Below are 144,179 nucleotides of genomic sequence, written 5' to 3'. Positions count from 1 at the left end.
TTCCAACTAATGATTTTCCATACTGCCAGTATAAATATACACAGTATACTGCCATCACTACAATATACATGTTTTGCACACTCCTTTTGTTGTTGACATTTACAGGCTGTGTGCAAAATGCCACACTCTTCAAATTCATGCCAACTAATATTTTTACGTCCAGTAGATGTCCTACTAGAGCAAATGAAGCTTCAAGACGCATTGCGCAGGGGTGAACCAATTGAATGAAAAGCTTCAGTGCTTCATGAAGCTTCATCTGCCCATCACTAATGAACACAGTGATGACAGTCATCTTCACGCCAACTCAAACACATGATCACAATAAGCTTCTAGCTGATGTGATTGGTTGGTTAATTGTCATCATTCTCCATTCACAACTATACTGAGGAAAAGAGCCATTGAGCCGTCTCTGTAGGTTTACAGGAAACAGTGGGTTTTTGCTTTTATACCACCTATCTTTTGCACAATACTGCTGAAAGTCGCAAGAGTGACTCCAACTCTTTACTTGACTCAGAATCTTTAGTCCACAGTGTTGACTCTTCATAAGAGACAGCTGCTCCACATTTGAATCCTGCAGGTTGTTGTTACCCAATTACTCCAGTTATTTCAGATGGGATGCTTGGGACTGAGAGCTGAAGTCAGAGTAGGACAGCTGATAATCCACAGCTGTCCAACCTTTATTAAACTTGATGAGATCAGATGTCTTAATATTTCATATTGTAACTTACAATGTATATTACTCTGTGTGTGTGGCAAAAACTGGATACCGCTTTTATTTTGTTTTTGATTTGATTTGATTTTTTATTTTGTTTTTTGTTGCGAAAGAGGCTCATTTTAAAAATCTACTGTATATACACTGCATATTTATTTATCACACCACAGAGAAAAAAGAGGAGTTGATCGGCTTTTCTGTCGCGAGTTCGTGACCCTTTCTCAATATGCGTACTTGTGCGTACTTGCGTTCTCGTGTACTTGTGATACTTCATCAGTCAAAGTACTGTTCCAATTCTAAGTACGCATCAAGTCGAGAACGCGAAAAAGTTCCGGATGTGTTCTCGCTCCACCCGTTTTATCGAGCATGCATCAGTGGTGACTTGTGTGGACTTGGTACAGCTAAATATCCCAGAATGCATTTCGTCCAAAACTCAAACGCGGCAATGGCAGACGAGCGGGGCTAAAAACTTTTAAATATTACTCTTTCTGGGTCACAAAATAAACTTTTAAGTTATTTTCAAGCGAGAATGTAGCTGTGTAAACTTCAAATATCTGCTCGATTTATTAAGATATCATATATTTCCAAAGGCGCTCCAACGTTTTCGGAGACGTCTGTGACCCGCCAGCTACATAGCAGACAGCGAGGTCGAGGATCATTAGAGCCAGCGAGAACAGCGGACCCCCGGCACATCGTTTTCAACGGTCTCGAAATTACTTGCGTACTTAGAATTGAGAAAAGGCCCGCCTCTCTTGTTTGCTTATTGCCCACTTCGCGCCAAAAGAGAGGAGATTTTGGCAGAAAATTAAAGCGAATGGTAGTTTAGAATTGAACAAATTCCTTTAAGCTTCAGTATTACAAAATACACTTATCAATTGTCTTATAACTAACAACATTTGTCTAAGCTCTTGGTGGCGCTGTCACTTGGTGTTCGCTCGCTCTGTGGTAGAGTATCACTTCCTGTTCCTGCTCAAACACAGTGGTGTTTCTGAGTAGCTTTTTTGCTTAGCAATTTAATTAACAACTTTTAAATACATTCTTCTTTCATAGTATAATCTTCACGTGCTTCATCCGAAGCACACTTTCTGTGTACTCACTACCTAATTTATAGCCAAAGTATTCACTCACTGTCTCTGTACTGTCTCGCTAGCTTAGCTTAGCTCGTAGCCGACTCATTAGCACCATGGCTACTTCACCTCTCCCTCCTGCACTTTCTTCAAATCAAATCAAATCACTTTTTATTGTCACATCACATGTGCAGGCACACTGGCACAGCACATGCGAGTGAAATTCTTGTGTGCGAGCCCCACAAGCAACAGAGATGTGCAAACACAACAACATAAACGAGCAAAATACAAGAATGGCCAACCTTAAACTAATAAATATATGTACAATATATAATAGTGTATGCATTTCTGGATGTGTATACTAAATATTTTCCTACGTGTGTGTGTGTGTGTGTGTGTGTGTGTGTGTGTATACACATTTTTACAAATTAAATAGTAAAAAAAAAAATAATAAAAAAAAAAAAATAATAATAATAATAATAATAATAATAATAATAATAATAATAAAATATATAAAATATACAGAGTTGAATATGTGCAAAACAAGTGGCATTTATATACAGTGTGGAGTGCATAATGTTGAAGTTCCAGTAGTGAAGCTGAGGTGTCTATGACGTGTTCAGCAGTCTGATGGCCTGATGGAAAAAGCTGTCTCTCAGTCTGCTGGTACGGGACCGGATGCTGCAGAACCTCCTTCCTGATGGAAGTAGTCTGAACAGTTTATGGCTGGGGTGACTGGAGTCCTTGATGATCCTCCCCGCTTTCCTCAGGCACCGCTTCCTGTAGATGTCTTGGAGGGAGGGAAGCTCACCTCCAATTATCCGTTCAGAGCATCGCACTACTCGCTGGAGAGCTTTGCAGTTGTAGGCGGTGCTGTTGCCATACCAGGTGGTGATGCATCCAGTGAGGATGCTCTCAATGGCACAGTGATAGAAGGTCCTGAGGATGCGGGGGCTCATGCCGAATCTTTTCAGTCTCCTGAGAAAGAAGAGGCGCTGCTGCGCCTTCTTCACTGTTTTGTTTGTGTGTACTGACCACGTAAGATCCTCAGCCAGATGTAAACCAAGGAACCGGAAGCTGCTCACTCTCTCCACAGCAGCGCCGTTGATGGTGATGGGGGTGTGTACTTCTCTGCACCTCCGGAAGTCCACTATCAACTCCTTTGTCTTTGCGACGTTGAGGGTGAGATGGTTGTCTTGACACCAGTGGGTCAGGGCGCTGACCTCCTCCCTGTAAGCTGTCTCATCACCGTTGGTGATAAGACCCACCACTGTAGTGTCGTCCGCAAACTTCACAATGATGTTGGAGTTGTTAGTGGCTGTGCAGTCGTAGGTGTAGAGTGAGTACAGGAGAGGGCTCAGTACACACCCCTGTGGAGCACCAGTGTTCAGTGTGATGGGGGATGAGGTGATGCTGCCCAGTCTGACCACCTGGCGTCTGTCAGACAGGAAGCTAAGGATCCAGCTGCAGAGGGAGCTGCTCAGTCCTAGATCCTGCAGTTTCCTGTCCAGCTTCGAGGGAACGATGGTATTGAATGCTGAGCTGTAATCTACAAACAGCATCCTCACATACGTGTCTCTCTTCTCCAGGTGTGACAGGGCAGTGTGTAGTGTCAGGGCTATGGCATCATCAGTGGACCTGTTGTGGCGGTATGCGAACTGTAGAGGGTCCAGTGAGTCGGGTAGTGCAGAGCAGATGAAGTCCCTGACCAGCTTCTCGAAGCATTTGCTTACGATGGGGGTCAGGGCTACAGGTCACCAGTCGTTCAATGAGGAGATGGTGGAGGATTTGGGTACAGGGACGACGGTGGCCATTTTGAAGCAGGCTGGGACTACAGACAGAGAGAGGGAAAGGTTGAAGATGTGCGTGAACACTCCAGCCAGCTGAGCCGCGCATGACCTGAGGACGCGGCCGGGAATCCCGTCCGGACCAGTAGCTTTGCGTGCGTTCACCTTCCTGAAGCACTTCCGCACATCCTCCTCAGACACAGTGTGCGCACTGACGTCATCCGCGGTGCGCACACTGTTTCTTGCTCATTGTGTCAGATGTTTAGTTACTCCTCGGCCTCCTTTAGCAGTAATGATATCTGTAACAAATGTAGCATATTTGCAGCGCTGGAGGCCAGGATTACTGAATTGGAGACTCGGCTTCGCACCCTTCATTCACCCGTAGCTAGCCAGGCCCCTGTAGCTGGTGCAGCCGAAGATAGCGTAGGCCCCGCTAGCTGTTCCCCGGCAGATCCCAAGCAGCTGGGGAAAGAGGGCGGCTGGGTCACGGTGAGGAGGAAGCATAGTCCTAAACAGAAGCCCCAGGTACACCACCAACCCGTTCATGTGTCTAACCGTTTTTCCCCACTCGGCGACACACCCGCCGGGGGTCAAACTCTGGTAATTGGCGATTCTGTTCTCAGACATGTGAAGCTAGAGACACCGGCAACCATAGTCAATTGTCTTCCAGGGGCCAGAGCAGGCAACATTGAAGTAAATTTAAAACTGCTGGCTAAGGGTAAACGTAAATTCAGTAAGATCATAATTCACGTCGGCAGTAATGACACCCGGTTACGCCAATCGGAGGTCACTAAAGTCAATATTGAATCGGTGTGCAACTTTGCCAAAACAATGTCGGACTCTGTAGTTTTCTCTGGTCCCCTCCCCAATCAGACCAGGAGTGACATGTTTAGCCGCATGTTCTCCTTAAATTGCTGGCTGTCTGAGTGATGTCCCAGAAACGATGTGGGCTTCATAGATAATTGGCAAACCTTCTGGAGGAAACCTGGTCTTGTTAGGAGAGACGGCATCCATCCCACTTTGGATGGAGCAGCTCTCATTTCTAGAAACATGGACAAATTTATTAAACCCCCCAAAATATGACTATCCAGAGTTGGGACCAGGAAGCAAAGTTGCAGTCTTACACGCCTCTCTGCAGCTTCTCTCCTCCTGCTACCCCCCCAAAAACCCATCTCCATAGAGACTGTGTCAGCTTCCAAAAAGACAAAAAACAAACTAAAAACCAGCAACAAACAACTTAAACATAAACAATTACAAAGAAAGAACAATACAGTATCCACATCTGAACCAAAGAGTAAAACAGTGAAATGTGGATTATTAAATATTAGGTCTCTCTCCTCCAAGTCTCTGTTAGTACATGACTTAATAATTGATCAACAAATTGATTTACTCTGCCTTACAGAAACCTGGTTGCAGCAGGATGATTATGTTAGTTTAAATGAATCAACACCCCCGAGTCATTCTAACTACCAGAAATCTCGAAGTACAGGCCGAGGGGGCGGTGTGGCAGCAATTTTTCACACCAGCCTATTAATTAATGAAAGACCAAGACAGACTTTTAATTCATTTGAAAGCCTGATGCTTAGCCTCGTCCACCCCAGCTGTAAAACTCAGAAACCAGTCTTACTTGTTATCATCTATCGTCCACCTGGGCCTTACACAGAGTTTCTGTCTGATTTCTCAGACTTTATATCTAATTTAGTTCTGAGCTCAGATAAAATAATTATTGTGGGTGATTTTAACATCCATGTAGATGCTAAAAATGACAGCCTCAACATGGCATTTAATCTGTTATTAGACTCAATTGGTTTCTCTCAAAATGTAAAAGAACCCACCCACCACTTTAATCACACTCTAGATCTTGTTTTAACATATGGCATAGAAACTGAACATTTAACAGTGTTTCCTGAAAACCCTCTCCTGTCTGATCATTTCCTGATAACATTTACTTTTACAATAATTGATTACACAGCGGTGAAGAGTAGACTTTCTCAAAGTAGATGTCTTTCTGAAAGTGCTGTAACTAAGTTTAAGAATATAATCCACCCACTGTTCTCATCTCCAATGTCCTGTACCAACACAGAGCAGAGCAGCTATCTGAACGCTACACCAACAGAGGTCGATTATCTTGTTAATAATTTCACCTCCTCACTACGTACGACTCTGGATACTGTAGCTCCTGTGAAAACTAAGGTCTCTAATCAGAAGTACCTGACTCCGTGGTATAATTCTCAAACACGTACCCTAAAGCAGATGACTCGTAATCTGGAGAGGAAATGGCGTGTCACAAATCTAGAGGATCATCATTTAGCCTGGAGAAATAGTTTGCTGCTTTATAAGAAAGCTCTCCGCAAAGCCAGAACATCTTACTATTCATCACTGATTGAAGAAAATAAGAACAACCCCAGGTTTCTCTTCAGCACTGTAGCCAGGCTGACAAAAAGTCAGAGCTCTTTTGAGCCAACCATCCCTTTAATGTTAACTAGTAATGACTTCATGAACTTCTTCACAAATAAAATTTTTATCATTAGAGAAAAAATTACCAATAATCATCCCACAGATGTAATATTATCTACAGCTACTCTTAGTACCATTGATATTAAGTTAGACTCTTTTTCTCCAATTGATCTTTCTGAGTTAACTTCAATAATTACTTCCTCCAAACCATCAACCTGTCTTTTAGACCCCATTCCTACAAAACTGCTCAAAGAAGTCCTGCCATTAATTAATTCTTCGATCTTAAATATGATCAACCTATCTCTAATGATCGGCTATGTACCACAGGCCTTCAAGCTGGCTGTAGTTAAACCTTTACTCAAAAAGCCATCTCTAGACCCAGCAGTCTTAGCTAATTATAGGCCAATCTCCAACCTTCCTTTCATATCAAAAATCCTTGAAAGAGTAGTTGTCAAACAGCTAACAGATCATCTGCAGAGGAATGGTTTATTTGAAGAGTTTCAGTCAGGTTTCAGAGCTCAGCACAGCACAGAAACAGCTTTAGTGAAGGTTACAAATGATCTTCTTATGGCCTCTGACAGTGGACTTATCTCTGTGCTAGTCCTGCTAGACCTTAGCGCAGCGTTGGATACTGTTGACCATAATATCCTATTAGAGCGATTAGAACATGCTGTAGGTATTACAGGTACTGTGCTGCAGTGGTTTGTATCATATCTATCTAATAGACTCCAATTTGTTCATGTAAATGGAGAGTCCTCTTCACACACTGAGGTTAATTATGGAGTTCCACAGGGTTCAGTGCTAGGACCAATTCTGTTTACATTATACATGCTTCCCTTAGGCAGTATCATTAGAAGACATAGCATACATTTACACTGCTATGCAGATGACACCCAGCTCTATCTGTCCATGAAGCCAGATGACACACACCAATTAGTTAAACTGCAGGAATGTCTTAAAGACATAAAGACCTGGATGGCCGCTAACTTTCTGCTTCTTAATTCAGATAAAACTGAGGTTATTGTACTCGGCCCTGAAAATCTTAGAAATATGGTATCTAACCAGATTCTTACTCTGGATGGCATTACCTTGGCCTCCAGTAACGCGGTGAGGAACCTTGGAGTCATTTTTGACCAGGACATGTCCTTCAACGCACATATTAAACAAATATGTAAGACTGCTTTCTTCCATTTGCGGAACATCTCTAAAATTAGAAATATCCTGTCTCAGAGTAACGCTGAAAAACTAGTTCATGCTTTTATTACTTCCAGGCTGGACTGCTGTAATTCATTATTATCAGGATGTCCAAAAAACTCACTGAAAAGCCTTCAACTAATCCAAAATGCTGCAGCAAGAGTCCTGACAGGGACTAGAAAGAGAGAGCAGATTTCTCCTGTTTTGGCTTCCCTTCACTGGCTTCCTGTTAAATCCAGAATTGAATTCAAAACCCTGCTCCTCACATACAAGGTCTTAAATAATCAGGCCCCATCTTATCTTAATGACCTTGTAGTACCATATCACCCTATTAGAGCGCTTTGCTCTCGCTCTGCAGGCCTACTTGTTGTTCCTAGAGTATTTAAAAGTAGAATGGGAGGCAGAGCCTTCAGTTTTCAGGCCCCTCTTCTGTGGAACCAGCTTCCAGTTTGGATTCGGGAGACAGACACTATCTCTACTTTCAAGATTAGGCTTAAAACTTTCCTTTTTGCTAAAGCATATAGTTAGGGCTGGACCAGGTGACCCTGAATCCTCCCTTAGTTATGCTGCAATAGATGTAGGCTGCCGGGGGATTCCCATGATGCATTGAGTTTTTCCTTTCCAGTCACCTTTCTCACTCACTATGTATTAATAGACCTCTCTGCATTGAATCATATCTGTTATTAACCTCTGTCTCTCTTCCACAGCATGTCTTTATCCTGTCTTCCTTCTCTCACCCCAACCGGTCGCAGCAGATGGCCGCCCCTCCCTGAGCCTGGTTCTGCCGGAGGTTTCTTCCTGTTAAAAGGGAGTTTTTCCTTCCCACTGTCGCCAAAGTGCTTGCTCATAGGGGGTCATATGATTGTTGGGTTTTTCTCTGTATCTATGAAGCGCCTTGAGGCGACTTTTGTTGTGATTTGGCGCTATATAAATAAAATTGAATTGAATTGAATTAAGTCATCTCCAACACCCTGGAGAACAACTGGGAGAGTTTAGAGGCTCTCCAAGATTACATTGATCGGTGCTTCCAGAATCTTGTGATGAAGAAGGCCCAGAATGCAGCTTCCCCGGCCAAATCTGACACGCCGTCATCGAAAAGACTTCGCCCAGCAGATTCCCCCGGCACAACATCGCCAGCCGGCAAAGATATTGTTGACATACTGGAGTCAATCAACCAATGATTGTCCAGTTTTGATGCAAGGCTGTCCTTGGTGGAGATTCTTCACCGAGAATTTAAATCCTTGCGAGAATCCCTGGAGTTCAGCCAGCAGCAGGTGGAAACACTCGCTGCTGAAAATGCCACGCTAAGGGAGTCTGTGAAATGTCTCACAGACAATGTTACCCAGCTAAATAGAGAAAATAAAAAAATAAAAGAAACAGTTATTTATCTACAAGCTCGTGGCATGCGTGATAATCTTGTATTTTCTGGTATTCCAGAAGATGCGGAGACTACAGTGAAAAGCTTCATCAAAACCCACCTGAAGCTGCCAGAGGACACGGTGAAGAACATCGCCTTTGATAGAGTGCATCGCATCGGCCACATGCGGGCTGCAACCGGGAGACCATGTCCTATTGTGGCCAGATTCGGTCACTTCAAACAAAAGGAACAGGTGAAAAGCCGCGAACGACCAGTTCCCCAAAGAGATCCTGGAACAACGCAGGGTCCTCTTCCCAATCCGATGCGGCTTCATCCAGAAGGGCTCCCGCGCTGTCATCGCTGTGGACCGGCTGTACGTGGATGGACAGCTCCACCGCGACCCCGACATCACTCCGTGGCTGTATTAACTTCACACCAGATAAGAATCCGCTACACCCTTTTCATATCTACTCACACTAACTTGCATTAACATCTGTTTAACTTACCGGTATCAAATCGCATCTTAAGTGTGACATCATAGCAGAATTAACACCGTCACTCTCCGTCAACGGTTTGATTGGAATGTTTCCGGTTTTTTTCCTTCTCATTTTTTTCCCCCTCTTGTTTTTATGCTGCTCACCCTTGTCCTTGGTTTCTTTCTTTTTTGTTTTTCTTTCACTGCTTCGATCACCTGCTTCCACATTCATCCACAAACAACATCCTTTATTTCGACATACTGTGCACAATCATGCGCTCAATGGCACATTTACATCAGTCAGACAGCGCACACAGACGAATAGGATACACACACTTAAGCCAAGCGTACTCATATTAGTAAATATGCACACACATAGTCAAACTCAGGGAGCATCTCGCGACACATTTTTTTCTCTCTCTCCTTCTCTTTATTTACGAACAAGTGATGTATTCTCTCCACCTGTCTAAGCGACACACACAGCGCACACCCCTAGTTATACACAGACACTAAGGTTTGTTACATGGAATGTAAATGGAGCTGGCTCCAGAGAAAAGAGGTTAAAAATATGTAACCAACTCAAAAAACTACAGGCAGATGTTGTCCTTTTACAAGAGACCCACAGACCTCTTAGAGGTTTGAATGAACTTGAAACACCTGAGTTTCCTAATGTGTTCTCAGCTTGTTATAATTCTAGACAAAGGCGAGTAGCAATTTTAATACATAAAAATATTAATTTCACAGCACTCCATACAGTTATAGATCCAGAGGGCAGATTCTTAATCATTAAACTATCTATACTTGATAAAAAGCTATGTATTGCAAGTGTATATGGTCCAAATGTTGATGATCCCTCATTCTTTCACGCTTGTTTCAGTGCACTCTCTGAGCACTTAGATGGCACACTTATTCTTGGAGGCGACCTCAACCTTGGACTAAATGAAGAAATGGATAGGCTCAATACAGCAGGAACTCAGCGTAATTGGCAATCCACAAATATAATCAAACAGTATATGAGCGACTTTGGTCTTTGCGATGCATGGCGCTCCCTACACCCCAACAGTAAGTCTTGTCTAGATTATTTTTTGGTCAGCAGCTCACTGCTGAGCGACATTTCAGACACTAAGATTCACCCTATAGCTGTCAGCAATCATGCTCCTGTACCTTTAACACTAATGCACAAGAATAAGACTACGCCAAGTAAAAACTGGAGATTTAATACATCACTTCTTAAAGATGAGGACTTTACCTCGCGACTTTACTTATTAAATATTTTAAAAAAGAGTAGACTTCATATTTAGACTTCAATGACACTGCCGGAACATCAGCTTCTGTTCTATGGGAAGCAGGGAAAGCTGTGATGAGAGGTAAAATCATTTCTTTCTCATCACATAAAAAGAAAGAAGAAAACAAAAATATTCAGGAATTAGAAAAAATCATCAAATCCCTAGAAGAAGCCTATGCATCCCACCAAGATCAGGAAACATTGAACAAAATACGCAAAACAAAACTAGAATTAAATGAGATAATTGATATTTTTTAAAAAAAGAAAGAAAGAAATTCTTAGTACAAAGACTACGCTTACAAAATTATGAACATGGTAATAAATCCGGTCAATTTCTAACAAACCAGCTAAAAATAAATAAAGAAAAAACAACTATATGTGCTGTTCAAGATTCATCTAGGACCACAGTATATGACCCAAAACAAATAAACAACATTTTCAGGGATTTCTATAAAAGGTTGTATTCACCACAAATAAACCCGTCTAAAAAGGAAATTGATCAGTTTTTAGACAACATAACTCTTCCAAAATTATTAGACACTCAAGTAATGGCACTGGATTCGCCACTGACATCAGGTGAACTCCAGGAAGCCCTGATAAGTATGCCCAATAATAAGTCTCCAGGTCCAGACGGCTTTCCTGCAGAAAGAATTCTGGTCGATTCTAGCACCAGTTTTCTACAGAACGTTGTTGGAAATCAAAGAAAAGGGCAGACTTCCATCAAATATGAATTCTGCAAACATTAATCTCCTGCTAAAACCAGGCAAAGACCCTGTATATCCCTCAAGCTATCGTCCAATATCCCTTATAAATGTAGACCTTAAAATAATCTGCAAAGCTCTCTCAAAGAGACTGGAGAAAATAACCCCCCTCTTAATTCATCCTGACCAAACTGGTTTCATAAAAGGTAGGCACTCATCAACAAATACACGTAGATTACTTAATTTGATAGACTACTCATACAGTAAAAACCTAGAAACTACAATATTCTCTTTAGATGCAGAAAAAGCATTTGACAGAGTTAACTGGAAATTTCTATTTGCAACTTTACACAAATTTGGTTTTGGATCCTCTTTCATAAACTGGTTAAAAATATTATATAATTCCCCAACAGCTTGTGTCAGAACAAATTACCAAACATCTTCCAGCTTCTGTCTCCTGAGGGGCACCAGGCAGGGATGCCCACTTTCCCCTTCACTGTTTGCAATTTTTATTGAACCACTAGCAGCAGCAATTAGACAGAATTCAGTAATTAAGGGCATAAAATGCAAGAACGTGGAACATAAAATCAGCCTTTATGCCATAGGTGTCAAACTCTGGCCCGCAGGCCAAATTTGGCCCGCAGCCTAATTACATTTGGCCCGCGAAGCCATACCAAATTACTATTAGAGCTGGCCTACTGGTATTATACAGCTAATATATATATTGTTTAGTATTAAGCTTTGCTTGTTCCATATTCAGTTTTTCAGCTAAACTTGTTTGAGTCCATAAGAAAAGATTCATATATCTGGAGGAAGATTTTTTTTTTTCAATAAATATTAATGTTAGGATAAGAAGAGATGCACAAGAAAACAGCCAGATTGCACCTTCTGCGTTTCCCCACGGAAATTATTCATTTTTTAAAATATTATAATTATTATAATGCACCAGGGTGCAGGGTGTTCCATTTTGAATTTTGGCCCACTGTGTATTTGAGTTTGACACCCCTGCTTTATGCGGATGATGTGTTACTTTTTCTCCAAAACTCACAAACTAATATCTCTGGAGTGATTGAATTGATAAACTCTTTTGCAAGAATATCAGATTACTCAGTTAACTGGCCAAAATCTACAGTCCTTCCAATTAATTGCTCCTTCTATAATTCTACTTCTACACCACTGCAATCAGGAAATATAAAATATTTAGGTATTAATTTTTCTCCCAAGCTTGCAGCTCTTACTAAATTAAACCATATCCCACTTTTAAAGAAAGTAGAAGGTGATCTGGCTAGGTGGAAATGTTTACCCATATCACTCATGGGAAGGGTTGCCGCTATAAAAATGATGGTCTTACCAAAAATAAATTATTTATTCTCAATGATCCCAACTAAACCGCCACAAGATTGGTTCAAATCTCTAGATTCATATATGTCCAAATTCCTTTGGAAAAATAACCCCCCACGAATCAGCTTAAAAACACTACAAAAGACCAAGGATAAAGGAGGACTAGAACTGCCTAACTTTCAGCACTACTTCTTAGCCAACAGGCTTCAATTTATCTCAGGATGGCTAAAACATACCCTCTTAAACGAACCTTGGCTAGCTGTAGAACAAGCACTTTGCAATAATCTAGAGATTTCAGACCTACCATTTATCAGCTCAAATATCCAATGACATGAATGCTTTAAAAGCGTGAACATCAGCTCTTCTCTGACAGCATGGTGGGAGTTTCTAAAATTGACGGAGTCTTCATTAATCCCATGCAAACGTACACCTATCTGGAACAACCCTGACATATTACAAAACAATAATATGATAAACTTTTCAGATTGGAGTGGTAAAGGAATCAAATACACTGAACAAAAATATAAACGCAACACTTTTGTTTTTGCTCCCATTCCCCATGGGATGGACGTAGAGACCTAAAATTCATTCCAGATACACAATATAACCATCCCTCCCAAACAGTGGTCACAAATCAGTCCAAATGTGTGGTAGTGGGCACATCTGCTATATTGAGATAATCCATCCCACCTCACAGGTGTGCCACATCAGGATGCTGATCTGACATCATGAGTAGTGCACAGGTGTACCTCAGACTGCCCACAACAAAAGGCCACCCTGGAATGTGCAGTTTTTTGCGCTATTGGGGGTCTGGGGACCCAGAACCGGTCAGTATCTGGTGTGACCACCATTTGCCTCATGCAGTGCAACACATCGTCGCATGGAGTCTATCAGATTGTCAATTGTGGCCTGTGGAATGTTGGTCCACTCCACTTCAATGGCTGTGCGAGGTTGTTGGATATTCGTGGGAACTGGTACACGCTGTCGTATACGCCGGTCAAGCACATCCCGAACATGCTCAATGGGTGACATGTCCGGTGAGTATGCTGGCCATGCAAGAACTGGGACATTCTCAGCTGCCATCTGCCCTGAACAATGTGAACCACGATTCATCCGTGAAGCGCACACCTCTCCAACGTGCCAGACGCCATCGAATGTGAGCATTTGCCCACACAAGTCTGTTACGGCGACGAGCTGGAGTCAGGTCAAGACCCCGATGAGGACGACGGGCATGCAGTTGAGCGTCCCTGAGACAGTTTCTGACAGTTTGTGCAGAAATTGTTTGGTTGTGCAAACCAATTGTTCCAGCAGCTGTCTGGGTGGCTGGTCTCAGACAATCTTGGAGGTGAACCTGCTGGATGTGGAGGTCCTGGGCTGGTGTGGTTACACGAGGTCTGCGGTTGTGAGGCCGGTTGGATGTGCTGCCATATTCTCTGAAACGCCTGTGGAGACGGCTTATGGTTGAGAAATGAACATTCAATGCACGGGCGACAGATCTGGTTGACATTCCTGCTGTCAGCATGCCAATTGCACGCTCCCTCATTGCTTGTGGCATCTGTGGCATTTTGCTGTGAGACAAAACTGCACATTCCAGGGTGGCCTTTTGTTGTGGGCAGTCTGAGGTACACCTGTGCACTACTCATGATGTCAGATCAGCATCCTGATGTGGCACACCTGTGAGGTGGGATGGATTATCTCAATATAGCAGATGTGCCCACTACCACACATTTGGACTGATTTGTGACCACTGTTTGGGAGGGATGGTTATATTGTGTATCTGGAATGAATTTTAGGTCTCTACGTCCATCCCATGGGGAATGGGAGCAAAAACAAAAGTGTTGCGTTTATATTTTTGTTCAGTGTATTTAGAACATATACTAGAAGGAACAGAATTTATCTCATTTGACAGCCTAGTTACACAATATGGGATGAACATGAAAAGATTTTTAGAATATCAACAAATTAAATCCATAGTAAAAAAGAAAATTAAACCGGGTCAAGTTGAACTACAAACACCACCAAGTGTGGTTCAATTTCTTACTCTTAAAACCCCCCAAATTACTTTCCAAAAAATACAGAATGCTTTCTAAAACAGATGAATCAATATCACTTCCTATTGCAAAATGGGAAGCGGATTTATCAGTTAACTTAGACCAAAACTTCTGGTCTCAGATTTGCTTAAAAACCTTTCATCTAATTAGAAATCCCAGTCTTCAATTAATTCAATACAAAATACTACATAGAGTGCACTATACAGGTCATCGGATGTTCAAGATGGGCTTTACGTCTACCAACAACTGCTCACACTGCCAAACCAATTCACCGGACAATTATATCCACGCTCTTTGGTTCTGTCCACCAGTTCAGAAGTTTGGGCGCGAGATATGTGAAGACTTATCGAAGTGTCTGAAATGTAACATTCCAACTTCCCCTTTAGTGTGTTTGTTGGCAGCTTAGATAATGTCACTTCAGAAAAGAATATCGCCCATATGGTTTTCACTGCCCTATGCATAGCATAAGGAAAAATAAAGATAATCTTAATTCTAACCAATATAAACTATCTATTAGATTACATTAGTCTTGATACAGCCTCTGCCACCACATCAGATCAATTGCTCTGGGCTCCTTTGATCAGCTCCATCACCTAATGGGGGTGGGAGGTCATAATTTGGTCCTGCCTTCGCTGTTGTGATTGGTGTGGGGGTAGGGACAGGCTTGGGGCGTCGGGGGGTTCCCCAGGAGCATCTTCCTTGGAGGGCTGAACCTGGGGTAGCGGTCACGGCCTATTAAGGGTTCTGTTGGCTCTTAAGTGACGGTTTCCTCGTGGCTGCGTGCAGCGGGGCTAAGGGAGGGTCTGTGCTGACGGACGTGGGTTACTGACCTGGTAGCCTGGCTGCCCCTGGGTGGGTCCGGGACGGGCGTGAAGTTCTGGGGGCGCTCTGTCTCTGGGCTGGGGCCCTGGCTGGGCCTCGGGGGGGTTGTGGGCGGGTGGGTGTTTGGGGGCCCAGCCCTGGCGCAGGGTGCCGCCAGTGCATCAAGCCACCTGGGGGGCTCTTCAACTGGTGGGGAAGGTTGTTACATCTTGCAGGAGGTCTCCTCTCTTCAGGAACTCTCTGCAGGAGGGGGAGATACAGGAGAGGTGGAGGAAGATCTCAGCCTGGGCGTCTATTGTCTTGTGTACTCTGGAAGATGAGTGGATGACGGGGTGGGTGGTTGGGTCGGGTGGGCTGTCCCGGGCTCTGCGGGGTCAGGCGGCGCTGCTGTACTGGCCCCCGGTCCGGATGGGCCAGGACCCCCTTTCCCTGGCGGGTTGCGGAGTATGGGGGTGCCTACTGGGGTCAGCGGGGGAACTGGATCCAGGGAGGGGTCACTTGCCCCTCCCTTCCTTCCCTCCCCATCTTCAGCTGCCTCCCTCTTCCCGCTCCACCACAATCACCCACACATGTAGGGCCTTGGGGTAAGGGTGTGTCACCAGGGTGCAGGGGAGGCATCCCCCCCCCCCCCTCTGTCCCCTTCTGGCTGCCTCTGCCTCAATTTTATCCCACAACTTAGACATTCACATTACTCACACTCTCATTACACATACATATAGGATCTTGGGGGTGAGCACACTACACGGAATCCAAAAGACCATCAGGGTGTACAACCTCACCCCTGGCGTCGTTGCCCACCTCTCAATTTTAAATACATGTAGACATTGAGGGCTATCAGGAGGGGCTATGCGCTTACCTGCTGCTCTCTGGCAGGTAGCTCCATGCCCTCCTGGGTTTATATGCACCTTAGAACACACATGCATCAACACTACAAATGAGCGGGCGGAGGGAGGTTTGGAGTCTTCACACACCCCCGTTCTCTGCGGCCTGCTGGAGCAGGAGGGCTAGGAGGAGCAGTTGGCCGTCCGACTGGGGTCTGGAATGTGGGGCCTCCCTGCTGCTGCGGAGTCAGGGCGGTCTGCTTCTCCCCACCCCAGGGAAAAGGGTAACACCACCCGGGTCTGGGTGCAGTTTCCCCCTCCAGGGGCAAGGGTACCTAGGCGCTTAGAATACGCTTGGGGAGTGTGATTGTGTGTACAGTGTCTCTCTATGTCTGTCTCCACGTTGGGTGAGTGTGGAGTAAGTGCATATGAGAGCATGAGGGTGGGAATGGATGTTTGTATCTGTGTGTGCCTGCTTGTTTGTGTCCATATGTCAGGTCGGGTATCAGATGTCACCTCTCTGGGGACATCTCAGGCCCTCCAAGGTATGGAGGCCTATCTCCCCCCACCACTTCCCCTTCCAGTGGCAGACGCCCTCAGACATCGGTGCATTGGTGGTTCTTTGTGTCCGGGGATGGGACAGGCACACACCAGCTCACTCCTTGGTGGCTGCTTATTCGGGCCTGGGGCTCGCTCGGGCCACTTCGGGGGTGGGGTGCCCCCAGCCTCAGTCACTCTGGCACAGCTGGCTGCCGGCGGAGCTCACGGGCACGTCACCGCAACCCCCCCCTGGCTTCTGCTCCACGGCTGCTGAGTGACCCCTCATCTGGGACTCTCCTCGGCTCTTTCTGGGATAGTGGCGCGGCTGCCCCTCTGTTGGTCTTCCTTGGTCTCTTGTGCTCTGAGGGCCTCTGGATGTCTGGAGTTTTGATCGCTTCCATACCTGCTTCATGCCCTGGAGGACGGGGCTGTGGCTGTGGCTTACGTGCTGCACAATAATGTTTAATATTTAGTATTTACTGTTATATTCCAATATATCATCATGATGTTGTTTATTCTATTGCTCTCTTTTTCTTCTGCTTGTTTTCTTTTTTCTTTCTCAACAGGTGATCCAGGTGATTGATATATGTATTTTTTGTCTGCTTATTTTGTTGGTTTTTGTTTTTTGCCCTTTATCCCCGTCCCTCTTCTCCGCTGTTTTTCCTTTCCCTCTTTCTTTCTCCCCTGTCTTTTCCTCAGTCTGTCCCGTATCTAGCAAGTGAAAATAAAAAATAAAATAAACAATAAAAGGTGAATCAAATAGACCATTACGGCAAGGCTGGGATGGTCCATTTAGTAAAGTAAATCCGTTGTGCATCTTTCTTCGCCTTTAGACAATAATTCTGATGGCAAAAGAACCGAACGGCACAGGCAAGAAAAAAAAAAGAAAAAGAGGGGGACAGACTGACTACTGATGCCTTAAAGCTCTATAGCTCTATAAGTCTGCCTATAGCCAGTTGTTTCGATTATTTGTTGGCTGTGTCAACAACATTATTTGTTTCCTTTTTAATGTCTGCTCCTGATGAAACGACTACTGACTTGTTGAACTGAGGCAACAAACACTTTGGCTGTTTGCAGTGCCCCTGTATAATACCCTTTTGTATAATCTTTACTTCCTGTACTTTTGTATAATCTTTAGTTCTTGGTAAAGCCACAAAAGCTATCCCCACATAATTGTGTGAAGGTTCCAGTACACATATGATGTCTTACAAAGATATGTCTTGGCTCCTACCTCAAAGCACACTGTGCGCTGTCGATCTTACGTGCTTCACAATAATGTTTAATATTTAGTATTTACTGTTATATTCCAATATATCATCATGATGTTGTTTATTCTATTGCTCTCTTTTTCTTCTGCTTGTTTTCTTTTTTCTTTCTCAACAGGTGATCCAGGTGATTGATATATGTATTTTTTGTCTGCTTATTTTGTTGGTTTTTGTTTTTTGCCCTTTATCCCCGTCCCTCTTCTCCGCTGTTTTTCTTTCCCTCTTTCTTTCTCCCCTGTCTTTTCCTCAGTCTGTCCCGTATTTAGCAAGTGAAAATAAAAAATAAAATAAACAATAAAAGGTGAATCAAATAGACCATTACGGCAAGGCTGGGATGGTCTATTTGGTAAAGTAAATCCGTTGTGCATCTTTCTTCGCCTTTAGACAACAATTCTGATGGCAAAAGAACCGAACGGCACAGGCAAGAAAAAAAAAAGAAAAAGAGGGGGACAGACTGACTACTGATGCCTTAAAGCTCTATAGCTCTATAAGTCTGCCTATAGCCAGTTGTTTCGATTATTTGTTGGCTGTGTCAACAACATTATTTGTTTCCTTTTTAATATCTGCTCCTGATGAAACAACTACTGACTTGTTGAACTGAGGCAACAAACACTTTGGCTGTTTGCAGTGCCCCTGTATAATACCCTTTTGTATAATCTTTACTTCCTGTACTTTTGTATAATCTTTAGTTCTTGGTAAAGCCACAAAAGCTATCCCCACATAATTGTGTGAAGGTTCCAGTACACATATGATGTCTTACAAAGATATGTCTCAAATGAAAGCAGCCGGAGGCATTTTGTAAAAAAAAAAAAAAAAACTCTGATCTGACTTTGTCGTCCTGGCAGAGTTCACCCGATGACTTGTTATTTAAAGACTGCACTCCCTTTCACCAGAACATGAGATGACACTTCTGGTAAGAGTTAATCTTTATTTTGTGGCCTTTTTTAATGTTTCAAGAAGAAACGTTTTCTCTATTAGAAGAAAAGATTTCGTCTATTTTCACTTGTTTTGAATCTTGTTTCTGTTTTCTTTCTTTCTGGTGAAGCTATTTATATATTCTACACATGCCAAGGAAGGTGGCCAGTCTATCCTCTGAACCTCATCAACCGTGCATCTATACAGATAATCATCTAGCACAGTAATTCATTGAAACTTCAGCAGCATGATCACCATTTTCTTCCTCATCGAAATGGTCAGCATCATCCCCATCACTGCCATCCTCCTCTTCATCTATTCCAAGCTTATTTCCATCTACCGCTCCAACCATGTGTTGGACAGCTGTGGCCATGCTGTGCTGATAACAGGCTGTGACAGTGGCTTCGGGCACCACCTGGCTCGCTGTTTGGACCAAAAGGGGTTTGTGGTCTTTGCTGGGTGTTTGTCTCCAGGAGGAGCTGGAGCCCAGAGCCTGGTCAGACAGAGTTCCAGTAATCTAAAAATCCTCAAGTTGGATGTCACAAGGGATGAAGACTTGCAGCAGGCAAAGAAAATGGTGCAGGAGAACCTGCCAGAGAAAGGTAGGAGTTTAGCTCAATGGAAAAAATGTATCAAAGATTAGCCATGGCAAAAAGGAGAAAATTGTATTTTATTGTTTGCTTATTTCCATAGATAAAGAAAAGACAAACTTTTGACTTTTCTTTATCTCTTTATCTTTATCTCTTGACTTGTTTTGTTAAATATGTAAGGATAAAATCTCAATGATAGTTACAGATTAAAAGGCAAAGGTGAATAATGAAAAGTCTTGAATCCACAGTAAATCCAGTCTTTTAATTTTTTTAGCTTGTGAGGTCAACTTTCCAAAGGCCAGTTCAGTTTCTGTTTTTGCAAGAAATAAAACTTTTACAAATTTGACAAATAGTGTGGGAAAAAAATAACTTTCTAGTCTATTTGGTCTATCCATGACATGTTGCATGTTTTTTATTTCACATTTAAAACTACATTTCTCTAAAGAAAAAAGTAGGGTCAGTGGGATTTTATTGTTTGTCAGGTCTGTGGGCAGTTGTGAACAATGCTGGGATCTCAGACTGGGCCGAGATCGAATGGAACACTATTGAAGATTTCCAAAACATGGTGGATGTTAACCTGTTTGGATCCATTAGGACATCTATCGCTTTCCTACCGCTGGTTCATGCCAGCAAAGGTGAGTTCCATGTGTAGCTACATTACTGTCCTCACATTTATACTGTAGTGGCGTTATGGATAATAAAGGCTTGTGTAATGTTTTCAGGTCGGATGGTTTTTGTGTCAAGTATCTTTTCCTTCTTCTACTGCTTGAACATGGGAGCATACAGTGTGTCAAAGAGAGGACTGGAGGCATTTGCTGACTGCTTAAGAGTGGAAATGGCTAGTTTTGGCGTGAAGGTACCGAATGGGTGAAAAGATACACAAAAACATCCCATGACACTGTAAAGCATGAAGTAGAAAATTTAGTAATTCTGTGGTACATAAAATGTTATGCCTGTGAGGGGAATGGGAACGAAGTCTTTCTATGAATACGGTTCATTGAGTAAGTGAAGTTGAATTTTTTTTTATTTTAATTACACTGTACAGAGTTGTTTTTGCCAGTGCTGTGGGACACCACATTCTAATGAAAAACCATGGTATGTTTTCATTGGATTTTCCAAGACATTCCAATGCTTATTTATTTTGCTTTTAGGAACAGGATTCAGAGAAACATCTGGTTCTCACACTTGTATAACACACAGAACAATTTGGCTGCTTTGATTCTGTTCATAATTCTATTAATTTACACCAGTGGTTCAAATGCAGCCCCAAACCATGACAGAGCCCCCACCGTGTTTTACAGATGGCTGTAGACACTCACTGTTGTATCCAAAAAAAATGATTCTGTTCATCTAGACGTAACATTTTCAGTGTGAGAAACATTTTTTCACTTATCCAAGTGACTTCTTCAGTCCCAGCTGACTGCAGGTTTCAGAATCAATTATTTGGGATTTGCTTACCTGGATGATTGAGCATGCATCAAGAAAGTCACTGTTGTACCACTCTCCTGACCTTTTGTAAAAATGATGGCCATTTGAACCAAAAATGTCAAATATGGATTCATCACTCCATCAGAACAGTTGTCAAAGCTTTTTAGTCCAGTTCTTGTGTAATTTTCACACCTCAGCCTTTCAGCCTTTTCTCCCTCTTTCCATTCAATAAGAATGGCTTCTTGACAGCCAGCCTTCCACTGAGAACGTTTCTGATTAGGTGGGGTTTTTTTGTTTTGTTTTTTCCCTATTTCTTAAGATGCTTTTCATCTGCTGTAGGATTTTTAAAGGCCTCCCACTTCTCCTTTTGTCCTTAAATGTGTTTTTGCAATGGGCAGCTATTAACATAGTGCCTCTAAATGCAATTTAAACCTGGTTCTTTACTAAGTTACCTGTTACGTATAGACCACAGATGACTAAAATAGCAACCAATGCCCCCCCCAAAAAAACTTTGAAAGACCTTTAGAAAGTCCAGCAAGCTATTGATCAAGACCACTTTGAAAAAAATACAGAAAATTTTGGCTTCTTGGAAACAAAATATAAACAAATGAGGGGTGGCTCAAGACTGTTTGTCTGTTAATGTGTATTTCATTAACAGACATGAAGCTCTAAGTGACCATGTGTTTACCAGTTACGTTGTGACCATTTGAACGAGTCCAGGGCAGAAACCTTGAACATTGTGCAAGCTTTGCCATTTTTCAAAACCACATTGTTTCTCTTGAAACCTAAATCTTTACTTAAAAATGTAAAAATATTAGCTCTGTGTCCTTAATTTTGAGATTATTGTGATCAAACATGACATCATAGTATATATCATAGAAAATTAATTAGAGTATATCTAAAGTTTGCCTAATCCATTTCTTCTTTTTGGTCTAACCCAACAAAAATAGAAGTGAGAAAACAAGTTATGGGTTTACAGGAATCCATGAGTTGGAGTAATTGATACTGATGTGAACACCCATCAAGATTTAATAATACCTGATAGAAGACTCTTTCCTCCTAGTTGAGTCTTTATGCTAAGCTAGCTCAAGTTTCATCAGGAACGCAAATAACCTTTCATAAATGTCATGGATTTGTTGTTTAAGTTAAAACACACACAGAAACACAGATACACACAAAAACGCTGTAAATGGACTAACTGAACATAAACTCCCTTTCAGGTCAGCATCATTCAGCCAGGTAATTTTGGCCAAGCCACTAACATCCTGAAGAGGAAAACTGCTTTGGACATCTGGAACAAACTGGATGATGAGAAAAAACGAATCTTTGGCAGAGAGTACATTGATCTGGCCAATGACTACTTCACGTCAACATGTAGGGTGGGATTCAAGGACGCCGATCCGGTCATCGCAGCAATGCTGCACGCGGTCACATCTGCTCGGCCGAAACACAGATACCTGCTGGTCTCCACCATGGAGATGTTTTTCTTCAGCATCTTCCCATTTCTGCCAACCCTCCTGGCTGATGCTGTGTTTTCTCTCAGCTCAATGTACACATGCAGAAAAGAAATGCTTTATGCTAAGCGAGACCCACAAAATAGCTATCTGTAATACTAAGCTCTTCCTATTGTCTTTAAAAATGTTAAGGACTTAATACACAACATTTATGGCTTTATAATTAATAATACTACTAATAACAATAATAAAAGGTATGAAACAAATATAGCCTCATGAAACAGACTGATCTTGAGACATTTGAAACCCAGTATTCAGCTTAATGCCAGACTACAGATTTAGTGATCACAGGTAGATTTATTCCTAACTTTGAAAGTATTTCCAATTTACTTCCTGTCATTTCAAAATGTATTACTGCTTTTGTGTGTGTGTGTGTGGGGGGGGGGTGGGGGGGGGTGGGGGGGCGTAAATGTTAATTAGCAGGATTATGAGTACGAGTTGTAGCTTGATTTCTGGAGTCTTGCCTGGCTGTTTACCTTCAGGATTTTCTTTTTTTACTTTTTTGGACAATAATTTTAGTATATTAAAGTAAACCATGCAAAACATAACCGTCATAATATGAATATTTTCCTAGTCCGCTTATTTACACAGAATGAACCTGCAATCGAACTGTAGGTTAAAAAAGAGGGACATTCCACATGCTATAACATATTTTGAACTTTGCCACATGGTTGGTATGAGCCTTTACTTAAGTTTACTGACTTTTGGGGGGGGTTGTTAGTGAATTATCAGAAAGAGGTCCTCCAAGGTAACGGTGCAAAATTATGTTCCTCTGGGTCATAGATATAAAAACTGATATTCATGCTGTTATAGCAAAAAAATGTGCCACAAAGTTTTTATTTTTTCTGCTTTGAAAATTTCATGTGGATTAAGTAATTACAAGAGCTTGAAAATGCTGGGGGTAAAAAATATATAGCCCCAATTCACATCAAGTTTCCTCAAGATGCGTTTATTTGTAAGGTAAAGACTCTACAATAATAAATATTCATATAACACACAAATGTTTATAATAGTGCAAGGTAAAGAGTTCAGTTTGAGCAACACTGCTGCACAACATGTTTTAATGAATCCAAGCCTAATTGGTGGTTTCTCTACATATGAATGTAGAGAAACTGAAAGAAGTAGAACAGATTTTTGATGCCAGAAGCTTTCTGTTTTCCAATGCCTGTAGTCTGTGTTCTTTAGACCAATATTGTTTTTGTTTTCATTGGTTCCTGTCTCTCATTACGGTTCCCTCTTTTCCTCATCTTTCTATCTGATCTTCAGTGTAGGTGTGGCAACTTTTTCCTGCTTAGATGAGTGGCAGTGATTATTTGGTAACTTAGCAGTATTATAACACCAGGCTACATCAAAGGCCCAAATCTTGTCAATGCAGATATGCCAATACTTTGAAAGATCTTGTAGCCACACATTTTAAAAGCCTTCTCACACTTTTTGTATTTATTATTCCTCACATTTTAATGTCCCTTCTTGGATTAAAGGTGTAGAGAAGAGAAAATGTGGACAGCTATGAAGCGGATGAAGAGTGTACAGATGACATACCTGTGGAGAGAGGGTAGTGGAGTTTTTGGCCAGGTGGTTGAACACAATCTTGGAGAGGGAGAATGTCTGAGAAAAGGAGATGAAGTGTACTGGTACTGATTTGCAGCAAGTGTAATATGCAGAACTGTAGTAACTATAGAGGGATAAAGGATATTGAAGATGGCGCTGCCAGGCAGGAAGAAAAGACAAAGATCACAGAGTACATTCCTGGATACCGGACATGCAGAGAGTTGGTGTGACAGAAGAGGATGCTAGGTTTAGGACTTCTTTTATGCCTGAGAATGATAGTGCAACCTCTAATTAATTAATGGCTATTAAGTAAACATAATTATGCTTTTCATACATAATGTTTCAGTAGAAAAAGTCAAAAGGTTACAGTGGTTATATTAAGAAAAACTTAACATAAAATTCCCCCCATTCTTTACTTATCCCAGCTGACTCAGCAATACAACAATAGCTGTATAAGTATACCATTCTCAATTGTTTCATCCACATTACTCGTTGAATGAACTACACAGCTATCTTCTGATTAGTAGGCAAAATGGAGCATCCAAGATTTGGGTTTATCCATTTAATGGTTGTTTTCATTGGTACCAACTGAAATATTTCTGGATAAGCACACATTTTTCTCAAGTTGAAAAAAGTAATCCCAGTATGCCACTAAGCTCAGATTGTTATCATATGGTGTTAACAGGGCATGAGTTCAATGCCCATACTAGGGTTTGTTTTTTTTAATGAAGTAATGTGTTTCATACCACCACCTTTTGAAACACAGAATATGTTCATGTTGTATAACTGCATATCTTATTAATGCTAAATCATAGGTTCTGTCTCCATGTTGGCCGTCAATGCTTTCATTCACAGACAAATTCATTATCAGCTGAGAGTCAGCCACTACTCTTTCATTACTAACAGACACACAAAGAAACGTTTATTTGTTTTTTTTAACAAACACTTGCTGATGAGTCTTGACGTCACATGTTAACAAACCAGTGTGTAAGTGCCAAAGCAAATTGGAAAGAATAGGTGTTCAGAAACCAAGAGAAGTAAAATGAAGTTTTTTGTTTTTTGTACTGTGAACACGAGATTCAAGATTACCAAAAAAAATCTGTCTCTCTCTCTCTCTCGCTCTCTCTCTCTCTATATATATATATATATGTATGTGCATATATATACATATGTATGTATGTATCAAATATCTTTTTTCTTCTTCTTTCTTTTATCTTTTTGTTGTATTAAAAAATAATTAAATGAAGGAAACAGTAGATAATAAAAGTAATTGTTCATTTCAGCTCTATCTTTAATTTATAACTGTTAAAATTATGGAGCTCAAACTGCCAATGTAAACTAACACTACTGAATAAATGAATATTCTCTTAAATACATCCAAATATTTCCTACCATCTTCTGCTGCAAAAACTGAAAGTTAAGCTTTGATTAATCTCTCCTTACATACTCTTGAGCATGTGACAAATGTTTTTAACATCCAGTCTGGTTTTATATCATCCCAGAGAGTCTCAGAGGCAGGAACAATCTGAAGGTCCCACATATATCTAGTCCTTCACCTGAAAGAAGACAGAAAACCAAAGTTGAGCTTCTAAACCTGGAAAAATCTGCTAAATCAAGGCTGTCCTTTCCTTCTATGTTTTGTGACTACATCGTAATGTTGATGTCAAAGTGCCCATTTATGTTCACCTTTATGACCATCAGCAAGTGTGAGCTCCTCTATAAAAGCAGACATTTTGACAGCTCCCTGTTGTGGAACATTCAAGCGTGTGTTAAGACAATGCTACAATCTTCAACTCAAATCAGCAGATAGACAGTTGAAACTTGGAAATATTTGAGTGTGGACAATGATCCCAAAAACACATAGAAGCTGATTTTCAAACGGATAAAGCAGTGGGAAAAGTTTGATCCTTTTTATACCCACCTAGCAATGCACTATGTCAGATATCTGCCATTTCTGCAAGACTTTGTGGAAAACTCTTTTCTTGAATTTTCCCTTATTGCTTATTTTAAAAGTTTGTTGAAAAAAGATCTCTCCTGCTTCAGGATTAAGTCCACGAGTTTGAGGTGAACTACTCTTAAAGCTCCTCGGTGGGCTAGGATGGGTTTTCATTCTATTCATCATTTCACGGATTTGGTTGTACTTTCACATCTTAACATTTGCTCAAAATAAAAGCTTTACTGATTGAAAATATGCCTATTTTATTTATTTAATTTTTATTTATTTATTTTATTTATTTAATTTTTATTTATTTATTTTATTTATCTATTTTTTCCGCCTGTCCTGTTTGGTTCTTTTGCCATCAGAATTATTGTCTAAAGGCAAAGAAAGATGCCTAATGGAATTACTTTACCAAATGGACCATCCCGGCCTTGCCTTTATTGTTTATTTTATTTTCACTTACTACACACGGGACAGACTTGACTGGGGGAAAGAAAAGGGAGAAAGAAAGAGGGAAAGAAAAACTGCGGGGAAGAGGGACGGTGACAAAGGGCAAAAAAAGAAAAACCAACAAAACAAACAGACAAAAAATGCATATATCAATCGCCTGGATCATATATGATCAAATATGCCTATTTTAAAAGAAAACTACTGTGAAAATGTGCTTTTAGGCCTGTTTAAAGGTTATACAGTGGGGCAAAAAAGTATTTAGTCAGCCACCGATTGTGCAAGTTCCCCCACTTAAAATGATGACAGAGGTCAGTAATTTGCACCAGAGGTACACTTCAACTGTGAGAGACAGAATGTGAAAAAAAACATCCATGAATCCACATGGTAGGATTTGTAAAGAATTTATTCGTAAATTAGGGTGGAAAATAAGTATTTGGTCACCTCAAACATGGAAAATCTCTGGCTCTCACAGACCTGTAACGTCTTCTGTAAGAAGCTTTTCTGTCCCCCACTCATTACCTGTATGAATGGCACCTGTTTGAACTCATCATCTGTATAAAAGACACCTGTCCACAGCCTCAAACAGTCAGACTCCAAACTCCGCCATGGCCAAGACCAAAGAGCTTTCGAAGGACACCAGGAAAAGTATTGTAGACCTGCACCAGACTGGGAAGAGTGAATCTACAATAGGCAAGCAGCTTGGTGTGAAAAAATCAACTGTGGGAGCAATCATCAGAAAATGGAAGACATACAAGACCACTGATAATCTCCCTCGATCTGGGGCTCCACGCAAGATCTCATCCCGTGGGGTCAAAATGATCATGAGAACGGTGAGCAAAGATCCCAGAACCACACGGGGGGACCTGGTGAATGACCTGCAGAGAGCTGGGACCAAAGTAACAAAGGTCACCATCAGTAACACACTACAACGGCAGGGAATCAAATCCCGCAGTGCCAGACGTGTTCCGCTGCTGAAGCCAGTGCATGTCCAGGCCCGTCTGAAGTTTGCCAGAGAGCACATGGATGATACAGCAGAGGATTGGGAGAATGTCATGTGGTCAGATGAAACCAAAGTAGAACTTTTTGGTATAAACTCAACTCGTCGTGTTTGGAGGAAGAAGAATACTGAGTTGCATCCCAAGAACACCATACCTACTGTGAAGCATGGGGGTGGAAACATCATGCTATGGGGCTGTTTTTCTGCCAAGGGGACAGGACGACTGATCCGTGTTAAGGACAGAATGAATGGGGCCATGTATCGTGAGATTTTGAGCCAAAACCTCCTTCCATCAGTGAGAACTTTGAAGATGAAACGAGGCTGGGTCTTCCAACATGACAATGATCCAAAACACACCGCCCGGGCAACAAAGGCGTGGCTCCGTAAGAAGCATTTGAAAGTCCTGGAGTGGCCTAGCCAGTCTCCAGACCTCAACCCCATAGAAAATCTGTGGCGGGAGTTGAAAGTCTGTGTTGCTCGGCGACAGCCCCAAAACATCACTGCTCTCGAGAAGATCTGCATGGAGGAATGGGCCAAAATACCAGCTACTGTGTGTGCAAACCTGGTAAAGACCTATAGTAAACGTTTGACCTCTGTTATTGCCAACAAAGGTTATGTTACAAAGTATTGAGTTGTATTTTTGTTACTGACCAAATACTTATTTTCCACCCTGATTTACGAATAAATTCTTTACAAATCCTACCATGTGGATTCATGGATTTTTTTTTTTCACATTCTGTCTCTCACAGTTGAAGTGTACCTCTGGTGCAAATTACTGACCTCTGTCATCATTTTAGGTGGGGGAACTTGCACAATCGGTGGCTGACTAAATACTTTTTTGCCCCACTGTAAATTCTCCTCAAACCTAAACCACGGAAAACATTTTCCCAGACAGGGATTCAAGGTCAGTCAGATAAAGAGGCGCAGACAAAGGCATTTTGTTTTTGACAGCTGTGTGTGTTCAGCTTAATGCCAGACTACAGATTTAGTGATCACAGGTAGATTTATTCCTAATTTTGAAAGGATTTCCAATTTCCTTCCTATCATTTCAAAATGTATTACTGCTTTTGTGTGTGTGTGTGTGTGTGTGTGTGTGTGTGTGTGTGTGTGTGTGTGTGTGTGTGTGTGTGTGTGTGTGTGTGTGTGTGTGTGTGTGTGTGTGTGTAAGAGTGTGCAACATGGAAGCATACAGAAATCTGAGAGGAGGAATGTCTTGACAGATGCCTAAATTTAATTCACATCAAATAAAAAAGGAGAAGTTTATATATTTGTGGCATTTATATGTTTTTATCTGTATGCTGAAGATTAAAGTAAACCAATCTACCCAGAAACAACTGAGTAGGACAAAGAAGCAGACAGAGACACATTCCCCTGTTACTGTGTGTAACATCCAATCCGTCAAGGTCACTCTTTATCTTCCATTTGTTTCACCAGCAGAATGCCTTACTTCACAGACTTCCCTCAGAGGCAGATAGCACGCAGAGACAAAACAAATATGTTAGAAAACAGGGAAAGCAACAGGAGGGAATCCATTTTCTAGAGGTAACCAGACAAACAAGGCAGACTCTGAAGCTGTAAAAATTGTTGCGCCTACTTTAAGGATTTTTTTTCCCCCTCTCATCAAGAGTTTCAAGATATATAGTCATGGTGTCCTGTACTGTCCTCATCCTGGGTCCTCTTTGCATCCATGGTATAATTCAAGCTTGCATGGGTGAGGAGCTGTCCCGTGGGGCTGTGCTATCCTGGTTCAAAGTACGGGTTCTGGAAGGTCTCGGGCTCGAAGAACCCCCTCTGAGCACGCTGCAAGGTCCCGATGCAGACAGGGTACCTCCTGATACGAGGCACGTGCACCAGAGGGCCCACAGGACAAGCAGAACATCATGGGTTAATCCTCAAACCCGTCCGAACCAGGAATCATCGCAAATAATTCTGTTCCCGGGTTCAGGTGAGAAATTCTTTTGCACTTATCTGTTTGAGTGGAGTGAGTCTAAAACTCCACACGGGTCTTTAAATCGATCAACAGGTCAAATGTCCTCTTACTCTTACAAATAAAACAGTATACGGATACATTTTGACTTTAAGTTTTAATAGATCTTATTCTAAATGAAAACCATAAGGATGCCATTATTTGCAAAATTTTTCTGCAAAATTTCCTTGCAAAGTTTATTATTTGTATATTATAGATGGTTATACATATTTTTACTTCTTTTAACATCCATTAATATACATTTGTATTAGTAGTAAAAACAAAATGATGCGCAGCAGAATTGCATCTATCCAAATGCCAGGTAGTACGATAATAAGATACACTGAATAATCAAAATTATGTAATAGTATTAAGGGTGGTGGGATCAAATAAGTGTAAACTTCATCCTACTCCTTTCCAAGCATCTAAATTGTGTAAAATATAGAGACATTCACAACAACTCAGCATATTAACTTTGTTTTATTTTCCTATTTACAATGTATTCTGCTCTCTAAGGAGCTTGGAAAGAAAAGCATCTGGACATCTTTAAGTTATTTGAAGACGTTTCACCTCTCATCCGAGAAGCTTCTTCAGTTCTGAGGAGAACTGAAGAAGCTTCTCAGACAATGTATTCTGCTATTTTAGGTATATTTACATGTTCCAAATAAAACAATTAATAGTTAGGTAGACAGATATGTGATTTAGTCTTTATGTCCTTAGACAGGGCGATGTCCAAAGTCTGTCCCGGGCCAATCATGGCACTAAATCAGATTTTATATGTCCCCTCGCTCCTTCCTTAAAACGTATTAGTTCTGGCCCGCTGCCACAAACAGAATCAATAATGTGTAATGTTCTCTTTTCACCCCATGGTGGCAGCACCATCTGTCTTTTATACACTCTCTGTTACAACCAACATAGAGTGTATAAAAGTTTCAAAAACTCACAAAATACACACAAAAGTAAGTTGTTTAAAATTAACCTGATCTACTGATATTCATCACCTTCACTGAAGTTCCTCAAGCTTTATGTTATATCATTCTTTGTATGTGAATTAAAAGTCGATTTATTTTGGTAACCTTTGAACACACCTGATCACCTTTAATGATAATTCTTGTCTAATTGAAAATAAAATAGAACACCTCAAAAAAAGGGTGAAACGGATTGTTGGCTCTAAAGTTTCCATTAATAAATATGGGATTTTTGGGGGAAAAAAAAAAGTTTGCCAGTGCTGTTTATCCATCACTGTTATAGTGTGAGTTGCAACCTCAGAGACATTAGTTTTAAATATATTTGCCTTCTCTAAAATGTAATGGAACTAATGGCACTCGCCCTGAAGTGCTGTCTGCCGAGGTGGCTCACTCCCTGGACGGTATTTCTTACAGTACTTACCATAGTATCATATCAGTAAGTTTGGTCAGAGTGAAAACCTCTTGTCATTTTAAATGGTTCTTGTTAGCATTATTAACACTTTGACCTTCAGATCAATCAAACTTGACCTTAAAGGAGAGGTCTGTGAGAGGTATGTGTTGACACACCACACTTGTAAGAATCATAGTTATCAAGTCATAAGGCTTTTTATCAATTTTCAACCAATAAATCATTAAGCTGACCTTGAAGACAATGGTGCATTTAAGCCAAATTTTAATGGATTGTTAACATGATCCCACTTTACACTCCTGCAAAGTTTTATCAGAATTCATTCAACTGTTTGAGCCATTGTTTTTACAAACATAATGGCATGCATGCACACAAACACTACTAAAAACACAACCTCCTAGGTGGTGACAATGCTTAAATTTCAGTGCTGCATATTGTAATGCAGCCTTACTTATACAGTGGGGCAAAAAAGTATTTAGTCAGCCACCGATTGTGCAAGTTCCCCCACTTAAAATGATGACAGAGGTCAGTAATTTGCACCAGAGGTACACTTCAACTGTGAGAGACAGAATGTGAAAAAAAAAAATCCATGAATCCACATGGTAGGATTTGTAAAGAATTTATTCGTAAATCAGGGTGGAAAATAAGTATTTGGTCAATAACAAAAATACAACTCAATACTTTGTAACATAACCTTTGTTGGCAATAACAGAGGTCAAACGTTTACTATAGGTCTTTACCAGGTTTGCACACACAGTAGCTGGTATTTTGGCCCATTCCTCCATGCAGATCTTCTCGAGAGCAGTGATGTTTTGGGGCTGTCGCCGAGCAACACGGACTTTCAACTCCCGCCACAGATTTTCTATGGGGTTGAGGTCTGGAGACTGGCTAGGCCACTCCAGGACTTTCAAATGCTTCTTACGGAGCCACTCCTTTGTTGCCCGGGCGGTGTGTTTTGGATCATTGTCATGTTGGAAGACCCAGCCTCGTTTCATCTTCAAAGTTCTCACTGATGGAAGGAGGTTTTGGCTCAAAATCTCACGATACATGGCCCCATTCATTCTGCCCTTAACACGGATCAGTCGTCCTGTCCCCTTGGCAGAAAAACAGCCCCATAGCATGATGTTTCCACCCCCATGCTTCACAGTAGGTATGGTGTTCTTGGGATGCAACTCAGTATTCTTCTTCCTCCAAACACGACGAGTTGAGTTTATACCAAAAAGTTCTACTTTGGTTTCATCTGACCACATGACATTCTCCCAATCCTCTGCTGTATCATCCATGTGCTCTCTGGCAAACTTCAGACGGGCCTGGACATGCACTGGCTTCAGCAGCGGAACACGTCTGGCACTGCGGGATTTGATTCCCTGCCGTTGTAGTGTGTTACTGATGGTGACCTTTGTTACTTTGGACCCAGCTCTCTGCAGGTCATTCACCAGGTCCCCCCGTGTGGTTCTGGGATCTTTGCTCACCGTTCTCATGATCATTTTGACCCCACGGGATGAGATCTTGCGTGGAGCCCCAGATCGAGGGAGATTATCAGTGGTCTTGTATGTCTTCCATTTTCTGATGATTGCTCCCACAGTTGATTTTTTCACACCAAGCTGCTTGCCTATTGTAGATTCACTCTTCCCAGTCTGGTGCAGGTCTACAATACTTTTCCTGGTGTCCTTCGAAAGCTCTTTGGTCTTGGCCATGGCGGAGTTTGGAGTCTGACTGTTTGAGGCTGTGGACAGGTGTCTTTTATACAGATGATGAGTTCAAACAGGTGCCATTCATACAGGTAACGAGTGGGGGACAGAAAAGCTTCTTACAGAAGACGTTACAGGTCTGTGAGAGCCAGAGATTTTCCTTGTTTGAGGTGACCAAATACTTATTTTCCACCCTGATTTACGAATAAATTCTTTACAAATCCTACCATGTGGATTCATGGATTTTTTTTTCACATTCTGTCTCTCACAGTTGAAGTGTACCGCTGGTGCAAATTACTGACCTCTGTCATCATTTTAAGTGGGGGAACTTGCACAATCGGTGGCTGACTAAATACTTTTTTGCCCCACTGTAGTTATGTTGCAGTAAACTGGCAGAGATGTGTACTTTATCTGCAACACTTAATTTTTATAAACTTAACTCATGTTTAGACACATTAACTACATGTAGGAAAGAAACAAAGCCAACACAATGCAGTTTTTTAAATAATAAAAGGCAAGTAGAAAACAATTTTTTAAATAAATGTGTGTAGATGGGGCATGTGTAATTTGGGGTTTAACTTAACTGTCAAAGAATAACCTTATACTGGGCTGAAATAAACTTGTTAGTGTCCTCTCAGGTTGAAAGAAGTTCATGCTGGATCCAAATTAGTAATCATACCTGTCAGTGTCCTGATGCATGCTCAGTCATCCAGGTAAGTAAATCACCAAAAGTTGGTTCTGTTCATCTGGACGTAGCGTTTTCAGTGGGAGAAACGTTTCGTCACTCAGCCAAGTGCCTTCTTAAGTGACTGTGCTGTGATGTACACATCTTCATCACCGCTGTTCACTGTGAAGAATTTCACTTTGTGCTTAGAGATGAAAGAAAGTGTTAAGTAGGCTAACAGATGTTTGTTTGTTTTTTTTAATCTGATGTCTCCCTGTAGACTGCACCAAATCGGACTCAGCTCAGGGAGAAACTGCAAACAGACATATGACATATTACTTCCAGCCCTCCATCAACAGCCAGGACACTGTAGTCACATCAGCCCACTTCTGGTTCTTTGCAGGCGAAGCAGTCACAGCTAACTCCTCCGCCCAGCTTTTCATTGTAACCACAGCACTAGAACGACTCCAGGCAGCGGAGGCTCCATCAAATTCAAGCTCTGATGGATGGACCACCTACCATCTGGATCAGAACCTGCTGGCCCTTGTCGCCAAAGGCCCCTTTCTTCTTCAGGTCCACTGTCCAGCCTGTCAGTGCCACGCAGGAGAACCAGACAAGATGCCCTTTCTTCACCTCCATGTTCAACCTCGTGGACCTTCCCGGTCACCCCGCAATGCAGCAGTGACCATTCCTTGGTCTCCCTCTGCCATCTATCTTCTGCAGCGGCCCTCTCAGGAAAGGCCTCTACACAGCGACTGCCACCGAGCAGAGATCGACATCAGCTTTGAGGAGCTAGGGTGGGACAACTGGATCGTCCATCCGAAAGTGCTGACGTTTTACTACTGTCACGGAAACTGCTCGGGTGGGGATCTAACCACTGCAATGTTGGGGATCACTCAGTGTTGCGCTCCCGTCCCGGGGACCATGAGGTCCCTGAGGATCACCACGACATCTGATGGTGGATACTCATTCAAGTATGAGACCTTGCCTAACATTATACCTGAAGAGTGTACATGTATCTGAACATCAGACCTTAAAGGCCAGTTCACCCAAATAAAAGATTTCAGTTTACTTACAAGTCACAGTTGAAATTTGATTACTGCTCTTATTAAACTTGATTTTGTCTTATTCACTTACAATTCTGTCCTGATTGTTCTCTAGTTTGGGTGTGTGCTACATAAGCCTCAAAACAGATTGTACTTTATATGTTAACCTTGATTAAAGTGTTATTTAGCGGGTTTTGTTTGTTTAATGTGTTGTTTTCACCCTTTCACTGGTACTGCTTAGTGTACCTCACATCAATATTCAACACACAGTCATACAAGGAAGTGTAAGATATAGTTCTACATGTGCTAAAAATTAAAGTCAATAAAATTTAAGATACTTTTTCTAGGAACACTTTAACCATCAATTAAAGTCCTTACTGCCGTAAATTAAATAAATTGAACATTGTAAAAATGGCCAATGACACGATCAACTTAAAATTAAAATTTGTTAAAATTTCCTTGTTTAATTTATCTATTGAGTTCTATACATCTGTTCCTTTCCACATAACTTAGTCGCATATTTGCTATACCAATTTTTTTGGATATGTATGCATAAATTTGGCATTTTAGATACATTGCTTAAAACTCAATTCATACCTGATGAGGACTTGGTCGATATGTTTGCTTTGCTTGCTGAATTAATCCAGAACCCCCAATTGACCAATTTAACGACTAAATCAAGGGGAAAATTGGGTTCTTCCCTTATTGGGCCACTGAAAGAAGATTATTATTATTATTATTATTATTATAATAATAAACCAAAGTGACATAGTGAAATAGTTTGAGCTCATTTAAACCCCTTTTAACCATTACTTGATTATTCCTCTGGAGGGCATAGTAGGCCTACTTTAAAACCCATCATTTTACCTTAAACAGTATGACTGACCCTGTAGATGTCAGGGTAACTAACAGATGTCACTCGTTTTTACAATCCAATAAATTTTCATTTTAATTGATAAATTAACATGTTAATACATATTGAGCAGACTGCAATTCAACCACAGGTTTAAACAATTATTAAAAATAAATAAATAAATCAAATCAAGGACAGGAGTAAACGATTTCAAATATATTTATTTACTCTGAAGACAAAATAATCTCTACAGTTACAATAACTACAAAACTTGCAATAGAAAAAAAAAGTACTATACTCAAAAATTGAATGTCGTACCTCGAAATAAGTAGCAAAACTGGAAGTGAGATGATTATAAGAATACAGCAACAGTTCTTTGGCGATCCGCACTTTGTTCTCCAGGATATAAAACCAACTATGAAAACGTTTCAACTGTATGAATACTGAAAGCTACTGAACACAAAAAAAAAAAAAAAAAAAAAAAGGAAGGAAGGAATCTCACGGTGAGTTGAAGATTACATGTTTACATGGCACCAGGCTGTGCGTCAGCAAACTGTCATCCTTTCCTCAGCTTGGCTTTTCTTCCTCCTTCTTTCCCGGGATGCACAAAGGTATCCGTGTTTCAGCACGAAGGAGAAGGAGAAAGAGGTTGCATGTCAAGGACGGAAAATATGTCTCACTAAAGAAGAATGTAAATTTGTAAAGACAAGGGTGGAATTACATGTTTGACAGTGCCCCAGAAAACAGATGTTTCTAGCCAGTTAGCATGAAAAACCACAAAAAGTGAATTTTCCAACTTTCTGCCCCAACGAACACTAAATATTTGTTTTAGAACATAATTTAGGAAAGGATTAACATTGAAATGCTGAGGTGGTATTTGCATGACAACACTTCCTTCTACACAAATGTCACTAGCCTACAACGTTTGGTCAAAAAAAAAAAAAAACTTAAATAAAGGCCGGTAAAATGATTGTACAAAGATGATTGTTGGAAATGTGTGGAACGGTTCCTGTTGATTAAAGAATTCAAGCATTTCCCAGGTAAATATTTTTGGCTGATTTGGGTAAATAGGCTTCGAAAAGAAATAGAAAAAAAAAATCTTTCTGTCAAACATTTCTGAAGTGGAATTATCTGGCTAATACACCAATAATTCCCAACATTTAAATTAAAGATGACTCATCCAGTTACAGGTTTAGCCCCACTTAACAAGCTTCTGCACATACTCAAAAACATTACATAACGCAAGGTCATGTTTAAGATTTGAGACCAATAAGCTTCAACCAAGTGAGACATCAACATTCAGAAACATTAATAAAAAATAAAAGCCTCTCTTGTGAACCAAACAAAAAAAAATAAAAAAAATACACTCAGCTGAAGCTTACAATAATCCTTGCGTGGTCTTATAATGGACAGGTTATTGCAATGCAACAAAACACAGAGATGACGAAAGAACATGGGGTAGACGAGGTCTAGCCAAAGGCACAGTCAAAGTTTGGATGTAGGTCGGCAAGCTTTCAAGTTTAGAGTCGTGGAAATTAACCATTTGTCACAACACCGCTCAGTCAGCATTTCTTTGTTTTCAACTGACCTCTAATACTGAAAGGCACATTTCTCTCATCCCCACACACAAACACACGCACACATATTACACACACTTTGGTCTCCCTCAGTGGTCTGACTGCATTCCCATATGTGCTTCCCCCATGTGTTTAAGGCCAGTAGGAATGAAAGGACAGACATTTGAGGCAGGAAGCACGCTCAGGCATGTATCCCTAGAAGATAAAGAGACCAGAGATTATTAAGCATGCATGTTCACTTAAAACTGAGATTTTTTCTGATGTTTTTAGGTCAAACCAAAGTAGGAAATAAACCACAAAAAATAAATAAAAATCTGACATAAAGTCCAAAGTTAAGCCTGTATTTACATAATCGGCTGGAAGTAGAAAGATTCAATATTCTTCTCTGGTTTCCATGTGCCAAATATTAAGGTTAGTGCCATCCTTGAATTTTAGAGTGCTGACTGGACAAAATTTCAAACAACTAAATGATGGAAAGCCAACAATGAAGGGTTGGATCTCTATAACTGCAGTTCCTCTAATGGCCACTTGAGGCCCATTTAAAAAAAAAAAACCCCACACACTATTCCAAGTCATGATAGGACTACTTAATTGTTTTAATACCACTTTGGTGGAAGAAGACGGCTGTAGTCGGCAGCCATCATCATCATAATGATGCAATCACCTGGTAAATAATTACTTTGTACAGTTAACTGTACTCACAGCCTGTTATAATCTGTGCTTCAGTCTGCCAAGTTAAAATCTAATATTGTATCTCTAGGTCACTTAGAAGCTAACCCGGACTGGGCAATGCACCACTGGATTCCATGTGCAGCTTTCCAACCAAACTCTCTAGCATTAGCTAATACCTTAGCACTCCACCATCTTGCCCAAATATGGTCACTTCAGTCTTAAGACAAGCAAGATGGCAGCAGCCATAAAGCTAAAGTTGAGGCTTCAAAATGCAAACCCACAAACCAGTGGGTGAGGTCACTGTGGCTACATGTTTCACAGAGTCTATGATTTTAGCTGATTAATCACATCTTCCAGCCCTAATTTATTTATAGAAAAAATACTTTTATATGCTGGCAATACTCCTCTTCTAAATATTTTCTCCATGGTTTAGAGCTGCAAATAATTTTCTTCAATTTTTAACAGTCCAAAACCCAAATGATGTTAATTTACAGTTATACAAAACAGAAGAGTGGCAAACTCTTACTTTTGAGAAACCTGAACCACATTTAGCTGAATGTTTGGCTTTTTATATAAATAAATGATTTGGTTTTGATTATTGAAGGCTGAACTCTACCTCCTGGTTCATCTGTGTCAAATTCAGTGTGTCGAATGGAGGTCCGAGCGTCTTCTTTACCTTTCTCGCTCGCCTCTCCTTGCTTCTCCTGGGCAAAATTGAGACGGTTCTGCTCTGCAGCAGTCTGTGCAGCTGTGTTAACCTCTGGGCTGCTGCTGCGTGAAGGACTTCCTTCATCCACCTGGTAGGCGAGGTCCAGGTGCTGCTGGGCCAGCCTCAGGTGTCTTCTCAACCGCTCGAGCTCCCTGGACGAGGGACCCTCATCCCCAATACTCTCTCGCCCAGAATCACCCATTGGCAAGTCCCTCAGCTCTTTCATTTTCTCCTTTTTCATGGTGGCGTGGTATCCTGGTGGAGCTGTAGGCATGGAGCGTGAGGCCGGTGGACGGGAGGTGCGTGTGTTGAGGGTGGCCCGCCTGCGGAAAGTGTCACGGATGCTGCCGATACCCAAATGGATGATTTCCAGGATGGTGAGGAGAAGGCAGAGAAAGGACACAACGTACATCACCAGAAGGAAGATCGTCTTCTCCGTGGGACGGGAAACAAAGCAGTCCACCGTGTGCGGGCACGGAGAACGAGTGCAGACATAGGAGGGAATCACCTCGAAGCCGTAAAGAATATACTGCCCAAAAAGGAAGGCCACCTCAAAGGCAGAGCGCCACAGCAGTTGGCACACATAGACTTTCATCAGGCCGTCACGCAAGATCCGCCGGCGACCATCATGTTTTTTCTCTGAGCCTTGAAAACAGAAACATTAGAAGCCAACTTAGTATCAAGTAGGGGTTGTAATCTATTAGAACATTAAAGATGCTTTGTGAAAGACGTACTGCTGCCCTACTTTGTTCTGCTTTGTCTGTCTTTTCTGGTTCAATCTCTTCAGCAATCATTGGGTCTTCTTCTCCGTTGTCCTCTACCTCTTCATAGTCCCTCGCAGCCCCACGTTTGATGATTGGTATTCTCTTCTTCCGCTTTGGGCCCGGCCGAAAGTCCGTCTCTTCCATGCGGGCGATCTTGTGCATGGCAAATCCAAGGTACATTATGGTTGGGGTGGTGATCATGATCACCTGGAGGTAAATGTATGCATGTTGACATTAACAGTACTGTTTTGTGTGAGTAAAATAAACACCGACAGCCTTCTTTTGCTAGAGCTCACCTGGAAGATCCAGAATCTGACATGTGAGAGCGGCGCAAATGCATCATAGCACACGTTCTCACAACCAGGCTGCTGTGTGTTGCAGACAAATTTGCTCTGTTCATCATAGTAGATGGTTTCGCCGCCAACAGCCGTCAGCACAATGCGGAAGATGATGAGCACAGTCAGCCAGACCTTCCCCACGAAGGTGGAGTGGTTGGATATCTCATCCAGCAGACGGGTTAGAAAGCTCCAACTCATGGTGCCAAGGTGATCGGACCACTAAGTTAGCTCTGGGTTCAAAACAAAAGCATGAGACTGAGAAGTGATGGGAAAACTTCGTTTTGCATTCATAAAAATCAAAGTGAGCAAGAACAGCAGCCTGTGAATCTGTGAGGTTTATGCATGTCTTATTTTAGGATCACAGCAACTAAAAGAAGCCTTTGTGGACAGATGGTCATACAGCAGATGTTTATCATTAAGTATGAAACAATTAGCTGAATAATTATAGGCTGATCCACAGAAATGTAATCCACACACACACACACACACACACACACACACACACACACACACACACACACACACACACACGCACGCACGCCTTGTTGAGTGCCCACAGCAGATGTTTTGTATGCTGGGGGGGGGACAAAAACAAAACATTCAATCAGTGTGATGACTTTGAACAACCTTGTTAAAGGACCTCTGTATGTACAGAAAATAAACATTTCGAGCTCTTATTCAATTAAGTTAAATATTGAAGCATTACTTCAACCGAAAGTCACTAGAAGAAACCAAATGATAAGCTTTCACACCCAAAAGAAGATTAAAACCATGCATTTGGAAATGCAGGTATTCCAAGAAAGTCTCCACAACAAATCTTAAAAAATAAATAGATAAACAAAAGCCACACATTTGGTATCAAGTAACACGAGGCCCATACAGGTGGTTTAAACCCAGGTCAGACATACAAGTCTTTAAATGCGAATCAGTCTTGTTGGTCAGAGTGCACTAGTCCCTAGCAGCATTTTCGAGAACCAACATTCCTACACCTCACTGCCACGCCAAGCTAGAGATGCTTAATCAGAATCAAAGAGGCAACTGGCAAGTTGCAGCTAGCTCTGAGGAGACCTGCTGTGGCTCCAGGCTGCAGGAATTATGATATTATAGCAGTGACTAGATCTAGGAATTTGCTCTCCAACTCTGCACCAGAAACTATTCTTTTAAATTCCTTCAAGTGCGGCAAATACTCAAAAAGTAATGTGCAAAAAGTCTTACAGCAGTGGCTGTAAGCTTTAGCAGCCAGCTGGAAATAACATTTAGAGTTGATGTAGCAGTTTAATAACTGATCAAGATAAGATTAGCTTTGTGCTTTTCCCCTCCAATTCTGGCTAAAGCCTGACTGAACTCAGTTTCAAAACACATCCTGGATCAGTCTAGTCTGTGATGAGGGTATTCTTTAACCAAACAGGGCACCAGACACACTGTAAAAGAGAAATGCCACCATAACTTTATTTCAAAACACATTTGATTGAAACCAACACAGAGGGGGAGGAGGATGAGAAAAAGGGACTCTATGAACTGCTCATCTTTACAATTACGCTTTTAGACCACAGGGTGTAGCAAAGAAAATAAGCAGCATTTCATGACTCATTGCAACAGCATCAGCCTTTAGCCATTACAGGCATCTGTAGGCTTGTCTCCTCAGATTAGCATTTGACACTCAGACGCATTGTTCATCATCCAGTCCTCTGAAATTCTTCTTTTCCAACCCTGGCACCTTCTGACGCTGAAAAATGGTTAGAGTGACTTGCCCGAGCCTGACCTGCGTAATGGAAAAATATCCCACAAAAAAAAAAAAAAAAAAAAAAAAAAAAAAAAAAATTAAGGCCTTAGTCTCACGAGACTAAGCCACACCAAAGCTATGAAAACTTCCAGACAGTAGGTCCCTGAAATCATCCCCTCAGATTTCGAACTGCAACAGCGTCGCCCTGAATCTAGAATTACATTTTGAAAACAAAAAATTACAAGCTTCATCTACTAAAGAAGGGGCATCACACTCACATCCCTGGGAAATGTACACTTGGTTTTCTAAAGCTGACAAAAGAGACAAAAAACAAAACAAAACAAGAGACAAGTCCAGTTGCCTGGTGATATCCATTTTACCCTCAACGCAGTGTTACAAAATCCACCTTTAGATGGCACATTAGCCAAGAGGTCTCAGAGGACGAGAGAAAAGGCTGCTGCTAAAATTTAAAAGCCTCTTTCTGGCATTCATTCAGCAAGGCAGACTTATCCCTTTAAACCTCCGCCCCCAGGGCAGCACTGCCTTTGGTTTCCTCCACTGAAACTTGTTCTTGCATTGCAACAGTTTGGCCTAAGTGTGTATTGAGGACATGACCTGATATAAAGAATACCGCACACAGACCAAAAGCATCTCAAGCAATGAAAGGCACGAGCAGGCTGACCAATAATGGACATCTAATCTCAGTGTAATTAGGAAAAACCTTTGATTAGAATAAGAAAAGACAAAACAAGAAGCCAGAAGCCGAGATTTCAGTTTGACCTCACTGAATTCCTGCTATCAGTTTCTAACCAAGCTTATCAGTCACCTGAACAAGCACCTGGAAAAAGCCAGTGACCTAGCCAGCAGAATTTACGAAGGCGAAGCAGACATGCCAAACAAGTGCGCACATTTAAAAACTTTTTTTTTTATAAATATGCTTTGCGTGCTCTTGCACCATCTCCTAACATCCCATACTCCCCCTCAAGAAAAATAAGCTGCAGAAAACAAATGTGTGAGTTTTGCTGAGTGTTTGGTGAATGACAAGAAAAATTTACTGTGTCATCACAGCTATGGTGACATTAAAAAAAAAAAAGACGAAAAGAAAAACAACAAAGAAGAGAAAAAAAAGGAGGAATGCAATTTTGTGCCACGGGCTCAGAATAGTTTTGAGTTTCCAGCTGTTGTTCACTTTGCACAGGACTGCTCCAGAAGGGAGTTCAGCTCGTGCTAATGCTCAGGGTCCATTAAGAGTTTCTAGAGGTGCTGAGCTAAAAGAAGCAGGGAGGGGGAAAAAAAAAATAAGTTGAGACAGCAGCAAACGCACAGAATTTACTCATCTCAGGGGGCTTTACAGCACCCCTTGTTAACACACTGTAAAACTGCCCTCCCCTCCAGATAAAGACACCAAGGAAACCAAACATTCGCCTTTCAGCTATACATTTGACTAAGACAAACATGCATCTGGCTCAAGTAAATTTGAGCATTTTGTGCAGACTCACAAATGCACTGAAGTCTGCTTTAAAACAAAAAAAAAAAATACAAACAACAACAAAAACAGTAGCTTATTTGCTCATGTGGTTTAAACCCTTTTCTGCTTCAGGAGTCACTATGCTCTCCAGGAGTTATGAGTGGGGTGGGTTGTGGAGAGTTTTTTTGGGGAAGGGATCTGGACAAAGGGAAAGTTAACATTCCTGCCTAACCAAAAGCAGAAAGCTGGGATTCTTAGGGTTCAGGGAGCAGACAGAGGGCACATGGACTCCCGATACAATCAGAGCAGCAGGAGGAGAACCATCCAGCATCTGCAAATGCAAATCACATCTTTTTTTTTTTTTTGCTGTCTACAATAGTTTGACTTTGAGGAGAGCAGGGACAAAAATTAAATCTAAAGTGGAAAATGGAGTCAATGCACATGATTGATGTCGGTTTGTGTAGCTGGAAGGAAGTTTAAAAGCTCCTTGGTGGAGCTGTTGAAGGCTTCGAATACGCTTTGCTGAGTCAGACTTAATTGTTTTGGAAATTGTGGCATTCCTGGAGGAAAACTAAGTCCTGCCAAGCTTCAGTGGGGAAACAAGAATCCTCTTCTTCTTAGAAGATGAAGCCATCAAGTTCAGAGTCTGACTTCTGAAAGTTCAAAACAGCCATTAGCACATGAACTGCTCCCTTAAAAAAAACTTCTATTTACATATAAGAACTTTTTTCCTTGCACTGTGTGATCTCACAATGTTGCGAGCCGCACTAATGGTGACGTTATTCAAAGTCTCCATGTGTTAAATTTTTCCCCTTAGTTTAAAAACTGACGAATATAGGAAGACTCACCACTGACACTCCGGCACGCACAGCTTCAGAACTCGCCACGCGGACCTACTCAGTATATTTAGACTAAACCCTGCTCTTTAAAATAAATAATAAACAAACTTCTCGGGTACCAAACACAAAAAAACAAAAACAAACAAACCACAGTCGGCTTCAGCTAAACTCCAAAAGGAAAACCAAACGACACTAACTTTTCTCGAGACCAAACACTCACCTTCTGCACTACAATCGGCGCGCTGCTTCTCTCCTCGCGCTTAATTGCTTCACCACGTTTTTCTAATTAGCGCGCGCGCGCTCGCTCTCTCACGCCGACCGTCTGCGTCCGAGGCAGCTTTCACTATGAAGCCATTCAGCCCGCGTTGACCCCATGTGTTGGGGTCCCGAACGAGAGCACAAAAGAAAGAGAGGTCTGCGACTCCTGCAGGCTCCTGCTTCCCTCCTCCTCCTGCTGCTGCTGCACCTCCTCCACGTAACTCGGCCCCATTCAAGAACAAGAGGAGGCCCCTGAAACCTGAGCTGCCCGACTACCGTTCTGCCCTCACGGTGAAGAACCAGGGGAATCCTATAGGTCTTTGCAATGTCCCGGATAAACTGCTGTCTGGACACGAAAGGTATGTCACAACAGGGCAGCCACTTAGTATGGAGGCCGAAAAATGCCAAAAATTCTGTTTATAAAAAAAGTAATTACAAGAAAAGAATTTCTCTGGAAAGGCTGTGCAAATATTTCGTGCATTAAAAATATTTTTTGGACTTGCCTATTCTTAATGCAAAATGTCAACAAGAGTTGCCTCAATGTAAAGGTAAAGGCCTTACAGTAATACAGCAATACTTTTTTTTTTTTTTTTTTTTTTAAACCAAGCTAAATTGTTCTGATTTTCTGACCAATCAGATTGATGTATTTTGTAACAAGCGTGCTCATAGCTCAAAGTGTGCACAGGACTATGCGATGATGCAGAGATATAGAAATGGTAAAATAATACAGTTTTACCTCAGGCACAAAGCTAGATGCTGCTCCAGGTCAATCGGCTCTCTGAAATCATTTCTCTGCCTCTCAGGTGTGGTCCCAGCTCTGCGAACAAGATTTCAAACTGCCTCACTGACATCATGAAATATGTCCAAAAGCAGCCATGATACATCTTCAACTCCTGGATCAAACTATGAAATTCTCCCGGCTGCTGCTTTGGCTGAATTCATAATCTCAGGTTCTGTCTTTTCTTGTTTAGAGACATCACTTGATTTCAACTTTGTTTTTCTGTTTTACTTTGTTTTTTTTTGGGGGGGGGGGGTTTAGGACAAATTTTACAAGTCCAGCTGAGGAAGTGACAAGCTAACAGTACAGAGCAAATAGCAAACATGTATCTACAGTATTACATGGATCATGGGTTTAAAACACACTTTACCTTCATCTTTTTCTTTCTCACCACATCAATGAACGATTCATTTCTTTTAAGCGTGTCCTTCACATGTTTTGGTTTCTGTCTGGTCCTGGTCATGCAGTTGTGTCCCCAGAAACACTTAATTTTTTTCTATATTATTATTATTATCATTATTTTTATTGTTATTAAGCTTTTGCAAAAAAAAAAAAATCCTATTTCTTTTGTGTTTTATGTGCATTGGCAGCATTTTTCCTCTCTGAGCCACCATAGAATCACCGTAATTATTTATCTTTGTAATTAAGTTACATAGGTATTTGGCATAAGTTAAAATTATGACATAGTTTACTTTTTTTTTTCTTTTTGTAAAGCAGCTGTCAAAAATAAAATGATTAATAAAGCAATCCTTTTAATCGGAACATTATAATCTTTATGGACCTTCATAAAGGCGTTTCTAATTACCTGGCACACATTTAAAGGACTCACGTGAGACAGATTAGCACAGGTCAGAACTGGGGCAGAGATATGTTGGATGCTGGATCCAACCCTTCCCATAACACAGTTTGATAGCATCTCTCATCAGACCCTCATTTCCTGATAAGTGCCCCACGTCTTTAAAGCTTCACGTCCAGTTCGAAGATCAGTATCTGCGGTTTCTAAACTCTCGTCTGAGATGACATCACTTCGAGAAGCCTTCAAAGCTCGCCGAGAGTCACGGAAGATTAGACAACTGTTACTGATTTTTGCTGTTTAAAATCATGGAAGGTCCCCTTTAAGTAAGGCCAAAGACACACCACTTGAGACATTTCTTCAGTTCGATTCTTGCTTATCTCTAAACGTTCTTGTTTGTTTTATGCAAAAACAAAAGCACACAGAGTGTAACACCACCATAATGTAATAGTTTGTCTTTCTGCTGAGGACCCCTGTATTATCCTCCTCCTGGACCACAGTTTGGCCTGACAGAGCACTGCGTGACTGCAGCTTTTACATGAGGAGGCCCACCATCCAAGAATTTAGTTGACTCGAGCATTCGGCAAAACAACAGATTTCTTGCTGTCATGCACAGTGCAGCTGTAGTGCTCCTGATTTACCAGAGGACCTGAAATGTTTGGAGGAGCCTGTGGGAAGTCGAGTCCAGCCAGATGTCTGCGCCGTGGCTCCATCCCAGCTCCCTTTCATACTAACTATCCTGTCCCTGCTTTCATCTGCTGTTCAAATATCGTGTTAGGGAGGCATGAACTCATTCGCCTGCACGTTTTATCCTTTTAAAGTGAATGGGATATATGCAAGATCGCAGAAAATATGACAAAAGACGTGCAGAAAATGACACTGGAGTTAGCCGGTTTCCGAAAAACTCATCACAGGGGTTGGCAACGTCTTTGTCGGGACTCAAAATTCCTGCTGACACCCCTGCAGAGAATATATTAACAGCTTTATTAAGGGAGGGACTCAGTACTAATAAAGAGCACTTTTAATTTCAGCCCACCTGCGTAGTTGTGGCAGTGATTAAGTATCCGCCTCAGATGCTTTGTTGCCTCCCCAAAATATAAACCTTTCTGACATAAATTCATAGCATGCAATCATTATGACTCATGGGTTAGTCAAGGCTGACTTTCTGGGATCATTAATTTCACCACATTGTCAGCCAAAAACAGAAAACAGAAAGAAAAAAGAAGCAGAAGGGTCTTCAGTATTTCCTCGCAAAGAAGATGGAGGAGGCTCCGATCCTCAGGAAGAAAATGAACTGTAAAGGAGTTTACAGAGAAACAGAGACAGAAAACGGTTACCACATGGAGAAAGATAATAAAAATGTGAAATGCATGGCTTATTATGGGAATGTGAGTGTGGGCAAAATGCTCCCAGATGCCATATCAGAACCATAAAGTGGAATTAATGATGTACAGTATAACTTCACCATAAATGTTTTATGTGCCTCTCTTCTTTGCTTCCTTCTAGGCTATTTTTTCTTTAATAAGCCATTAAGAAGCTGCTTAAGAACTAGAAAACTCATTACTATAATCAAACTAACAACACCTCCTTAGTATAAGCTCACAAGTTGTTTCAGTACAGTTCAAATGCTAACATTGTTAGTGCTATTTGAAATCCGCAGATTCCATCTGTACTGAAGCTGCAGTCCTAATGAGCTTTAATTGCTTTGCTTCTTTTTAATTTGTGGACTGGGAAAGGAGGAGCTGTAACCTTTCTATATATCAGCTGGGAACACATTTTAACATCTTAAGCTGCAAGCATCTCTGCTGGTATGCAGCCTCTGCAATTGCACCTGAAATTACAAAAGTAAATAAAAGGAATCAACCACAAAATATGTTGGTGTTTATTGTTTGAATCAGATCAGACTTATAGGAGGAACGCTAAACCTGCTGCTCTTCACTGGTTTTGGATGGATTGGGGGGGAGAGAGAGAGAGAGAGAGAGAGAGAGAGAGAGATGGGTTCCTCGACCACGTGGCTGCAACTGAAGCTTGTCCAGTGCTTCAACAAGCATGTGCACAGCACATGTAAAACACCAAAAAAAAAAAAATTGTACCTTGAAGGTGGTTAACTTTCACAGAGCTGAACCTGAACCAGTGGTGATTCCACAGTCTGCTGGGGCCCAGGGCACATACTAACAGGGGACCCCTCCAAACTCCGACTTTATCGTCTTTATGTTAGAAATGTTTAAATAAATAAATAATATCAATTTTTTTTGACTGAACTGAAACGAAAAAAGAAACATGGATAACAACATAAGGAGGAGTCTTTGGAGTAGAGTGCACTTACGATATAATACATTAAATGTGGAACAATACTGTGGCATTATCAGCCTTTGGAGTAAGCACTTTATCTTTCTCTTTTGCTACTGGTGCCAGAAAATAAGTCAGTGATATAGTAAGGGATATAGTATAAGGTACTCATAACAACATGTTAATAACATTAAAACGTTTTACAGAATTCCTCAAATTCAACTTCTGAACAGTCTTCTTGGGTGTTTACCATCTGCCCATTTATCCACTTCTTCTGCCACTTATTTAAGTCTAGCTTGTGAGTGTGGCAGTCTAAGCAAAAAGGTCCTCCTTCTCCCCAGCCACCTCCTTCAGCTTTTCCAAGGGGACATTGAAGAGTTCCCAAGCCAGCTAAGAGATTTAATCTCTCCATGTCCTGGGTCCTGTGGCCTCCTTCTCATGCGACATGGCCAGGACGACTTGCCTAGGAGGTGTTCAAGTTAAATTATATCTCAACTCCCTCGACTGACTCCTTTCAGTGTGGAAGGATAGCAGCTCTACGTTGAGCTCCTGCCTACAGACAGCATTCAATCTATAGTGTTTACTGTTTTCTTTTGATAGCTGCGATGTAATAGTTCCAATACAGATGATTAAACTAATGTGCACTGTGGCTGCACTGTCCATTTAGAGTTTTACATGATGAAAAAAAATACAGATTTTAGCACCATGAAACCACAAAGTCTGCATTAACAATACAGAAAATACAATAAGTGCACCAGACTGCACATCCAGCACAATAATGTACAGTTCAGTACAACTTAGCGTAACTTCTAGTGCCCCGTCCAAATTTCTTTGAATCTAAATTTCATAACTTTCCTCAGTTAATTATAAAAATGTGTTGTCTGCTGGGCCAAGGGCCCCCAGCAGTTGCCTACCTTGCCTGGTGGCCTCTGGTTTGGACTCACAGTAAGCTTCGCTTTGCAGGAACAAGCTCGACAGTTTGGCTTCAACTGACTAACGGGAAACATAACATAAACATCCTTAAACAATCAAGACTTGAAGACTTGACTTGAAGCAGAATATTATGTGCTGTCTTTTCTTCTCTAAATTAAAGTTTGTAGTTTCAAATAACGAGGTCACCATATGTGCAAGTTAATCCCTTCAAAGGCTTCAGTGAGTTGTAAACACTCAGTTTCAGATGGTTGTTTTCTACTCCCAGATCTATACGATGTCATCTCAGCCACACATCAACCATCCCTAGTTTAAGACTGTGTGGCGGCAGAAGTCACTGGGACGTTTGTATCATGAAGGACATGTGTAACTGCACTCTGCAGGAGGCAGCCAACCGTAAGTGGGAGGGTCCTTTCACACCATTGCACTGGCTCACATTAACTTCAGGACACATTTTCAGATTCTGGTTGTGACTTTTACATCCATACACCCAGCACGTCCCTGAGGTCATGTGACCAGAGCCTGCTGATGCTCAGAACTAAAGACTCCCACACTCTGGAGCTCTCTCGCTCGGAACTTCAGCTCCGTGGACTCAGTGACCTATGAGCTCAGAACTAATCTTTTTAAACTTCTCGCTCATATGTTTTTGGCATTTTGGTTGTGAAGAATTTTGAGATATTTTTTTTGAAAGATGCTATATAAATTAAATCTTACTCCATTTACTTTAAAATTACTTGTTTCAGACAGTATACATTTATCAGGTCACAGTTCGAGAAAAATAAGCACTACTTACGAACTCTGATTAGTACATCGCTACACTATTTAACTGCCTGGATAACACTGGTCTGGTAATGCTAGTAAACAGAATAGATTCCCTTCAAACTTAAGTTAGCAAATGTTTTAAAGTAAGATTTTAGTAAAACACATTCAATACACTTCACATTTACAGTGCTGCTCCCTTATTTCAGTCTTTGAATATTGGTCACACTTGCATGTTTCAGATCATCAAAGACATTTAAAGGTTAGATAACCTGAGTGAATACTAAGTGCAGTTTTTAAATGATAAGTTCATTTGTTGAGGGGACACAGTTATCCAGACCTACCTGTGAAAAAGCAACTGTCCCCTAAACTCAATAACTAACTGTGCCACTCTTGGCAGCAAGAACGGCAGTCAAGTGTTTGTGATAACTGGTAATGAGTCTTTTGCATCACTGCTGTGGAACTTTGTCCCACTCTTCTTTGGAGAATTGATTTAGCCACATGCCAAAGCATCTCAATCAGACTTAAGTCTGGACTGATTAGGCCACTCCAAAGCCTTAATTTCATTTTTTGAGGCATGCAGAGGTGGATTTGCTGGTGTGTTTTGGTTGATTGTCCTGCTTCATAATCCAAGTGTCCCTGGAGCAGAATTCATGGTTCCATCAATTACAGCAGGTCGTCCTGAAGCAGCAAAGCAACCCCAGACCACCACACTACCACCACCACGTTTGACTGTTGGTATGATGATCTTTTTATGAAATTCTGTTAGTTTATGTCGGATGTGAGACGAGCCTTTGTGATCTTTTTGGTCAGCAGTGGTTTTCTACTTGAAATCTGAACTTAACTGAGACAAGTGAGGCCTGCAATTCTTTAGATGTTGTTCTGGGTTCCTACGTGGCCTACTAACGATGAGTCGTTGATGCGCTCTCGGAGTAATTTCTGTAGGATGCATGTCTCAAAGCCTTAGAAATTACTTTGCAATCCTTTCCAGACTCATAGCTGTCAATGTCTTTGCTGTTTCTTTAGATTGTGGCACGATGTGTTGCTTTTTGAGATCTTTTAGCCTGCTTCACTTATCAGACCGGTTCTATTAGGTGATTTCTTCATTCAGCAAGTTTGGCAGTAATCACACCTTGGTGTGGCTACAAAAAATGAACTTCACTTCCAAACACATCACTTTCTTTAGTCACGTATATGCATGATTGGCATCACATTGATATAAAAATAAAACACAGTCTTCTGCATAAACCTGTTATGAAAAAAAAAAGCACAGAAATAAATAAATTACTAATGACCTAATTAGTAGACCTAAATTAACTGCTGACCTTTGCGGTAACTGATATGTACAGTTTCCCATTACAGTGGTTACATATGAACACAGCTGTAGACGTTCTGTCTTACAGCTTTAACCGATGTACAAACTAAATAAACAAGGATTCAGTTGAGATAATGTTTATCCATCACATTTACTGAATGATGACAGTGCCTGATGTCAAAACAGATTTTTCTCCCTGCCCTTGATAAATGCTCTGAAAACAAACCAATCAACCAAACCCGAATTACAAATTAAAATAAACATCTTTTTCAAAATGTTTAAACACGAGAAGTGCTACTGTTCACCGAACGTCTGAAACATCACAAGACCTTAATTAGGTGAAAACTGCGTGCAAATTCTTTGACGACAATGTCTTGAACCTTGGCCTTTCAGAGGCTCCCCCAGCCTCGTGTTGACCGCGTGATGCAAAGCACCCTAAGACGATGAGAGAGAGAGAGAAAAAAAAACTGACAAAGGCGGTTGACATATTCTAGGCTCAGCCTCTTGCATTACTTCCCTACAAATCCTAAGACAGAACATTTGTTTCACTCCCTTGACTTAATGCTTGTAACTCCAAACCTTCCCCCAAAATCTGCTCCATATTAGCTTGATGCTACAGACGATCAAAGAACAGCATGTGATGCATTAAGGTGCATTTCATTAGGACAACACAGCATCAACAAAAGAAACAAGGCACACTCCATTCCAGCTGTAGAAAAGTTCAGTGGGATGGTATCTGGAGGAAACATTATGCAACCAGTGCTTTTACAGGCTTGTGTGCCACATGAATGAGTGCAATCATTTCCAAGTTCTTGGCTTAAAGCAACAAGCGTAATGGGACCAGACTGAGTGCAGAGTGCGTAGAGAGAAAACAAAGACACACTCGGTCATGCTCACCAAACTTTACCCGGCACCATACAACTTTTTCTCTCTTTGCACCCCTCCACACACACACACACACACACACACACACACACACACACACACACACACACACTACGCCGCTTTGTCTTGCAGACTTGTGTGCAGTTTTACTCCAAACATGGCCTCCCACTGTGTTTTGACCCAGGCCAGCAGACCCTGGAGGAGCTCGCCACTCTCTGAGCGCACACACCACGTCCTCTCCTGTTTCACAGTCTGCAGGAAACACACACGGGAAAGTATGAAAATTAAAGCAGTTAATCACATGCGAGTTAAACTTGGCAGGGCCACAATCTATAACATGCTGCTGCACAAACAGAAGGAGAACGGCAGCAGAACTTTGTTATCAGATCTGATGTTGTCAAAGTAGCAAACATTAGAAAACAGCACTGCATTTTAGCCACTTACTGAACAGCAGTATGGTTAATTCACCGGTACGTACTCTGTTGGTAACAATAAACGTCAAACACAATGAGATTGTGTTCATCTTCAGTGAAAGTCTTGTGCGTGATATGGTCGTCACAAAATACTGGGATGGATGATATCTGTGGCATTTAATAAGTCCTCCACATAGACTTAAATGTATAATGGTTCTTTTTTATGCTTTTCTACGATTAATATTTATTTATCTCCACATCCCTACACTTACACTGAGTGTAATTTGTTTATAAATAATAATAATAAAAAACAAATAAGGGCAAAGACTAAAGTAAGCACATGAACAATTAAACAGTGACTGATGTTTTTTACAGGTATTTTTACCACTATAGTAAAAAATAAATAAATAAAGATTTCAATTTTCACATGTAGTAATTAAACTTTGGTGGCCTTTTATGTAACACAGATACAACTCTGATTAAAGTCAGAAACTGCATAAAAAAAGTTGGTTAAGTGGTGGGTTGCAAAGTGGCTTGCAGTGGTAATAGGCTACATAATAGATCCTGATATTTCGGGATTTAAAAATCTGATATATTGCCCAATGGTTGTTTTTCTTAAACAAACAAACAAACAAACAAAACACATCCATCACGCCGCTTTGCCTTACTGACTTGTGTGCAGTTCTACTCTGAACATGACCTTCAACGACCTTTCTCCCATCTCTTTTTTAATTTTTAAAATTCAATAATGTTGAAGTCCAGGCTCTGGGGAAGCCAATCCATGACAAAATCTCCAACACCACTGACTGCAATGCAGCTCAAACCATGACAGAGCCTCCAACATGTTACACAGATGCCTGCAGACACTCACTGTTTTACTTCTCTCCAGACCACTTCAGGAAATACTGATGATGATTTGAACAAAAAGCGTAAAATTTGCATCCATCACTTCATCAGACCCGTTGCCACTGATGTTCGGTCTAGTTCTTGTGTACTTTGGCGTACGTCGGACTTCTCTCCCCATTTCCCTTCCTTACAAACTGCTACTTCATAGACGTCTTTAACAAATTACAAGACAGTTTACAGCTCATTGGAAGCAAAATATAAGGAAACAAAGGTTGGCCCAGGATTTCTGCACAGTACTTTATGTCAAACCCCAATTTGACATAAAGTACCTGAGGGAACCTTCCAGATCCCTCAGGTCATCTGGATCTGGTCTTTTATCAGTTCCCAGAGTCAGAACCAGACACGGAGAAGCTGCATTCAGCTTTTATGCTCCTTATATCTGGAACAAACTCCCAGAAAGCCTCAGATCAGCTGAAACACTCAGTTTATTTAAATCCAGGTTGAAGACTCACCTATTCTCAGCTGCATTTGAATAAAGCACCAAATCCACACTTTTAAGCTTAAATTTCAAAACTTACATTTAACTACTGATTTTATCTATTGTTCTGATTTTATCTGTTTTGATTTTATATACTGTTTTGTTTGTTTGTTAATTAGTTTGTTTGTTTTCTTGTTTTAATCAATTTTAAATCATGCTTTTTATTTGTTTTTGTTTCTAATGTCTCTGTATAGCACTTTGAATCACCTTGTTGTTGAATTGTGCTATACAAATAAACTTGCCTTGCCTTGCCTTTAATGTAAACTGAGTGATAACATCTACCTGTTTAAGTATATCTTTACTTTATCTCCATGTCCAATGAAAATTAATTTCCATTGCTTCTACATACTGCTGTAAGAGTTTCAACTTTGCCTCATAATCACTGACACAACCGCAGATTGCAGGTCTCATTTGTGCAGCATGAAAATATTTCTTAAGGTCTGGCAATGCCATATCTCATTTATGTTTTCCTAGCTGTTTTCAGATTTGATTCTCAGCCTTTGACCAGCCCGTATGAACTTGGAGAAAACTTTATCCCCGGTTCTAAATCCCACAACGTTTTCTGACTTTATATTTCACTGTTGGAACACAACAAAATTTTTCCACAGTCAGACAGGCCTGCCAAAGTACCCGAAACAGACAGACGCACACACCCACACATGCGATCACAAGATTAAATCAATACTAACTTTGCAATTGTAGTTGATAATAAAGACGAAGGAATGACACAAACATCCCCAACCGCCACGGCCAATTTAAAACCTCGAAATACTTCATATGCAAATACGCGACTGTTTTTGTAAGTCATTTTTGTTACCTATTTGTTGCTTTATCAGCCTGTTATTATTATACAGTTTAGGATCTGCCAAAACACCAACGAGCCATTCATTTGTTTCCCTGAATCTGTATGCGAGTTTCATATGAGGAAAAACTAAATGTATGCCAGAACATGTTCCTGTGAACTACAATTTCTGCCAAGATACATAACTAATAGAGTGGTATTACATTCATTACTGCTTTCTACCAAAGAGTGTTTGCATTTTCTCATGCCTAATTATTCCTCATCTCCCCGGTGTTTTTAATCAGCTGCATGCAAAAGAAACAAAAAAGGAAGCTTGTCTGGAATCAAACCAAAGATATATTTATTCTTCATTTCTGTGTAGTTTTGAGTGGCAGCTGTCTTCATGACAAGAAGCAGAAGCACATAAAGTTACTATAAGACTTTCTCATGACATTTCTGGGCTTTGTTTAAACTTCTGAGATCACACGCACCTCATCGTAAAGCTTTATATCCATCCTGCACTGGTCCACAGGCCACAGGAGAACTGAGCTCACACAGCTGATTGGCAGAGTTTCTAACACAGTGACGCTCCCGCTGCACGGTTCTTTGTTTTCATTCGCCGACGGGCTGTTTTTCCTCCACTGGTGATCCTCTCTGAGCAGATAGAGGGTTTCTCTAGTCGCCAGAACCGTCAACGGCATCCAGATATCCTCTGAAAGAAAGCCAGAAAAGTTTCACGTTTTTTAAATAACTCCAAAAGTGCCATTATAACATATTCACACAGAGCTAAATCATATCTTAAGTCATCTCAGGTCATTCTATAAAGAACTGCAGTATTTTCTCCCTCGAGCAAGAGCAACACATTTAAACTTTACTGTTTTGAGCTTTGAGATTTTAACCTCTGATCTTGTCATATAAGCTGCCTTTAGAGGTCACTGATGTTAAAAGCTTTACAAAGTACTTTTGAACTACAAAGAAAAGTTATGGTGTTACATTTCATGCCAGAAAGCTGCATCTTCTGTGGGACACGTGGAGGAAGAAAAAAAAAAAACAGAGAGAAGTCAGATCCAGACATGTTAAAATTATAGTACTTGAAATTCCAGAGACCTACACAGCTCTGTGCAGCCTGCAGCTACCCCTGCTTTAAATGTGCCTGCTTTAGCAGAGCCAGTTAGGAGTCCTGCAGGGTCAGTATCTACCAAACTCACGCCAAAGCAGTCACCTGCCATCGCTGAGTAAAAACAAAAGATGTCTGCCTCATTTAAGGGCACAGGTTTGATTGTCGATAGGCATCTCACGTCAGCTACTCCCCACGGGTGTGGGGGTTGGGGGGGTTTGAGGTGGGGGGCTCTTCCTGCCATAATCTACTTTTATCTTCAAGGAAATAAAACCTTGTTGCCATTTCATTTGTAATTCTCCCCTTTAGCACATTATCCTGGCATTTATTCCTGCAGTAATTCTGGGGGTGCAGAAGTAGCGTCAGGGATTTAATTGGGCCAAGATTCCTTACTTCTGGCTAAAACCAACAGTTAGGATTTAGCTATTTCTCCAGCTTGTAAACTAAATTACCTCAATACAAAAACCTCACGACAAACAACACTAACATAAAGAGATACACTCACCAGCCACTTTATTAGATAAACCTGTTCAACTCCTCATTAACACAAACATCTAATCAGCCAATCACATGGCAGCAACTGAGTGTATTTAACCATGAAGAAATGGTCAAGACGGCCGCCGCAGTTCAAACTGAGCAGAACTGTCAGATCACCTTTTTCAGCAGAATGGTCAAAAGGTGATTTAAGTGACTTTGAACGTGTCTTGGTTCTTGGTGCCAGACAGGCTGGTCTGAGTATTTCAGAAACTTCTGCTCTGCTGGGATTTTCCCATACAACCGTGTCTAAGGTTTACAGAGAATGGTCTGAAAAAGAGAAAATGCCTAGTGAGCAGCAGTTCTGTGGGTGAAAGTGCCTTGTTAATGCCAGAGGAGAATAGCCAAACTGTTTCAAGCTGCTAGGAAGGCAATAGTAACTCGAATAACTACTACTTGTTACAACCAACGTATGCAGAAGAGCATACCTTGAAGCAGATGGGCTAAAGCAGCAGAAGACCACACCCATTATGGTCTCCTGCTCCTGAAGACCATAATGGGTGTGGTCTCCTGCCATCAGCTAGAACAGGAAACTGAGGCAACAATTCGCAGACTCACCAAAATTGGTCAATTCAACACTGGAAAAATGTTGCCTGGTTTGATGAGTGTCGATTTCTACAGCGATACTGAAATGGTAGGGTGAGAATTTGGAGTAAGCATGCACGGAATCGTCCTGCCTCGTATCGACTATTCAGGCTCGTGGTGGTGTGGAGGATATTTTCTTGGTACACTTTGACCACCTAGTACCAAATGAAGATTGTTAAAACACCTTACCCTGCCTGAGTATTGTTGCTGACCATGTCCATCCCTTTATGACCACAGTGTACCATCTTCTGATGGCTGCTTCCAGCAGGATAACACACCATGAAACCTCAAACTGGTTTCTTTAACATGACAATGAATTCGCTCTACTCAAATGGTCAGTCACCAGATCTCAATACGATCGAGCACCTTTTGGATGTGTTGGCAGTGAGAGAATGTTCCCTGGAACACTCTCTCACAGTCTGTTCTCTAAAACCTAAAAGAGGAATTATGGATTTGATCAACTGGTCTCTGAATGCAATTGACACCCCTTCTCAACGAGAAGTCTGGGCTCGGGTGAGCCTGACTGCTGAAGATATCTACCTATTCGGAACCATGATAACAGGGTTCCTGCTGATCGGAGCTGGCTTGGCCCTGGCTTATCGAAGAATTAAGGAAGCGGAACCGGCTGTTCAAACCCCCACAAGGCTGCCCGCTGGGATTGAAATGATGGGACGAGGCGTGAGTTTCTCAAAATGGGCTCATTGAGTGCAGCATGGAGAAGATCTTGGAGAACGCACGGCTGCTGTGAATACTCAGAACAAGACCTCTGAGTGAAAAACTGGATTACCGGTACATTTGGAGGGGCTCGCTCGAATAACACCTTTGAGCGCAAATTGGATCAAATCTTGGGGAAGTGCATTGCAGTCGTGAGTTCTCAGGACCTGCTCTTTGAGCAAAGAGAATGACAACATCATGGAACGTAAGTTTGGATAACATCATAGAAAGCTCACGGCTCTCCAACGGGAGATTGAGAGACCAGTGTTGGACTGTTAGAGCAGCTTAGAAATTCATATGACCTGTTCGCACTAAAGTAAAAAGCACCATCACTTCATGCGGATACCCTCTCGGTGCCAGCTGCGGTCGCAAGGCTGGAGCCGATCAAAAACACCCTGATAACGACTGTGTTTAGTCTGTTCCTTCCCATTCCATGCAAGGCCACCTGGGTTGGCTGGAAGACTGTTTACTTAGCCTAGCAGGGCGAAGGACACTGTCTCAGCTGAACTCTGGGCACGCACACACATACATATACACTGATATGCACACACTCATCCCCCCTCCCTTTCCAAACGCCTTCGACGCTTATTCCCTTTCAATGCTGACGGTGGATCAAGGAGACCAGCGCATGCAGGCCGGGATGTACTGTCTAAATCGGCTGTCTCTCACCCCTTTACCCACCCCTGTTGCTTGTAATGTGTTTCTTTGCTGTATTAAGATTTTTTCATGTGCTATGTGCAGAGGTGTTTTTTTTTCTGTTCTCAAACTGATCTCCCTGTTGGAGCTCAGTCTGGGGGGAGTTATTTTTTTCTCCTCATCTTTCCTCGTGTGGTGCATTTTCCATTGTTATACCTCTCTGACCTGTCTTCCCCATGTGATGTTTTGTGTCATGTATGAATGGTCGGAGGGCAAGATGGCGCCGCCATTGCGTGCAATAGGTCGGCAGCCTTATGAAATTTCCCCTTGTGGGACTAATAAAGGTATATCAAAATCAAATCAAATCAAATCAAACTGTCTAAAGCTATCATGTCAATATGGGCCAAAATCTCTGAGGAATTTTCCAGCTTGTTGAATCTATGCCATGATGAGTTAAAGCAGCGCTGAAGATAAAGGAGGGTCTAACTAGGTACTAGCAAGGTACCTACAGTGGGGCAAAAAAGTATTTAGTCAGCCACCGATTGTGCAAGTTCCCCCACTTAAAATGATGACAGAGGTCAGTAATTTGCACCAGAGGTACACTTCAACTGTGAGAGACAGAATGTGAAAAAAAAAAATCCATGAATCCACATGGTAGGATTTGTAAAGAATTTATTCGTAAATCAGGGTGGAAAATAAGTATTTGGTCAATAACAAAAACACAACTCAATACTTTGTAACATAACCTTTGTTGGCAATAACAGAGGTCAAACGTTTACTATAGGTCTTTACCAGGTTTGCACACACAGTAGCTGGTATTTTGGCCCATTCCTCCATGCAGATCTTCTCGAGAGCAGTGATGTTTTGGGGCTGTCGCCGAGCAACACGGACTTTCAACTCCCGCCACAGATTTTCTATGGGGTTGAGGTCTGGAGACTGGCTAGGCCACTCCAGGACTTTCAAATGCTTCTTACGGAGCCACTCCTTTGTTGCCCGGGCGGTGTGTTTTGGATCATTGTCATGTTGGAAGACCCAGCCTCGTTTCATCTTCAAAGTTCTCACTGATGGAAGGAGGTTTTGGCTCAAAATCTCACGATACATGGCCCCATTCATTCTGTCCTTAACACGGATCAGTCGTCCTGTCCCCTTGGCAGAAAAACAGCCCCATAGCATGATGTTTCCACCCCCATGCTTCACAGTAGGTATGGTGTTCTTGGGATGCAACTCAGTATTCTTCTTCCTCCAAACACGACGAGTTGAGTTTATACCAAAAAGTTCTACTTTGGTTTCATCTGACCACATGACATTCTCCCAATCCTCTGCTGTATCATCCATGTGCTCTCTGGCAAACTTCAGACGGGCCTGGACATGCACTGGCTTCAGCAGCGGAACACGTCTGGCACTGCGGGATTTGATTCCCTGCCGTTGTAGTGTGTTACTGATGGTGACCTTTGTTACTTTGGTCCCAGCTCTCTGCAGGTCATTCACCAGGTCCCCCCGTGTGGTTCTGGGATCTTTGCTCACCGTTTTCATGATCATTTTGACCCCACGGGATGAGATCTTGCGTGGAGCCCCAGATCGAGGGAGATTATCAGTGGTCTTGTATGTCTTCCATTTTCTGATGATTGCTCCCACAGTTGATTTTTTCACACCAAGCTGCTTGCCTATTGTAGATTCACTCTTCCCTGTCTGGTGCAGGTCTACAATACTTTTCCTGGTGTCCTTCGAAAGCTCTTTGGTCTTGGCCATGGCGGAGTTTGGAGTCTGACTGTTTGAGGCTGTGGACAGGTGTCTTTTATACAGATGATGAGTTCAAACAGGTGCCATTCATACAGGTAACGAGTGGGGGACAGAAAAGCTTCTTACAGAAGACGTTACAGGTCTGTGAGAGCCAGAGATTTTCCTTGTTTGAGGTGACCAAATACTTATTTTCCACCCTGATTTACGAATAAATTCTTTACAAATCCTACCATGTGAATTCATGGATTTTTTTTTCACATTCTGTCTCTCACAGTTGAAGTGTACCTCTGGTGCAAATTACTGACCTCTGTCATCATTTTAAGTGGGGGAACTTGCACAATCGGTGGCTGACTAAATACTTTTTTGCCCCACTGTAGTTATCTAGTGATAACTGATAGAAATCTAGAACGGAAGCAAACTCTGTGAGATAAAAAGAAACAAACAGAAAAATAGAGTAATAAAAACTCAAGTCAGCAAAAAAACAACAACTTATGAACAAGTGGATGTGTCACCTTGTAGGACAAAAGCCAGAACATAGAAGAACTGCAGCTGTCCGTCCTCCATATCTGCCTGGATGTCTTCGCACACTAAAGGCCTGACAGATCAGACAAAGTCCAGTGTTAACATGACATACAAACACAAACAAAAATCTCCTTCAGTTAAAGATACAATGGCATAAACACCGATTTGTATAAAATAACAGGGCGGTTTGGAACCTTGTGGCTGATAGGTGTGAGATTGAAGGGCTTCAACATCCCAGCGTAAAGTTTACAGTGACTCTGAAGCAAAGGGGATAATTAACATAATGACAGCTGACAGGAGTAGTGTTGTGCAAACACTGGAAGTGAGACTGTGGTTTGCTGCCTCAGAACACATGAAGGTTTGTTTGTATTTTTTGATTTTGTGTTGTGAAGCCTGGAGGAAAAATGACAAATTGGGAGATTTAAGGCCTTATTGTGTTGGCACCTGAATGAATTTGCTAATCTACTTAACAGGCACTTAACAGGCTTGGTTTCTGTCACTGTCAATGTATTTTTTTAAGCTAAAGAGAAAAGAAAGTATTTATTTATGTTCTCTAACTTGGAAAAAAAAAAAATTCTTCCAGGATGTCTAAACTGCCTCATATACTTACACAGTTTGTGTGTATGATTGAAAAGTTGGATTATTCACAGCACGTGTTTTTTTTTTTGCAGGTTTATGGGAGGTTTTTTTTTGTTTTGCATGTTTCTTCCCTGAAATCATACTTTCATGAGCTAAACCACATTCCTTTTCAGTGAGCACCCAGGAAAAGCGTCTATCTTCTGAGTGAGAAAGGAAAACATACAAATAAAGGTGCAGAAACACTACTGGCACTGTTAACAAACTACACGGGGGACATGCATGCTCTAGGACTTGCAGAGCAAAACACATGTTACAAATTAAGATGTGGTTTACCAGCTAATTTAGTGGAGCCATTTTACAAAATGGAGTCTAAAAAAAGCTGATTGTAATCAACTAAAGATGTGTCAGAAATGTGCAGCGTTAGAACTTCTACTGCCGTAACTCCCTTTAACCTACACGGCCCAACCACATACAAATGTGCATAACACTATTCAGACCACATCTTTCAGCATCTACGCAAATAAAATCAAAGACGCCTGCTGTTTTCTCACTGCATCCAGCGGGTCCTCCCTCAGCAAAAGTAGGCGTGCAGATGCAGTGTGGGTGCGTACCAGAGATGGTGCTCAGGGGTGAGCCTTGTGGTGGAGATCGACTTCAGCTTGCTCTCTGATTTGTGAGCCATCTCACGCACAACTCCTGAAGAAACGGCAAGAAAACAGTTAGTAGTGGTCAAAGAATTACCCGTGAATATTCCCTCTCACCCAGGTTTTTACTAGAGTTGGCTTGCATGATTCACTGTTAATTATTTTATGCTGCATCTTGGTGAGCTCCTTCAGTTCATCCTACCTGAAACAAGCCATTTTAGCACTTCTCCCTTTAACTCTTTAGCCCCCGAAAGCCTCCTAAGAGTAACCCTTGAAGCTCTTTTATGAACAGTTGTTTCAGTTATTTCAGACCTCCTCATAGAACAGAATTACTGGGTGTGCCTGAGAAGATAGTGAGGGTGGTCTCTGCCTATGCAGCCATCCTTGGATAAGTCCACATGCTATTCCAACAGTCATCAAACCACATGTTTATTGTTATATACTGAGGTGTTAAAACTTGTCATTAAGGGTACAGGGGCAGGTTGCCAAATATCATCTTTATGTGGGAAAGTTAAAACCTTTCAATAGTTCTGCATTTGTTCAGGTATTTGAATATGCAGAGCTTAGGCAGAGGGGTATGCAACCTACGCAAATGTGGTTATATGCGGTGTTCCAAAAAAAACCCCAAAGCATGTAGCTTAGTATCGATGATGCTATGCATGGGTACATGCTTATTGGTTGGAAGGCAACAGGATGAAAAGAACGGATGAAAGGGAGTTCACCATGAATGGGAGAAGCATGAAAAAACACCAAAGATTACAAAAAAAATTGCATGAGAAGCATCAAGAGTGGCCGCAGTCATTTCATTGTTTTTAGCATTCAGTTTCACTTCATTTCAAATGTATTTAAATAGAAACAAACAACAACAGTCACCTCAAGGTGCTTTATCTTGGGAAGTAAAGACCCTACAAAACAGAGAAAACCCCCAACAATCAGATGAACCTTGCGAGGAAGCACTTTGCGACAGTGTGAAGGAGAAACTCCTCTTTACCAGGAAGAAACCTACGGCAGAACCAGGGTCAGGGAGGGGCGGCCATTTGTGTGCTCCCTCTGTGACTGACCAACAAAAGTACAAACTGAGGTTTTTTCAGCATTCTGAATATGTAATCTGTTAAGATTTGGGTTTATATTTGTGGAAATTTTTAAGATGTCAATTTTCATTGTGGGATATGATGCATTAGGGTCATTTTAGGTGACATTTGCAAAATAATTCCAGAGGTGGAAGAGCTCTAGTATTCCAAAAGAAACCACAGAATTTCTGAGATGAAACTTCCACATATAAAGCGTGTCACTCAGTGTCCATCGATGTATCGCAGAGTTCATCATTAATGGACAATCCAGGCCCCAGTTGCCTAGATAATCCTCTAATTTATTGATAGGTCAATATTGACAGTATCCTTTGTTCGCACTGGTAGTTGCTTCATTTGGTTATCTTAAGTTTCAGGAGGTGTATTTGTCATTTGTCTGACATGTTCCATTTAGCACATTAAGAAATATCCAACCACCAAAAATTCAAAAATGGTTCCAATACTCAAAAAATGTAATGAAGGTTGAATGAAGATTAAGAGTCTGAAACCTCAACCTTCCCAATCAAAAATCTATTAGTTCACCGCTGAAATTTACTTAAAATTTCTTAGATTCCTTCTGAACATGACATGTGACCATTTCAGCAGTTTACAGCTGGCTGGTTTACAGCTTGTTGAATCAGCTGAGAGGGTAGCACTCCTCTGTTCTCACTTTCCTGAGGCATTTTAGATGAAGTTGACAGATTTGGGGGTTTAGGAACATTTAACAGGAGAAAGCAATCAGGTGAAAGGATACAAATATTACTTCTAAACTTGTAAACGTGTACTATCCTAGAAATGTCACACCCAAACTTTCATGGAAAGAAGTCTAAAGACAAAAGTGGAACCCAAGCCGAAACTTCTTCTGGTAACTGTCATAAGGTGCAGGTGTTAAATATCAGCACCATTGAATCAGTGGTTGAGAAAATGCTGGGAACACAATCTGCCGGGTCACGCCAACAGTTGTGAATTGTGGCGTATCATTGAGTGTGACTACAACAAAGGGAAGAAATGATAACTGGGGTCAAGTTTGAATAGATGAGATTTCAAAGATTTAAAGAGACACTGAGGAGGAGACAGAAAGAAAGGACAAGGCTCAGTTACAGCCGAAGGAACATAAAATGAGGGCAAAACATGCTTTCCTTTATTAAAAATGTGAAAATCAGAAAAAAAAAGTCTTATCTAATTTTCACCTATGTTACAAAATGACACCGTATCCCCAAAAGTTCATCGACAGTTTGGTTCCTTAATTTAATAAAATGATTCTAAAAATATACACCAGCTTCTAAAAGGTGTGTATCAATCTATAATGTTTGATGTAATGAAATGTTTATTCATACTGACATTTCAGTAACCATGAAGAAAGATTTAGGGTTCAGAAACCAGTCGTGACATTGGCCACACACACAGTTTTTACATTCCTGATAAATTTCAAAGTTAAACAATCATTTTGAACTAATCAGTGCTTATAAACACATAATTCACCTCTCAGGATTAAGTGCCACAAAATTAGATCAGCATTTTATTTTTTGTTCTCATATATTTGTAACCACTACCTTTTTTTTAATCCAAAAGTTAGTGGTTACCACTTTGCACGAGAACCCATTTTCATTTCTTAAAAAAAAATAAAAAAAAAAATAAGAAAAGAAAAATCATATTTTGTCATTAAATCTAATTGTCGAATTGTTTAAAATCTTGTGGTTTTCTCCGTTGCCTTTGGATAAAAAAGGTAAGGTTCTTGCCCCGCTTTGTGTCACGTGTCTGATGTTTTTCAAGACTGTGCATAGTTTTATTCATATTCATTTATTTTAATAATTTCCTTAAAAAAAAGTTTCAAAATATTTTGGACAAAACTGACAGATGGCTCAGTTGCTTTCACGAAAATCTGCACTGGCCCCGGGTCAAAGTTTCCCCACACTCCTGGCAGTGTTTAGCATGTCTGAGGGGAAGCAGTGAGCGTTAAGACTAACAACGAGATTAAATAACGTGTTAACGTGGACAGTTTAGCAAGGTGCCATCCAAGACCGCAATCAGGAGTAAGTAAAGGTGACAAGCAGAGCGTGTTAAGAACCAAATCTGAAACAAACAGACTTTCACTAGAGCTCTGCTCTGTGTCAATATTGCTGTGTGGCTGCTTCCAACAACAACACCCCTGATCATTTTCACATGATATCAAATACCAAACCACTGTCTGATACGTTAGACACCCGGGACAGGAAATGGGTAAAGATTTGATTTTCTAATTCCAGTTTCCAAAGCAACATCTCTCTCTGTTGATACCGACAACTCGCACCAAATCTTCTACAACACGGTTTGATTGCAACAGTGAACATTAATAGAGTCCTTCAAGCATGAGAAAAGACCTGGCAGACCCCCCCACCCAAAAAAAACACCCCAAAAAAACACTGGGCCGTAGATTCCAGAGGTCTTGTGTTATCTCTCCTGTTTCAATAAAGCTGTGTCAGACTAGGTTGGAGAAAGAAGCTCTAAGCTCCAGAAAACTGTCCCTGTTATAACCACATCCTTCCTCTGTCTTCCAGGCAGCGAGTCCATCGTCATTCCAGTTGTGGTTTCGAAAAAACTTTGTCCACATGAAAGGAGCCAGCTTGGACAACAGTCAGACTTTGTTATGGTTAAGCTTTTCCGTATTTCTCCTGACAAAATATTGCAACAGCTGTTTTCGGGGTTAATTTGGCAGTGGCATCAGAGAGTTTGTCATATTAGCCACTTTGTTTTCAGGACAGAAATAAGTACAGCCTTCGTATAATTCACATGTAGGTGTCTAAAGCAATGAGAAACATCGGGATTCATTTGTCTTCTGAGCACCTGGAAGGATACAAAAAGATCTTATTTGTGGGTTGTTGTTTTTTTTTCTCTACTCCGTCTGCTTTGTTTTGGAGACATTCTGGTCTTGCTGAAAGCAATCTGGAATTATTTTCACCCACAAAGAATACAACGCAGTAAATGAGCGGTTTATGGACTTAAAAAGAAAATGCTGTTAGTGGAGAGACAAAACTTCAAGGAAGAGGGAGAAGAAAGAAGCAAGTGGGATGCCTAAAATGTTCCTTGATCCTGGTCAGTGAGAGGATCAAATAAGTTCATAAATACTCTCATATATGTGGGTGAGGCTCGAATTTAGCTTTGGAAACATTCGTCAGACAAACATATTTAGATAATGAACTGCCTTTTTGTTTCAGTACATTATATTGAAATGTTTCTTCTGTTTTTTTGTTGTTGTATTTTTTACTGAAAGATGAAACCAGAGTGAAAATTATATTAAAATAATTTATCTTCAATGACCAACCACTAAATGCAACTCTTACAAAAGCGCGTTGGTAAATGAAACCAAATTGTGGTAGCGACTCTCAGCAGAGATTCAGGACTATTTTGGCTAAAATATATACCCACTACTGTGGCAGGAAGCCTTCAGAGAATTACTTGCAAAAGGGAAAATCTGCCCACTTTTGATAATTGGCAGTTGTTTCAGACCCTTTCTATAAGCGATGCGTGCAAAATGTCAATTTTTTTTTAAAGGTTTTTGCCTTTTTAAACATTCCTTTGAAAAGGAAAAATAGAGCATTTATAAAAACAGATTACCCCTTCCTCTTAAAACAATATGTAAAAAGATTTGATATGATCTGAAATAATTACACTTGTAGCCTCAAAATTATGTTGCAATGTTTGTAAATAAGTAAATAAGTCAGCAAAACTCACTTCTCTCTGATGATAGCGATACTGAGGTGACATCTTGAGGATATCATGGACTTTTCTGTCAGTAAATGCCAGTGTTTTTGCCCCTGTGAGCTGCTGTAGGCCTATGTTAGCTGCTGTTAGTAAAACTTTGTTTTTGGATCTAACATTATTGGACTTGGACACTTAGTGAATAAACTCGATACTCGACAGACACTCCAGCCTAACATTAGGCAGGCTAACAATGAGCATATTTATGCATGTTTATGTGTTAGAGCCCTGAATTCAGTTCAAGAAATGAGGCTTGAGGTGAGAAGGAAACGCGTGCCACATATTTGACCGGTCTCTAGCCACAGACATGCGGTAGATTACGTAGAACGGTGATGTCCATCTTGGCCACTATATTCAAGATGGTGGGACAGCTTTGCAGCTTCAACAAAGCAGCGCCTATAACAGTGTCAACCAGCTGGCAGCCAGTTGAGTTGTGCTCATTGACAAAGACTCATTCAGATTGATTGCAACATGTTGGCAATCTGTCTGTATTTATAAACTACACACCAATTATTTGAACTTGAACAATCTCTTTGAGAGTGATTGCAGTTAACAAAAGTGGTCGTCAGTGTTGAATACCCTCCAGCTCTGTGTAACCATTTAGTCACCACACGTGGTAATCGGTCACAGAATGTGAAAAAATTCAACACAATTAAAAGGCAGCCATCGGTTTTGTTTGTAGTTGTAAGGAGAATGCTGTCCTACTTTTACTTGTGACTGAGCCATTAGCTTGGTCTGAATTAGGAGGTAGCTTTGCTATGCTAACTGTATCCTGTCCCAGGTTGTTGTTCAGTTAAGACTTCTACGTGAACAGAAATCAAAACAAGTAAATAAACTGAGCAAGATCCTTAAAAAGTCCATATACAAAACACATCTCGTGCTTTTTTTTCCACATCCATCAGGCTTGATCTGTACAAACATCAGGGACCATCCCTCTCTGTGCTGTTTTAATTGTAATTTTTGTTCGCATGGGTTCAATATCAAAACGTTACATGTGCTAAAACTAAGCGTCGATCCTATTCCACACATGCCAAAATGTTTTTCTGTTTTTCTCCAAATGTTTAGGGGCTGGTAACTGTCAAATTGATTTTCCATATTTCTCCAGACATTCCAAAGCCCAGGAAGAAGTCCCTGTATAATAAAAGGTTTTCCTCTCAGCCTCTGGTCCTCTCAGTCAGACAAGTTGGTGTGGTGATGTGCTCAGTCTGTGGAAACCCAATACTGAGGGGGACGGGTAGAAATTGGCGTCACAAAGCACACATATGGTATAGTATTACTTTGTGGCGGCGAGTGGGTCTGTGACAGGGAACATGTTGTTCAAATGTCTGCCTCAGGGACGTAACACAGCCCTCCAACTTTTAAAATTAGGTTAACTGTGTTTAATCTTCCCTCACTGTGCCCTGAGGTTAATCCTGAACCCAGTGTAACCAGTAAACACAGCGAGAACGGGACAGTCACATTGTCTTTCTGACTATATTAACAAAATAAAAACTTCCATACAGTTTCCTTTTATTCTGTGGGGTTTCTTTTTTACCTGTTAAACGGCCAAAGAAGCGTTTGCACCGCACGCTGTCCCTCACGAGTAGCGTGTAGGCCACGTCCACATCTTCAAACTCCATGTGGATGCTCTGAGAACCCAGCCCCACCTCCAGGTAGCTCAGCTCCATGATTGGGTAGCTGTCCCTTTTCTGCAGCCAATTGGTGAGCTGGCCTCTGCTGGGAGGAAACAACATGAGGCATCAGGAGGTAAAGAAAATGTCCTGCCTCGCTGACCTCGATTAAACAGTTTACGTGATGTCTGACACTTGTAATCCATTTGTAAAAGTCAGAGTTTTGTTAGTACAAATCACATCAGTAACTTTTTTCAGGGATTAGGACACCGGGTCAAATCCATATTAACAGTCTGGTTTCCGAGACAGTGCCAAGAACAAGAGAATTCAGCACCTGCAACATGCAGTACATAGCAACTTTTGACGTCACCTTGGAAGAGCATCAGAGGAAAAGCTGATGTGTGAGGGAAGTCGACCTATTATGGCCAACAAATTTCTCACAGAGGGGAGAAAAACAGAAAAGAGCCCAGGGACTGCAGACGCTTTGAGATCAATGTGTTTTCAAGATGTGACCTAGAAACAGGTTATTCTGCTCGGCAGGTTGTGCAATATTAACCAGATCCTAATCAGAGGGTGCTGAGTTTTTCACCACCATCACAAGACATAATTGTTATCTGCCACGTGGTTGCATGGAAAAGTCAGCTTTGAGGACGCTGCTTAAACTTGTCCTTAAGTGGCTTTGATTTAATCATCTTTTTATCTGTTTCGGTTTTATGGTCGGCATACCCCTGCTCTTGGGGAAAGTCTTCACACTTGATTCAACGTAAATCAATCACCGAGGCACTGGAGATACCACAAAGCTAGAAAAAGTGCTGAGATCGTTTTTGTCATTAAGGTCTACATAAAGTACTAAAATAAAACTGCAAAACTCATAGTATTGCCATCACAGTTCAAACAAGATACAATAAATGTAAGAAAGCAAACAAATATGCATCATACAGTGTCTTGAAAATGTACTTGCCCCGTCCTGATTTTTTGCTGCTTACCAAGCAAATTATAATATTAGACAACAATAATCCAAATAAGTACTAAATGCAGTTGGTAACTGACAGTTTCATTCATTAAAGGAAAAGAGTTATCCAAACCTACCTCGCTCTGTGTTACAAGCAATTGCCTTGCATTGTAAAATCATGAATAAAGTGGGATTCACCACATTTTTAGAAAGCTGAGTTCAGTTTCACTCCCCAATCTCAGGTCCGATTACTGACAGACCTGTTGAATCAATAAATCACTTAAATAGAGCCTGTCTGTCAAGCGAAGTAGGTGAAATGATTTCAGAACCAACACGTGATGCCACAATCTAAAGAAAGAGCTGAGAAACAAAGTTACTGACATCTTTCAGTTTTTACAAAGCCATTTACAAGGCTTTGAGACTCCAGTGAGAACCATTATACACAAAAGGAGAAAACTTGGAACAGGCGTGAACCGTACCAGGAGTCACCAACCCCCAACAGCACATCAACGACTCATCCAGGAGGTCACCAAAGAACCAGAACAACATCTAAAGAACTGCAGGCCTCACTTGTTAAGGTCAGAGTTCATGATTCAACAATAAGACAAATACTGGGTAAAAATGGCATCCATGGGAGAGTTCAAGGAGAAAACCACTGCTGACCAAAAAGATCACAAAGACAACGTCTCACATTTACCAAAAACATCTTGATGATTCCCAAGACTTTTGGAAAATATCCTGTGGACTCATGAGACAAAAGCTGCACTTTTTGGAAGGTCTGAGTCCCGTTACATCTGACATAAAACTAACAGCATTTCGTAAAATGGACATCATAGCAACAGTCCAGTCAAACATGGTGGTGGTAGTGTGACGGTCTGGGGCTGCTTTGCTCAAGTAAGGAAAATCCTGAAAGAGGATGACTATCAGTTCAGTTCCTGAAGCACCTCTGAATGACTCAAATTTTTTTTTTTAAAAATCCCAAAATGAGGATTTTAGGGTGGCCTAATCAAAGTTTGGATTCAAATCCTGAACTTAAGATGCTTTGGCATTGACCTTAAACAGCATGTCCAATGTGGCTGAATTGAAACAATTCTGCAAAGAAGAGAGGGCCAAAATTCCCCCACAGTGACGTGCCAGTTATTGCAAACTCTTGATTCCCCCCCAGGTCTAAATAGTTTTTTTCCCTTAAATGAAATCATCATTTACAAAGAGCATTTTGTATTTACTCAAGTTATATTTATATTATATAAATAAGACCATAAGACTTTGTGGACTGGTGCCAGCTGAACTACCTCCAGATCAACGCCAGTAAAACCAAGGAACTGGTGGTAGACTTCCGCAGGCACAAGCATTCTCCACTGCAACCACTGAACATCCAAGGTATGGACATTGAGGCTGTGGACAGCTACAGGTACCTTGGTGTTCATCTGAACAATAGACTGGACTGGACTCATAACTCAGACGCCCTCTACAGGAAAGGGCTGTACCTGCTGCGGAGACTCAGGTCGTTTGGAGTGGAGGGCCCACTCCTGAAGAAATTCTATGACTCTGTTGTGGCTTCTGCTATCTTTTATGGTGTGGTCTGCTGGGGCGGCAGCATCTCTGCTGGGGACAGGAAGAGACTGAACAGGGTGATCCGAAGGGCCAGCTCTGTTCTAGGATGCCCTCTGGACCCAGTGGAGGTGGTGAGTGACAGGAGAACGGTGGCTAAGCTGTCATCCCTGTTGGACAACATCTCCCACCCCATGCAGCAGACTGTGACAGCACTGAGCAGCTCCTTCAGTGGGAGACTGCGGCACCCACGGTGTGGGACGGAGAGATTTCGCAGGTCTTTCCTCCCCACTGCTGTCAGACTCCATAATAAAGACTTTAACTGATCAAGCACACACATCCATACATGTGCAATAATCCTTTCTGTCATCGTTGTATTTTTACTCAGTTGTATATAGTATTTGTATTTGTATTCTATTTTTATCTTATTGTATATTTATTTTATTTTATTCTACTGTATATAGTATTTTATTTTATTCTATTCTGTACAGTTGTGTACTGTATTTATTCTTATTGTATTCTAATTTTTGCCTCATAACTTTTGCACTGTCCACTTCCTGCTGTGACAAAACAAATTTCCCACGTGTGGGACTAATAAAGGTTATCTTATCTTATCTTATCTTATATTAAAATTGGTTTATGATCTGACTCTACTGACCAATCATACTGGAGCAAGCTTCGGTTGCAGAAGGAAAGGTAAGACTACAGTTACTGAAATACAATCTTGAAATGATTGCCAATCATCTGATGATGATTTAATGTTTTGTTAGCTTTTTAAGATGCTTTTTGCATCAGAAGCAGAGTAGTTGATGGGTTCCAAGACGGCACTGACGGTCATTCATGTTTGCCTTCTCTGTAGTGTTGTTTTTTGTTTGAACAAAAACTTTGTGATTTATCTGGAGCTTTAGAAACTCTTGTCCCCAATTCTGTCACTACAGTTCGTCCCCTCTTCACCGCTACCAAACTAATCACTACTGGCTGAAGTGAAACACATGTGGGTAAAGGATGCTACAAAACTCCATTATGCTGGGAAACACAGAGATTTACTTGGGAAAGACTGGCTTAATCAGCTTTGTGTGAACAAAATTGCTCTACTTACTGCAAATCTGATGTCATTTCCAGGAAATAAATACGTTGATTTGAGACAACCAGCAGCGAGGGAACCTCCCCAGGTTCTCCAAATTTGACAGCTGACATCTGAAAGTCCAGAGAAAAACAAGCAAACAGAAGGGGGTAAATGACAAAAAGCTGGAAAACACTGACTGTCTTAGCAGAAGAACAGAGAGGCTCTCCTGTGCTGATAAACTCTTTTACAACATTGTAATGAGCACCATAAAGTCAACAATAAACTATTAAACAACCACATTATCAGATGAAACCAAGCTCTGTAAGTTTTCTTGTATCATTTCCTCCAATATAACGCAAGAAGTAAGAGAACAAGTGAAAAATGGAGCAGCCCCTGTCACTGGGTAAATAAACATAACCAAGATGAATGGTGTGTGACTTCCTGTTTCCAGCTGCTTGGTCCTTTTTGCTCTTTGTACAAGTGTCTCATAGAGACAAGCAACAGCCTGGTGATTCGAAGAAGTCTCAAACAACATTTAATGACGACAGCAGTGCACAAGCTACACAAAGGAGCCAAAGAAGAGGAAGAAGAAAAAGAAGAAGAAGAAGAGTGGGGCTTCAATGGGATCCTGGGAGATTTACTGTCAGAGTTCGTCTTGGCTGACTGAGATGAAACCGCAGATGAAGGGTAATAGGTCTTAAAGTTGTCACCAGCTATTAAGTTGGAATTTTTTTCACCCCACTGGGGAGATAATCTAAAGTTTTTTGTTGTTTTTTTCCTTTAAAACCACAGTCACAAAAGAAACAATAACACCGACATATAAAAACGCTGCACTGCCAAAATTGAGCGATCAGTCATAGGCTGCCATTGCCGGCAAACTTGTGCTTTAACATAGAGTCTGGAAACAATAGTGTTTCCTGAATTACACTAATGCCAGTAAAGATTTAAAGACCCTGAAAACATATTTTCTCAATCTTCTCTTTACTGTGAATTATGAAACCATACAATAATACATTTTTTTCTTTGGTTTTTAAGCTCTAAGCTCTGTGTGAGGCTCACAAACCTTAAGGAAAGAATGAAGTTCTTCTTCTTCCTCAAAGACTTCTACATCCAGGAAAAGCTTGAGCCGATGGTCCACCACCTCGTAATCCTCAGACAGAAGATCCAAATCATCTAAAAAATATATATGAGAAAAAAAAACTAAGTCATGATAAGTTACAAAGTAACTAAAATCAGCTTTGTATTTATGCTTTCAGATGATTCTACATTAATATCGTTATAGCGTAGCTTCCTGGAAACACTGGGAAGCCTTGCATACAGTATTTCTTGGTTTTTATGAAACCATATTCAGAGTTTACTGTAGCAGACTGCAGCGCTGGCCAACAGCCCTCATGCAGAAAGGCATTTAAGAGCAATAAATCCACCAAAGAACAGCAACAGAAGTTATTAGAACTGTGATGGATGGTTGTAGCTGATCAAAAACAACAGGGCATGGATCTGCAGAGACCAAAGCTGAGGCCTTTGATTTGAGAAGAGTGCAAACAGAGATCTGATTAAAACAGCCTTTGAACTTTCAGATAACTGCTTTTAAATGGGGAGAGGTGCATGCACACACAAGCATACGCACAGGTTGACGAGTCTTTAGAGACCGGTTGAAGAGGTGCTCTGGAACAATGGATGCACTGTGTCGCTAAAAAAAACCCCAAACAAACCCCATATTCAATGTGCGTCAGTGTTTTGGGATGAGTTCTCCAGAACAAAACTGCCATTTCAGAAGGACAGATTACATGGCTCTGCAACTGCAATCTCACAATTGGAAAAAACACAGAGGAAAAAAGATACAGAAAGCTATCATTACGACTCGGCCTTCCCTCTCTGAGGCTTTCATTCCTCTCCCATCACTTCCAGCAATGACTCCAATCTGTCTTGTTGCACATTTACCATGTGGTTCATCTAAAAATGGCAGCCAGATGTGGGGGGGGAAGTCAGATGCTGTCACAGAGATACAGAGCAGCTCAGAGGATTTCTGTGCCACACAATATTCATAAATATTTCTCAGTCTGCGCTCACTTTCAATTAGGACTTACATCTGTCTTTAGCAAAGGCAGTAAAGCCGATGTAAACAGTTTAAACCACATGCCACTGCTGATGTGTTTTACAATGACCACGCGAAGTGCAGAATTTGAGTTTGAAGCAATAAAACTCCACTTATATTTTACTGCTGTTTGGCTTGTTCTTCAATAAACAGTGCTGCCAACAACGTTATTTTAGATGTAAAAATGTATGTATGTGTATGTTGGGTATGCATGTCAGAATTTCACTTGGGTGCGGTTAAAAGGTGCATGTTTAGCTGTATTGTTTTTAAAACTATACTACCGGCTAACAGCCGAAAGGTTTAAAGCATGACTCGAAAGAGTTCAACCACTACTCTTTATGACAAGCGCTCGCTTATCCGTCCAAAGATGTGCACTGTGCCTGAAGTTAACTGATAAGAAGAGTTGACATTTGAGGTGAAGTGATGCTTTCATTACCAAGCTCTTCATTTCTCTTTTACGACAACAGAGTGTTGGAATAGTGACTATAAAATGCTCTACAAGCCTAAGATACAGTGCTGTGAAAAAGCCTTTGCCCCCTTTTTGATTTCTTAGTTTTTTGCATGTGACGCTTATATGTTTCAGATCAAATAAATTCTAAGTTTAAGGTTTTTTATTTACTTGGGTAATCTTTGTCAAGAATTAAAACTTGTTTAATGATTGGAAACATGACAAATATCCAAAAAATTGCTAAATAAGGAAGGGGACAAATACTTTTTCATAGCAGTGTATACAAAAGCCACAGTGTAACATCTGCTGTGCATTGTGCCCGCTGCCACAACAAAAGAAAAACGAAAAGAAAAAAGAGAATAAGGAAACAGTTCAGTCGAGGGTACAACAGTTATTCTGTCTTCCTGCCTTTTGTCACTGCAGAGTTGCTCCAAAAAGTAAACGGTAAACGTCCTGTATTTGTATAGCGCTTTCCCTATGGACCCCAAAGCGCTTTACACTACATTCAGTCATCCACCCATTCACACACACATTCACACACTGGTGATGGCAAGCTACATTGTAGCCACAGCTGGGGCGCACTGACAGAGGCGAGGCTGCCGGACACTGGCGCCACTGGGCCCTCTGACCACCACCAGTAGGTAACGGGTGAAGTGTCTTGCCCAAGGACACAACGACCGAGACTGTCGGAGCCGGGGCTCGAACCGGCAACCTACCGATTACAAGACGAACTCTAGAGCCACAATCGCCCTTTATCGTAATAAAGGTAACAAGCTAACAGCTAGACAAAAGAAACAACAGCATGCTCAATTCAAAATGATTAAACAGTCTAATGGGTGCTAAACCACTTAAATCCAAAGTATTAATAAGAACTTCGGCATTCACATTTACAAATATTATAAGAGGAAAGATTGTAAGAGGAAACGGAGAAGCCTTTTAGCCTGTGGCCACCCTCAGCCTTTCCACATTTGGGTGTGACTCTCAATAAACCACCACCTGGTCGTAGTCCATGGCCAGGTGATAGCAAACATTTAAATATTAGTAAGTACAAAATTAATGAAGTTGTTCATCCACAAACACAGACTGTCTAAAAGCCCCCCCCTCCCCCGACATAAATAACAGACATTTATAAAATCCTAAATCACATGAGTTTGTGATACAATAAAGAAATAAAGAATACATCTCAAAGTCCATGAATATCTTTAAAAAAAACAACATATGTGAATTCATTATATATACATTTTATGACTATAGTTTTATCTATGCACCCAATGAACTAATCATAAAAACAACAACAACACCAATTGCTTATTTAATCTTCCAGGATACCCTGTTGACAGATAATTTATCCAATCAGCTTCGCTTTGGAGGTCTAGATGACTGTGAATGTCAGGCTATAGGGAACGTCTCGTTGTAGTATCTGATTATATCTAATTCTCAGCTCCTCTTACCTTCCCCACACAGCAAAATCCACAAGGCCACTTTAATTAGTGTGCCACATGTGTGGTCCTAAAGTGATTCTGTCACTCAATCTGTCTTTTTTTTTTTTTACCTGTATGTGGGTGTAATAAATGATTCCCTTTAATCATCCCATTACAGACCACACAATTCAAATGGCCATTGTGAAGTACAGTACACACCGAAACCAGTAGTTAGGGTACTGTAATAAACAATAACATGTGAGCATATACAAATGTCACAGTGTAACATGTATCCAAATATTGTGCCATGAGCCAAAGAAAACAAAAAACAAAGAGAAAACAAAGGCCTGAACATTTAATTTTATGCTTTAGTTATTTTTGTGTTTATATGATGTTTGAAAGTGAGGAGGAGGAAGGGAGGCTAAGACAGTTTGATCTGAAGAGAAAAACACATGAACTGGTTCCTAAATTTAAATCCATATGGTTAAAAAAGATTAGTGGTGATGCAATCTGCTGAACCCTATTCAAGTGAAAACCTACTACTTACATGCAACTTTCATTAGTAGTCTGAATTGTTGTATTGAATTTATTTTATTTGTTCTAAATGTTTTGTTAAAATTCCTATTTTAAGACCTTAGTGTATTTCCATTTTGTGTATGTAGTTAAATGTCAGGTTAGTATTGTCTTTCTGTCACAGTAAGTCCTGTCCTGGGTTGAAATCTACTGGCTGAACAGCTCAAACGACATAGACGCGGATTTAATGTATGAACCTGGACCCTCATTACTTGCATTGTCTTCAAAGGGCAGACTCACCATTAGGGGTGGACCTTTCTGCAGGCTGTGCTTGCACTTGAGGTGGTGTAGCACCAGTAGTGGTGTAGTGGTAGCTGCCTGCTAGGTCCTCTCTACTTTGGCACACTGAGTTGCAGGAAAGGTGACTGGTCTGACTTGGACTATCTCCAATGAAGAAAGAGCTTCCTTGGGCAGTGACAAACATGGACTCTTCTGCTGCGGTAACAGCTTCTGGGATGGGACTGCTGCTGCTACTAGCATCTGTGTAATCATCCTGATGTAGAACAAAGAAAACATTAACAATTCTGAAAATCAATTACCGCAGGAGACATGGCAAAAGACAGTGAATAATTTAACATATGGGAAATACCTTATTAGCACTTTGCATGCTCACAGTTATGTCCCGATGGTCATCGTCACTGTCGGTCCTGAATGAACGCTGGATGGGTGTACTGCTGTAGGGAGACGTTTGAACAGCCACTTGGACAACATGGTCACTGCCACATTCTGGACAAATCTGACTTTTTCCTGTAAATACACACAAAAAGTATATAGTAAAGGGGACCTGTAAGGTTTTTCCTTATTTTATGTCATAAAAACACTATTACAATGATGCAATCTCATATTAAACGTTGCTAAAAAAATATTCAAATAATGAGGTCAGTATATCTGGATCATGAGAAACTGGGACTGTTGCAGATAGCGGCACATCTTTATAAGATTAATGGTGTGGGCCTCCAAAACAGGCCACACCTATTCTTACATTTCTTGGTGTACCCCTCCACAATAGGCTGCACTTCTTTTAAAGATTACTGGTGTACCCCTCCACAATAGGCTGCACTTCTTTTAAAGATTACTGGTGAGGCCCTCCACAACAGGCTGTACCTCTATATAAGCTTATTGGTGAGGCTCTCCAAAACAGGCTAAAGAAGCCCCGGCAACCTGCTGTTCAAACCTTCTGTTTGCGAGGGGCAGCAAATTTGAGAAAAAGAGTAGGCTTAATGGGAGGGTGGCCTTGAAGAGAAAGGAACTAAAAGGCCTTTCTTCATTCAGTAGATGAATGGAGTAGCTACACCAAGACGCGGTAAAAGATACGACTTTTCTAACCTGTGACTCATGCAGAGCTTCTCTTGTAATATCCAAGAGATAGAAATAGGTCCAGTTTAACAAAGTTACTGTAACAACTGTATGGAAATCAAGATGTATTGTTTTTTAATCAAGATATGTTGTTACATATTTTTCATGTCAAGATACAAAAAGACAAGGGTTGTATAATAAACCTGTTTGAACTTAGGTTTTGTACTCAAGAATAACAGGATGTTTAAAAGAAATCTGAAAACAACAGAGGAGAGTGACAGAAAACATGCATGGATATGTTTCAGGTCAAAGGAGATTATATTTTATCTACAAGGAGTGTATTCTGTAACCCACAGGCAAACAACTGTCTACGTCCAGACACGTGCAACGTGAAAAAATCTTTTGTTGCCCAAAATGTCAGCAGAACCACAGACTAAGCACACTAACAAAAGGTGTATGGTTCCAAAAAAAACTCTCCAAACATTTGTTGAACACAGTCTGTACAAGCCCGTGCAGGTCTTAATGTCAGGTTTGGTTGGATTGCGGGTAGGAGGCTGCTGGAATGATGACTATTATCTGCATCCTGCTGAAGTGGGAACTCTTGGCTATGGAATCCACGAGATAACGTGTTTGACGCTTCGAGAGAGGCTGTCTAAAACTAACATTTTGTCTTGTGAAATCATGGGAAACTGATAGTTGGCAAGTACTCTGAAATCAAATGAATTTGGTACTCGCAATGTGTGACCTTGTGTCATTTCTGCTTTGGTTTTTATGGTAGCACAAAACCTGCAGACCCACATATATTAATCATTAAAAAAATCTGCCTCTTACTATTATAGCATTATTCATTATCTTACTGCATTATTCACCATTTTTATCTTGATAAACAAGATAAAAATGGTGGACATTTTTGGCTTAGTTTCCTCCTGACTCACAGACCTTCTGTTTGCAGGGTATAGAAATGTATATGAAAGTTGGCTTAAAGCAGTGATTCTGAGACATTTTGGCCATCCCCTAGATCAGAGTCCAAAAAGTAAAGCTTCACACCCACCACCGGATTATTGAATTATTATCATTTATTTATGTTTAAACTGCTCATTTTAGTTTAAACTGCCCTTTATTATATCTTTTTATTGGCCATTATGACCAAAATGGCATCTTTTTGTTCACAGTGCTTTGTGCCTGTTTGCCTGTGAAAATAAGTAAACCTATAATTTACTCACCACCCATTTTCATTAATAATAAAGAACCAGCCCAGCTGAACTTTAATAACCTGAGGTTAGCAAGACAGCAGCAGCAAACTCTTCACCGTTTATTTTTATCATTCAATTTATTGTGTATTTTGACCCTGGTCTTCCACCGACGACGTGCTGTAGCTATGTATCCCACCACTATTGCTTGACCCACAGTTTGAAAAGCACTGGCTAAAAAAAGAAAGCTTAGGGCTCAAAGAGAACTAAGGGTTATTTTGTTAATCATGCAAAGCTACTCTAGGAGAGTCTAAGAAAAAACATATGGAGCTGGAAATGAGCACAAGATTGTTTTACCTCTTTATAGACCTGTCTGTGCTTTTTTTGGAACGATTTATTTCTCTGTGCAAGACATTTAATCTCTCTTTGTATACAAAAGGTGCTTTATAAATAAAATCTCCTCATCTAGAAACATCTAGTACTTGGCTATTTAAGGATAGTTTAGTTCGTGAGAGTGACCATGATTCATCAGGGATGACTCAGTTTCATGGATGAATCAGAATGAGTGTTGTAGTGTGCATGTCTGTGCACATGTGTGTGTGGGCTCCTCTCACATGTGACGATGACAGATTCAGCTATAAACTAAAGCCAGATATCACCTTGGTTTGGCAGTTTTCTATTTTTTTTTTGTTGTATTTTTTTAACAAAAGTGCATTTTGTTGCCTTAAGTGCATTTTTCCCCATTTCAAAACAGCTCCAAACATCTGGCTAGTGCAAACAGATCAAAAGGTTTTTCTTAAACTCTTTTTGCTGTTCGTACATTTTTTCCTCTGCACATTTTAACTTTATGGATGCCAATTTAAAGAGAAAACATGCAAAAATACTTAAAGAAAGAATAATATTGATTTTATCTGCCTGGAGTGTTATATACATATAACACTCACTTTACTGAGTGCCTCTTCCTGTGTCTGTTTATCAACTGTTGACGATGAACGCTGCAGGAACTCACTCTCACCTTTGCTGGCCCACTGTGCCTCTATCAGCTCCTCCCCGTCCTGTTCCTGCACACCTTCTGATAGCATCACAGCTCCTCTCCTCTTCGTTGTTCGTTCACCGGCTTCCTCTTCATCGTCCCCTCCCTGAAGAATGAATTCTGACCTGCAGCGAAGGCACTGCAGGCGAATGCAGCTGTGACAGAGCTCAGAAACCCGGCGTTGGTTTTCCTCCACCACATTAGACAGTATGTCAGTCAGAGCCTGGTCAGCAAAAAAAAAAAAAAAGTTTGTTAACAAGCAGGAAAACCAAGACATTTCTGCTCACTAAACAGTTCTGCAGGAGTCAAAGGTGGTAATAATACATTTTTTACAGCAGTTCAGAGATATACAAGCATTCTCCACACATTCCAGACAATATTAACTTTTTCCTGTAACTACACAAAAAAATTATATAGAAAATTAAAGGGTACCTATAATGCTTTGTGTTATTTTATGTCACAGATATACTGTTACAATAGAGGATTCTCATATCAAACATGGGCAGGCAATTTTCCCACGAGGCCGCATGAGAAACTGGGACTGTCATGGAGAGCTACATCTTAAGTTTGTGCGGTGCTCCACAACAGGCTGCACCTTATTATTAGACAATATGTCAGTCAGAACCTGATCAGCAAAATAAAAAATAAGAAATAATTCTGGAGGAGAGAAAGGTGGTAATAATACATTTCTGCCTGCAGCCCATGAGATATACAAGCATTCTCTTTGCTTTTCTCTCTGACAGGCGACTGCAAGCTAAAAACTGAAGTATTTATATAAAATGTCTTAACACATAGGCGTCAAACTCTGGCCCGCAGCCTAATTACATTTGGCCCGCGAAGCCACACCAAATTACTATCAGAGCTGGCCTACTGGTATTATACAGCTAATATATATATATTGTTTAGTATTAAGCTTTGCTTGTTCCATATTCAGTTTTTCAGCAAAACGTTTTTGAGTCCATTAGAAAAGATTCATTCTTATATCTGGAGGAATAAATATATTTCAATAAATATTAACGTTAGCCCGTGACTTTGTTCCAGTTTTGAGTTTTGGCCCACTGTGTATTTGAGTTTGACACCCCTGTCTTAACAGGATAGGAGAACTCGAGAAAATATTAGAATGGGTTTCCATAAACTACTACGTTTGACAAATTTCTGAAACTAGCAGTCATTCTTAGTTCTTTCCTTAAGTAGAACCTCAAGGTGCTCGTTTGGTTTTACACGTAATTCAGTTATGTGTGTATTTAAACATACATTACATATTAACTGAACAGCTTTCTGCTTTTAACATTTCATCTGACACAGGTTTTAGATTGTACTGCTGTTGATTGTCGTCAGGTACACAAAGGTAACATGGACTGAGCAGAGGACAGCCTGTGAACATGCCCAGACAACTACAGCATGTCCCAAGAAGTCAGTGGGTGGGTGTTCTTATTTACATACACTGCTTCATTGTACGCACCTTGCACGTCATCCGCATTGATGTGTGGGAAAATTGACAGCACAAACAACCACTCCTGGCAACAGAAGTTTGTGTGCATGAATTTAAATGTGTGAGAGTTTTTCAGCTAACCTGCAGTGCTTGCTGAGGGTCATCATCTAACAGGACGTAGCGTCTCCTTCGTTTGTCCTTGCTGATGTAGTCAAAGTAAAGTTCTACAGCTGGAAACTGATTTTCTAAATCCTGAAAGATAGTCAAAGTCATTTATCAAGTTGATAAAAACATTATATTTTCCTTTATAGACGTAAAGATGTTAGAGATGAAGATGAAGAATCTCCTTTCATACCCCTCGGGTCCACGCAGCCTCAGTTGTTTCCACCTTAGCCAGGCTATCCAGCTCCAGACGGCATCTCTCCTGGCCACACTGCATGTCCATCTCAAGCACTAAGCCCTTTTTGATGCACAAGAACACCTCCCTTCTTCCCTTCCTCTGCCACTGACCTTCACCAAGCCCCTCCTCTTTGTCAGATAAGACACCAACAAGCAGAGGGTGACAAAGGTCCACTAAGAGAAAAGAAAAGTAGTAGTCAGAGAAAGCAGATCATAACTGGAGGAGATTTGTGCTGATTATCCTTCAGAATAACTGCATTTTGTTAAGTCGAGCACATATTGAGTTAGATACTGTTTAAAATGTTTCTCAATTTTCAACCTCCCTACCTCCTAAATCCTCTTCTTCTTCATGATTGGTCTCGCCACTTGCTGCTCTAGCAGACCTGTGGCTCTCTGGACTTGGCTGAGGTGAACTCACTACTCCCTGGCTCATCACCAGCCCATCTACCATGCTGTTATCCAAGGTGGACTCTGTCAGCTGAGGGGTCTGACCACCTTGCAAGGTGGACTCCATTTCCAGGTCTGCATCCACGTCAGAGGCCTCATTTCTGGGTTCAGAGGAAAGAATAGGTGGTGGGAGGACTTCCGGGACCTTGTGGGAAGACGGCGGCAATGGCTGCTGCTGTGGGATAGATGTAGTGGTAGTAGCGATGGTGGTGGTGAGGCCGTTGGAGAGGGTTTGAGAGCAGGAGGTTTGCTGGTTAACAGTGGTGGTGAGCGTTAAGGGTGAAGCTCCATCTAGATGGTGTTCATATCTTAGCCAGTCTTCTCCGAGTTGTTCCCTGAAGCTGGACATGCGTTCAATCTCCTGCTGGTGCTGAAGGACGATGCCTAGAAGAGGAAAAAGAACAGAAAAAAAAAAACCAAAAAAAAAACAAACATTCATGCTCGTATCCACCTCTATACTTTTAGTCTTGGACTTTGCATGACTTTTCTTAGTTGAGCATATGATAAGGTTATTTGATACTTTAGCAATATTTAACAAGAGCATACTCCATTACTACAGTACAAGGTAAATCATAATTTTTGCCTTTATGTTGAAACTTTAGACGGCAAACATGTTTTGACAACAAACCCTGTGTGGAGGACAAGGGTCTGGACTCATAATCAGTATCACTGGGTTCGGATATACTGGCCCTCCGCACTTTCACCTTACTCTGAAACAAAAATTGACAATTTTTCATTAAATATCAGAGAAAAGCACTAAAAAAAAGCATATCAACACCCAAAAGAGCATCACTCCCACCCTATTTTTCCTTCTGCGAAGGTTTGAGACAACCGCTTCGCCGACGGACAGGCTGTCACTCAGCTCCCCCATCCCACTAGATGCTTCCTGGTAACTGCGTTCTGCAGGCATGGTGTAACCTGAAGGCAAAGTCTGCACCTGGACCATCAGCGGCCCTGGTTTTGGCAGAACCTGCAGAGAAGAGTACTCCAACTTTACTACCACAAATGATTTTAAGTATTAATTCCACATTTTCTTTTCCAAATACAGTGCAAATAAATGTAGATTATACCTTGCTACAAAGTAGGGCTGCTCGATTATGGCAAAAATGATAATCACGATTATTTTCACTGAAATTGAGATCTCGATTATTTGACGATATTTATTTAACAATAACAATGTATTGAATGATGGCTTTAAAGATTGTCAAAAAATAATATAAAATAGTGTGCAAATACTGATAACAGTGCAAATATTTGCAATATAAAAAATAAATGAAAAATGTAAACATCTATGTTTAGTGAACTTTGCAGTGTTGCTCTGTGTTGCAGCTACGACACTGTAGCAAAGTTTACACACTATGTCTACTTGATCCACGTCTGACTCCGCGAACCCATAATGTTTCCACACCACTGAAGTTTTTTTTACCTCTCTTTTCAACCAATGGCAGTCACTCTCCTCTCCAAATAACTTCTGCTTAGAGTTGGGGGACCTCTTAATCAGCGGTCCCCAACCCCCGGGTCCCCAACCCCCGGGCCTCGGACCGGTAGCGGGCCGCGAGAGTAGAGGCTCAGGTGTGAAATGTATAGTTTTCAGGGTTTTTAATCGGCTTTCAACGTTATTTTGTTATCGTTTTTATTGTTTACTCTGTTTTCCTGGGTCTTTTCACGTGTGTTATGAATAAATTTTCTTTTTTTTGGTACCGGTACTAGTTTTATTTTGTTGTATTTATCCGCGACACCTTAAAGGCCGGTCCATGAAAATATTGTCGGAAATAAACCGGTCCGTGGCGCAAAAAAGGTTGGGGACCGCTGCTCTCAGTGTTGTGACGCGTGTTCGAAATGCAGAGAGGTGCGCTCGATTTGCCACACGGAGCAGCGCGAGAGTAAAGCACGAGGGAGGGGCTAATAATTGGCTCAGTCATTTTTAATGATCGTTGAAAGCCCAGATCGTAATCGTGATTACAATTCGATTAATTGGTATCAGCTCAGACGGCACTTTAAACAGACTGAACTCTCTCTTAATGCACCACCGCATAGACATTGCATGTTCTCCCCATCCTTAACGGACAAGGCATTTAACATATGGACAAAGCTTGGAATAACATCAATGACTGCTCTTTTCACGGACAATATCTTTTCCTCATTTGAACAGCTGGTGAACAAGTTCAAGATCCCTCAGTCACACTTTTTCAGGTATCTACAACTCAGGAATTTTGTTGCTTCTAATACTGACTGCTTTCCGTCCTGTCCATGTCCATCCCTTTTGGATGATATTTTTGATTTTAAACCAAATGCTAAGCGGGTTATAAGTGATGTTTATGAGCTGTTAAGTGATTTTAGGCTGTCCACATTGCAATCACTTAGGGAACGATGGGGAAGTGATCTTGGCCAACGGATTGCAGATGAGACTTGGCATAAGATAATCAATAGAATTTCTTCGTCATCTATTTGCCTTAAACATGTGGTGATTCAGTTCAAAGTTGTTCACCGTCTCCATTGGTCTAAAACTAGACTGAGCAAAATCAAGGATGGGTTTGACCCCACATGTAACCGGTGCAAACGAGAGCCTGCTTCCCTATTTCACATGTTCTGGGCATGTCCAAAACTGGGTAGCTTTTGGAAAAGCATATTTGAAACCATGTCCAACATATTTGATGTTCCAATTGCACCCTGCCCGTTTATAGCTATTTTTGGGGTGGCGCCTTGTGATGCTAGTCTTTCCAAATCACACTCTGATCTTCTGGCCTTCTGCACTCTTTTGGCCCGTAGAATGATATTATTGAAATGGAAAGAGCCACTTCCACCTGTATATGGGCAATGGGTTAAGGATGTCATGTACTATACTCAGCTGGAAAAGATCCGCTACACTGTAAAAGGTTCGGTTCAGAGGTTTTATGACACATGGCAACCTTTTCTTACTTACTTTGAAAGATTAAGTCTGGATACTATTGCTTAATGTGCGTGTGAGTGGGGTTTTTTTTGGTTTTTTTTGTTGTTTTGGTTTTTTTGTTGTTGTTTTTTTTTCCCCTTGCTGTTGTTCATTTATTTTATTATTTACTTTGTATCTGTAATTTTATTTTATTTTATCTCTTCTTCCCTCTCTGGCTGGGTTTTAGTTACACAGTTCTGGATGGGGGGGGGGGGGGGGGGGGGGGGCAGGACTGTTTGTTAATATTGCCATAATTGTTGTTGGAAGCAATTCTTTGTTCAATAAAAAGACCTTGATCAAAAAAAAAACAATTCGATTAATTGAGCAGCCCTAATACAAAGTAAATAAATGTAGCAAGTAGCAACAATTTACACCGCATGAATTTTTGAGTCACTCTGAAGAGAATCTGCTTTAGTATCAAGCTTTTAAACTGTGAGATGATGAAGTGATGTTAAGAGTGAGACTCACTGATATTTCAGATGAGGACAGTAGGGTGCCATCAAGTTTGAGCTATAAAGAAAGAAAAAAGGGAATGCCTGAAATTTTGGGTGAAAACAAGAAAGGCAAAGCTCAAACCTTTGTGTGAACAGCAAAGCTGCACTTTGTGACAAATTGGAGAACAGATGACCCAGAGGCTACTAGAACTTAAAAACAATACTTTCACATCACATTTCCATCCTTCTTTGGAAATGTAAGGTAAACTTTAAAAGTATATATATGCATAATACATTCAGTTACAATTCTTATCACTCACTCTGGTGTTGGCAGCTTTTGGCGAGAGGTGTCTGACTGTGGAGGTGCGGTGGGTCTTCTGGAAGTACAGTGGGTTTCCTTCCAGATTCAACTGAAAAAAGACAGTAGAGTTTGCATTCTTAGCTACTCACCTATGGAAAAAAAACCTCCCAGTTTGAGACAAGGAGGCAGAAAATCTTAGGCTAGATTACATGACTTTAAAGTTTTTTGTGTAAAACCTCACCATTAGATGTCAGTAGACTGCTGATTGAAGTTAACTGAATTCAACTCTTTTATTAGCATTAGCTAACTTCCTGGCTAATGTTAGCTAAGTGCTCAGATGCCACTGGTCAGCTGCGACGTTAATGCTGGACCACTATTGTTATGATGATGATGTAGGACCAACACAGGGATATCAAATCGTAAAGATTGTCAGTCCACACTTTACCTCAGCTGTCAATATATGTACATGCCTATTTACTGTGGGTGAGGCTATAAATCTTTGTGAAAAGAGTCTGATACAAGTCGATGAGTCAATGAAGTTTACTTCTATTTGATTAGCGCGATACTGAGGTGAGTTGTTCAAGATATCCTGAACGTTTCTGTCAGTGTTTTTGCTGCTGTTAGCTTCGGTTAGCCTTTGTTAGCTGCTGTTAGTGAAACTTAGTGAATAAACTGCCATACAATGTGGGAATGTAATCAAACTGTGTCACAGGGCTAAAGCCTAACATTAGCTGGCATAACATTAGCTTATAACCAGCTGTCATTGTTCATCCAGCTTTCATCAGCTGTACAGAAATGGGGGGATTTTGCATCTAATCTGTTGCCAGGTTTTTTGTGTTAGGGCCCTGTTACGACTGTGACCGTAATTGTGTGTGGATTTGAGTGTCTAGGTGCTCCTCCGGGATTGACGATTTGGCGTTGGTAATGTGTTGTTTTTGCGTGACTGTTATGTGTTTCCTACTTTACTTTGAAAGTCTGTGTATCTTAATGTGTTCAGTTTACGTTTCCCTGTCTCGTCAGTTCTGATTTGCCCCAGCTGTGTTTCCCTCCTGTTGTCCATTCCCTGATTGTTTCCCTCCATGTATTTAAGCCCTGTGTGTCAGTTGATCATGGTCGCGATCTTCCCCCCCGTTGTAAATAGTTTGACGTTTTGTGTTTTGATGTAAATAAATTCGTTTTGAGACACTTTTTGGGATTTTGGTGGAGAGCCTTAGTGTTTTTCTTCGTGGTTTTGTTTTCCTTGTCTTTGTTTTTCTACGTTGCACCCCGGTTGCCTAGGCCGGGGTGTAACATATGGGGGCTCGTCCAATCACTGTGGGGTCCGAGGACCGCTTCAGCCGTCCGCCGTCGCTGGAGGGTCCGGGGAGGGACCGCTTCAGCCGTCTGTCTTCGCTGGAGGGTCCGAGGGAGGGACCGCTTCAGCCGTCTGTCTTCGCTGGAGGGCCCGGGGGGGCCGCTTCAGCCGTTCGCCGTTGCTGGAGGGTCCGAGGGAGGGACCGCTTCTGCCTCCGTCTGTCTTCGCTGGAGGGCCCGGGGACCGCTCCAGCCTTCATCCGCCTTCGCTGGAGGGTCCGTGGGACCACTCCAGCCTTCGTCGTCTGCTGGAGGGTCAGGGGGACCGCTCCAGCCTTCATCAATTTCGACCGCTTCAGTCTTCATTTGCCTTCGCTGGGGGGTCCGAGGGACCGCCTCAGCCTTCGTCGTCTGCTGGAGGGTCAGGGGGACCGCTCCAGCCTCCATCAGTCTTCAGTCTTCGTTTGTCTTCGCTGGAGGGTCCGAGGCACCGCTCCAGCCTTCGTCTGCCTTCGCTGGAGGGTCCGTGGGACCGCTCCAGACTTCATCCGTCTTCGCTGGGGGGTCCGTGGGACCGCCTCAGCCTTCGTCGTCTGCTGGAGGGTCAGGGGGACCGCTCCAGCCTCCATCAGTTTCATCTGCCTCCGCTGGAGGGTCCGTGGGACCGCTTCAGTCTTCATTTGCCTTCGCTGGGGGGTCCGAGGGACCGCCTCAGCCTTCGTCGTCTGCTGGAGGGTCAGTGGGACCGCTCCGGCCTTCATCAGCTTCGTTTGTCTTCGCTGGAGGATCCGAGGGCCCGCTCCGGTTTTCCGTTTCCACTGGAGGACCCGTCCAGTCATCAGCGTCGCCTGCGGGACGGTGGCCGGTGCCGTATGGGCTGGACATGGAACAAACATTTTTCGTTGGGGTTGTATGTTTTAAATGTTTTTTTTTTTGGGTGTTTCCTTGAATTAAACATTTTGGGGTTAATGTTAATTCTTGGGTAAGGGGGTGTTACGACTGTGACCGTAATTGTGTGTGGATTTGAGTGTCTAGGTGCTCCTCCGGGATTGACGATTTGGCGTTGGTAATGTGTTGTTTTTGCGTGACTGTTATGTGTTTCCTACTTTACTTTGAAAGTCTGTGTATCTTAATGTGTTCAGTTTACGTTTCCCTGTCTCGTCAGTTCTGATTTGCCCCAGCTGTGTTTCCCTCCTGTTGTCCATTCCCTGATTGTTTCCCTCCATGTATTTAAGCCCTGTGTGTCAGTTGATCATGGTCGCGATCTTCCCCCCCGTTGTAAATAGTTTGACGTTTTGTGTTTTGATGTAAATAAATTCGTTTTGAGACACTTTTTGGGATTTTGGTGGAGAGCCTTAGTGTTTTTCTTCGTGGTTTTGTTTTCCTTGTCTTTGTTTTTCTACGTTGCACCCCGGTTGCCTAGGCCGGGGTGTAACAGCCCTGACTTCAGTTCTGCAGGGGCTTGAGGTGAGGAAGAAGAGGATGATATTCTATTAAGATACTGGTGGTGTTGCCTCCTTCCTTCCTGTTTTCAGTTTGTCAGTGGAGGGGACCCCTTCTTAGACGATAAAACACAAAGTATGAACCTTCATATCTAGAGTCTGAAGGTGCATATACAAATTCAAATTTGCCTGAACAGCATGGGAATGGCTACGAGTTCTCTCCTTCTTTGGGATGTATGTGGCCAGTCTCTAACCACGTAGATAAAATATGATTAGGCAGAACAGTGACGTCCACTGTATTCAAGATGTTTGTGACACAAACCAGTGCCGGCGCCTGTGCATTTTTAATGGGTTAAATCTAAGTTTATAAGAACACATCAGTTTGTTGGAAGATGTAATTACACACTAATCTGTGTATATTGATGAGTACAACTTTATTTTTCTATAACATAAACTCAGAAAATGGCTATTGCACCTTTAAACCATTGTTTAGTTATGCCGCTATAAGCTCAGGCAGCTGGGGGACCTCAAAGTCAACCTCATTAGTATTTTCTAGAGATGTGAGGTAAAATGCTTCCTCTGTATCGCAATGTTACAGACTCTTTCAAAAAACAAAAACAAAAAACAAATACTGGATCCTGGTGAATTCCAACAGTTTAGCCCAGCCCCACTTTTGTAACGTTTTCATGCAAATCCATCCAAAATGGTTGAAGAAACCTGCTAACAAGCAGATTTAAAAACAATGAGCCCTAATCGCTTGACCTCACTGGGAGCAGTAACAAAGTGTCATGTAAATTTGATCATCTAAGGATAAATGTGTGCATGTGTGCATCTTTACTGTGTTGAGGCAGTGCAGCAGGGAGAGAGGAGCCAGCTGGGAATGCTCCAGCAGGATGTTGTAGGCCAGGTCTAAATGCTGGAGAGAAGACAACTGTTCCACGCCTGTTTTGATGAGAGATGCCAATGATGCAAGTGAATTCAAACTCATGCACAAGTTCAAGAGCACTGGTTTTAAAGGAAAAAAATGACCAAACATTAAGTTGTGTAATTAAATTCTCATGTTCTTTTCCCTTATTAAAAATGTCTCTGTGTGATGAAGAAAACTATCTTACAAAACAGTGGCAATAAAGTTTGTATATCTTCACGCTGCTTCCTCATCTACCAGCTTCATCACTATTTGGTCTCTTTGCTGAGAAGGTAAATTGGGCTTTAAGAAGAGTACGGGAAGCCTGCGACTGATAACAGTTGTTCCTACCGTTGATGGTTTCCAGTTCGTTGTTCCTGAGGATGAGTGTGACCAGCTTGGCCCTAGCACTCATACCGAGTGTTGGCGCCCTCTGCAGGCAGTTGTAGCCCAGGTTCAAGTGTTCCAGCTCAGTCAGAGCCTGGGCGAAAGCAAAAATAAAGTAAAACAAGATTACTGTAAATTGCAGAATAAACAAATAAAGCTTAGATTCTATGTGACCAAATGCTGATAGCAATCCAACCTTTAGGAATTCAGCACACTCCTGAATCTTGTTATGGCTTAGATCCAAAGATTTCAGGACATTCAGTAAACTCTGTAAGATTTGAAGAAGTTGAGGTTGGATAGAAACCTTATGCTTATGACTCAGTAATGACACATCTGTGTATTTGCTTGTCTCACCAGTGACTGGTCAAGGCAAACTATGGAGTTGTAGCTGAAGTTCAGGGTGTGAAGTTCAAGCCACGGTAGTGCTGAGCTCAGATCACCTCCACACAGAGAGAGCAGCTCCTAAAAATGCACATCATATAAATCACTGAGCTTTTTGGTCCTCTCATGAAACCTGCTCATGCTACCGGCTGGGAGTACCTCCAAGGAACTGAGGCTTTTTGAGCAGGTAAAAACCTCCAGCTGGGAGTAAATTCCTCTGAGGCCCTCGAGACAGTGAGGGGGGATTCTCTTCAGCTGGTGAGGAAGAACAAGCAGGGACGAGTTATAATGTAAAAGACCTGTGACCTTAAACAACAAGAAGTGAAAGTAGGAAGTATTCACACATTACCTCCAAACACTTCAGAGACTTGAAAGGGAAAATTTTTAACACAGACTTGAGCCTCACACCCAGCGGGTTGATGAGCTGCAAACACACAGCGAGTCAGAAATTAGTTGGCAGGGCCAACTTTTTGGGACTCAATGTGAAAGAACCAAGTTCTGGGTTAAAACCAACCTTGAGGGAAACTGTCTTCTGCAGGATGTCAAACAGGAACTGCAGCTGCAGCAGCGAAGCGGTGTCAGCTGGGTGGGAGGGCAGTGCGAGGAACCCGTGTTGCTGGCTCCGGGATAGCAAGTACTGCTCAAACAGCCTTGTGAGCTGCTGCAAGGTGGCAGCAGGCAGGGTCAGCGTGCTGCTGCCGTCCAGCACCATGTCACCTGAAGGGTGAAAGCGAGCTTTCATGCTTAAAGTAATCAGCCAGATTTGACTCACAAGTGACAAGTTAGTAGGGGTGGGGGAAAAAATCGATACTGTGTAGTATCGTGATATTTTGTTTGCTAATAATGTATCGATACAGGGACAGCAGAAATCGATATTTTGTTACAAAAAAGGTTTTTGTGGACTGGAACTCTGACTTCAGAGCATGTTGATCCTTTTTCTGAGCAAGAATCCTGACACTGTCCAAATGTGTTTAACTTTTTTTTTGGCAGCAATAAACATGACAGTTTACTTATTTTAATTTAAGACATGTTTTATTTTAATTAAGTTTAAAACTTTTTTTTTATTTAATGTAAAATTATATTTTGTTTTAATTTATTGTCAAATTCTTCAGTTGCTGAATGGGCTGCATAGTTTTTATAAATAGCTATACTTGTACCAGATGGTTGCATTCAGTTCAGTTGGACTAGACTGTAATACAAACCGTTCAGTTTTTCAACAATAAAACTGACTGAAATGAGAGAAAGACTGAGTGCGAGACTTTGATATTAGATAAAATGAATATTGATAAAGTTTACCTTTATGTACAGAATCTGAATATCGCAAAATATTTTTAAAAATTGCAATAATATCATATCGTGCGTTAAGTATCGTGATAATATCGTATCGTGGGATGTATGGTGATTCCCACCTCTGCAAGTTAGTCAGCTACAGAATGAATGAGTAGCTCCAATGCAGTGCTACAGATTTGGAAGCATCCACCTGAATATTATTGTTGTTGGATGTCAGTAGAGCTCAGTAATTTAGGTAGCTATGCCTCTTTTTCACCAACTTCTACTCAGCGCGACTCAGTTTTTAAGGTTTTCCATTAGGTGGTAGTAGCTGGTACCACATACTTTTTAGTATCACTTTGGCCCCGGTTCTAAGCGAGCCAATCTGAGCCAAAAATGTGACGTCAATGGACGGCATGCCGCTAATCGGCCAGGCAGCGACTACACTGAAAGAGACACGAGTGCGACTCCTTCCCAAGACTCAAACCTGCCATTTTTTAAACCTGGTAACAAGGGAAGTGTTTACACACGCCTCCCACCAAAACCTTCACTTGATGTGTTGTGTTTGTGGCGCATACTACTGAGGTCTTGAGATGTTTGGGCAGCCTTGCTGTAACGACCCCACCCACATTGAGATGGTACTTGTAACTGAAAAATGCAGAAACTGTGCAGAGTAGGTGCCAGTGGAAAAAAGGCTTTAGTGATCACAAACTTGGCAAATGGCTGAGTGTGTTAGACACACAAAAAATCATAATCAAACTACCGTATTATACTGTTGTTAGTGGTCTGATGTCGGCTAAATAATTTGCATTTCTGAAAATGAATCATTATCAGTGAACTATTAACACCACTCTCATTCATGTATTTAGTTCATATTGGAGAGTTCTGTGGACAGGAGGAACCTCAGAATAGCATCCCTGCTGTTTGGTGATGATGTGGTTCTGTTGGCTTCATCAGTGCATGACCATCAGCATGCACTGGAGCGGTTTGCAGCCGAGCATGAAAGCCAGCGACTCTGAGTCTGACGAAGCGGTTCACTGCTGGGAAAACAGTGCAATGCTCTATTTGGGTTGGGAAAGAGAGGCAGCCTCAAGGCGAGTGAGTTCAAATATCATGGGATCTCATTCACGAGTGTTGGGAAGCTCGACGGACGGTTTAGCGCGGCGTCAGCAGAAACCCGGCTGTTGAACCAGGCCGTTGTGGTGAAGACAGTTTCGATTTACTGATCCATCTACGTCCACAACCTTCACCTGTGGTCATGACTTCTGGGTAACAACCAAAAGAGTAAGGCAGTGAATACACCCTTTACCTGGACTGTGCCTTAGAGGTGAGGTAATTACTTAAGGCCCGGGCACAGAATCGTTACAACAGAGGCTCCACTGGACAGTTTCGAAAAATGTGAAGGAGGGCATAAATTTTGGACTTTTTATCAATTTTTTTAATAAGTTTATAAGTTTTTGTTCTAGTGATAAAAACCTCCCACATGGACATTCAGAAATTAAGTAATAGATAAACATTTAAATGACAGAAAAGGTTGTTTAAATTTAGCACTATCTGCTCCAGGAACTTCTTTTTACAGCGGGCCCATAGTAAAAATTACCTTGATGCCATTTTTACTGAAAATCACAGAAAATGAAAAGCACAGAAAATGATTTCCTATTTTCTATAAATTAACGAAAACTTAGTTTTATAATTACAGGACAGTCTCAGCGATGAGCAACTAAATCTTGTTCTGAAACTTTACACATGTATTTCTTACAATTTAAGCACACAATGCTTATTGACAGATTTCTTTCATTTAAAACAACAGCATTTCTTTATCGTGCATGGTTAAATCTGGGAACGCCTCTGGATCCCCCAGGAGGGACTCGAAAGTATGGCTGCTGTGAATGTGACCCAGCATCAGATAAGTGGAAGACAATAGATGGATGGTTGATTTCTCTCAATAATATAACACCCCCTTTCAAATAACTCCTCAGACAAATTAAAAGGAAAACATTATCTGTAAACAGACTGTAAAACCCCTACATTATTAATGAATAGGGGATTAGGCTGGCTCAGTTATTATCTCATACATCGTCTGTTGAAATAGCTTAAAGCGCAATCAGCTTTTGGGGTGGGGGGAAGGGTTGAAGGCTCTTAGATTATTATGTTTCCTCACAGAGCGAACCTGGATGGTCCTGAACCTGTCAACATGAGTTAGCCGCCTCATGATCCTGTGTCATGCTGCTGTTTTTGGACGGATCTTGTACGGAAAGGGAACAGTGTCACACTGGCACATACCGTTATTTCGGAGAAGCGTGGCCAAGCTATGTACGAGAGGAGAGTGGCCCGTCTGAAGTGCAGCCATCCTGTAAGAATTCAAGAAATAGTCCTGAGTACACAACTCACGGAAATTAAAAACAGAAAAGCTTGTCTTGCACGCGTTCAGTACGTTTCGTGCTGTTGTTTCAGCGGATTTGATAAAAACAAAAGACGACTACAGACAACTATACCACAGCCTCGGGCTAATAAGCACTTTTTCCGTGTTAATGTAGTTAGCGTTCAAAGCTTTAGAGACACGCTAACTGACATAGGCATCCAAAACTCTGCTATTGCTAGCAGTTAGCTCGGCTAAAGTATCCCGATAAGTAAGCAAAACGACATACCTGTGCAATGACAGCCGACAGCCGGATTGCTAACATCAAGGTGTTAGTTATAGTAGAGCATATTAATTTTGGCGCACAAAGAAACGCCACGTTATGGTGCTCATTTGTTATTGTGGCAATCAAGCGCAGAGTGATGTTGACATTTTTTACCTCCGTCACATGACGGAACTGAAAGCGTGTACGGTAGCCTCGTTATACCAAAAGGTATGACTCTTACGCGCCCATTAATAATAAAGTTTCTTCTTTTTTAAAATCGTTCTTCTTCTTCTTCTTCTTCTTCTTCTTCTTCTTCTTCTTCTTCTTCTTCTTCTTCTTAATATTATTATTATTCATAATAATAGTAAAAATCCTCACAGTTTGAATAAAGGCACACATTAAAGATAAATATAAATGTCACTGCATATAGTCAAAAGGTCAAACGTTCAGTTCAAGGTTATTATACTAAAATTAAACAAACATAAACTAAAACTAGATGTGCAAAAATTGTTGTTAACTGAAATAAGAATAAAAAGTGGCCCTTAAAAATAATAAAAATTAACTGAGATGATTTTTGTAAAATGTGGAAATTTACTAAAACGTTAAAAATCTATTTAGAGAAAATAAATATCATTAGTTTTCCTCTTTGTCAGTTTGGTAAAGTTTGTTATTACAGCTTGCCTGATGAGGCTTTGATGACCTGATACTTATGTCTGCAAGACTTAAAGTACTGGCTTCAAAAAGTGGTGCTTTTTTATTTTAATACCTATGCAGATTTTCCTGAATCTTGACTTCAGCATATGTCCTCTATATAGTATTACAATTTTTAAACAAAAAATTTTAAACAATAAAAACTAAACTAAAATGAGCAAACCCGATCAGGAAACTGACTGAATCTGAATTTTAAAAACAAGAAAACAGAAACAAAAATAAAACTGATTTAAGAAAATACAAAAGTATAATAGCTCTGTTATGATCTTACAATAATTCAAAAATACATATTTTTATACATATATAAGATGTAAACTATGGCCAAAAAATACTGAAAGAACGATTAAGACAGAGCAAGCCTATAAAAGCAGTTCTTTTCGTTCTACTTAAAAGGCACAAAAATAGAAACAGACGTGTAGAAATGCATAAGAACTTTTTTTAAAAAGAGATTTTCTACTTTTTCATCAATAAAAAGTTCTGTCATGTGCTAAAACATTTCTCGACATGATGTATAGTTGAAATTTAAACGTCTGTGGCCACTGGGTGGAGCACTTGCAGCAAAGAGGCTAAATTCCATATAATGGTCTGTATTAAATAGAAATAAATACAAAACTGCAAACAGCGAGGATATATACAACTTTCAGATGTCAAAACCATAGAAAATGAGCATCTGTGCATAAGTAGCAGTATATACTATATGTGTTTTAACTTTGTGCTTGAAAACCAAAAGCAAATAAAATAAAAATATATATATACATAAAGTTAAGATGAAGTCAGGCAGAAGTGTTGCAAATCTTACATGGACCCTTCAAAGGTCATGCACTAAAGACTTTTTCTGGCTTCTTCCCTTTAAAAGCCCATATAATAGGACACAGACCCTGTGGTAGCTGTGGTTTTACAGCTGCTGGCGGGTGTTGGTCCAATCAGATTCCAGCCATGGCAACCAATAAAAAACAGAGTTCGATGGGTGTCCAAGAGGCATCATTGGAGCTTGCACCGCATCTACTCATATCAAAACAGACCAGATTAAATTGAATTGAATTTGTGGTGAACCAACATGAGCTTGATTTTAGCAGGTAGGTCAACTATAATAGAAAGCAGAATATAAATCTGAATATAATCAAGAATACTGTGAAGGTTTACAAGACAATCACGTCCATGTACAGTGATTACATAGCATGTAACCAGGTGACAAGCTTTAACCTCTGTACACTTAACTGATCTAAACCAGGAAAGCAGTTTTCAGCAGCCCTTTTGTTTTATTGGGTAACACTTTTGGCTTCATAACAGATACTTTACAATGATTTGCATGAGCAAATAAAGCAGGAACTTTCCTAATTTGCACATGCATCACTTGTTGCTAGGCAGCAAACAAACATACTCTCTCGCACACACACACAAACACACAAGCATTTTTCCATTTGGGACTTGTGAAGCGAACATTTCCATGTAAGGATTTATGCTCTGTAATTTGGTAAACATTTCCATTCAGTAAGATGCTGTGCGTTTTACCCGCTTAAGAGACCTGAGTGCATATTCAGTTAACCCCTTAGTCCCAAAGTTTTATTTATTTAATTTTACATTTTTCTTTTCACCTAAAAAAAAATAGAATCCAAAGTGAGATTTGCACAAATGCTAATAATTTTACTTTGGCCAAATAAAAAAAAAAACCTGTACCGCAGACAATAAATGAAAGCCTCATGGCCGTGATTCAGTGACACTGATGTTATCAAACATGTTTTCAAACCTACAGGTGGTAACCCTTCTAAATTTCATACAGCAGAAATGAAGTACAATACATTCCACATGCAGTTTAGTCATAGTGCTACTAGAGGTCAGCATCAGCAAACCTTTGAACCTTTACATAATGTATGAAGTGGATCACCTTCATCTGGGAGGAAGAGGTTACCCATGCATGCATGTCTACTAGTTTTGACAGTTAATTACAATATGAAGTCATAATCCAGCTGCGTATCTGCTGTTCGTGTGACCTTGGTAACTCCCACTAACCCCACTAACAGGATGATATATTATTTTCCTAACTCCCTGCTCATTGCTTTTACTTATCCAATCAGTAATCCAAGTAAAGGGAAACTGTATTTAAGTCAGTAATCAAAGCCAGACTTTAAACAGTGCACTCATTCATTGTCAAAGTGTAAAAAATGGACTTGTTTTCACTGATAAGATGCCAGGAGAGTCCAATAATCTTAGTAAACTCGGTTTTATTCTTATTTGTTTTAAATGACAATGCATTTTGAAATTAGAGATGACTGTGAAGTAACAGGCTTGCAGTGAGGCCTAGCAGTGTAAAATTAACTAAATACATCATATTAATCGGTAAGATAGTGATTCATCTCTCCACTGGCTAGATAGGAGTTTGAATAATTCATCAACAATGAGAGATTCTTTTCAAGATAGATGGAACTCTATTGGCTTATTCAAATTAGGAATTTTTAGTTTTAATTAGGTATTTATGTGCTTTAAGTGCTATTGAAGCATATACATTTCCTATCTAATATATCGGCAATGACCTCACCGATAGATTCACGAGCCTTGTCATCAGCAACACCTCTCATGTTGATCTGATCTCAATGTGATCTGAACTACTTCCAGATTACTGTTTTCTCAAACAAAAATTCTGCTAACAGTTTGAACTGTTCAGCTATGTTTACTGGCTTACTCTTTCAGTAATTCATGTACTATTTTTATCTGCAACTCTGTTCAGTTTATTCATGATTTGACTAAATCTAGTCATTAATTAATATTTTTTTCTTTTTGGCTTATGTGAGAGTTTAGTTAGACTTTTCTAACGTTTTGGCCATAATTCTAGCCAGCTGTTTATCAGGGCTAATCATTTAATTTCTTTATATTGTTTGCAAATTCTATTAGAAACATTTTTTAAACACATTTGCCTATTGCGTACTTACCTATTACTTACTTAGCTACTGCTGGCATATTATTTACCTACGTATTACTTACCTAGTACTTTCTTATCTAGTATTTACTTACCTATTATTGGCCTAGAACAGTCTTACCTATTATTTACCTGTTCCTTACTTACCTATTATTTTCCCATGTATTCGAATAATAATGTTTTGCTGTATAACTATTATTTATTTATTATTCAAGTGCCCCCTGGGGTGATTGTATCCATTTCCGGGATGGGCTCTTACATAAAGAACTCCCTCTGTATACAGACTGAAGCACATAGCACATCAGTGATCCCATATTTGTCTCTATAAATGTAGAATTTATCCAGAGTTTGTGTTTTTTTTAATAAGTCCATGGGGAGGAATTTAAGTAACTGACCTTGGTGGGGATCACTTTGCACACAGGGGCAGATACTGTGGCGTGTTAGGCCTATAAGCTGGTGACCATCCCAGACACATTACCGGCTTTCTCCCCACTGCTTTTCCATCCATGGTTTTTGGATGACATATGAGGTTCTATGTGCAAACAGCCTTTTATGCATCCCCCTAACTCACACCCCCGAGATATAAAGCAGCTTCAAATGTGCCCTTTCTCCCTCCCCATACCTCCAAGGTGAGCCAGGGATGCCGATCTTGAATGGGGCTAAATAGCATGAAATCAGTGGGTACCCACAAAACAAAATAATCTGCATTTATATCTGCGGAGTAAGGTTACACATGCCGTTTCTATTTCTGGGCCCTTGGATAAACACCTATTAGTCTGGTGCACTGGACGGGGTTAATATGGCGCTTGTTTAGCGGGCGAGCGCGACACCTCAAGGCTTGGCCTCACCAATCAATAGGAAACACTGCTGTGTAACACACACAGTAGCATCACTGTACACAGGTATATAGGCTGGTAGCAGCTGGCAAATTTTAATTGAGTGTCAATTGACATGTCAGCCACTGTGGGGATGTCTTTCCATGTAAGGAATACTCTGCACATAGTCCTTTTGTTTGTTTGTTTGTTTGTTTGTTTGTTTGTTTGTTTGTTTGTTTGTTTGTTTGTTTGTTTGTTTGTTTATACATTCTTGGGAGTTGAGGGGAGAAGGTGCTGATTGAAACAAACAGGCTAATGTAAAGTAGTCTTTGAATATGCAAGCTGTCTTTTTCTCTCTCTTTTTTGAGCTCAACTTCAAGCCTCACATCGCTTTTGGTAAAAAACAAACAAACCTGTTTTTCATTTGTGAATAGTTTGCCAGTAATCGCCTATAAGAGGTTAATTTTGCCTTGATACGGCCATAAAAAAGGTCTGATGTAACTGGTTCAGCTGGGGAGCAGCAGTGCAGGTCATTTAAAGATAATGATGATGATTTGATCTTTCCAATAAAACACGCCATCGAGAAATATAATGAGAAAGTGTCACAACTGCTCTTCCCCGTGAAGGAAATCCTATAATCTTCCTATTTCCTCCCTAATGAACACAAGTTTTCTTTGGCCCCGAGAGCAAACCTGGGAATGTGTAGGACCCAGCAGACCTCCCAGCCCCCCGGCTTCACCTGTTCGCGTGCACATTTCTGCTCCTTCTCTCCCCCCCACACACACCCCCACACTTGTGATTGCCTTCCACTGCCCCATAATAATTCCCCCAAACCTCATGTCTGTAACGATGCTGTTGTACGCGGGCTGCAGCTTGCTGATCCTCTCCGTGTCTCTGGCCGGTGCCTCTCTGGCCGAGATGGTGTTCCGCTGCCCGGGCTGTACCGCGGAGCGCCAGGCGCTGTGCCCAAAGCTCACCGAGACATGCGCGGAGATAGTGCGCGAACCGGGCTGCGGGTGCTGCCCCGTGTGCGCCCGGCAAGAGGGCGAGCTGTGTGGCGTGTACGCCCCGAGGTGCTCCACCGGTCTGCGATGCTACCCGACGCCCGACTCGGAGCTTCCCCTGGAGCAACTGGTGCAGGGCCAGGGGCAATGTCGGCGCAAAGTGGACACCGAGGCAAGCGCCCACAGCCAGGAGCAGCGGGAGCAAACCAGCGGTCAGTCAGTTTACCGGAAACCTGCTTTTCTTCTATCAATTTTTAATGACACTGTCTAGACTGCAGGCTGAGAAACAGTGCAGAAATATTGCATTGTCATGAAGGCTAAGCCCTAATCTGGCTGAAAAGGGGACTCATCAGGGAAGTTGTCCATATTCCTCTTCACTGCATATTTATGATACTAAACCATGTTTCCCCTCTTTTAAACACCTTTAAATAAACTGCGAGTTTGTATTTCACGCAGATTTCAGCATCTCATAGTTGCTAGATTGCTACATTCATACATGGCCTTTGCATTGCCACGCATTTGAGGGGTGTCATTTTATAATTTGTGCTACAGCAAATGACTAGTTTTTAAAGCATTTTGCAAGGCGGGGGATGTAATGTGCATTGGGTCATTCTAGTGTGCACGCAGAGAAATAAACACAAGAGATAAAGGAACAGCCACTCTGCACAGCTCATCTCAGCTGTGCACCACACAGCTGGCCCTCCTGAAAAAGCTGCCTTTAAAACACTGCAGCAGAGTTAGTCACCTGCAAAAGCCCCAGAAGTTGTACTCAGTGGGATGGACACAGAAAACAGTGTAGTATTGATGTTGACATTTCCCCCAGGGGAGTGGAGAGAAAGAAATATATAAGTAGAGAGGGAGAACGCTGAAGGAATGCCACGTTGATTGGAAAAGTGGACTTTAGGCTTTGACTAGACCTAACTATAGACTGGCTTTGACACTGACTCCATTAACTGTAGGCTGCCTACCTGGATGTATACGCTGGAGGATCACAATGAAGCCTGGAGCCAGCGAGGCTTATGTGGTTTGTGTTTGAACAAGGGCAGGTCACAGTGAGGAAGAAAAGCAAACAGCCTCATTAACTGGCTGAATTTGAGGCCGCAAAACACAGTCAATGAATGTAGAGTGGGGCCAACCGGGGTGTGATTTTTACTCATTTCCAAAATCCATGCTTTGTCAGAGTTTACCTTCAGACTGACACATGTTTACTTTGGGCACTGGAGTCCTGGAACATAGAGAAATTACCAAAAACAGGACCCATGTGTAACCCCCACTCCCTGAACACAAGAGGTCAAAAAAAGCTTTGTGATGCATTTTGTGATTTAATCATCAGCCTCAATAATTGCTTGGTTATGCTCACGTGAATAGTGCATGTAAAGGAATGAACTGAGAGTTACACAAGAGCAAAACCAGAGAGCAGACTACATGGGCACATCGTGTAAAGGCTTGTTAGACATCACTATTTCTTTGCGTTCTCTGAGGTTTTTGGCGCCTGGTTCCCCGGGTTGAAGGTTTCAAGATTTAGTTCGACGTGTCCAAAAAAACTGGTAAAAGCTTAGAAATAAGCCCTAAAAGCTGAACCTGGAGATGTTGTGGATAAAAGCTTTGGTGCTAATGCTGCTGCAGATGGAAGAGTGAAGTCTGAAACTCATGCAGCATTACAGTGAGTGGTCTAAGTGACATGCAGAGCTTTCTTGGGGCCAGAAGATGAAAGAAAGTTAGATTTTTTTTTTTTTTTTTTTACCGAAGTGAGGCTGGAAACACTTTCCTGAGGCTAATTTCAAGAGTCACAAAAGAATAAATTGCTGCTCATCCCATCATTTTTTCAAAGATACTACACTAATAGGTGCTAGGTTGATTTGTCGTGGAGTCTGAGCTTTTGCGATACGTAAGTCATCTGCAAAAAGCAAAAACACAAAGCAGCTCACAGAGGTCTCTGGATGATGAAGAGCAGCCTTTAAATGTTCTGGTTAATACCCATTGCATTCACTTTATTCCAGGAATTAATCTGGGGGGAAAAAGATTAATTTAATAATTAAGTAGTTTTATTTATTTGATCCCTGAGGAGGTGATTCTTGAGCTGATTTGGCATCTGGGCAAGGAATCAAATGACGAAATAGTACAGCTGCTTTATTTGGATGTTTATATAAATACACATCATCCTGACATCATCTTCTTCTTTGTCCATTTAGCATGTCAGCTTTTAAAAAGGAACAAAGACAAGGAACAGCAAGCTGTGTCTACTTAGAGGTGGCATTTTTACAGTTTTTTTTCTTCAAAAGAATTTATCTGATCATAGGTATACAAGAGTGCACCGAGAGCAGCTGCAGAGTCCCTATAATCTCTCTAATCAACACTACAAGTGACCCGCAGCAAAGAGGCCAAAGGTCAGAGCACCTATTTCTTTGATCCAAGAATAATCATGTAGGGAAAAAAGGAAAGAAAAGAAAAGAAGAAAAAAAGTAATGCACAGCTTTTTGTTAAAAGTTAGAATAGGAAGATATAGAAGATTGGGTGATATTAAATTATTGTTTGCAATCAAAACCAAAAGTCTGATTAGGCTTATGACAAGAGATGAATGAAAAATATCAGTGAAAATACTCAAAACAAGATAGCAAATAGGAAAGGAACACATTACTGTGAGATAAAGACTGCAGTGATGCTTTCGGCATATGTGTCTGTGGTTGAGGTTACAGTGCTTTGTTCTGACTAAAGCACCTAATTAATAGCATAACTTGGTAACAGATATTGCTTCATCACTGAAAATTCCTTTCAGTGTCATGTTAGATTCGTATTAAAACTCTTTGTACAAATAATGAAGGTTTTTGACTGGGAGTGAAAGAAAACTGACTCATTTATAATTAGGTGTGTAAAGAATACGTTTGTCTACAGCCTGATCGAGATAGGATTTCTAAGATTAAGCTCATGCATGTTGGTCAGATCTACTGCACAAACTACACAATTCAGCTCTGTTCGCGGGATCATTGAGTTCCTGGTTTAAATGATAGTTGTCTGCATCAGTGTATTATTATAACCATCTCATGATAAGTAAAGTATAATACACTGAAAGTGTATGTGCTAATTGTACATTCAAAGACATATAGCTTTTGCTTTAACACCCCCCCCCCCCCCAAAAAAAAAAAAAAAAAAAAGAAATCGTCTAGCATATGCTAGTAAAAAGGCTGCCCTTTATGAGATGAAATACATAAAGGAAATACAAATTTTCAAGTTCTTGAGTTGCGTTAGTCAATTCACTTGAAGTCAAAATCTGATTTAAAATCTGCTATATGTATGCTATATATATATATATATATGACAGTGTGGATATGCTTTTAGACAATATTTAGCTCTCAGACTTTATACTGAAACCATTCAGATCAACATGTTGGTGCATCTTTCCCACTCTGGTTTTCATATAAGAAATTTATATACTGTAATGACATTTCTTTGAAGCCTACTTTGATAAACCTAATATCCAACTGTTTTTGTGGAGTCTTGAATATCCTGGATTGGATTCAACAGGATCAAACTGTTAGGATAGAGATCCTGAGATGATTGCTGGCACTTGACACAGACCGTGAAGATTAACAGATCTGAAATGTCAAAGTGGTCACTGTAATGTGGTGAAAAAGGGAGAAAGAAATGGGATACTCCCTTGCAAAATAATGTTCCATAAATGAACCCGTGACCTGGTTAGAAAATTGGATTCTAAGAATATAATGATATAAAATATCAGAGCGTACGTTTTTTCAGACACAACAAAATGGCAATAAAGTTATCCTATTTACTTGATTTTGAGCTGAAATGTCTTCCTATTTAAAATTAACACCCACATTTTTCCCACTACCCTGTGTTTATGCACAGTATCACTTGATATTCCATTCCCACAGAAACCTGGATCCAAATAAAGGTTCCTTTAAACAGATTGGATGGGCGTTTAATTGTTTTGACTGGAATCATACAGATACAACCTCGAAAGAGAACATGTTGATAAAAAAAAGCTCCAAATAGAGCCAGTTCCTGCACACAAGATTTCAAAAGAGTGAAGCAAATGCTGTTGTCCCCTTAACAACACCTTACTAAACGTACTGTTAATCAACCAACCACTCAAAACAACCGTCTTCCAGTGTTACTTTTGCTGTTATGGAGATGGGAAATGAGGTGGAAAGAACGGGGGGGACTCCTGTGACATCTGGTTGCTGAAATAACACTGTTAGCTGACAGGGGGCATTCCTGTGTACCTGCAGGGGCATTCAGACGGAGCCTGCAGGACTGAAATAGCTCCGAGATAATCTTGCCCAAAATGGGTATTTATGCCATCTCCCCCTGAGGCGTCAACTTCACGCATATCCGTGCCAAGAATCTCCTCTTGCCTATTGAGAACCAGAATAACTTCCCAGCCTCCAGATTGGTCAAGGGTGATTTAAGACAATACAAACACTGTCTGAAATGCAACTGAAACTGGGAGTGTAAATGGGGGCAGTTTCTGAGCTTGTTTTAATAAAGGACAAATTCTTAAAAAGTATGAGAAAGACCTACAGTTGTCGTAAGAAGATCATCAGCTCAAAGGCACAAGTTTGGTCTTTTAATGCTTTCTTTGATCTGTTCTTTTTCCAGAGTGTAAGTTTTTATTTGACCACTCTTCCTGGTAGAATTGATTGAGTTCATTTAAATTGGCATCCAACCTTTAAGCATAGTCTACAAACTTTCAATAGGGTTGATGTTGGGGCTTTGTGAAGGCTATTCCAGAAACTTAATGTTAGCCTGCTTTCCATTCCAAAGCCAGTTTTGATGTGTGCTTGGGATTATTGTCCTGTTAGAGCACCCAGATGTGTCCAAGTTTCAACCATATGGCTCATGATTTGAGGTGAAGTTGAAGGATTTGAAGGTACTTCTTCTTCACTCAATTATATCCAATGTACCAGTACCAGTGGTAGCAAAACAGCTCCAAGAACATGATACTACCACAGCCATTCTTGACAGTTGGTATAGTCTTCTTTGGTTTGAAAGTCTTACTTTGACGGCTCCAAAAACACTTCTTACCACTGTGGCCAGATAGCTCAATCTTTGTCTCATCTGACCATAAAACTTTCCTAGAAGACATTTGACCTGTCAATATGGGGAACTGCAAATGTCAGCCGAGTTGGAAGGTGCCAATTTTTAAGCAGGGGCTTTTTTCTTGTTCAGCACCCTCTAACTGTCAACACTGATGTAGTTTCCAGGTCATGGTAGACCTGACCCTACACATCCAAACCAATTTCCTCTCACCTAAGGGTCTTCTTTCAGACCATTACAAAGCGGTGACACGTTCAAATAAGTTGTAGTTAGGTACAATTGTTTGAATGGGTGATCTTGGCATCTGTAACTGTTAATCTTCTATAATCTCTTCTGGAGCTCCAAAGCTTAGAACTCAATCCTATTGAAAATTTGTTGACTACATTTTAATATCAGGTCCATTCCAGGAAACCAACGAAATTAATGAACACCGATAGTTTTGCCAAGAAGAGTGGTCAAATATCCACCCAGAATTATGGCAGAAGCTTGATGATGAGCACCAAAATATGTGCAACCTTTATTTTATTAAAAAAATGGTACAATGATAGATAATTAGAAGTTTGTGAACTGACACTTTTGATTAACATCTAACTCTGTAGTGTAGTGGTTAACACATGCATTATACATGGAAGGTTGATGGCTAGTGTACTCCCAAGCACAAATAAGTGGGAGGATTTTTAGAAAAAGGGGAAAAGGGAGCAGCTGAAAGTACCAACCCTAGTAACTTGTAGTTAGCAAACAGTGAAAACTAAATATTGTTTAAAAACAAATTAATGATTAACTCATGTTTCTAAATAATAGATAAACAATAGCTAATTCTGATAAAACTGTGTAGAGAATCGGGGAAGATTCTTTGATTTACAAGCCTAATCTATTATAGTCTAGTGGCAGTAGTTAATAGTACAAGTCTAATAATATTTTTGTTATAATCGAAGTCATGTCCTAGCCAAAGAAAAAACTGTTTTTGTTGTCATTGTTTAAAGAAATCTATTTAATGGTGCCTTATTTAGTTTTTTTCTAAACAGATAAAAGTCAAGTTTACAATCATTGTTACTGACCAAAACACACAGAGTGTATTTCAGGGCTTGCAAACATCATGACTCTATCTAAATGTTTGTCAAAAAGTACAAAATGTGCATTCTTTTAGATTTTTTTGTACCATCCCACAGCCTTTTTTTATTCCTTTGCTTGTTTCAGTCCATAAACATTATAGTTAAAAAATGCTAAAAAGTTATTATAATGTAATTGTTTATTGTGACTTTAGTTGAAAGATTAATAGGATAAGAATGACATCACCACGAAAACCATGATCAGTTCCTAAAAAGTAGACCTTTGAGGTACAAGGTTTGTAGCAGAGTATTATTGCCAGCGTGATGCACTCTAAGCGTTGTCGTGTTACAGCTTGCCTCTGTTTAGGCCGTGTAAAATCTGCCCAAAGTTCACCCAGGGCTGCCGGTAGTGATGCCTAGTCTTGGATACCACAGAGCATACATACATGCTGGAGCCTGTGCAACAGCCTGCTTTCAGATGGCTGTTGCAGGCCAAAAAGCCTGCAAGGTAAACATATCTAAACTCTGCTGAGTTTGTGTTTCCAGAAAACAGCTCCACTAGGTCTTGTAATGGATTATAGTCTGTAATAAATCTACTCATTGACATATGACCTATTTATTTCACACCTTAGAGCGATGTTTAAGAAGTTAACAGAGAAAAGCTGTGCCTTTTAAAGCCTCTAAAATTTAAAGAGATCATTTTTGGGTAACTGTTGTTTCCACTTACTGAGAGTCAGAGAGATGCTTCATTTGTTCTTAATTTTTTCCCCTTTTACCTTTGTGTGCAAACACACAAAATATGCAAACTTCTAATTGAGTAAGTGGTAGCCAAAAGTAACGCATATAGTATATCTGTGTATGAAGCTTGACCTAGTTAGTGGATGTCTCTGGAGTTACACTTCAGCAAAGATTTAAACAGACAGAAATAATTGTCAGAGAAGATTGTTTGAGTTAATTACAGTGATTTCCAGTCTTGGAACCTTTCAAAACTTACTTGATTTAAAGTTCAAGGTGGGCATTTCTAGTACAACTTTCAGAAAGGTTGCTTGTATTGAGTCAGTCCTTGGAAGTCTCAATTTTGACCACGGGCACTGTCCTGACATGACTTGATGGGGAGTCATTTGTTGGAAATTACATTAACCACTGCTCATGCCATTGTGATTGTTATTTTGCCACATGGTCACATTCTGTGCTTAATACCAACCCAAACCTACTTGCCAGATTTGGATCCCTCAGACTTTTCTGAAATTGAAATCAACAAGGCGTGCGATTTTGAAAATTGAAGGAGCCTTCAAGAACCTAGAGTTGCAAAAGCAGAAGTGCAAGATCTGCCAAATATAAATCAAATATTGTTTTTGACCGCTCGTATCTTCATACTGGGCTTAGGTTAGGCTAGCAGTTAATCAGTTAGAAGTTCAATATAGATGTCTGCAGCTCCCTAACATTATTATAAGTTTAGAGCCCCATTTTTAATGGACAGTAGCTGTACCTCCAGTAGTCCAAAAGTCTCGAGCCACCCCTCATTTCCTTATATTTTGTAAGGAGCCAGACTTTGTTGTTATTTTTTCTTGAGCAATATTTCTCCAGGCTTTCTGGAAGTCTTTCAAAGCCACTTAACACTAACATATGAATCATTCAAGCATGAGAAAAGACATCTAATTCAAAAAATGGTTAGTGTTGTGTCGATATGTAGCAGACAACTTAGCAAAGAACCTATTTTAAATTGTATCTTTAGACATTTTGTTACTGTTGGCCTGTTGGAAAAACCCTGAATTTGTTCCAATTTCTTTAATCAACAAAATATGCCAAACATAGAGCAGTTTGACTGACAAAAAAATAGCATTTTTGCACTAACATGGTGCTCCCTAAAAAGCTGTTAGCTGAACATTTGGTTTTTCTCAGCATGGTGTGCAATGTGTTATTACAAAAAATGAGGAAACTGGACAACTGGCGGACAAACGAAGAAGTGTCAGTCGTGACAAAATAGCTACAGCAGATGAACAATACCTAAAATCCATGTTTTAAGAAATAGAAAAAAATCCTGAAAGGCCCTGAAAGATACATCTGGCCAATATACTTTTCATTAAAGCTTATTAGAAATGTTCTGTCAAGAAGCCATTCATAAGGAAGGGAAACAGGGAGAAAAGGCTGACGTCTGAAAATTACACAAGAACTCAACTGAAAATCAGTGGCAACAGGTCAGATGGAGGTATGAGGCATTTGAATGTCCTTCAAGAAGCCTGGAGAACTATTCCTGAAGACTACTTAAAGAAAGGACAAGAAAGCTGCCTGAGAGAGTTTGGACTGTGTTTGAAGAATAAAGGTGGTCTCACCAAATATTCTCTGTTCGTGGTTTATATACTGCATTTCCATGTATGTTTGCATATTTTATTGAATTGTTGCGCCTATTTCCAAATTTTCCCAGCAAAACGTAAACAAATGAAGGGTGCCACAAGACTTTTGCACAGTACTCAGTTATAATATGTATACGATGGAGCAAGAATGCTTGGTGCTTGGAGATTTCCTTTCTGAACCTTTCCATTCTCTATGGCTTGGCCAAGTCTGTCATTTGCTCACTTGACCAAAATCTGGACAATCAGACATGACACTTCTGGCCTACGTGCCACCTGGGAATTCAACATGGATCAGATATAGAAAGGAAGCCTCTCAGGCTATTGTGTAGGGATTAATTCAAGCAGTAGACTGGACAGTAGGCCTGCTGCTCTGTTGATGCTGCTGATCTCCAGCCCACTGCTATGGAGTGGTTTATACTGCAGAGGCCTAGTGCCCCCTAAAAGTGGGGTCCTGACCCTTTGTATTTGTGTGTGCGTATGTGCGTTGAAGAGGAAGCGTACTGCTATAGATTGTGTATTCATGTGTGTGTCTGTGCCTGCCCAGACTTTTAGTGAACATCTCATCTGAACATCTGACTTTTGCCCCTTTTAGGAAAGAAATGCTTTCCTCAAAGAAAATCCAGAGAGAGCACAGTGCAGCATTGTAGGGGGAACTCAAGTCCAACAACACTAGATCTATCTGATGGCAACGGGCGCCAGCACCTTGTTATTGTTTCGTTTGAAATTTCCTTTCTCCTGCTCTTTCTTAGGCCTTTTGTAATCATATTCTATAACCGGATGTCAAATTTACCTCTTGCAGGGTACAGGGAATGCCTCCTCAGTCCACCATCGCCGCTTTCATTTAAATACATTTCCACAAGTCTGCATTGTAAAGCTTGGTCTGCATAGCTGCGAACTATCCACTTGATTGGCCAACTATTTGACCTTCTTTACTGTCTCTGCTTATTTCCCTTCTTTCGTTCAGGTGTCAAGTGAAACCCTGCATAAGCGAAATACACGATTTCCACCAAAAGTTCAGCAAAAAGACACAGTGTCCTGACTCATAAATTCACCTTGTGAAATATTACTTGTAGCAGCAAGAATGCGCATCATGTAACATCTTTTCATCGAAAATCTGCTGGTTTGGAAAGACGCTCCTCTTCCACTCCCTGCCAACCCTCAACTCCAAAGTATGTTCTGTTGTCAGAGACAACAAGTTGGGCTGGACCTGATGGCCTCTTTCTTTGTTTGCTCCATCTGTCTGGAGAGCTTTTTTGTGCTTTTAGGTTAATGTTTAACAAGACTCCAAGCCGAGGAGAGACGGGTGAAGTAAATGAAAGCTGCCTGGAGGAATTTCTACAGGGACTTGAAGAGGCAGTTGTCCCTAAATTTAAATTTAAGGTTCCTGTTTTAACGCCAGTGTCACTGAGGGCATTGTTTGCTCCTCTGGGAATGTGTATTTCTGCTTTAAAAGGATTAAAATCGACACACAGGATTAATCCTACCGAATTTGGTGATTTTTCTTTTGATCCTTTTTTTTTTCATATGATTCGCCCACACAGCTTTTCTCATGTTTATTTGTGTTCATTTGGGCACAATGGAAGAATTCTCACCTGCCACACAGGGGGCCTGGGTTTAATTCCTCGCCAATGTAGAGTTTTTATGGATTAGAACATAACTACTGGGCTCCTTTCTTAAGATGGCCTTCAAAGAAACTTTGGCCAAGTTGCCCCTGATTAGTGTGTACTTAAAATGTTAGACAAGGTGCTAACATGATAGGTAAAAGAGGACTTCTATGGAAGTGTGTGCAATACGCTGAGGCTTGTAGTAAGAAAGTGCTTTGAGTTCACAGTTAGAGTAGAAGAGTGTTATATAAGTACCAGTCCATATACATTTTAAATGGGATCTGATCTATTTTTAGCTTACCATTTATTAGCTAGTGTTAGTAATTTTACGTGCTACTCCATTTATTCTACTTTATTTAATGACCCACTTTCTCATTTACTTGGATATTTAAATGTTCATCAGTAAACACTATTAGCTAAGCACTTAACTACTAGTCATATATTTGGACTGGTACTTACATAGAACTTTTCAACTCTATTTGTGCACTGAAAGTGCTCTCTTACTACAAGCCCATTCATACGAGCACTTTTAGGTTAACTTTCACTTCAATGGGCAAAACTCAGGTTTTAGTACCTTGCCCACAGATACTTCAACATGCGGACTAGAGGAGCTGGGCATTAAACCACCAACTTTTCAGTTGGCAGCTGATTTGCTCTGCCTCCTGAGCAACAGTCACTCCAAATTAAAAACAAAAGAAAAAAACGTTGTTGAACTTTGGCTTGATTCTTCTCAGGAATTAAGCCACTCATTTTCTTTGGGAGGGAAAAGCCAACAGCAGTTCCTCCTGTAGATGATCACATTTTTATTCAAGTAGCATGCTTGGTGATTTCATTTAGAAAGAAAACTGAAAATCTGTATTTTGGAGTTCATTTTAAAGACACCACAATTAAATCAATGTAGTGGCATAAAATAGACTTCTATGTATTATATGTTTGGGCTGCCAACTCAAATCAAGGCTTTAAAAAACATATGTATTTACCGATTAGCTCCACTGTTAAACTCACCTGCTTAATATTGTGTAGGTCTCTTGTGCACAACCAAAAAAAAAAAAGCTTGATGTGTATGGACGCAGGGGTAAGTGGTTTTACTAGGATCTTCTAATTTCAGTCAAAATCACCATGATAAATCCTTGGCAAAGTAGAAGTAATACAAGTAGCACCAGTACAACTAGTAGCATTAGTAGTAGAATATCAAGGGTGTCAAATCCATTTAAATCACTGGCCATGTACAGCCCACTTGAATCCTAAGTGGGCTGGAGCAGTAAAGCTTAAAAAATGTTTCCCTTACTTTACGTAAGGGAAATCCCTGAGATGTCTAAACCTCTGAACGCTTCGTGAATCACATTTGATACATGAGTTTTTGTGAGTTTTCGAGACTTCTCAAACATCAATGTGATTTTTTTCATAGAAAAACCTAAAAAGAAAATTGCACAATAAAATGTTTTTAAGCAATAAAAGTTTTAAAAAAATGAATGTGGGAGATGTGACGCAAACAAAAACTCAGGTATTTGATTTAATATTTAATTAGTTATTTTTTAATTTGCTAGAACACCTGATTAAAAAACATTTTAAGAAAGAATTTTCTGTCAATTATTTCACCGTTCAGCCTTTAAATGGGTTAGAAACAAATATTGCAGTTCTGGCGATACATTTCAGTTTTTCCAAATTGAAAAAAGAAATGCTGCTGCAGTAAGTCAAAGACCCATCGGCAAGACTCTCTGGGCTTACACTGTCATGGAAATGAAAAATAAATTTATTGTGTAAATTAAATGTACTTAATGCACAGAAAATATTCCATTTTCAATAAAAAAAAGAAAATGATATTGTAAAGATTAAAAAAAAAGAAACATTTCAGTCTTAAATTGAACACTAACAATAAAAAAAAAAGTTTTCACTCTGCTGTATGACAGGCTGTAGGTTAAATCTTTGTCAGCAAGAAAACAGTTAAACTCGTGAAAATACTGTTAGAGGTCCAATTTTTATGGTGTCCTTCTTTAAAATTTCCACATTTTTCCAAAGCCACCCACTGGGCCACTTTTGGCCAATGGGCCATATGTTTGACACCCCTTCACTACATGGACAAAAGCACTGGTTTTCGTACACATCACACCTACAGGAAGCTGCTCAGCCATGGAAACCCTGCCATGAAGCTGTCCGCTCACAGTTTTTGTGCTGATGTTAATGTCAGTGGAGGTTTGAAGCCATGCAGTTACTGACAGAAAAGAGTGTTGTTGATTTTTACGCACTCAGTGACCCCGCTCTGTAACTTTGCTTGGTCTGCTACTTCATGACTGAGTTGCTATGTGTCCCAAATGCTTCCTCTTTGCAGTAATACCACTAACAGCTGATCTTGGAATAACAAGGAGGGAAAAACTTTCATAGTATCACACTCGAATTCAGTGAGATCTTTAGAACGACCCATTCTGTCACAAATGTATACTGCATGGTTGATTTTATGCACCTGTGACAAGTGCGGCCCATCTCTTTTGTCCATACAGTGTAACTTTACATATTTGATTATATCCATTGTATTTTTTATCAGCATCATTAACATTTGCTCGTGGGACTGATTCACACTGTAAAGCCACCATGGAAACTTCATCATGACGCAAGTTCAGTAGTAGCCAACATTTCTCAGCTCATAAGCTGGTCAAGAATGTGGGGTTTCTTCTCTCTTAAGAGAAAGGAAATATTTCCAGTGACTCACTGATTGTGCTGATACATTTCACAGTGGTTTGGACACATTTTGTGGAAAAGTCAAATGCGTTAAATAAACTATCACAAGCTCAGGAGACGTGCTTGTAAAAATGCAACAAAAAGTAAAACAAACAATAAAAAAACAGCCACAAACACAGATGTGTTACATACAGTATGTTCTGTGTTGGTAATTTGGTAATTGGTAATTTATTTCAACATGTGAACAATATACAAGTACATTTAGAAAAGAAATGAGAGAAAAAAAAATACTATACAAATTACATACAAAAAAACATTCTGATTAATTTACATGTTGAAAGGGAGTGGGAAGAAGTATACACTTATTTAATCCCACCCCTGTCCCATAAATTATCAGTGAATATTTAGTCAGCTTCCTTACTGATATAATTTGTAATAAAAATAGTGAACAGATTTCTGATATACTATATACTATAATATCACATCATGAATTTTTTGTTTGTTTGTTTTTAAATAGAGACATTCACTTAATTTAAATATTTTCCTTTTCTTTATAGATCGAGAAGATCATATTTTTATAACTCTTTTTGAACAGTTTTATGTTTGGACATTGCTTTAATTCCATATTCAGTTTGTTCCATAGTTTCACTCCTTGAACAGAAACACAAAAGCCTTTTCTTGTAGTACGTACCTTCATTGTTTTGAAGTTACAAAAACCCCTTAAATTATAACTTCCTTCTTTCAAAAAAAACATACTCTGAATATTACCTGGCAGTTCTTTATTTTTTGCTTTGAATAGAATTTGTGCTGTTTGGAATTTCACTATATCGTCAATTTTCAATATTTCAGACTGCAAAAATAGTGAGTTTGTATGTTCCCTATAACCTGCATTGTGGATGATTCGAATTGCTTTCTTTTGAAGAGTAAAAAGTGAATGTAATGTGGTTTTATAGTTATTGCCCCAGACCTCTGCACAATAGCTTAAGTATGGTGAAACCAGTGAACAGTAGAGAATATGAAGTGATGTTCTGTCGAATACCTGTTTTGCCTTGTTTAGTACTGCAATGCTTCGTGATACTTTGGAATGAATATATCTTACGTGAGCTCTCCAGTTAAGTTTTTCATCTATTATTACCCCCAGAAATTTATTTTCACTGACTCTTTCAATATCAACACCATTTATTTGAATCTTTGCATTTGTATTTAAACTACTATTTCCAAATAACATAAGTTTAGATTTATTCAAATTTAATGATAATTTGTTTTTATCAAGCCAGAACTTCACTTTACTTATTTCATTAGTCATATCCTCCAATAAATTCTGCAGATCATCACCAGAGCAAAAAATGTTTGTATCGTCAGCAAAGAGAACCATTTTTAATACTTTGGACACTTTACAGATGTCGTTAATGTACAAGTTGAAGAATTTTGGACCCAAAACTGACCCTTGGGGTACACCACAAGCAATGTCCATACATAAGGAGCAACCACCATTTATTTTCACAAACTGCTTTCTGTCACTTAAATAACTCCGGACCCAATCTAAAACTACCCCTCTGACACCATAACGTTCCAGTTTTCTTATTAATATATCATGATCTATAGTGTCAAATGCCTTTGTCAAGTCTATGAATAACCCAGCCACATATTGCTCTTTGTCTATGGAATAGAAATTAAGTGGAAAAAATGCATTTAAAACATTTTAATGCTTTTAAACACCAAACAGATTATGTTGAACCTTGTGCTTCATAGTTTCATGATTTATACAAGGGTAGATTTGCATGAGTCACACTTTACAGTTTTTTATCATATATCGTCTGAAACAAGCTGTTTTACATCTTCAACATTGCCAACCTACCTTTAAGAGCATTTCTTTCCCTGATTGGCTCAACTGAGCCGTGTGCTTGAGATGACCATATTATGCACTGAAGAAAACAGTGAAAGATTTGGAGGAGTCTGAAGCTTTAACTCCACAATGATACATTGTGTTTATTGTCTATCTAACTATGTCTTACATACACAATGAAAAATGTTTTTTGCGAATATATGTCTTTTATTTCCTATTTAGTCTATAAATTCTGAAATTAGTTACTTTACATGGATATTAGGCTGATTTATGTCACCAAGACACTGTTTGAGATGACATTGTATCTTACAACCGTTTTTAGCTTTGAAGTCTTGTTTCAACACGTCCTAGTAACAATTCACAATTTAGACTTTTGTTAATACATGGGTCCTGGGTGTAACTCCACCATCTGGCTAGGAATTATTGCTGTTACTCCAAAGGACATGCTGTTATTATTTATTCCTGATGGAGCTCAGTCTCGGAGGTCAATCTCACCTCTGCCCTGTAAAAAGGCTATCAGTGGTTTTCTAAGCACCTCTTTTGTTGCTCTGAAAAATGATCTGTGCAATCTGGAGTGTGTCTCCTGTCACTTCCAGCAGCTGAAAATTCCGTTTCATTACCAAGAGAATGACAGTTAATGGGAAACAGAGTGGTTGAAAGTGCAAAGACACTCTAGGTTGTCAGCAACGTGTCCCCGAACAATAGCCATAAGAACTTTCCTGGCTAAACCGCACAATGTTACTGAGCCGTTAAAAAACAAACAACCAAAAAAACAAAACAAAATTCTTTATAGCTTTTTGATCTTTTTAGCATTAGAATGAAATCTTAATCTGCTGCTTTTGTGTCATTACCCATCATCCACAGGAGAGGCTGTGGAGCTGCAGCCGGAGCATGGCGCGAGCGAGATTCCCGGTATCCGAAAGCCCAATAAAGAGGCCGCCTGGCTGGGGCCCAAGGAAAGCGCCGTACGCCAACACAGACAGGAGATGAAGACCAAGATGAAAACCAATAAGGTGGAAGAGGTGAAACCTACTCGGCCCAAACAGGCAAGGCGAAGTGGCGTGTCTGTTTAATTTCTGTAGAGGTTTAACAAAGTCACACTCATGTGATTTTAGCAGCTGTATTTACACTGATGTGTTACATTTTAATAACACATGGGATCATTACAATAATCGGTTATTTTAAAGTCTGGTAAGATTTTGCTTTGAGACACTGGGATCACATGAAGCTTGCGCCACATATCAGATGTAGACGCTGAGGTGAAATCGCCTGAATTATGCCCTGCAACAGAGCTTAGTGTTGATATAAGATTGTATAAACTGAGTACATCTACTGTAGTCCCTTTGAGTGTGGAGGAACAGCTGCACTCAGACTTCACAGACATGTGCTGCCCCCCTCTGGTGCTGCAGGTTCTTTTAGACGGCATTGAAGATATTTAAATGGACGAACCCTCAACCTTTAATACCCCTGACCTGCTCTGAGTGAGATTTTTGAGAAAACCTCATAATTTTTATCCATCATCTGTCCACTAAAACAATCAGGTAAAGGTTAAATTGCTTTGCTGGGAACTTTAGAACTTCTCAACAAGATTTCTGGGGGTTACCGATGAGTCATTATTCACAAGTGACTTTCATAAACAGAAAGACCTTTAGCTGTAGCTGAACCGAGTCAAAAATGTGCCAATAGCTTTGCAAACCTGCTGTTGATGTGCATTGGAGAAATTGGTTTTAATTGATTTTAAAATAAATTTTTAAAATGTGAAGATTAAGAAGACACATGAATGAACAGATGTTTGATTTTCAGAGGGAGCCTTGAAGCTCCAGCACACCTAAATGCCACTATGGATGCCCATGGGTTACACTTGCTACAGCTTTGCAGTTGAATTGAATTAAATTCCTTTCTTTCCAGTACAACAAGAGTCAAGGTCAACTTCTCCTTTCATACAGTAAAACTGAAAACAAAACTCCCTAACGGTAAAAAGTGATTGAATAATATTATAAAAGACAATACAAATATACGATGTAAGTATAAAAGTATGAATACAACTCAAGTCTCTTCAAGTCATTGTTTGTATTGTTTGTACATGTATTACTTGTACTGTCTCTCTAGTGTTTTCGAATCCTGGTTTTATTTATTAGTTTTATTTTATTTCTTCTTCTTATTATTATTATTATTTGTATTATTTAACTTTATTTATAATAATTTAGTATTTTTATTTATTTATTGTATTCAAATCTTTCTATGACTGCTATCTGAAACGAGTCTAAGAAAATAAGGATTGCACTCTACAGAATAAACACCCTGTCTATATTAATGTGTGCATATAACAATAAACTACTCTTACTTCTATATAAATGAAACAAGGTGCAGTATTCATATAGTGCAAATTGTTTAAAATATGTCTGTAGAGCCAATTTTGCAGTAGCGAGCTGTACATTTTTGTGATTTGGCTTCACAGTTTCAGTTTTGTTTGGTTATTTTATTTGAAAATTAAATTTTACTGATACACTGTCAAATCCTAACAACAGTCACCTCATCGCCATCTAAAGCACACGTACACACCGCAATAGTTTATTTTCACATCTTCGAGAGACAAAATAACAAAGTGCAGTATGACAAGAGGGACACCTCAATGTCAACCATATGTATTTAATTTGTGTAACATACTGGGATATTTATAATTTGAGCTATTTTGTTGTGTTTTGTAACTTTGCAATATATTGTATTATTTAATTTAGTTTATCTACTTACTGTTCTTACTGTCTCAGAGCAACTGTGACCACATAATTTCCTCAGATATTAATAAAGTATTCTGATTTTGATTCTCAAGGTGCTTTTTATTGCAGGGTATAAGGTAAAGACCTTACAATAACACAAAAATGTTAGTTTCAGTTTTTCTGAATATTATTCTGTGAATAGCCAAGATTTAGGAAAATCCAAATTGTTATTACGAGAAGAAAGAGAAAAAAACAGCCCTTTGTAAACGCAGGTGACTCACATGTAGTTATAGTTAATTATAACAGCCTTGCTGTGGACGTGACAGGCTTGTTGTTCTTATGTTTGCTTTTTTCTAAAGACTCAGTGTCAGCAGGAACTCGACCAGGTCCTCGAGCGGATATCCAAGATGCCCTTCAGAGATAACAGAGGTCCTCTGGAAGACCTGTATGCCCTGCATATCCCCAACTGCGACAAGAGGGGGCAGTATAACTTAAAACAGGTGACTCTGGGCTTTTTGGGAAAGAGGGCGGTAAGCCCAGAGGTTATACCCAACTGATAATATGCAGGTATGGAGAGGGGAGGTGGGCATCGCAACCACCATCTCTAACAAAATAATCCGTTGCACTGACATATCAAATCCTACAGTCATTTTCTCATCATAATACTGATAATAATAATAGTAATAATAATAACAGTATTAATAATTATTATAATGATAATAACAATTCAACTAATTGAACACGAATTACTAAAAAGGGGGGACTGCACATTGTGACCTGATAAGCTTCTTTTTGTGCATGCACTTTATAAAACATGTATAGTAAGACTGCTAGCTTAGCATGAAACGTGCAGGTAACAAAACTACAACATAAATTCTGTTTTTCAGTGCAAGATGTCTCTCCATGGTCAGAGGGGGGAGTGCTGGTGTGTCGACCCACACACTGGCCGACCCATCCCATCAGCTCCGACCGTGAGGGGTGACCCCAACTGCAGCCAGTACCTCACAGAGCTGGAGCTCCCTGACATGGCCCAGATCTAAAGTGGCATCAAACATCCCAAAACATAAAAGGAAAAAGAAAAACTGTAAAGAGGTTGGGAACAAAGAACATCAGAGTAAGCTATGTATTATCTGTCTGTGCGTATGTGTCTTTAGTTCGTACAATGACACTGACATTTGAAGTCTTAACCACCAAAAAGGATTAAATGATAGAATCCAGCTTGCTGCGTAAGATGTAGCTGCAGATTACTTTTAGAGGGGAGTGAGTGGAGATAAGACTCCCTTTTCCCACTTAGATATTCAGTAGGCGTCATCTGGAGCGTCGGTGACTATGCTTTAGTGATTTTGACTTTGCTCGGATTGCTTTGTTATCAGTGTTTTGTACTGTATGCATTGAAAAATGAAAAGCCTTCAACATATGTGATGTTTCGAGGTGTGTTTTAATGCTCTAGCTTATAGACTACTGTTGGTTTAATACTATACACTAGGCTTTGAGTACACCTGGCTATTAATACAAAGTATTAAAGATGAAATGTAGTACCTGTTGGAAGTAGCGTGCATTAAATGTTCAGCCGAAGGACATGACCGTAAGTGATAAACAGATAATGCCATTAAAACTACGATACAATCAATCTGTGCACGTCATCATTCATGTGATGTGAATGACTTGAAAGCTTTTCAGAATGAATGAGTGAACTTGACAATGTTCAAACCTTGGAGATTTAGACTGTCTTTGCAAAAGTCTCAAGCCATCCCTCATTTCTTTATGTTTTTCTTCATAGAAGCCAGATTTTTCTAGCTTCTAAAGTTTTAACCCACTTAACAATGACCTATGAAATGATGGGTCAAGACTTTTGCACATTACTGTATGAATAGACAGTTTTATAATACCATAGCCTGCATTTCCCCAAGTGAAAACATTAAATATAGTCATACCGTTTTGAATTGAAATAATCTATATTTTGGTGCATACTTTATTGACTTTGCAGTTGTAGCTTGTTCATACTGACCCCAGCAAGCAAAACTGCAGGTCTGAAAGTGTGAAGAAAACATGGTCTTTGGATTTTATCACATTCTGCAGAAAACCTGATTTACCCTGTCCTCTATTATCAAATCTCACAATAACAGTGATCTCCAAGCATTTTATTTTATAAGGTCAAGACCCAGCAACAGGGAAAAATCACCTGTGGGCAAGCGCAAAGCAACAATGAGAAGGAGAAAAAGTCCTTCCTATAAAAAAATGAAATTGGGTGGTTGTTACATGTACAAGATTCAAACTTGTAATTTGAACTAAATAATTTCATGTTTCTATGGTGAACGTAATTAAAACATGTAGCATCTGCATGAAATTCAGCAACTTAATTTGTTATTCTTGAGATGACATGATACAATCTAGTAAGAGTGGTTAGTTGCCTGGACTCGAGAAATTCACAAGATCACATTAGATGTCAAACTACAGGAAAATCGCTGGAGTTTTAAGAGGCAGACAGCTACACCCACACCACGTGTATGCTATTGCTATTTATTGTGGTTTAACCTGTCAAGGACAAAAACGTACAGAAAATTCTGCATCAAGCCTTGTAATCATAGCTTTCCTACTTTTGTTAAGCCTGGTTTGACAGCTTGGTGGTGTGATGGTTAGTGCTGTTGCCTCACAGCCAGAAGGGCCTGCGTTCAAATCCACAATCTGGCTGGTTTGCAGTGTGTATTTAGAGTTAGGTTAACTGGTGATTATAAATTACCCATGAATGTAAGTGCAAATGGTTGTTTGTCTCTATGAAATCAACAACCCCATATTGGTTCATTAAGCAAGACTAGCAGTAATTGCCTTGATTAACAAAGTAGTTGTTCAAACAACAAGTTTTCATTGTATTTTCCTAAAGTTTTTCACTTGTGTAGAATGAATTAAAACAAATTTCACTTTACGTACTTCAATAAATCACTTCAAGTCAATGTAAGTATACTACGTTGATACGTAATCTGGTTACATTAAACCACCAAATGCCAAATGTGTTGGTTTGACATGGTCAAAAATGGGTTATTGTACTTGGTTAAATCACGTGGAAAAAGGTGCCATGATTAAATTGTGTTCATCCAACAACAGAGTGTAGGAAGAAGAAATGTTAGGACAGGCAGGCGTTCACTCTGAGTGGTTGGGGAATGAAGGTAATAAGATGAATGGGGAGTGAAAGACAGGGGAGTGAAGAAAGGGTCCTAATGGCATCATGTGAGGTCCTCTAGCTGCCAAAAAGAAAAAATAACGAAAGGTTGGCTTAGGGTTATGTGATCCAGCCCTAACTATATGATTGATCAAAAAGGAAAGTTTTAAGCTTAATCTTAAAAGTAGAGAGGGTGTCTGTCTCCTGACAGGAGAGGGGCCTAATAGCTGAAGTCTTAAACTCCCATCCTACTTTTGGAACCACGAGTAAGCCTGCAGTCTAAGAGTGAAGTACTTTATTGGGATAAAATGTTAGCGTGAGGTCTTTAAGACATGACAGAGAATAATTGTTCAGGGTCTCAGAATTCTAGATCTCGCAGAGAGCCGATGAAGACAAGCTAACTTCTCTTTGTCATCTCATAAGTGCTCTCGCTGCAACAGATAGCAGCCAAAACCACTCAGTGATGTCACAGAGAGCCGTTCTGCTTTGACAGCAGATGGAAGCCACCTGCGTGAAGACTCACGGGCTGTCTTTAACAGCATCAAGGTCACAGAGATAGCAAATCGCGAAACACACAACTACTGACTCAACATGTTAACCATGGAGGCCCCTCATTAAATACTCGTGACAAAAGTGCAGACGTACAGTTTTTGTGAGTACATGAACTTTATTTAAATAGTGATTAGCCTTTACAAAAAACAAAAAAACGAGTACATCAATTACACACCTGATAAATATTTCACCATAATGTTCACATTAAAGTGTTCAGAGTGTTACTGTGTTGTTGTGTTTACACGTGTGCCTGAATCAACAGCATGACAGAGGCTTGCACTGAGAAAAACAGGCTGATGTGCCGCTGTCAGTGTTCCCCAACCATCGTGATAAAGCGAGGAGACATTTCTATATTTCATTGACTGAATATTAGGATTACACAACAAAATAAACAGCAAATTAGGCAAATGCTTGACAATAGAATAAATCTTTTCCTCTGTCGTCATAGCAGCACTTTGACTGGAAGATCACGATAGTCTTTGTCAGCAACCGACTGAAGAGTGAAAACCACATCCACACCTAAAATTGTTTTCCTCTTTTGGGCTTGATCTGTCCCTCATCCAACAGCTCTGTGGAGCCACATGCAAATCAAAATTCAAACTGGCGTGGGGCAGAAGGCACTTGAATTTACATAAAAACTCAGCGACCTTGCTCTTCGCAAAATGAAGTACTCGATGAACCCTGAGAGCAAGTCACCATTGGCCAGCACATTTGCCTGTGTGGTGGCAGTGAAGACCCTTCACATGGAAAAAATAATCAATGCGGGGCCTTTGCATATGATTTGTGTGCGAGCTGTGAAGGGAAATGCACAGCACCGAGTCTGGCAGACAGTAGTTTGAGCAGACTGCTCATGTGAACTGAAATCAGAGCTTTTGAGAAGCTGAGAACTACAAGGGTATGGTACGCTTAGCACACACACACATACACACACACGTACAGTCACACTCAGGAACATGCACACATACTTTATACATACATTTACAAACAGTGGAAACAGCTGTCTGGAAAGTGAAAGTTCTATGGGTCTGTCTCAGCTTACACCAACATCAATAACAGAAAATTAAGAATGTGCATAAATCTGACAATAAGAAAACTCACGGGTTAAGATGGCAGGACCTAATGTCCTTCCTCATAAGGGCTTATTTATCAAAAATGCAACCTGCTTGGAACATCCTGTTTCACAAGCATACAAAGCTCGGCTGAGAATAGCACCAGCCACAAATAAGTTTAGTCCAAGTGCACTGGAGGACAAAAAAAAAGATAGACTTAGCTGACTAGGATGGAATTTTATAGGTTTCTTTTTCTTAGCTTGAGACAACCAGTTGAGATGAGGAAATTACTAGTCCCAGCGCAATAACAATCTGGCACATAACCTACCTCTGCTAAATTGCAAACCCTTGTTTTTGTACAAATTAAGCAATCAACAAACATAACTTGTTTAATTAGAAAGTGTTGGAGACACAGGTTTACTTCCTTTTTTTTTCTTTTTTCGATCCGCCAAGCTAACCAGCTGCTACCTCTAGCATCATATACAAAACAATGATCCGAGTCTATGCTACTAATCTTCTCATATAACTTTCATTGTCTCAGCCAAATAAATGTGCCGTGTTACTAAAATGCCAAACTTCATTAATGCTTGTCAGCTTCTCATAGCAAACCTTTTCATTTCTGAATCTATGTTGATCATATGCTGAGGATTTTCTATGAGTCTGTGGTGGCCAGTGCGATCCTCTATGCTGTTGCATGCTGGGGGAGCAGGCTGAGGGTCGCAGATGCTAACAGACTTAATAAACTGATCCGTAAGGCCAGCAATGTTGTGGGGATGGAGCTGGACTCCCTCAAGGTGGTGTCGGAGAGGCGGATGCTGTCCAAGATAAAGACAATGTTGGATAACACCTCCCACCCACTCCATGACATGTTGGTCAGTCACAGGAGCTCGTTCAGTGAGAGACTGAGATTACTGAAAAGCACCACTGAACGACACAGGAAATCATTCCTGCCTGTGGCCATCTCCCTGTACAACGCATCCACTTAACACACTGTTTGCTGCTACAGCTACACATGTTTCTTTTCCAAATATTTATTTATAAGTGACTTATGTATGTATGTATGTATATATATGTATATATTGTACTATTCTTAGTTAGCGTATTGTCTGTCTTGTCTTAATGTTGGTTTAAAATGGAGCACTGTAACAAAAAATAATTTCCCCCAGGGATCAATAAAGTATTCTGATTCTGATTCTGATTCTGATAAAATTAGCTGCATGACTATAATGAAAAAAGTCGCTGTTAGCTTATTTTGAGCTACAAAAATGCCTAACAAGTACCAGTAGACTGAAGAAGTTACTTGGAAGTGATGAAACGTTTCTCCCACTGAAAACGCTACGTCCAGATGAACAGAATCAACCACTGTCACCTTTTAAGTGACAGTGGACACCTACAGCCAACTTAGTCACTGTGTCACAATGTGTATACATCCTTTAAGACACTTCCATGTTGTACATTATCTGCACTTACACTCTGCATTCATTTACACAGTGTAGAATTTGTGAAAATGTACAAGTTATCAGTCATTAGACCACAAAATAATAAATTTTTCAACACTGAAGATATTCTTCTACATTAAATGCAGATAAATTAGTGCGTGGCGGATATAAGAGTCTTAAGACTGATCTCCATACCAATATTTGGCCAACGTATAGGGTGATATTTTCTTTACATTCAGATTCTCCCATCTCTGCTTCACCTATTTAAATTTAAATGTATTTTTATGCCATAAATTTTGATTTTATCCGGTCATTAAGTGATGACATGACGAATCCTACTTCCGGGCCTAAAGTAGTCTGTGTTTAATATGGCTTTTGTGTTTTTAACATGTTTAATGTTGTGTATTTTCTTCTATTTAATCTCAAAAAGCTCCTAAAACAGTCAGTGATCACTGTTGACCTCCCTCGGCTTTTATTACCGCTAATCATTTATTTACGCTCAGTTTTTAAAACCTTAGGATGTAACTACAGCCCAGCCAATGCAGCAATATATGAATGACTAACCTTGTATTGTGGATGGATTATCCCAGTTGTTCTCCTGGCTGAAGTCCTTTTACAGCATCCTGCCATGCGATTACATTTGTTCCTGACCACCGAGAAGACTCACATTAACTTTTATCGAGTGGAAAAAAAGTTAGCTTGTTTATATTATGCTAACATAGCTATGTCGCTAGCGGTCACGTAGCACATCATTATATACCAGCTAGCCAAACTTCAGTAACCCTACAAACGTCACTGCTGTTTAGTTTTCTGTCTTCATTTATGTTGGAAGTGATAACAGAGCTGTACGTTTTAATTTGTTTCCAAAACCCCGCAGTCAGGACATGCTATATTGTATTTAGATCGAAGCTAGCAAGCTAACTTCCTGCTAACTTCTAACTCCGTTAAATGTCATAAATTCCGTTTTCATGGATGCCTGGATGTTAAACTGAATTGTTACACCTGGTAGAGCAGAACGCTGATCATTTTATTAAAGATGAAAGACTTTAGACAGTTTTTCAACTCTCAGTAATGCCATAGTGATCGTTTGATATATGGACCTGCAGCGGAGTTTAGGCCCAGACACGGCTAGTGACGTCAGACTTAACGACCGGATAGGCAAATAGCTCATATAAATTAGTACCTGAAAAAAAAGCAAAAAAATTACCTGTGTTAGCAACCTAACTAGCATTAGTTATTTGTATTTCCCCCTGTATGCTCAAATTTTTAAGCATGATCAGACATTAACCATTGGGTACTTATAGAACCCTTAATTTAGCACTCAAAATAACAATGGAAGTTATGGAAGTACTTGATTTGTGACACAGTGAGTACTAGACGATATTCCCACTTAGCCACCTAGCATATTTATCATCACCATTGCAAATATATAGATATAAAAAAATATTGATATTTAGCCACATTTAAAATATGTCTTGTCTTTTTTTTGAATAAATTCTATAATAGTCGTAGCACACAACATACTGTTTCTATATGATCTATGGTTATGAAGAGATGAGGTGTTAGCTAACCTCAAAAATAGTACACAGTCAGTGGGAAGCCAGAATAGAGCTTTACATGTGCAGATTCACTTAAGCAAGCTTTTTGATTTGGCTCCCTTTACAAAATTACAAAAAAAAAAAATAAAAAAAAATAAAAAATTAAAGATGATAGAATCCATCACACCTGAACATATACAGTATAAAACCATTTGTGCCATATTTTCCTGATTGTCAGTCATAAAGTGTGCTAGCTTGATTGGCAGGCTTTACGAAAAAAAAATAGGGCTCAATGAGTACAACCGGTTTGCCCTCATTCATTGCTGTTGTTGTCGAGATCTTTGCACTGCAGTTCTCCTCCAGCGTAGTTGATGCCGGGGATCTTGACGCCAAACCGGTCTACGCACCAGCAGATCCCCCTTTTGCGACCGCGAGATGGCTTGCACTGTGGGTAAAGAAAGCAAGACTGGAATAAAGAACTTGTTTTCCAATCATTTGTTGTGGCATTTTGACTTTGTTAGACTGTCAGATATCAAAGTAGCAGTGCACTCTAACTTTTTGATACATTTGTACCTGTTTGCGCTTGAAGAAGCCCTTCTTGTCACAGTTGGGAAGATACAGTGAGAGAGCAAAGACCTGAGACGTGTCCTTCATGGCCTGGATGAGATTATCTAGTTTTCTTCTGCAGGGGCCCTAGAGTCACACAGAACATAAATCTAAATGTCTGCTTGATTACAATGCATATACATGCAAAATATTTCAATTCTGGTTAAAAATTATCTGGAAAATTTAAGAAGCCACATGCAGTGGTATGCAATATCTGATTTTGTAGAGCCAAAGTTTGTTCATTCAGAGGGAAAAAAAACTAAAAATAAAAAATTGCTCAAAATCTTGCAAAAAACCAACAGTCAGTGTTTTTTTTTTTTTTTCTAATTTTATTTACCTTGGTATGCATCTTTGTAATCTCTACATCACTTACAAAATGAGGATCCAGTTTATCTATGCTGAGTGGAGCCAAGTTGCTGGCAGGCCCAAGCTTGGCCAGCTGCTTCTTACGGTCCTTGGCCTGCTTCATGGCCTGGGCCTTGCGACTGCTAATGTGATCTCCATATAAGGGCACCTTTGTTTGTGGTGGGACTGGGACACGTAGCATGTCATCATGAGGCTGTCCACCTATTTGGGAGGCAACAAGACACAAAAGAGGTAGATCGTTTTAGTCGGCCCATAGGTATTAGTTTTCTGGGGAAAAAAAGTGTTATTTACACCAAAATGCATTGCGGCTATGGCCCCATGTGTTCCTTTGGTATAAAACATTTGCTATTTTTGGAAAATTTCGAAAGCCTTAAAAACCTGTTGTTGCTGGATTTCAGAGTCTGTTGGAGCATTATTACTGCCAACAACATAACACTGAAGAATGTAATTTAGCACAATAAAACTAACAGTTTTTGCACTGAACCAAAAAGTGTATTGCACCATGCTTGGGCATGTACAGATACGTGTTTCTCCAAGGGCTAATAAAGCAGAAATACTCAATCTTTTTCTGGCATGTCCTGCTTTAGGAGCTGAAAAAAGTTCTGAGTTTCCCAACTCACTTTTAGTATAGTAACTGGTAGAGTCCCACCAGTATACAGGATTTTAAGACAGGTAACAATATCAATATTTGGTGATGTAAATATCCTATATGTCGGCCAATATTTTTTTCTTTCAGGTACAGAAAGCATGCACAATTTCCCTATAGAAATGCTAAGTGAGTCATTAATAAGATAATGACACAATGTAGTTTAAAAATAATCTTATCATGGCAAGTTGAGGATGACTGTTTTTAGACTTTGTTCTACTCAGATCAGCTGGTTGTGTGTTTCAAAAACACGTTATGCCAATCGGGAAGTTGCATAGTGCCCTCTGGTGGACACACTGCACAACATCAACACTCATAACATAGTTGAAGGGTATTTCTTCCATCTTTTCTTTACTTTCATCAATCTACTTTTATAAATACAGATATAGTTAGATTGGCAAAGAGTGAATATATATCACAAACATCAAACAATGTTCTTACACATGTAACATATCTGCCTGTGTCAGAAACCTAGCAAGCATTAATCATTTGTGTTTGCTCTTGATGTTCAAATTTTTCACCATGAGCAGACATTAATCATTTGGTTACTCATTGAACCCTTGAGTATGAACACATTTATGCACTCAAAATAAAAAGTCTTTTTATGATTTATTGGTATGAATAGATGAGGTGTTAGCTAACCTGAAAAACAGTACACAGTCAGTGGAAAGTGACTTATGAAGTGGTTGAATGGCAATTCTCGTGTTTCTTCTTTACATTTTAATTTTTAATTTTATCAGCTGTTATAAATGTCAGTAAGTGTCAAATAAATGCCAGCATGATGCTTTCAATAACAAAAAGTTTAACTAAATCTTTTTAATGCTGATCCTTTACACTAGGGCTGCACGATTTTGCATAAAATGAGAATCACGATTTTTTTGCTTAGAATTGAGATTACGATTCTCTCACGATTTTCTTTTCCAATATAAATATTTATTGCGCTTATTCGTATTCGCTAACTTCGTAACAGTTGAGACTGAACATAAAAACAATAAATAAACATAAAAACAACAAATGTCTCACATTTTGTTGTTGCCGCAAAATGTTGTACTGCTTGAAATTCTGTCTCCACCGTTGCTCGACACTGCGTGTATAGAGCAGGTAGTGCAACAATAGAAAAATAGTTGCGGGACGGCACTGTGTAGCGTTTGTCTAGGGTGTTGATCATTTTCCTAAATCCCTCGTTTTGCACAGTGTTGATGGGAGCCATATCTTTGGTCAGGTGATAAGTAATAGCCTCCGTAATGTCTCTGCCAATTTTAGCAGCCAGCTTCTGTATCACGTGGTATAAGGCTCCGCCCTTGTCATTTGTTGAGCAGGAAGAGTGAGCGCTTGTTTTCATGCAGATTACGTCCCGGATCAAAATGCGGTACAATCGTCGTCATCTTTTTTTTTTTTTTTTTAAATCATTGTCATTTGGAAATGAGATCGCACATAAATATGAATTGAGATCGCGATTTTCTAACGATTAATCGTGCAGCCCTACTCTACACCCCACAGTTTGGGAACCAAACAAACAGATTTGCAGCCCAACAACTGTAAAGCATGTCTCTGTTAAACATGGCTTCCTTTACTGCAAAAATTTGAGTCACACAGGACTACTGTTCAACATTTCATCTGCAGTCAGTAATGGTGGGCCATTTCCACTGGATGCTTACACGTTAAAGATGAAAAACAAAACAAAAACAGCAGTAGTAATCATTCCAACAAGTCAACAGCTGTAATATTAGTCCTGTGTGAACATGGCTCGACATGATGGGTCAAAATTAAGAGCACCATGACTTCCAACCTGGATTTGCAACTTCTTGAACTGCCAAATTAAAAAGCTCAAGAGGGCACAAGGCAGCAGTTTCCAATTTGGAAATGTCACAACACAACGTGATGATTTCACTTGCCCCAGCTAAATGCTTATTTAGCACAGTTAGTGGCTACAAGCCAGATTCAGATTGGATGTGTTGACATACGGGACAACATAAGCTACATTTATGGCAAGTCAGGCTGCCAGTTTGGGGTATATGTAGACCAGGGGTTTTAAAACTTTTATAGCAAGTGACCTAAATGAGATATTTAGTCTCACCCTGGCACCCATGGCCATGAAAACATGCTATTACCCTTGTCATGTGGCAAGCCACCAAAAAACAGCCGCAACCCATTTTGGGTACCAACCCCCCACAGAAAGCTTCATGTACAAGTATCTTTCATCTGTGCAAAAACACTGCTCTGTGCTAAATTTTGGGGAGTCACACAAACCTCAGCACTCGCCCCTCTCCCTTGTCCCCACCCTCAGCCGCAGTGACTGCACTGAGGCCAGAGTGAGTGACTGTGGCTATTTTCCCCCCCAAACAGCACTATAAACTGATATTTCATCGGGTTTCTATCCTGAAACATGCATTAACTTTGCATGTGTCCTAAGCCCTCGTTGGCCCATTTCCACTGCTGTGTCACGCACTTGTTTCCGCTTTCGTTTTGGCAGATTGAAAACTCCACATATAAACCTCTGTAGTTCTGCCAGTGACATGGTCGCTAAGCTACTAAGCTAACTGCGTGGTGAACTGAGGTCACTGTGTAGTTGCAAATGATGCTTAAAACCTCGATGACTGACGATGATGAAGCTCATGATGATGATGTCATCCATCCATTCCCCTTAATGACAGGTTCTTGGAAAAAAGAGATTCCCCCTAGTTTCCTGCTGACAATGTTTTTTTTCTCTCTCTTTCCCCAGGGAAATCTGAGGCAGCTCAGCGCCAGTATGTCCAATCAAGTCTTCACTTGCTAATCCCCAAGCTTGTCTAATCTGACGTGTGCTGACTGATCACATCTTTCACTTTTTTCCCCTTTCTTCCTGCCTCTTTTCCTCTTCGTGATCCTGGAGAGCTATGCAGCTCCCTGCAGGAATTAATGACTTAAAAAAATATTTTCTTCATCTTCATCTATCTAATCTTTCCATGTATTCTCCCTTGCCACATCTGTCCAGATGTTACTGTTAGACATCCTTTCAAATGTAAAAACTAGATTCTACCTATTTTTAGCTGTTGTTACAACTTAAATGCCAGCTTATGTCACAGGTTTTCTGCTCTCTGACAAACAGCAAATATGGAAAATATGGTCAGACTGCACACACGAACACTTGTGCATTAATATAGCTGTACATGCCTATTATGAATGCATATATGTACGCATATCCACAGCCCAGGGTTGTCAGGTGTCTGCAAAGCGTTTTTACTCTATGGGGCATGTGCTCATGGGTGTGCATGTGGGTTTTTTTGTTTAATTTATGTGTCAACAGAACGCCCAGCAGGAGATGGGGAGTTCATGATGAAGCTGACTGCCGGACAGACAGACGGGGGATCAGAAACCCACGCTCAGCCTGCATTCTGCTGAATCACTGCACAGCCGGGGCCTGCCTGCAGCGCCGAGCCGGAGAGAGGGGGAGGGAGTGGAGGGAGAAGACTGTGTATAGACGTGAAGAAGAGGAGATCAGGACGGGACTAACAAAGACTGACGAGAGGGAGCAAATAAGTAAAGGTGAACGGATCAATCCAGATATCCATAGTATCGATACCAACGCTGGTATTGGTATTGGATTGATACTAGTGATAGGATCGATGCTTTGCTTCTATCCTCTATCTTCAGTATGTCTTTCACTGAATTGTATTAAATTAATTATTGACAAATGTCACATGTATTTTATTTATAGCTTATGACACATTTAAAATAACAGGCAGATTTAGATTAAAAAAACAAACAGTATCAAGATACATAAAAAGCTGAAAGGTGTGTTTTATTGTGGGAAGTAAAAATCACAGCTCTCTCTCTCAATGCACTCTTCTACATAAGCTGCTATTACAAATTAAATGTATCGGTATTAGTATCAGCAATATTGGCCCAGTCTTTGCTTGGTATCGATCGTATATCATACTGCACAACAGCAAATAACACATTTCTGGCTGAGGATCAAAGCTGACCTTCAGTTCAAAAGTAAGATTTTGATTCACGCTCTTTTCCCATTTTCCACCTCTTGTTACTGGACTTTATGCCAATATCACAGAGCAAGAAAATAGTTCAAGTTCTTTTTTTTTTTCCTTGCTCAGCCCGCTGGCGTTTAAAACAGAGTAGGAATATTTATGTTTCCATTGAAACTCTGCAGGAAAAACGGAGCAAGAGATAGAATGGAAACGGTGAATCGTGGAGATGGTGGGATAGTGAATGAGGTGGCGGAGAGAAGGAGAAGAAGAAGAATAGGTTGGAAAAGATGTAGAGGGACAGCAGCCAGGCAGGGAAAGAGGAGAAGAAGGCTGTGTATTGGGACAAAAACAAAGGTGGGTCAAGTGTGTGAGAAAAGGCACAGGTGGTAGACGAACTGACAAAAGAAAGGAAGAAAGGTCTAAAGACAAAAAAAAAAAAAGAGAGACAGGTAACCATAGAGGAAGGTATGTGGGCAAAACATGATTTCACACCTTGAAGACAGTGAGTGCAAGCTAAGGCAGCTCTGCTGGAGCCACAGAGGAGCCCCGCTGAGAACCACCTGTAATCTTCTCCCTTTTTATTTCGTCTGACTGGAAGAGGGAGGGGAGGAGAAACGGGACGCCGCTGATTTAAGACTTGCAGACCCACAAGGGCCCTATAGTTGATCACCACGGGACACACCAACTGCTCAAAGAGTTCACGGGGGTCAGCTCAAGTGCTGAGGAGACTCCCATCAACCCCTCAGAAGCAAACTGAGTAGAAACAAAGTTGCAGGAGAGCGGAAAGCGCAGTGAGATTATTCATCCTTCTCGCTCTCTGAAAGGGAGTTTGTGCATCTCTTGTGGGCTTCATCAAAATTCCTGCACTGACAAGGGAGGAGTAACATCTCTCTCCAGCTGTTTACTATTTCTTTGCACCGTCAGATCTTTGGGTGAAGCAGGAATTCGCGCGATGACACTATCAGAGCTGTCACGGAGAACATGGAAGTGTTACTGCTGCGTAACCCACATTTCCCATTTGTCCCTTTATCTTTAAACTAACACACACAGCACTAAGAGTAACCGCCTCTCCATGTTCCCTTCACAGGTAACCCTTCACAAGCCTACCTTTTGACGGATGCAGCAGTTTGTACAACTTCTCGTTCCTGCACACCCCGCGGCCGTGCAGGAGCGCGTGCAGCGGCTTCTCCTCTCCGTTCTTGGGCAGGCAGCGGAGCCCGCGCGTGCATGGCCCTGTGTACACACCGCACGGCTGGCCCTCTTCGAGCGCGCAAGTCATGCAGCACCCGCAGCCGGGCTCCTTCACCGGCTGACAGCCCACAGGCACCGGCGGGCACATGGACAGCACCTTCTGATCGCATGGCTCGCACGGCACGTAGGACGAGTCGCAGCCGGCGATGGTCAGCAGCGGAACCAGCAGGAGGGAGAGGCGCATAGGCATGGTGGGTGCGGGTCTGGAGTGAAACTGCGTGGATTGGAATGGAGTGGAGTGGTGACGAGTCGGTGGAGAGGAGTATCAGCTAAGCGTTGCGGAGAATCCTTTCTATGTCTCTGGTCTCAGTCCGAACATCAGGCGGGTGCGAGTCGCATCCACAGGTGCCTCTGCGCGCTCACTTGTGAGTGGCAGCGTATCCGATACTCGCGTGCTCTCTCACTCTGCCGTCCTCCTTAAAACCCCGCAGAGTTACCAAGAGTTGAAAAAAGAGCCAAACAAACAAATGAAATTATCCAGACACCACGTAAATCTCCCTTAAGTGATGCCCGGTTCCGTTTACGCGCAGGCTGCTCCTCTTCAAATAAAAAAAGGAAAAAAAGAAAGCCCGCTGATTCTCTCTCTCTCTCTCTCTCTCTCTCTCTCTGTGTGTGTGTGTGTCTCTCTCTCACTGTAGGTTACTTCGCCCGCGCAGATTGCGAGCAGAATGTATAATCTGCGGCTTTGAGCTTGCCTTTTAAAAAAGAAACTGCCAGAGGCGAAGCCTGTAACGACGGGCATGTCAAACAACGCGTGGAGGGGGGGGGGGAATCAGAGGGAGGCGCACTTGTCAAGTCCGTGCGCTGAGATGCTGATTTCACAGGGCGGGTGCTGGCATGTCTCCAGATCTGCCAGACACTAGACGATGCTCCCGTAGGCGATTGAATGAGACCTTATCTTTCTCACTGCACAGTTGCCATTTAGGTATGGTCAGTTTGAAAAAATGAATAAGTCCGTTTAAAATCTAAAGCAGAGGTGTTAAACATAAGGCCTGGGGGCCTGAAGCAGCCTGGCAAAGACTTGACAGGTTTAGTGGACCCATTTTGAACTTTTAACTCTATTTTCAGTCACGGTCAAGTGTGTGGAAAACAGAGAGATAGGATCCAAAAGCAGGACTCAGCAGGCCATCTTGGAATATGCACAGTTTTGTTGCTCGAGCTCCTTGGCATGAAGGCAAATGCGTGTACACACAGGAGGAGATGATGACGATGACATGACAGAGACAAACTGAGGGCTTAAATAGACAGGATAGTGGAAGGAGAGGAAACAGGCAGGAATAACTCTAACTAATAAAATGGAGGAAGTAAACTACACATAATGGATATGTGACAGAAGACTATCACAATAAAACAGGAAACATACACGGGAAAACTAAACACTGACAAAAAGTCCATACTCAAAACGTTGGGTCAACAACAGCTCTGACCCGACTGCCACCCACACTACATCAAAGCAAGACATTTTCTCTAATGAAAGCTTTCTGTTCTAAAATTTTAAAATTAGAGGACAGTCTGTGCAACGATCTACCAGAACCTTATGTGTAACCTTTTCTATAGGTTTATCGTGTAGTTTCACCAGTCTGGCCCGGTCCACATCAAAGTGGGCTGTGTGTGTCATGAATTTGACATCCCTGATCTAAAGGAATTTCTCTGTTTTAGCATTTTACACCTGCTTTGCTTTCATAAACTGGTGAATTTGGCCTTTGAAGGATCCCAAACACTCTTCTATTCTCAGAGAAAACTCAGACTCGTCCAAAAGTTGCATGTGAAACGGGAACACATTTATAATTCCCCTCAGATATCGAGTCGGCCTCTGTTTTTGTGGCCAAGGCACTGTAGCTTTAAATATTTGCGAGATGCCTGTCTTAACAATAACAGACGAATTCTCCAGCAATGTGTGCTGCAAAGTGTCCAGATCAAGGCGAGCTGCACTCACGGTGACCTTATTTTATGTCTCAGCGAGGTCAGTGTCCACAGTGAGATAAGCAGTCAGCTCTCGCGGAGTGCAGAACGGTCGTAATTCACTGGATGTTTTGGCAGATAGCAATATATGCCTGAGGATTTCAGATGATGAGCATGTTTGTGTTGTAAGTAAACAGATTATCTGCACACACCAAGATGAATTCATTTAATGCTTCTGACCCCGGTCATGTTCTTCCTCTTGTTCCTCTTCTTATTACTGCATGTACTTTCTGGATTATTTAGCTTTATTTTTCCTCTTTGTTAACATCCTGTTAGATCTTAGTGTTTAAACTGAGGTTATGTGTCCCATAGCTGTATTAATCCAGATGTTTTTAGCTGAAACTGCCCTTTGAAACACCTTTATTCTTCCTCTTTCCCCCTCCTCCCCTTACCCCTCTTTGTGAAACTTTGTCTGCAAATTCTGCTCAGGTCTCCAGACCCCCTGTTTGTCTTTTCCCTTGACCTTTATGCTGTATCGGGTGACGAATGGCGTCACCTGTGGCGAAAAGTCATCTTGGTGTTGCCCACACCGTCTACCTGTGCAGACATGGAAAGAAAGAGCACCATTCAGATTGTGAAGCTTTAAAGGCACGTCTGTGCTTCGCAGGTTCCAACTGCAAAGATCTTCCTCACAAAGCTCACTCTCAGACTCAGCTGCACATCTATGATTCATAAATTGATGATTTATGACCCAGAGACACATTGGCAGAGCTAATATGTCTGCACTACTTTTTCTTTTGTTTCCAGATGTGAGACGGAGAGGATTTGTGGTCCAAGTGCATCTAGGGTTTGTGAACCAGAGTGCAGTGTCTGTTAAGGTTAGTCTTTCTATATAAATTAGCTCTGAGTCAGCTGATGTATATTGGCCATGTGATGCACAGATGGTGACTTTAGCTGCTCTGCATAGAAGGGCAAGGTTTAGATTTCCAGTGCTGTTAATGTTTAGGCCAAATTGCTGTATGTGCTGAGGATTCAGTCCCAAATCTTTAGGAGCCTAAGTTCCGTTAGCTACATGCTTTGCTTGTGGGGGTTAATTGGCACAGATAAGCCATGCTTTAGTACTTACAACTTTAGTCTTAATTCAGTTTGGTATGCTCGGTTCTGACTTAGTGAAATTTTTATCCACACCGGCACTCTTAGGGCAGGCACACACAGGAAGAGACTGGCAGGATTGTGGAAATCAGAAAACAGTGAAATTTAACAACTTGTGGCTGTAACAGGCAAAATAACTTCTGGTCAGTAAGTTGGTGGGTGCAGAGTTACAGTAAACAGCTCTCAACTTTGAGGTAGGGTGATTTAGGAGCAAAGAATTCAAAAACATAAACAAAAAAGACACCATTTATCCACGTGGACTCAATGCTTGACCCACTAAACATACTGCACTGTTTAGTTGTGTATTGTGCAGTCCAATAGATTGTGGACAGCTATCCAAACAACAGAAAAGTCATGCTAGGGAAAAGCATGGCTGCAGACCACAGTGTGACCAAAATTAATTTTACTGTGTGCAATAATCTACCAATCTCTTTCCCTTTGAAATGGTCTCTTTGAATTCGAGGATCAGATCTGCAATCAATCAAGGTCAGCTGTCATTTTCAAAGCAACTTTGGTGCATCAAGACATCAATGAAAAAAGGAGGTAAAATAGAGTCAGCTTACTATCGGTCAATCATTTTACAATTGTATGGTATCAAGCTGGCAATTGCATTCAATCTGTTTGTGATATAACGGCATTTAACTGTGATAAATTTGAAAAAAATCACAAATCTATTCCTAATCTGTTGCCATTTACACAGAAATGCACATCACAAGCTTACATTCAGGGTCCAACTTAGACTCAGAGATAGTTAAGACATTAAAACAAGAGTAACCAAGTGTAAGACCATGAAAATAATGAGAGTATAACCAGTTTACTGGAGAGAGACATGTTGCAGAGTTGAGCTCAGCTGAACATGCTTCTGTATTGGCAGTATTTTGGTAGACCTTGTGGAGTTATGGAGCTTTGTCCGTTGACAGATGGAGGTAGTGCCCAAAGTAAATGGTACACCTGGTCTGCATATTCCCTTCTCTGTTCTGGCTCACTTGTCAGCCCATCAGTATTTGACATATGCTTAGTTGAGCTTTGAAAACCCCTATCTGTAGACTCTCTGTAGGCAAATAACTATGCAAAAAGAAACACTCATGACAGCGCAAAAAAAGCAAGACCCAGACTGACTGCAGTGTGTTTGTAATTGTGCAACTAGTTGCAAATCTTCCCAATCTGTCTGAGAAGAACTGCACTCCTTCCAAGATGGTTGACTGGTTGCCTCTCAGACCTTTGCTGTAAACTTGTCACGGCTCAGCAGCCCAGGATGAGAGATTCAACCAGAGACTCAGGAAGTGATGAAAAAATAACTTTATTTATGACGAGGTTCACAAGGTAAACAGAGCTAAGGCTATGAAGTGAGCAGGGACTATAAACATGAACTATGAGAGGCTACATGTGGTTTAGCCCAGGAAACAAACAGCTGATCCGTCCTCCTGAAAGCCTTTGTTCTCTCTATATAGGTACATAAAGTCCTAACTGGACAGAGAGTATGTAGCCACTCCTTTTCAGAGGAGGAGAAAGGAGGAGGGGAAAAAAGCTTCTAGTTCAAATGGGGTGCATTGGAGATAAGGATTTTTGGGCACAAAGGCCAGATTTGGCCAGAGTGTGACTCTAGAGTTATCCCGCGTGAATTGGGTGCACTGTTTGTATATTGACAGTGCATAAATATCGCTGACACACTTCGCAGATCTAGTGGCAACCGATTTATATGCCTTGTTAGCCAGGGAGGACTGCAGATGACCAGATGACAGGGAAAGTTTCTGGTTTGGGTGGAGATGAGAAGCCACCAGATTCTTCACTGTGGGAATTTGGTAGAGGCCCTTCTTCTATATTCCAGCGCAGTCAAACGCCGCCGCTTCCTGCACGGGGTTGGGTGACGAAAATGGCTTTGCCCAGCAGCATGTGACCTCGTCCACGCATTCGGAGAAAAGCGGCAGTACCTGCTTAGTAACAAGCACTTTGCTTTGGGGAGCCTTTTACCCTGGTATCGTGAGGTGGAGGTCTCCGTTGTCACCATGGTCCATGGGATTGCCAGCTTTTCAGCTGCTCGTTTTGCAATGTCAAATAGCTCCATGCTGCGGGACTGTGTCCCAGGGTTATCACAATCGGCCCCTTGTGTCGCAGAATTCCAAGCAGAGGGGGCAAAGAAAACGTCATCATCCTTGTCCGAAACGTGATGTTCCGACGCTCCCTCAGAGGATTCGCTGAGTAGCTCGTCATTAACCTCGAGGGAATCAGGCAGCTTCGCCTCAAGGCTTCGCAGCTGACCTCGGCATTGTCCACCAACAGGAGGACGATATCCATCTCGCCCCAGCTGGTGCCTGGTGTGGCTGACAGGCTAGCCTTCGACGAAGGCTTTTCAGGGTAAAGCCTTCGCACACCGGGTTCACATGAATCCGGTGTGGAAATAGCCGCATGGGTGTGTTTCAGCCCGAGGCCCATCACACAAGCATCATGTGTATCTGAAGCTGAAATTTTGTAACTGCATGGGCAAATTCTGGGCAGTGGTTTGCAGTCTGCCATATTAAGGAAGCTTGGTGTAGGTAGCTTGGAATGGCTGGACAGCTAATGCTGATTTTATTTTATTTTATTTTTTTAAATCGGTCAGTTAGCTATGGTGAGCTAGTATGACCTAGCTAGTGTGGTGACTAGCGCTTGTGCTACTTGGCTTGGTGACCGTGTGAAGCAAAGACAGTTAGCTTGGTCAGCTAGCTGTTGTGCTAGGTGTGTGGTGCCAGCTAACACACTCTCCACTCTGTGGTGAAGAGCAGGCGACTGGAAACCGATAGCCGTGCTAGCGACCAAGGTGTTAGCTTGCTCACGTGGACAGTTAAGCTAGCACTCACGTTGACAGTCAGGAGAGATGAGGTTTCTGAGAAGTGAGAAGAGGAAATTGAATGACCGGTGACGCTGCGTCACAACCATTTATAGGGAGGAGGGTGGTCCCTCTCTGACGCAAGCATTACGACTGCCAGCCAATGCTGGCTGGAGTAATGACATAGAGGCTTCTGAGGACAACGCTGAGAGAGTGTTCCCCATAGTGAAAAACCGAAACAAATGTTTGAAAGACAAATATGAGACTCAGAGCTAAGAGGGAAGTGACAAATAACATGTGATGGGACACTATGATGGCTCGTTGCAGGAACTTGATGGGGGAAACTATGGCAGGTCAAGGGCATCGTTCGCAGGTGGAGAAGCAGGAGGGGAAGGCGAGAGACTGAGGTCTGGGTGAGTCCAAGGTTCCTAGCAGTTGGACAGGTAGGCAGGCAGGTGAGAGTGGTAGTAACTGAGAGGATTTTACCGGCAGCAGCAGGATGAAGGAGACCAGCGTCTAGGTGAGCAAGGCTATGGCGAGGTTGCAAGATGGCTTCCGTGAAGCGACTAGGAGACAGGAGAATGAGGTAAGTACAAACAGCATGAATAGCAAGGTTAACAAGAAGCCACACACTAACATGGGAACACAAGGAACACAAACTGAAGAAGATGTACAGGAGTGACAGCAGACACAAAATTTTTGTTATTTTTTTACTATAATATTGTACTGCCAAATTGCCTTACATTTTGATGATCCTTTAAATCAGGGGTCTCAAACTTGCGGCCCGCGGATTGATGTGAAGAAATATTTTTAAAAAATTATTATACAAAAAATTATTTAATACTACGGCAGAATGTTACAGGCATGGCCCTTTAAGACTGTAGCCTCATGGGCGGTGTAGTTCTTGCTGCAGGGAGAACGCGTGGGACCTCCCCTCCCGCTGTGTGTGTGTGAGCGTGAGGGAGGGAGAAAAAGGAAAGTGAAAAGTACGAGGTGGTACCGAGCAGAAACGGGAGATGGAAGCATGTAAATATAAAAATAACCACTGCAGCCAAAAAGAGTGCCTGACGAGCCCAGTAAGCTATTAAGACTCGATTTTACACTGTGTTCGTGTTTTCCTACAAAACAATAAAGTTCTGCTGGAGCAGCCTTTCAATGCCTCTTTCTGTCTCTCGCTAGCAAAGTTGACCCAGACAGTAAAGCTAGTTCCCGGCTACGAGCCCGATACGGAACCCAAAGTATTAGCCAGAGGTCTCCTTACCACGGTTCGGAGCCGAGAGTGCAAACATGTTGAGGGATTGGCTGTGTTAGTTCAGTGAGAGATTTATTTGGAAAGAAAAATTTTTCACTTGGAGTCAAAAACTAATGTGTACGCTTATGCCTGCATTTTTATTTTGTTAAATACAAACAAAATTGTAGCAAAGGTGCTGCCACGTGTCTGGCCAGAAAGAGCTGTTTATTTGGTAGTTCAATGAAACTACTGTACTATACTGCTGAGTGACTGTCTTCTGCTCATCAAAGACATTTCATTGCAATGTTGACCCTGCACTAACTTGCGGATGACAAATGAAACTGAAAGGCTTCAGATAGTTAAGAGTGAGAAATAAATTGCCTTCATGTTTGCAATTTTGTCTTGTTACACAATATTTCGAATTAAATAAAAAAAAGAAAAACACCACATTTTAGGAAATATTAGTGGGTGTTTTCGTGTTTGTTTTTTTGTACTATTTGGACACTAAAGTGGCCCTACAATGAGATGACGGTGCCAGAAGTGGCCCACGGCTCATTTGAGTTTGAGACCCCTGCTTTAAATGAAAGCAGGGGTGTATAGGGGTGTGGAGGTGTCATGATTTGGGCTTGTTTTACTGCCATAGGACCTGGACACCTTGCAGCCATTGAGTCGACCATGAGCTCCTCTATATATCAATGTATCATGAAGTCAAATATGAGGCCATCTGTCTGACAGCTAAAGTCTGGATTAAACTGGGTCATGTAAGAGGACAATGGTCCCAAGCACAGCAGCAAATCTACAGCATACTGAATCTGATTGAAATATTCTGGCAGGGCCTAAAGAAACCTGTGCATAAATGAATGCCTGCTTACTTCATTGAACCAAAGTTGTTTAAAATTATTGCTGCTCAAGGTTGTTCTACAAGCTACTGAATTGTTTTTATATGAGAACATAGAGTCCTGTGGAAACTTTCTTTTTCTCATGAGTGTTTATGGACGGCCAAATTGCTGTCAAAAACCAGCTGGGTAAACTACATGATTGTGTGATGTAATGATGTAACACACTGAATTGTCATTTTTGAGGTCAAGAGTTGACTTTGACCCTCTTTTGATAGAGTTTGGTATTGCCATGCACGTTTCCAGAGGCTACTAGACAAAAAAAATGAAACTTATTTCCCTATAAGCTGATGCAAATTATTCCAGGTTGCCATTATTTTATCTAGACTCGAAGTTTAGCCTTATTTCTACTTTGTCTTTGATTTTAGGCCAACCTATAGCAATAAATATGTTTGACCTCAAATGCATTTAGTTTAGTTCAAGTCTCTGTGAGTCCAGATCATGTCATTTTGTGTGGAAGTAACGATTCATTTCCTGCTGCTCTGTTGTCTGAACTGGCTGCTATAACTGCACCAGTACTTTGACTTCCCTGAGAAAAAAATTTCCAACATTGGAAACTAATTTTAATAATTTGTTTGATTTAAACTTGTAGTCTCAGTTTCTGTGAATCAAGGGAATGTGTCATAACCTGAGGAGATGCTCGCTTGAATCACAGTCAGGAACAGAAAGGTAGTGTGCATTAAAAACACAACCTCCAGCCAAATGATGTCACCCTCCACATGCTTGGACACTCCCAACTCTGCAGTGCTGGTTTGCATCCAACTCCTATAGCAGCAGTAAGAGAGAAAAATAGGTCATGTGTGCAGTAGAGAAAGAGATGTATGTACATGTCATACTCTTAAGAAACTCATGGCAGAACAACCGCCCACTACAGCCTGGGCCTCAGAACCTCCACCACTCACTTTTGCTTTTTTATGTCTTCATTTCTCAGACTTTTATTTCCCAATGGAAGAAGATTTTAGAGCATCAAAACATCCTTGCACTGAGCTTAGCATATTTATTTTGCATTCAATAATGTTTTTGTTATAAATGTGTCACTTCCCTGTGACATCATCAGGTTTGGTTGTCTTGTGAAAAAGATTAGAGCAGTTACTAAAACTAACTTCCAGGTCTGTCACGTCGATGCTAAATCACTGTGACAAATTATGTCATAGCTGAACAGCCATTGCTAATGATGATGATGTTTACAGTGACAGGCTCTGTCACTGATTGTTGAGCAAAAGGGACAAATCTGAACTACAATGTGTAAAATTTGCCACTGCAGACCTGGGGGGGTGAGAGGGTGTGGGGGTAGTCTATGACAGGGATCTCTGTGGATTCCCGAAAACTTTGAAAGGTTTCTTTACCATTGTTCGTCTTCTGTCTGCAGTTTGGCTTTCATAGTCTGACCTAGTTTATTATCTGTTAAAAGACACTGCATGCACTTGTTCTGCACTAGACAATGGATCTTGAGCCAGCTTGAGCGACGTCTGAAGAGAGGAAATGATCAAAAGCAGAGAAAAGAAGCAACCTCAGCACAAAATAGTTTGGAGAGGCGATACAATCTATGGCTAAGTGTCTGATTTCTTTCTATCCCCAGGGAGAAACAAATATGCCAAAGAATCTTTGTGAAAGTGATACTTTCAGAGTCTGCACTGTAAGATATTTTGTGGTGCCAAAGCACAGACTGACATCAAGTCAATCATTTTTACATAAATGTATTAACCACAGACTGTACAAAGAAGATGTGCCATTCTGTGTTGTTATACAAGCATCAATGAAGTTTATTTGCAAAGCCTAAAGCTTAGCAGTTTTGAAACACAACATTACAAACATGTGAAACTAAAGGTCACTGCATGCTCGCCCCCTGGTTTGTCCTGTTTTGAGACTCAAATGAGAACATCAATTCAAAGAATGAACTTCTTGTTGGATTCAGAATGATATGGAATTATTAGCTGAGCTCATAAAGTCCTAAGGAAAGTGTTTAATGAAGTCTCACAGATTAGAACTTTTTGCAATCAGAGTTACACCCTGCTGGCCATTAGAAAAAATGCCAATTTAAGGCAATTCCAGATTGTTTTTTTTTTTTGTTTTTTTTTCTAGCTCTGGAAGCAACTTTCATCTGTTATATACAGTCATATTAACATTAAAAAATTATTGGACCTGGATGATTTTTTCTCTCGAATCCATAGACAGTAAATAAGGCAGATGTATTTACTGTCATCTAATGCTTTTGGACTTTTGGTGGTGTTTTGGCTGCTTCCATGTTTGTTTTTAGCTTACATGGCGTATATGGATGAAAGGGTTGCATGCTGAGTTAGAAGGTAATACTAGCAAACTTGGTTAGCTAGATGAGATGCAGGGATCCAACCTACAGACTCATATTGACTAATTAGTGCCAAATGATAAACTTATAAAACAGCAAAAACTGAAGCAAAAACTCATGAGACACAGCAAGCCCAAATTAGTTTTTGCACCAATCTCTAAATATGCTTTCTAATCCTGTAAAGTTGGCCATTTTAACAAGAGGATCTGTTATTGTCTCATGTCCTTAGCTACTCATGTTAAAATATCTAATGTGACAGCACAATTGTTTTTTGTCACTATAGCTAGTGTCCATCTAGCTCAAAAACAACTTCAGGAGAATTTTTATTCATATTATTTACTTGATTAAATTTATTTAAGTCTACACTTTGCAGTATTATCATTAGGAGGCTGGCTGCTTTAACACATGATTGTTTGACAGCTATCTACTAGGCATGTACAATTCTAGCATTCGTGTGTTAATATTTGTTTGGATTTAGCAGGTATATGTGTCTGTCCTGTGTGCATATATAGTCAGTGGATAAAGCCAGGGCAGCTAGCATTAGCAAAAAACTTAGCACTCAGCTTCTTGACTAAATATTGTCACTTTTGGCTTCAGAAAAACCCAAGATGCCAAACTTGAACCAAAACATACAATTTATAAATATTTTGAACTTTCACAGTCAAATTGTGAAACTGAACAAGGAGCACACGATAATCCGTGAAACTGACAGCAGGAATTGGTAGGGTTAATTATTTAATTACTAATTGTTGTTGTTCAAACATCTTTACCAATGAAAAGATGAAAACTATGCAGTGTAAAACAAATATACATACCGGTACAAACTTTTTGGATGCATTTAAGTGAAAATCCCCTATGTATGAAACCCATCTATAATCAATGCAAGACTAAAAAGCTTCTGCTGGTGTTAATCTGTATGGAGCTGACTGTGGCTTGAAAGATGACTAATATCCATGACTTATGCATGCCACACCACACAGTCAGAGCTTACTGTAAGCGACAAAACCGAGTAAACAGCTGCAAATGTGCTGAGGCAGCTTGTAATCCAGAATCATTTCCCAGAAGAATTAAAAGAGTCAGAGTTAGATACACAAGGGCTAAATTTCCAAGAAATGCAAGTGCGTTTGAGTGGATTGAAGATGAAGTACAGGTTGAGCTGATGGATGCCACAGTAATCCAGATATACTTTATACCTTCAATATCCCTCATGGCTCTTTGATGACAAACAGATGAAACATTATTTAGTCTCTACTCATCTCTTCCTGTTGACCAGGAAGTGTTTAGCAGCGGCTGTTTTGAATTAATGGGCAAGTACCTTGAGCGGTGATTAAGCTCAGTGTTACCTACAGAAGTTCAAGCATCACTGAATGAAATTCCCAGCAAAACCTGAGCCACACCACATCAATGGCTATGCAGCACTGGTGACAGTATCTGGACTGAAGAAAAAACAGCATAAAGTGCTGTTTACAGCCTACAGTAACGATAAAAGGAAAACAATTCTTCTGCCAATCCATATTTTTTTCTGCCTTTTACCGTAATGAGTCTGGCTGCGGTTTCTCTGATTCACAAACTTGTTAAGATGACAGTGCACTTCTTTGCCCCCATGACACGGCAATTACAGTTGCCAATGCCAAATTACATGGCGCATATAGAGTGTGTTTGGGAAATGTAAGCCGCATAATCGGCAGGGTGCTGTGATCTGCATGGAGAACTATAGAGCAAGGCAAAAGGTGGAAAAACAAGCACAAGTGAGACGTTTAAAGAGCTCCGTAGGCTGCAGGGTTTGGTGAGGGAGGATTATAGAAAGCAGTACGTGAGATGGAAGATTGGGTAAAACCCTGTCAGCACATCTGTGTGGCCCTGGCAACTGTGGATGGGACAAAGGAAGCTCATTGGATCCAGATGTTGGAAAAGCTTTGGTTCTCCTGTGCCCTGGCGACTCTGCTTAAAGAACAAGTGCCTTTTTTTTTTTGTGAATTCATGGAACCCGAATATTCAGATCTGGCGGAAGATTGTTTCTTTTGTAACACGAGCTGCATCTAAACGGCTTGCAGCGAAGACAAATTGTGTCAGGTTGTCTTTCACTCAGAGGGAGGTAACTTGGATTTGGCTCACAACAACCAATGCTGACATGCCATAAGAGAATTTATACCAAACTCTCTTTAGGAATTTCTGCGTTTCCAGTATCCCGCGATGAAAAACTCCTAAATCTAATGTGTTTTCTCTGAAAGTGCACATTCTTATCAGTGTAATTTACAGCTAAATTCAGGGCTGGGTCACAATGCTCTGCAATTCTGCCCTAGCACCTGTTAAATCAGAAAATATAAAAACATTTCTTGGAATAAAACGATTTTTGGACCCCTTGTTAGAATTATTATTGAAATGAAAATGCTTTCTCAGAATTTGCGGCTTCTATTTGTCTGCAGTTTGGTATGCAGAAGTTGTCCCAGGAAAATATCGATGAGTTTGGCTGGAAGATGCTCTCCGAGGAACTGTTTTGATTTACAGCGCTGAGGTTTTAGCCCTTGTTGTGGGCCTGCACAGTTTGAAGCTGCGGTCACGCTGGCCTTTCCCACAGGCGTCCATGTACAACGCAATGAGTGATGGTTATGTTTTAGCAAAGGGTCTTTCCCAGAATAAGTCCCGCTGTGGTTTTCATGGTCAGTGTGATTTGGCGAGCCCAGGCTAACTCCTTCTGGTGTTGCTCACGTTTTGTACTTCATTTGAGTCAGTGTGTGCACATAATGAAGTGCTTCCTCCAGATGACCTCTTCATTTTAAGATGGCTTGTTTGCAGAAACAAATAAGTCTGTAGAGTGGCACACTGATAAAGCAGTCATCCATAGCTGTGGGGCCAATACTAAATTGCAATGAACAACATGCAACTGCAACATCGATTTGCTGTATTGGAGGAATGTAAATTAAAACATAGTCCAAGTTTCAGTAATTATTGAAATCAATCAATTAAAGTCTCTGTCTGTCTGTCTAAAAACAATCAAAATATCACATCCCAAGTCCCACATGGCCTTTACATACTGAATTCAGGACAGACACTGGATAATGAAAAACTACCATTTAACAGAAGGAAACCTTAAGCATAATGAGTGAGACTCGTGTAGCCTTCCCGACACAACGATCTCTAGGGTTTTCAGAGGATGGTTCTCTGAGTAAAAATGTCCTCTGAGTGAAAATGTTATGTTGATGAAAGAGGGCAATGGCTAGCCTGCTTGACATAATAGAAAGGAAATAGTAACTCAAACTCATTATGGAGAACTCGATTTCCGCTGAAATATTTGGTTGAATCTGATTTAAACAACATGAACGCATGGATCCATTCTGTGTTGGATCAAGAGTTCGGGTGTAAGCTTTACATGTAATGTGCTAATTCATTTATAATCAGATACTGGGGAAAGGCTGGTCATGTTCAATGCTAGGTTACATCTAGTGTACCAGTAACTGGTTGCATTTTACTTGGACTTTGCTATGCTGCCCAGCGTCTGTTTTGTACATGTTCCCATGTATAAAATTGTAAAATACCATATTGGTGAATTTAGATTACACTCACATAATCTTACTTGGACTTATAATAACTGCCTGTTTGTCTCTTCAACTAAAAACAACTAAAGCGCCTTGGACAATCTCCTTGTGTGCTTCATATCCTGTGTTCTACCTCCTCAGAGTCTCAGTTTT

The 144,179-nt window shown here is 40.7% G+C and overlaps 6 protein-coding genes across 11 annotated transcripts; 3 read left to right on the top strand and 3 right to left on the bottom strand.

Moving 5' to 3' along the window:
• Positions 1 to 19,037: 19,037 nt before the first annotated feature.
• On the top strand, positions 19,038 to 22,418 carry LOC308394645 (D-beta-hydroxybutyrate dehydrogenase, mitochondrial-like; the record flags this gene model as incomplete). Its single annotated transcript, XM_080879054.1, has 4 exons — positions 19,038 to 19,392; positions 19,863 to 20,015; positions 20,103 to 20,236; positions 22,029 to 22,418. The coding sequence occupies 4 exons, from the start codon at positions 19,038 to 19,040 to the stop codon at positions 22,416 to 22,418; spliced, it is 1,032 nt and encodes a 343-aa protein (XP_080735180.1).
• Positions 22,419 to 28,903: 6,485 nt separating this feature from the next.
• Positions 28,904 to 33,980, top strand: inha (inhibin subunit alpha; the record flags this gene model as incomplete). The annotated part of the gene is made up of 2 exons (XM_080877625.1): positions 28,904 to 29,204; positions 33,238 to 33,980. The coding sequence occupies 2 exons, from the start codon at positions 28,904 to 28,906 to the stop codon at positions 33,978 to 33,980; spliced, it is 1,044 nt and encodes a 347-aa protein (XP_080733751.1).
• A 1,332-nt stretch (positions 33,981 to 35,312) lies between these two features.
• On the bottom strand, positions 35,313 to 43,339 carry LOC308393243 (gap junction gamma-1 protein-like). 3 transcript variants are annotated; one of them, XM_080876869.1, is made up of 5 exons: positions 43,167 to 43,339; positions 38,875 to 39,146; positions 38,560 to 38,785; positions 37,722 to 38,459; positions 35,313 to 36,628 (listed from the first exon to the last, which is right to left on the bottom strand). In XM_080876869.1, exons 2-5 carry the CDS (start codon positions 39,112 to 39,114, stop codon positions 36,615 to 36,617), a joined length of 1,218 nt encoding a protein of 405 aa, XP_080732995.1. In that variant the 5' UTR covers positions 39,115 to 39,146; positions 43,167 to 43,339; the 3' UTR covers positions 35,313 to 36,614. The 3 variants fall into 3 exon arrangements, with proteins under 3 accessions (XP_080732995.1, XP_080732997.1, XP_080732996.1); XM_080876871.1 differs by having other exon boundaries at positions 37,782 to 38,459; positions 43,167 to 43,337; XM_080876870.1 differs by lacking the exon at positions 43,167 to 43,339 and adding an exon at positions 42,956 to 43,099.
• Positions 43,340 to 48,080: 4,741 nt separating this feature from the next.
• stk11ip (serine/threonine kinase 11 interacting protein) lies at positions 48,081 to 98,291 on the bottom strand. 2 transcript variants are annotated; one of them, XM_080876867.1, is made up of 26 exons: positions 98,159 to 98,291; positions 92,544 to 92,611; positions 89,506 to 89,708; positions 89,341 to 89,415; positions 89,151 to 89,246; positions 88,965 to 89,072; positions 88,807 to 88,878; positions 88,575 to 88,704; positions 88,158 to 88,261; positions 84,604 to 84,693; positions 84,318 to 84,359; positions 81,720 to 81,890; positions 81,549 to 81,630; positions 80,801 to 81,304; positions 80,430 to 80,647; positions 80,216 to 80,326; positions 78,625 to 78,865; positions 75,713 to 75,870; positions 75,364 to 75,616; positions 71,650 to 71,759; positions 70,620 to 70,717; positions 66,942 to 67,123; positions 60,570 to 60,654; positions 59,370 to 59,452; positions 54,023 to 54,243; positions 48,081 to 51,205 (listed from the first exon to the last, which is right to left on the bottom strand). In XM_080876867.1, the coding sequence occupies exons 1-26, from the start codon at positions 98,161 to 98,163 to the stop codon at positions 51,065 to 51,067; spliced, it is 3,651 nt and encodes a 1,216-aa protein (XP_080732993.1). In that variant the 5' UTR covers positions 98,164 to 98,291; the 3' UTR covers positions 48,081 to 51,064. The 2 variants fall into 2 exon arrangements, with proteins under 2 accessions (XP_080732993.1, XP_080732994.1); XM_080876868.1 differs by having other exon boundaries at positions 66,942 to 67,120.
• igfbp2a (insulin-like growth factor binding protein 2a) lies at positions 98,109 to 117,269 on the top strand. Of its 2 annotated transcripts, none has more exons than XM_080876872.1 (4): positions 98,109 to 98,540; positions 113,777 to 113,958; positions 115,989 to 116,129; positions 116,517 to 117,269. In XM_080876872.1, the coding sequence occupies exons 1-4, from the start codon at positions 98,162 to 98,164 to the stop codon at positions 116,667 to 116,669; spliced, it is 855 nt and encodes a 284-aa protein (XP_080732998.1). In that variant the 5' UTR covers positions 98,109 to 98,161; the 3' UTR covers positions 116,670 to 117,269. The 2 variants fall into 2 exon arrangements, with proteins under 2 accessions (XP_080732998.1, XP_080732999.1); XM_080876873.1 differs by having other exon boundaries at positions 115,989 to 116,196; positions 116,517 to 116,652.
• Positions 117,270 to 119,445: 2,176 nt separating this feature from the next.
• Positions 119,446 to 130,873, bottom strand: igfbp5a (insulin-like growth factor binding protein 5a). 2 transcript variants are annotated; one of them, XM_080876923.1, is made up of 4 exons: positions 130,055 to 130,873; positions 124,308 to 124,537; positions 123,938 to 124,057; positions 119,446 to 123,809 (listed from the first exon to the last, which is right to left on the bottom strand). In XM_080876923.1, exons 1-4 carry the CDS (start codon positions 130,386 to 130,388, stop codon positions 123,678 to 123,680), a joined length of 816 nt encoding a protein of 271 aa, XP_080733049.1. In that variant the 5' UTR covers positions 130,389 to 130,873; the 3' UTR covers positions 119,446 to 123,677. The 2 variants fall into 2 exon arrangements, with proteins under 2 accessions (XP_080733049.1, XP_080733050.1); XM_080876924.1 differs by having other exon boundaries at positions 124,344 to 124,537.
• Between the last annotated feature and the right edge of the window lie 13,306 nt (positions 130,874 to 144,179).

Source organism: Rhamphochromis sp. 'chilingali' (assembly GCF_963969265.1).
Source record: "Rhamphochromis sp. 'chilingali' genome assembly, chromosome: 3".
Taxonomy (NCBI): domain Eukaryota; kingdom Metazoa; phylum Chordata; class Actinopteri; order Cichliformes; family Cichlidae; genus Rhamphochromis; species Rhamphochromis sp. 'chilingali'.
Note: the sequence above shows the minus strand (reverse complement) of the source record. Positions and strands in the feature narration are given on the sequence as shown.

Bases quoted from the DNA above. Each gene is read 5' to 3' on its own strand.
- LOC308393243 (XM_080876869.1), bottom strand. From the start codon at position 39,114: ATGAGTTGGAGCTTTCTAACCCGTCTGCTGGATGAGATATCCAACCAC. The intron at 38,786-38,874 runs GTGAGCTCTAGC...ATTTACCTCCAG, and splicing joins TCAGATTCTGGATCTTCCAG to GTGATCATGATCACCACCCC. The intron at 38,460-38,559 runs GTAGGGCAGCAG...TCTGTTTTCAAG, and splicing joins GACAGACAAAGCAGAACAAA to GCTCAGAGAAAAAACATGAT.
- igfbp2a (XM_080876872.1), top strand. From the start codon at position 98,162: ATGTCTGTAACGATGCTGTTGTACGCGGGCTGCAGCTTGCTGATCCTC. The intron at 113,959-115,988 runs GCAAGGCGAAGT...TTTTTTCTAAAG, and splicing joins AACCTACTCGGCCCAAACAG to ACTCAGTGTCAGCAGGAACT. The intron at 116,130-116,516 runs GTGACTCTGGGC...TCTGTTTTTCAG, and splicing joins GGCAGTATAACTTAAAACAG to TGCAAGATGTCTCTCCATGG.
- stk11ip (XM_080876867.1), bottom strand. The intron at 89,073-89,150 runs GTACTCCCAGCC...GTGCATTTTTAG, and splicing joins AAAGCCTCAGTTCCTTGGAG to GAGCTGCTCTCTCTGTGTGG. The intron at 81,305-81,548 runs GTTTGTTGTCAA...TTCCTCTTCTAG, and splicing joins ACCCTTGTCCTCCACACAGG to GCATCGTCCTTCAGCACCAG.
- igfbp5a (XM_080876923.1), bottom strand. From the start codon at position 130,388: ATGCCTATGCGCCTCTCCCTCCTGCTGGTTCCGCTGCTGACCATCGCC. The intron at 124,538-130,054 runs GTAGGCTTGTGA...CCTCCCAAATAG, and splicing joins ACTGCTGCATCCGTCAAAAG to GTGGACAGCCTCATGATGAC. The intron at 123,810-123,937 runs GTACAAATGTAT...CTTTACCCACAG, and splicing joins GCTTCTTCAAGCGCAAACAG to TGCAAGCCATCTCGCGGTCG.